At 31.5% G+C, this 144,179-nt stretch overlaps 1 protein-coding gene across 1 annotated transcript; it reads right to left on the bottom strand.

The window, feature by feature from the left end:
- Positions 1-6,436: 6,436 nt before the first annotated feature.
- On the bottom strand, positions 6,437-84,251 carry LOC127557058 (kelch-like protein 1). Its single transcript, XM_051990534.1, has 5 exons — positions 84,239-84,251; positions 67,014-67,176; positions 38,376-38,588; positions 14,998-15,169; positions 6,437-8,275 (listed from the first exon to the last, which is right to left on the bottom strand). Exons 1-5 carry the CDS (start codon positions 84,249-84,251, stop codon positions 8,216-8,218), a joined length of 621 nt encoding a protein of 206 aa, XP_051846494.1. The 3' UTR covers positions 6,437-8,215.
- Positions 84,252-144,179: the final 59,928 nt, after the last annotated feature.

The raw sequence follows: 144,179 nt of genomic DNA on the forward strand, positions 1-144,179 counted from the left end.
AATCTTTATAACAAATTATGGAAAATGGCAGTGACAAGCAGAGATATGATTCATTGTGGGATTTCCCCAAAATCTGATGGTACTGATATAGTTATATCTTTAATATCTTTAGAATAGTTTTCTGGAGTAAAAGAAGATAATATAAAATCCACAGAATTTTCAAACTATAGGTGTTCCCATTAACCCTTTTGCAAAAAACAAAAACAAAAACAAAAACAATCCACATCATGTCTTTCTTCTGATCTGGGTAACAGATGAGTACTGAAAAAATCCCTTTTTTTCCCTTTAGTTTCTGATATTTTTTTACTACACTTGATAAAAGTAGATACTTAGCTTTTTAATTCCTTAAAACTCCTTAGGCAAGTAGTAACTCTCCATAGAATTTCATGATAATCTTCTATTCTTATTGTGTCTTTCTTCCAGAGAGCTTGAAGTGTTTTATACATTTTCTCTCTTTGATCTCCCCATTATTCTTATGAGATAGATGGTGTTTTATTCACATTTAGAAATAGTTAAGCAACTAGCTTAATAGAAAGCAAATTCAAGATTGAATCCGAACAAGAATAAGAACACAAAGCTCCGTGTGGACTATGTTAGAAATTTTGAAAAGTAGTAAAATTAAAAAAAAATAGATCTTGAAGGCAAAAAACTATCATGGACTTTACTCCTGCTTTAGTAATAATAATAGCTAGCAATTATATAGTATCTTAGTATACTATATTATAGTATCTTGCAAATCACTTTAGATACATTTTCTCATTTCCTTACAATAACTCTTTCAGACAAGAACTATAGGTTTTACCCTCATCTTGCAGATTATGAAATCAAATTTCAGAGAAAATAAGAGACTTAGTCATTGCTGCCTAATCTACAAATGTCAGAGTAAATATTTGAAGCTAGGTTTTCCTAGTTCCAAATCTATCACACTTTTTATTACACAACAGAAAGGCTTTTAACCTCTGTATTGACCTCAACAACAGACTGATGACCCTTCTCCACAATCTCTTTCTCCAAATAATGTTTTTAAGTTCATAAAATATATGGTATTGGCAAGGAAATTAGAAATTAGAACAGAAACCAATAGAGGATAGTGAGATAGTACAATGGTTAGAGCATTAGAGTCAGGAAGACCTAAATTCAAATTTGACCTTAGACATTTAACACTTACTAGCTTGGTGATTCTATGAAAGTCAGTTAACCTTAATTGCTTTGCAAAAAAAAAAAAGAAAAGAAAAAAGAAAAGAAAAAAGAAAGAAAGAAAAGAAAAGAAACAACCAATCATGTAATACAATTATCAAAATTAAAAAAAAAAAGTTAAAAAATATGTTTTTCTGACCCTTGGTTAAGAACTCCTTGTACTATAGTATTAAAATCTACTTAGCTCCACTTGTAAGTATATAACACTTATTTCCTTTAATCCTTCCTCTTCTCAGCTATTAAGTATTCTTCTTTTCACTGAAGTTATAGGCTGTAGTATTTTGTAGCTTTTTAATGTATTAATCACAATCTATTGTGCTACAATTATCTGTATGCATGTACTGTATTATTCTTTCCTTAGTCTTTCCCTCTGACTCCCACTAGATTTCCTTGAAATGTCTTTGTAACTCCTGTATTTCCTAGCATCATGATTCAATAATTGTTAAGTGGATAAAAGCTCTAAGTGAGGTATCCTTTAGCTTTCTTTCTTTTCTTTCTTTCTTTTTCAATATCATTGTTTCTTTTGGTGATCTAGTTTTTCTCAGTTTTTAAATACCTAAAAGAAAACATATAGGATTACAAAGAAATGACATTGTAAGAAGTATGTATTTTTTCCATCTATTTTCACACGCCTATTAAAATCTTTCCATATACATCCTAATAACTCCAGTTCTAGAGAAATAACTGGAAGACAAAAATGTGAGCATGATATACCAAGGAAATCTAAAATTCTCTACATTATGTTATACTATGTAGATAAGACAAATTCATCAACGAAGGATATTGTTCAAACATTCAATGATTGAATCTTTCTTAGTTCAGTAGAGACCATTTTTTCAGCCAGAGCATATTAACATTTAATATTGGAGAGAAATTTGAGTTTTAATAATATTAATCCCTTTTTAGTTATAGATTTTCAACGATGGCTTCCAATGTGAGATGTTATATAATGTTACCAGAAAACTCTATTTTATGAATTCCTATTTTTTTTTTAAAATAGGTTTTAAATCAATGAGTTTGAAGGTAGTCTGCAAACATCTACCATTGTATAATTTTCAGTTTGTTGGTTACTGGAAACAGGTCAATAGAAATCAAACCTTTGGGCCTCAGCTTTGCTATTACATTGCTTTTCATTTTACTTCTTTGGGCCTTAATATTCTCATCTGTAAAATGAGGTTAGACTACATGATCTCAACATCCCCTTTCAATTCTAACATTCTATGCCCAGGTGACATGAGGGGCAGTATTTAACTTTCCTTAAATTCATCTTTAAAATGAAAAGTAGGATTTTTTCAGGTCTAGAGCTATGATCCTATTATTGATATCTCAGGTTAAATCATGCTTTAATGCTTTAAGGTTTATAAAGCAATTTTTTCAGAATAATCCCATGATAAAGGTAGTATAAATACAATGATTCATAATTAACAAATGAAGAAACAAAGGTTTAGAGAAATTAAGTGATTACCCCATATTAGGAAATTGTGACAAGAGGGATTGTAATCCTGTTTTCTTAATATCAAATTTACTGGTCTTTTCGATCTACTATGTTGCCTCATATAGAATGTTCTTCTTTATTTATAAATCATATATAGGGTATTTTAAAATTCCTTATTTCCATAGCCTGTTAGCTATTGTTGATGTATTTTGAACAAAAATCCATCTTGGATTTTAAATGAATAATCACCTTTGAAAATGTATATGTTTTGAATTCTAAACAGTCAAGAGAGTATCACCTTAACATTTTTTATTAAACTTTTTATGATCATTTTGCTGATGAATTATATTTTCACTGCCACATTATAGATAATATATTCATTTTAAACAGGGTTTAAAGAATTAATCTATGTTCAATAGTGATATAATATCTCAAGACTCTTACTAAATTATATATATGTAATATAAAATACATTTAGATAGATGACAGATGATAGACAAAATAGGCATTAAATATAGATACATAGATATATAGATACATAAATGGATAGATGGTTAGATAGATATAGCATTTTATAAGTGCTCACTATGTGCAAAGCACTATGCTGAGCAGAGTATACAAATACAAGGGAGCAAACTAGACCAGAACTTTGAGGATTTTACAGTGAAATGGTGAGAGACAACACAAAATAGAATTGAAAAGGTAAATTTGAAGAAGGAGTTGAGTACTAAGGAGACTTAAAGGAATATAGTAAAGAGATTTCCAGGAAATACAAGGTTAATTACTAACAAGATGAGGACCAAAGGATTCAGATGGCAGAATTCAAGGTTGCCTGAGAATCAGGATAGGAAGTAAAGATAATGGTCAGATTATAGGCAAGATGACTGAGGAGATGGAAAAGAAATGTTATGCATATTCTTATCACAAAGTTATAGAACCTTAGAACTGAAGACTAAAAGTTTTCTAGTCCTGTAGCTTGAATTTTCTAGTAAATGCATTACATACATATGTATTTATATGTATGTGCATATATCTCTTTTCTTCATAATCACAACAGTTCTGGGACTCATATAAGCAGAATTGCAACCCCTTACATACATACTCTAACTTTATAAGAAACAAATTAAAAATAAAGAAGGTGCTATCATAGATTTATTGAACTTAGGGCAAAGATAGGGAGACAACTTTTAAGGGAATGGTGTAGATTCTATTCATTCTCCTGAACTTTCTATAGCTATAGTGCTGTACAATTAGAAAAGATTTTCTAATTTTTTTTTTATAATCAAACATTTGAACATCTACTTTGTGCAAGGCATTATAAGGCACTAAAGTACCTTCTTGAGTCATTAAAGAAAGATTATATGCAGTTAATTTCAGGTTGGCAAGTGTAATTTACTATATTCTTTTCCTCCCATCACATTTGGAGAATATTGAATTAGCCAGGTCTAATAAACTCTTTGGAATAAATGGGAGTTTGGGGCATAAATGTGCATGCAAGAGAAAATTTGAGTGAGAAAAGGTGTCACAGCTGATTTGAATATAGCAGATTTTATTGAAATTAGTCAAAATTAAAAACTGGAAAAGGATCTCATTATAGTCCTGGAAGCTGTGAGTTTTATGAAAAATAGAATTTCTGTTCAGTAATGTTTCTGTTTTAAATTAAAAGTTTACTTTTGCCTTTCTTTTTATTTAAACAGAACAATAATCCTCTTTCAATTTTTGCTAAGCACCTCATGTAAATAAATAAATTCCATACCGAGCCCAACAACATCTATGAAAGTATATATTCTTTCTATTTTCAAGTGTTTTGGCAATGCATTGTAATTCTGATAGGATTTGTTTGAGAGTGAAAAGTGGTTTGTCCTATAGAAAGCATTTTGGTAAATTTTTGAACAAAGTAAACTTTTGAAGAAAGTAAAAAGTAAAAGCCATTGAAAAAGGAAGGGAGGAAAGAAAGATCCTAGTATGGTACACGATTAAGGATGGTTTAATTTACTTAATTTAATTTAATTAAGGATGAATTAATTAAGAATGAATTAATATTTCATTCTTTTGAAAATATCTAAAGCAAGATCACAGGTCTTTTTAAAAAATATTATCTTAGGCTTTTACTTTACATTCAATCATGGACTTGATAAATCATTTTACTTCTAGAGTCTGGTTTCTTATCTGCAACTAAATCCACAGGACTGGGAAAGAGATTAGGATGGATACTTTATAAATCTTTAAGAGTTATTTATAAAATGTGGGTTGGTCTCTTTCTTCAAAAATGGAAAACAATTATATCCAGCAGCCTACTGGAGTCATCTCTAACGAACTTGAAAAAGATAATTGCGAAAATTTCATTGTGAGTATTTATACTTCAAAAATGGAAAATAATTACAAATCAGTGATTGATTGATTATTCTGGTTGTCTAGATTTAAGACTACTAATAAAATATAAAAGTGAGTGTTTGTACATTTTTATTTTTCTCAAGAATCTGGTTTTAAAGCATTTATTTACTAACAAATCCCTGGTTATACCTTTTTAGGGCAATTAATTCTAGGAGAAAGGGAGAGAAGAGGGCAATGAAGAAAAGAAAGAAAAGGGAAGTGAGAGCAGTGGTTTAGAAATGAAACAAGAAGGGAGTAGGATTGTTAGTCTAGAGTCAATCAGAATGAAAAACCTTGACAATTTGAATTTGTATTTCATCTGGCAATTAGAACACCTTCATCCTAAATTGTTTCATGGAACACTCCATACCAAATATTTCCCAAACATGGTGGTCAATTTAACTATGATATGTTATTAAATAAAACTTGTTAGAAAAAACAAATAAGAATAGAAAAATATCAGTTTTCATAAAAATGAATTTAATTATCATAATGCTAGATTTGTTTTGAGTAAAACAAAATGCATTTCAGTAAAAAAAAATGAGGTGAATTTTAAATTATTTAAGATTGTTTGGTTTGGTTAAGAACAGATTTTAAACACATTTTTCATTTAAAAATAATCAAATAAAGCATTATGTGAATTTTAAAGCTTGAAGATATACCTTCATTTTTATTTCACTTAGTACAAGAAATCCAACATCTACTTTTCATTTTGTTTGATAGTATGCCTTGATTTTGTCCAATAAATGTGATAATTACCACATTAGATTTCCCTAAATTCTCAAAATAAATTTCCCTAAATTTTGATTCACCTTTGAGACTATAGATATAAAAGAATGTAAAAATTTTAAAAGCACATTAGGACAGTAATGGTCTGAAATGTGTCCTTTTATCTACATCTCACTAATGGAAGTTAGCTGTAGAAGTTGACCTTTCTTTCCAAAAGGAAAATGCATTAGACCATTCCATAAACTATAGCCAGTTTAAGGGTAAGGAGGGGAGAATAAATTCTTCTAAGGAAAGAACTAAAGCACCCCCATTCTCAGTGTTTACAGGAATACCTGTTATATATATAAACAGAACTTGGACCAATTTCCATTGATCCTTTTTAATGTTTTTTTAATTAGAAATTTTTCTGACATCATGCTGAATGCTTTATTAAATTGTAGGGAAAAAAATCCTGGTGGCAAAATTTTCAACCTAGAGGATTAAAAATAGAGAAGTTAAAAAATATAACACAACAAAACAAGGATGAAACAAGTAGACTCATTATTAATTCATTGAATATTTCCAGTTTAAGCCATTAAATAAAATGACAATTTGCTTAAACATCAAATCAGATCCAGGAAAAAAAAAATCACTAACCAATTTCTGTACAAAGAAAGAAAGCTTTCTTTACTCTATAATTACCTCTTGGGATTTTGGATCTGATTGTTACTGTTTTAGTATCTATATTCATGACTTTGGCATGTAGAAAATTCTCTACTGAACTTGGCTTTAAAACCATTACGAGCCTTCCATATAACCTAGTGCTATAAAGAGAACACAAAAGAAAAAAAAGCAATAAGGAATTCCCTTTGTTTTATTTTTCAAAATTCCAGATATTATCATTTTCCCTTTATTTGAATTTTATTTCAATTTATCTTAGCAGTAAGAAATACCTCTTAAGAATTCTCAATAACTGTAAGCACCCAATAAATATGAGGAATGATAACTAGTTAAGACAGATGTCCTTATGCTTCTGAATCTGAAATGTGACCTCATCCATTCTTACATAAGCTTTCATTAGTTCAGAAGAAAGCAATTCTGTCAGTTCCTGCCCACTTCAGCTTTACATGCCTCCTGAGTCTTATTGTATGCTTTTTCTATGGGACAAGATACTCCATTAAGTACTGATGATGTTAAGTGAGTGTTTTAATGAAGATTTACTCTTGTTGATGGCAGCTGGGTCTACTTATGAGGTATCTTTTGCTGATAGTTTAATGTAGATATAGGCTTTTCAAGGTCTGAGGAAGGCAGTGAAAATGTACTTTCCATTACATTCTATCTTACCACTGTTTCCCTCTCAATTTTATTTTTAAAAAATGAGATAAAACACTCATTAGCAAAAATAATCTTTATTTCAACCATTTGTTGGTTGAAATGTGAGTATACATGAGAAACTACCATGCTTCTTGAATGTTTATTCATTTTTGTTCATGGGCAAAGTATTCTTCACAAAGAACTTTTTGGAACAGATAAAATAATTCAGTGTTATTGGCTCCAAAAAGTCACTGGTGGAGTAAGAATTAGAGATCTGTTTTCACACTTGTGACTTTAAGACCTTGACATCACCATCCTGATAGGTCAGATAATTTAATTTTTCTAAGTAGTTTCTGGCCTTTAACATGCAAGACATGCAAAGAAGTACTCTAGGACTACATCTCACATGCATACATTGAACTCAACACAAGGCAAATGTCAATTGTAAAACCATAATTCTTTGGTTGATGTTCTTATCAAACAAAATAATGTGGACAATCTAGCTAAAATAGTATTTTTCTTCTTCTATGTCCAATTAGTTTAGGCATTCAGAATAAAATGTGATAACCATTGTGCATTTCTTGTAGAAGGGAGAGTTGTTTTGTTTTATTTTGTTTTCTAAGGTGAAGAGGCAATCATGAGTCTTTCTGCTTAATTTTTATTATGATTTAGGAAAATGATGAATAAAGGTCCTCTCAAATAATTTTATTTTAATAGAAATTATTCACCTTTCTTTCAAAAATCACATCAAGTTAAGAAAATAATAACTCATTCAAATGAATCCTGATTAATGAATGTTCACTGCTGCTGACTTCCTCTTAAAATATGTGACATTAAAAAAATGAATGCTGTAGTTTTTGAAAATAGCCATGCCACAAATAAATACCTGTTTCTCATCTTTTAGGTGATTTTTTTAAAAAAAAAGACACAACTTTTGTCATTTATGGTTTTTATATAGTCTACAAAACAAAGTACCAAAACCAGTTCCTCAGCTAACTACATGTCCAGACATTTGTCCCAAAACAGACTGATCAGTGTTCTCTTATTCCCTTTCTTTTTGATCTTCCACCTTCTTTGATAGCAGTAGCTCAATTTTCATAAAATCTTGTTCTTATAAAGTTACCATTCTGATCATCTGATAGAAAAATAATCACTCCAGTGAGTCAAATCCCAAGGAATTTAAGCAGGTCAAGGTTGCTTGATGACTACGACACAGGCACCTGCTCTTCCAATGTTTAAGGAAGCCATCTGTTGAGAGAAGATGAAAAATAACTTAATGCAAGATGCTAGAACTATTATAGAAAAATAAAATGGTGATATTTAAAAAGGCTCTGGATTGGTAAAACCTAATAAAGGCATTTAGTAGTCTTATATTTTCATAATTAAGCTAGGAACAACATGATACAAGTCAACATGCCATCCTGATTCAAATTGATACAAATAGAAATTATGGAATATATCAGAGAAGAATCATGAACAAAAAAGAAGGAAATAAAAAAAATTAAGTAAGATTGAATGAACTTTATTTAGTTATATATATATATATATATATATATATATATATATAAATTTACTAGTGATTTTCAGTTTTATTTGATATAGACAGCATAAAAATTCAGGAATGTATTTTTTTTAATATCACAATTGATTGAGTTAATTTATTAACAAATTATTAGTTTCATATCTACCTTAGTTAATTTATTTTTTCCACTTTAGTTTTGAAACAAACAATTTTTCCTCTTTTTTTTTCTATATTTTGTCTAAGATTAATCTACACATATATGGGATAATTTTTTTTGATTAGTTCACTCAACTTATCTACTAAATCTACTAAAATGAGTAGTCTTCATGTATTATCTTCATGAGTACAATCATGTTACTCAGGTAAAAGGGCCATAATTATGCTGCATCATTTGGACACATTTAGAAGTCTCTGAGTTCAAATTGGAAGTCTTCTTTAACTGTACACATTTTGAGATTATTTCTGGGGCCCTAATAACACAAAATTCCTCTAGATGGCCCTGACATTCATGTGACATTCATGGTGGAATAATTGTTATATGTGTAAATTTTCAGTCCACCTTTGCTTATTCCTAGGTCACTTAATATTTACTAGAATACACATCACAGTGCATAGCTCCTCATGATAAGAAAGTAATTACTATCTTACTTACATAAGCAAATATTCCTTTTATTCTTTTTTTGTGGATAAATAACATCTTGCTTAGTTCATATGGTGGCTCTAAGCTCCCAGTCTTTAAAAGGTATATTTGAACAAATACAACATAATGAGGATTTTAATAATTTCATAATTGTAATTAAGGGACAGTTTGATTAAAACTTACTTAAAGATATTTGAAAGTACTCCCCCCCTCAAATATGTCAGAGTTAAAAGTGAAAAAGATAGTGTGTAACTGATTATGACAAATTTCTTTTCTTTTTTCTTTTGACAATAAACACATTGTCCTGACATTTAATATATATATTTATATATAATACCTATATCTATATGCATATACACATATATTGTAATATTGGTTTTGTTTAAGTGACTAAGTTTTTTCATTCATTCTTTGTTTAACTTAACTACGTACAAATATGAACTCAATCTTTTTGCTCCATGTTAATCTCTAAGTAGATAATAAGTACCCCCACACATGCACACATCTATCTATCCACCTGTCCATCTATTATATATATATATATGTATGTATACATATATATATATGCATGTATGTATACGTATGCATTATGTTTGCAGTATGTATTATGTACTCATAAATACACATATTTATATATAAAATGTGTATATTTATATATAAAATGCACACATATTTATGTTTAAATGCAGACAAAGAAAGAACTTTTGTTCAAAGCTTCTGAAGAATAATTTTTGTAGGGATGGAGCCAAGTTGGCAGAGAAAAGGCAAGGACTCCCTAAGTTCTCCCAAATTACCCTTCAAACAACTTAAAATAATGCCTCAAAATGAATTCTGGAGTGGCAGAAGCCATAAAAGGGTGGGGTAAACAATTTTCTAGACCAAGAAGATTGCCAGGAAAGCACACACAATGAGGTGAGAATGAAATATGTCCTAAAGGCAGGCCCAACAAACCAGCAGCTGACCTTGCATGTGACTGAATAAGCTCCTGCCACAATGGATTCTTAGTTCTCAACCCATAAGTGGTGAGGAGGTTTGACAATTGATTAGGAGATTACAGGATCCTTTTGCTAGCATCAGGTCTGCTGCTTTTCCTATAAATGGATCTGGATTACAATCCGGTTTTGCAGTCCCAGTATGAAAAGAAATACTAGTATACTTAAGGTTGTGGATATAGGAAATTGGGCACCTTGTTCAGCTTCAGGGTAGAAAAGAATCCTTCTGGTTACTCACAGACCAGAGTGCAGGTCAAGAGAGCCATGACCACTGCTCTCAATACATCAAATCACCTCTGAAGAACTGAAAATGTATAGATTCTCCTAGTATTAGCTCTGAAAGGAATAGCAAGTAATAACTGAAACTTGAGAGATGATACCCCCATATCCAATGCTGGAGCTTTGGATATGCTTCACTTTTTTATAGATTCAAAAGCCAAGGAATAAAACCCAAAATTGAGTAAACAATAAGAAAAGAAACTGAGCATAGAAAATTACCATGGTTAAAACAAAGTTTAAAACACAAATTCAGAAGACAGCAAAGTCAAAACTGCTCCATTCAAAGACACAAAGAAAAATATAAATTGGTCTCAGGCCCAAAAAGCACTTAAGGAGGAGCTCATACATGGCTACTTTTGTGCTTGGAATTATCTGTCCACCACTTTATCACACTCCCTTTCCTCACCTGTGTCCACTGAAATCCTTGGTTTCTTTCAAGACTCAACTAAAGTGCCATTTTTGCAGGAGGACTTTTCTGATTTTGCTCAGCTGTTAGTGCCTTCCCTTTGAATAAACTATATAGTTTTTCCTTTGCATGTATCTTACTCATACCAATAAAAGAAACATTATCAACCATTTTTGTGTCATGGAGCCTATAGATTATTCAGAATCATGTATTTTTTAGTTTAGTTTATTGTCATTGAAAAAATTGAAAAATATTTGATAGAGCTTAGTAAAAGTGAAAAATTATCTTTTTCTTTTCAAGATCATGGAACCCTTGAAATCTATAGACCTGAAGTTAAGAATCTTTGCAATTTGTGTACATTTTGTATCCTCCATTAGAATATAAGCTCCTTTAGAAAAGGAGATGTTTTCCTTTTGTACATTTATCTTCCATACTAAATATGGCACCTGATAAATAGTAGGCATTTAATAACTGTTTAGTGTTGATTTTCATGCTATTGATCTAGCATGAAAAATACATGGGAATTTAATTTTTATTATTCCTTGTTGAAGCAAAAGTAACATACATGGAGTGATTATATATATACCTATAGAATATATTTTATATCTTTATGCAGAATACTTCTCCTATGATGCTGCCAATGTGGTGTAGAAAGTGATTGCTTTGGGATAACTAACCATAAATTTATTCATTTGGAGTATACTTCAGGTGAAATAACTGTTATGTTTATTGGGACAATTTTGAAGATATTTCCCCAGACTATTCTGCTGTATTCATTCACTCTAGTCAGAGACACACAATGGAATAACTTTAATATTTTGTCACAAATAGGCAATAGTTAAAATTGCTATTGACCTCATTAAAATTCAGAAATCATAGTACCTTATTAAAATCCATCTTATAACAATAACTGAGGAAAAAGCCCAGGGTTTTCTTAATAAGGAAATATATGAACATGGTTAGAAATATATTAAAAAGAAAAAGTTTTACTCAGGTTTTAATGAAACTTCATGCCTTGGATGCTAAATCAACATTTTATTAATGTGAGATTTTGGAATTCATAAACTCTTCATCATAGATCTTTGGGAATAATTAGTGGATTCAAGACAATGACAGAATAAAGTCCAAGGTTTCAAGTTATATTCTTTGTCAACCAAACACTGACATCAAAATAATAACCCAGAGTCACATAGTGATTATTTTTGTAACAAATAGTGAAAGGGATACATTTCTTTAACCATCATTAACCATCAAATGATTAGGAAAATAAATGTTTTTACCTCACCTCACTTTGCATTAAAAAAGTCCCAATTCCATTGTTTCCCTGGTTTACTTTTACTTCCTTTTTTGAGGTGCCCTTTTTGGTCCAAGATTATAAAATATCTGTCTACCTATCTCATTTATAAAGATCCCATGCAAATTGTTCTGTTTTGCACAATTTGTTCTATCATGAGGCAAATTTTGGAGATGATTGCCTTTCTCTCACTCCACATCATTTCCCTCCCTGAAAGTCTGGGTCAATCCACATTTCTTTCATTATTAGTTTTCTACCCAAAACACTGTGCATTATGAGTAAATGATAGATAGACTATAATCCATCTATCTATTCATTTATTGATTAGTTTTTAACATTCACTTCAAACAACTTTAAATTGCAAATTCTCTCCTTTCCTCATTTACCAATTAAGAAGGCAAAAAATATATCAATCATACATGTAAAGTCATGAAAACACATTTCCATATTAAAAGTGTTACAAAATTACTAAATAAAAGTAAAAAAAAAACATAAAAAGTGGGAAAAAAAGGATGCTTCCATATCCACTCAAGGGTTCACCAGTTTTCTCTTTGGAATTAGTATTTTTTCATGATACCTCAGGGTTTTTAAAGCCATGATTGGGAATAAATATGGACCATACTATACTTCTTAACATCTCAAACTATATAATATGTTTTCTACTCACTCCACACTTGATAATTGGACTTTGCCTCCGGAACCATCCTGGGCCTTGGCAATCTAGCTTTTGTTTTATCTTGCTCAGTTCCAAATTTTCACCCACGGTGCTTAGATATCTCCCACCGCATCACCATTTGTGTACAACCTCTCTCTGCCCTATTACTACCCCAATTTATATGTTGTCTTCTCCCTTTAGAATGCAAGTTTATGAAAGCAAGGACTTTCATTCTTCCTTTTCTTTGTATCTACAGATTTTGGCCTGAAAGTAAATGTTTCTCAATCACATATTCTCTAACAGTAACTAGGTGAAAGCCTGAGACAACACCAATCAGTTTTAATGAGGTATCAGAGAAGTGTTTTCTTTTATGCCTTAGAAGACATTCATCCTTAATACAAATAGAAGAGTCAAGGTCAGGCTAAATGTGAACATTTACGATATATCATCTCATTATGACAATCAAGCATTTGCTTGAAGACATAAAAGATAACCTGCATTTTTTTTTTTACTCTTATTATAGTCATAGAAGAGAGGTGATTGGTGGTACTATTAGTGGCCCAGTATCCTAGGAAAATCCCCATTTATTTTGTGAAGGTAGTCTTAAATCTGGAACCTTCAATGGGTAGCAATAATTGCAAAGAAAAGGAGCAAGACTTAAGAAATAAAACTTAATTAGTAAATAGAGAATTTTAAAAATAATTTTAATATACAAAAATAAAATTGTAAAAATATTCAAATGCTATTAGAATGCCCATACTATATGAGCTAAGAAGGAATAATAACTATAAGGGAGAGAAAAAGCACTTTTAAATTTCAGTATTAGAAGAATGTTATGTTTACTGACCAGTCATTATGAATAAGTAATGAAGGTTCAATATTATATTGCTTATATATCCATAGACTATACATTTATGTTCTTTCCTTCTTTCTGTTTAAAATTTTTTTTTAGTATTTTGTTTTCCCCAGTTATGTAAAAAAATAATTTTAACATTTGTTTTTAAAACTTTGAGTTTGAAATTATCCTCTTTTTTCCCCTCTCCATACATTGTTGTTGAGAGCATCTTGCTCATCATTTCTCATAACACAATAGTATTCCATCATAATCACATTTCTCAGTTCAAACATTCCCCAGTAGATGGGCACTTCCTCAGTTTCCAATTCTTTGCTATCATAAAAGAACTATAAATATTTTTGTTCATATGGGTTCTTTTCCTTTTTATGTTTTGTACTGAAGAGTGGGGTAAAAACGATTAGCATCACTTTTTTTGGCCTTATTTTAATGTGGGGGAAAGGTAATTACCTCAAAAATCATAATTAATCATAGAGTATCTTAAGGTTTGTCTCTTCCTTTCTTCCTATTGGGACACCAGTTTTTGGACCCTCTCCTGCTTAGCACAGAGGAAAGTTCTTATATAATCTCAAATAATTAGGTTTACACATTAGCGAAAAGAAAAAAATCTCTGCTGTTGGCAGCTTATCCCTGATAATAGAAGAGTTGTTTTGTTTTGTTTTTTTTTTTTTTGTTGTTGTTGTTGTTTGTTTGTTTGTTTTCCTGTTTGAAAGACAAGCTATTCTCATTCATGTAAGAGTATGGAACAGGTGCAAGTTCTGGGGCTACTGGCTGTTGGCCCCCCTTTTGCCCATTTTACATCCTTTTGGAATTAATCTTACACTATGCCCAAACTTCATGACTACACAGACAGATTTCTAATACACAGATCTAAACACACAGATCTAGGGATGTTTCTGTGAAGTAAGCATATGAAGAAATTTTTTTTAGTTACTACTTTGCTTTCTGCATTTGTAAAGTGATAGTATTCATATTTTTTAACCTGAGAAACTGAAAATGTTAGTGACTATGGAGAATTTATATTGAGAATAATTTTAAAGATCAAAATTACAGTACCTTCTTTAAGTTAATGCAAAGATTTAGAATTAGAGTGCTTCCAAGAAATAGAACCTTCTATTTAAAATTATGAATCAACACCTAGACAAATATTTAATCAGGAAAATAACTCAATTTTTATGAGAAAAAAAACAAATTACCATTATATTACACAGAAAAATATATTGCATTATGCAAGGCTTCCAGATTATCTTCCCTGGGAGAGTCATATACTTCTTTTAAGAACTTTTGAAGAAAAACTTCCAAGATATTATGATAACCAAAATGACTTACTTGTGTCCATTCATTTGTTTGTGGGTCATAGGATTCCATAGTGTTCAGGTAAGATTGTCCATCATATCCACCTACTGCATATAACCTATCACCCAGGAGACAAACCCCAACAGCATCTCGAGGCATACTCAAAGGAGCCACCATGGTCCATGTGTCTGTTTTAGGATCATATCTATAAAGCAAGGAAAATAAATTATTTGGTACATTTTAATTATGTCCCTATAAATAACTTCTCTTCAGAGGGTATTTTTATGAAGAAAAATGTTTTATTTCAAACCTTTAATAATAATCTAATGTTAATGGGAAAATGCATAACGATCTGATTATTTTGTTTGTTGAGAATTACATGATTTAGCTCTTAAAGGGACTTAGAAAAAACAAGTAGTTCAATCTCATTTTACAGATGAGTAATTTCTCTTAATTTTTTAAGCCTTTAGAAAATTATACTTGGAAAAGGGACATTATTTTTAGCATTGAACTACTACTAAAATTTATTTTGAAAAGTTAAAGTTCAAAATCATCCTAAACTCTTAAACACCTTAAACACCCTTAAAATATTTTATTTCCTTATGTTTTAAGATAGCTTTTTATTTTGAACTTGTATTTATAATTTTTGTTTTTATTTCAACATCATTACCAAATATATTCATTTCCCTTTCTGCTCTAGCCTTCCCTTGTGACAATTTTTTTTTAAAGTAAAAAGTGGGAAATTGGAATGTTCTCTGTTGAGGTTTTCTTGGGATCTCTGGAAGCAGCCTTAGTTTCAGTTCAGTAATCACCACAGGAGTAGTCATGGCTTAAAGTCCAAATCCTTTATTATCTCTTTCAAAGTTTTGTCTCCTTTCCTGGGGCCAGGTTAGCTTTCTTAGAGGCATATTTTTCTCCTTGATTCCAAGAGCTTAAGCTCCTGCCTCCTTCTCTGCCCTCTGAATCTTTCCAAATCCAAAGGTTTGTGCTTCAGCCTCTTGCCACAACAAAGGTGGATGATGGAATGAATCTGTCTCAGTCTCCAAGAGCTTCTAGTGCACTTGTCTTTTCTGGCCCTGAGAGCTTCAGCTTATATGTTCCACACTGAGTACAAACCAATCATTATATCACTAGGAAACCGTTATTTGTTGTAGGATTCAATCAATGCTAAACTAGATTTAACCATTGTCTCCTTGATTCCACTTAGTAATTCTAGTTTGTACCTTGTTTCAAGTTCTGGCCCATAACATTATTTATTGTGGGATTAAATCAATGCTAAACTAGATTTTACCATTGTCTCTTCAATTCCACTTAGTACCTTGTTTCAAGTTCTGGCCCATAACAGGAAATAATCAAGATATCAAACAAATCTGAAAATATATACAGAGGTACACAACCATAGTTTGTCATGGCTACATCAAAAGGAGGAAAGTGTATAATCTCATCTCTGGCCAAATTTGTTCATTGTAAATACACATCAAAAATTGGTCTTTTGTTTCTCTGTTTACATTGTTATAGTCACTGTGTATATTGTTTACTTGTTTCTGTTTATTTTATACATCTTCACATCTTCAATACAATTTTTAAAATTACAAAACCATCCTTTAGATTCAGCACATATTACTTCAATCTTGTTAAAAGTTAGGGCAATACTTATTAATGGATAAGAGGATTCCACAACCTGAGACTGATAAAATACCATCACATTTTTTGCCCTTTATAGGTTGCAAAACACTTTCTTCATAGTAATTCAGTGACATAGCAACAACACATATTATTATCTCCATTTTATAGATAAAGAAACTGAAGTTCATATATATATATATATATATATATATATATATATATATAGAGAGAGAGAGAGAGAGAGAGAGAGAGAGAGAGAGAGAGAGAGAGAGAGAGAGAGAGACTCCTTGCTCAATGTCAGCTAATAAGTATCAGAGCTAGGACGGAACTTAGAATGTTTATTGACTCTAAATCTTATACTCTTTCCCTTACACCATGTCTATAGAATGAACGTATCTTTTCCAAAATGGTAAACAGTACTTTGTATTCTTTGAATATAAGAAAACCTTAATAGTGCCTGATATAATGCAAATGTCTTAAAGCTTAGATATGAGATAATTTACTTTGAATGACTGTGAATAAATCTTGTAAAACACAATTGGCAAGTGTGAGACCTTCAAAAATAACCATCAAAGACTGCTTTTAATAACATTTAACTTTAACTTAAAAGTGATGCCTTAATGAATGTGGATATGGATCTCTGAATGATCAGTATAAAATGTGCTATAATTTCACTAAAAAATCTTTTCATGTTAATAGCAACGGATTCAGACTCTGGGAAGCAATTACAATGGTATTCATGGAACATCTTTTAAGGTGCTCAGGGCTATAAAAATATTGAAGATTTCTACAAGGTGAGGAGAGGGAGATCTTTGGTTAAAAGTTTCTTGGAAGAATGAAACCCAGGTTATCTAAGCTAGAATTAAGAGAGAAGTTGAGGGCATGAAATGTCATTCAGAACTGCCAGAAAACTTGAGCCACCAAGGGATAATGTAATCTACTAGCATTACAATTCTGCCTAAGAACACATCTAAGTAACGCAGTGTTTATATAACCAAGCTCATCTGAATCCACTTTAGCTTCTCATTCATTTCTAGCTTAATGGATGAATTGGAGAGGAAAACTGTTTAACAGGTTTCTTGGCCAAGGTCAAAACTGACAGGGTGAAAGGGGTATAGTGATGCCCAAATCCTTACTTGCCAGCCCTGTTTGCATGAAGTAGCAAAAGATTTGCTGAGCTATACTCTGAGGAACTGCTGTATCTACTATAGTCCCAATAATTGCAGTGTTGTAGTATATAAATTATAAAACATTACAGTCTGGGGATTTCTCCTTAAGTTGAATCCCCAAAGGAAAAAGGAGGAGGCCAGATAGTGTATTCTTTAGCACCTCTGCATGTCCTGTCATTTATTATCTGAGCTGTCAGCCAGCAGAGATTGTCCTTTAGAACATATAAAAACAAATTCCCGAAATCCATGGCTGGACTAATGTTGATAGACAGCTCATTTAGCCAGTAACATTAGAGGAAAGAGAATGAGTATATTTCTGTAGGTCTGATAACCATTCCTAGAACTTCCCTTAGTAAAAAACAAAACAAAACAAAATAAATTCCATCTGTAGCTGTTTTCTGTAAATATTACAGATATAGAGAAGTTTAACTCTATTCCAAAATTATGGGAACCATGGTTTTATTCACATTCAATTATTTATCCATTTGCTTGAGAGAAATTTTCAATTGTCAGACACAGAGTCATATTATCCCATATAGTATCTTAGAGCTGGATGTGTCCTTATGGAAAAACAAACAAATTAGTCCAGCTCCTTCACTTTAAAGGGAAGGAAACTGAGAAAATGACGAGGTGACTTCCCAAGGCAGAGTTCTTATCAACAAGGGTAAGAAAAGGCTGAACTATACATACATACACTTATGTTGATAAAGTTGTTAATATCTATACACACATGTAACATGTCTATAGACAAAAACACTGGTCTAAACATACATGATACATGCATGTGGTCACATGTGTATGACATACACCCATGCATGTGTGTATATATAGATTATTTGTTAGAGAAAGGATTTGAATTCTATTCTTCCTCACTCCAGAACTATTCTGTCTACTATTGTAGGATAAATATATAGTTTCTTACATTATTCAATTAGTTCAATTAGCTTTATGGAATGTAATCCTTATATTCAGTCAACAAATTATATACCAAAATTTGTTTTGTTTTGTGAGGAAATGAGGGGATGGTTTAAATAGTGAAATATTTCTTCAGTCTTTGGCTATCCATTAGATTTGCCCTTAAGAAAGTCTAACATTGACACATACCCACTCTGCATTCTCAATGGTAAATTAATAAAGAGATGTTTGTTTTAAAAGTCCTTGAATCATGAATAAATCTTATAGGTTTTTTCTATTGCAAAAACTTCCTGAGAATTTGTATTTTGTTGAATTCCCCCTTTTATTGCATCTACTTTATGTGCAAAGCATTAGAGAGCATCAGATTAAAGTTTTCTCAATCTATGGCAATTATTGAGGAAGCACTTTCCCCTTCCTAGCCTGTTACAGGTGCAATGGGGCCACAAAAGCCTGATCTCCTTGGCTGTAAATGACATCACTTCCATCTGTTAATGGCAATCATTAGAATGAGCTGGCTGTGAAGATTTTTGAAAGGCATGTTCCTTTTTTCCTCTTCATTGTTCCAGACTTTACACATCCCCAAAGGATTCCAAAAGATTTTTGTTCATTTCAGCTCTCCAAAAGAGTTGCTATGTGTTTTATTAACTGATTCACATTAAATGGAAAGGGATCAAAGCAGCTGCAAAGCTGCTTGTAAAATGTAAAAAAATTCTTTTTAAATCAGATTACTTAGAGGCTACATCTAAACTGGCAAGCATTGAAGGACTCTGGAAATGTTTCCAATAGAGAGGATTATAAGTACAAGCCAATGTGTGTAGAAGAAACATTTGCACATTAGCAATGTTCTTCTTAATGGTCTATTCATTTTCTCCAAATAGATTAAGTGGTCAACATTTTCATCTGGGAAACCGTGGGGCATCCTTATAATTAGAATGTGCCATAACAATTTGTTTCAGTGGCATTTTCTGAAACAATTGCTTCCAGTTTTTTGGTGAACATTTTCTGGCAAATAAAGTTTTTAAGTGGGAGAAAAAAGTGCCTTTTGGCTTAGTGATTTAGGAACAATATTTCTGCCTTCTTTATTGGCAGAAAGATGCAGAATGGTGAAGAATTGTTTAATAATACATTTTTTTTTTTCTGGAGCAGATTTAATTCTTCAGTCATTCTGATTCACTTAGGCCAGCAGCAACATAACTAGCATTTTCCATGCCTGTGGCAAATTTCACAAAACATGCCTAGGGCAAGCTTCAAAAAAAATTTCCCTGGGGCAAAAGCATGAAAATTACCCTCAAATTAACTTTTAAAGACAAATCTAGACATTGTCTGTATTGGTGGGTAATGAAGGAGAAACCTTAGCAGACAGAGAGGACACTCCAGGAGATATGGGGGGAAAGGATGAAGCTCACCTGAGATTTAAAAGATTGGGCCACCTGATAGTTTCAAATATTTTACCAATGGCTCTTTCACACTAGATGCAAACTTAGTTCTTCTATTCTGTCAAAAGGAATGTAAATTTTGTCAGCCCCTTCCACATTTTTGCATTCTGACACCAAAGCTCAGTAACTCCATCTCAGTGGATAACAATCTCAGTTATGAAATTGATAAAACAGTCTAAATGTGGATCTAAGAAGTAACAATTTTTATTTTAATTCCCACTTTTAGAACTTGAGAGAATAATTATAGAAATTATGGAAAATCAGACTCACCATTTTGTAGTGGCAGATTTGGTAATGATCATGTCATATTAAACTTGGCTTTACATGGAATTATTAGGATAACATATTCAAACTTAAGTGACAAGAAAAGATTCAAAATTAATTGGCAGATTCTTACTAAGCAGTTTTCATAAGCTCAATCTAGTAGAAGGTTTTTTTTTTTTTTAATTTTAAATTGCCTCATGAGAACTACAATAAATAAGAAAGTTAAAAAAAAGAAACAAAAATACCTAATTCTATTGATATTTAAATTATTATATTGAATAAAATCCACAAATTAAGCAAAAACAAATATCTCAAAAAGAAAAACTCATGGACTTTTTTTTTTTCCTTCCCTTTCATAGTGTTTATTCTCAGATGCTCTGTACTGATTAAATAAATAAATTAACCATCGCTCAGTGACATTTCTCCTTGCCTTCACCTTTAAATTCATTATTTTCTATATTTAGGAATTTTTTCCTTATTATATTCTCTCTAGCCTGAGGCATCTCAAATTATTACACAAAGATGAAATCAACAGCTTTTTCTAGCTGAGGAAAGAAAATAAGAAAGGAAAGGAAAGCATTTTCCAAGTTATTACAAATAGCAAACTCTTCTCCCACCCCAGTTCTGTTAATAGAATTTAGTTCTAAGGATTCTTTTGAGCCTCATTATCTGTTGTATAAGTCTATATTTATGCATCTATTTTGTAGATGGGCAGCTAAGAGGCATAGTAGATAGAGTGCTGGGCTTGGAGTCGGGAAAGCTCATGTCCTTGAGTTCAAATCTGATCTCAAACACTAGTTGTGTAACATTGGGTAAGTCACCTAATCCTTTTTGGCTTACTTTCCTCATCTGTAAAATGAGTTGGAGAAGGAAATGGCAAACCACTCTAGTATCTTTGCCAAGAAAGCCACAAATGAAGAAACAAAGAGCTGGTTATGACTGAAACAATTAAAATATGTAGAAATATAGATATGTAGAAGTATAAAAACATAGATAAATGTAGATATTTCTGTAAACCTGTATCTATATATGTAGATAGTTATATATATAGAGAAATATATATCTATGTCTATAGATATATAACTATCTACTGGCACATATATAAAAAATATATATATGTGTGTGTGTGTATACATCTATGCATAAATTATTTATATATGCACATATATGTATATATAAAAATACATATGATTCTTGTTTTATTTAGGTATTCTTCCTTTCCAACTATTCACTTTGGCCTTCATGGATTTAAAATGAAAGTATTCTATCAAAGACTCCATCATAGTTTATAGTCCTTGGGGAAGTGAAGACACTGTACAGTTGTTAAAAATAGTTGTAAAATGTAATGTCTAGAGGCAAAGGATCCTCTTAAAACTGAAGCTAGATTGTCTTTGAAGATAGATACTGGTTTGTGTGAGTAATTTTACTTTCAGGAGTTGTAAAATATTACTATTGTCCCTTCCTCTCCCAAATAGGATTTATTAAATAGAAGGCTAACCATTTCTATCAGACCGCAAGTAAATGATTTTACTTGTCACTAACTTAAGCAAAACTTTATGATATGAAATTAAGACACAAAGATGGCCCATCTACAAATTCAAGACAATTTCTACATCTATAGAATAGAGTTGTTCCTTATGCTGATTAAATCACAGGATTAATAATAAATCTTATAATAATGATAACTTCTTTCCATACTTTATTGACAAATATAAACAAATATTTTGTAAGAAAATAAATGTTTTGCCTTTGGATGACAAAATTAAACAACTAGGATTAATGTATTTTATTGGTGTGGGTATTTCTTCCAATTGAAGGCTTGAAATATAGTTATACCTTACCAATAAAATGTTTATCTTAGAAATAGAATCAATGGATTTATGAAATTTAGAGACCATTTAGAAACCATTTCAACTAACACTCATGAATGCTGAAACCTAGTTGCTGAATGATTTTCTCAGCATGACATGGGGAGTAAACAGAATGATAGGGTGAATAAAAAAACTGGCTTTGGAGTTTGGGGGGCCTGGGTTCAGATGTTGCCTCTAACACAAATGGGACATATAACTCCATTCAAATTTCTTAATCTCTTAATCTTCTACTCAATTTTCTAAGATTATAAAATGTAGAAATTATGTTGATTTTACATTGGTTGTGAGTTTTTCTTCAACTAGGAGTTCCCTTTCTTGGTAGAAACTTGTCTTGTTTTCATCCATATCTACCTGAGTAGTAAGTATAATTATAGAAATTCATTTTACTAAAATAGAGAACCAAATTTCAAATTTAGAGAATTTTATTCAAAATATAATCTATGAGTAGTTGTTCTTAAAAAAAAAAAAAACTACTTCTTTTCATTCTGAAATAACTCCTGAGTTGATGAATAGCTTTTAAATAATAGTTTGGGAATTTAAAAGTAAATGATTCATACATGCTATATTTTAATTGATTTTTAATAAATCATGTGTGACCAGCATTTAAGAAAGAAAAAAATGTCTATCAAAACTAAGTTATAATTTGATTTAACAATAGGAAGAAAACTAATGACTATCAGGTCAAATAGATAATCAAAAATATGATGTTCTGATTTTAGGAGGAAAGCCATAAAATAGGGAATTAAATTAAGACAAATTAATTGATTGTAATAAAAATTTATTTAAAATTGCAGAGTATAGAATTAATAGATTATGGATTTAGAATACAAAACATTACATATATACTCAAACTGGTTCAAAATGTGGGTTAGTTGTTTTTTTTTTTTTTTTTCCCCTTTTCCTTCCCCTCCTCACTCCTTTCACCCTTCCCCCTTCCCCATTGCCTTTATACTTTTGTTCTACCTTGAGATATAAGACAAATGAGGGATATATTTGTCAATGAAGGTGTTGTACATACAAAATACATAAAAATATTTTTAAATGAAGAAATGAATCAATTGGATAAAACAATCTGATCACTAACTATGGTTCTATACATACCAAATCATCTAGGAAAATAAGATTATTAATGCTTTTAAAAATTTTAGTTTATTATCAAACTTAAACCTCTTGGAATGAATGTCAATTTTTCCTTCTTGCAATGAGTAAAGACTACCACTTAAGGGTTAGATACCTAGTTTTTCATGCACGTTCTTTCATCACATAAAATACAGCATATTCTCTTATATTATCATCTACTTCAGTCTTCTACTAAGAAACAAACAAAAACACCAAAAGTATACAAATTGAAATAATTATTTAAAATGGAATCCTGAAAATTTATGGCTTTTATGAATATGTGAAGCTTGATTTGGTAGAAGGCTAAAAGATACATGACCAGAACATGGCAGTAAGGTAAAAATAAAAGTCAACTTTTAAAACTGATGCTGGGACAATTAGGTGGCACAGTGGATAAAGCACCAGCCCTAAAGTCAGGAGGACCTGAGTTCAAAAATAGTCTCAGACTTCCTCCTTATTACTTCATAATAAATTTGAATATACTAAAGTTAAAAATAAAGAAATAAATAAGAATAAAATGTAAGTTTTTGTATTTGTGTGTAAAATCATCATTAAGAAAACTTCATAGAAAATGAAAAAAAAACAATACCTTCAAAAGTAGAATTGATGAAATGGGGAAAAAAAAAAGAGATACAGAAACTAACTGAAGAAAATCACACATTAAAAATAGAATGGGGCAGATAGAATCTAATGACTATGAGACATCAAGAATCAATCAAACAAACTAAAAAGAATGAAAAAATGAAAGAAAATATAAAATACCTCATTGAAAAAATAGGCAACCTGAAAAAATAGATGGGCAGACAATTTAAAAATCAATAATCTATCTGAAGGCCATGCCCAACAACAACAACAACCAAAAAACCTGGATAGCATTCTTCAAGAAATGATGAAGGAAATTGTCCTAATATTCCAGAAACAGAATGGGAAATAGTCATTGAAAGAATTTACCCATCACTTTTGGAAAGAGATCCAACAAGGAAAACTCCAAGGAACATTGTTGCACATCTCCAAAACTACATTCTCAAGAAAAAAAAAAAAAAAAACTATTGCAAACTGACAGACAAAAGGAATTCAAGCATCAAGGAGAAACAGTCAGCATCTGACAACATTTACAGTAAAGGATCAGCAAAATTATATTAGTGGGGGATCCTCTTAGAATCCGAGAATTATAACCTCAAAATAAACAAGAAAGAAACTAGGGACCTTAGTAGAATCTGAGAAAATCTACATATGATAAACCTCTGGAGAAAACTGACTAGGGACAAAAAAGGAATATATTTTTTTCTTGATAGTACACGGCATCTTCACAAAAATTGGCCATATAGTAGGACATAAAAACCTCACAATCAAATGCAGAAAGCCAGAAATAATAAATGCTTCCTTCTCAGGCCACAATACAATAAAATTTACATTCAATAAAAGGTCAGAGAAAAACAGACTAAATTGGATATTAAATAATCTAATTCTAAAGAATTAATGGATCAACAAATCATAGAAACAACTAAAAAAAGCTAGAAAAAGAACAAAGTAAAAACTTCCAATTAAATACTGAATTAGAAATTCTGAAACTCAAAAGAGATTAATAAAACTGAAACTAAGAAAACTATTGAACTAAATAATAAAATCAAGAATTGATTTTATGAAAAAAATAACAAAATAGATAAACCTTTTGCTAATTTGATTAGAAAAAGCAAAGAACAAAACCAAATCACTAGCATAAAAAATAAAAGGGTGAATTTATCATCATTGACTAAGAAGTTAAATCAATAATTAGAAGCTATTTTGCCTAACTATATAGCAGCAAATCTGATAACCTAATGAAAATGGATGAATATTTACAAAAATATAAATTGTCCAGATTTATAGAAGGGGAAAAAATTACTGAAATACTCCCATTTTACAAAAAAAGAAAAAGAAAAAAAAAGAAATTGAATTAGCCATTAATGAATACCCTAAAAAAACATGTAGAGCCAGATGGATTGACAAGTGAACTCTTACCAAATTTACCAAAGACACAATCCAGTACTATAAAAACTATTTGGATTATGAGGTAAAAGAGTCCTGTCAAATTCCTTCTATGCCAAAAATGTGCTACTGATACCTATACTAGGAAGAAACAAAACAAAGAGAGAAAATTACACATCAATCTCCCTAATGAATATCAATGCAAAAATTTTAAAGTATTAGGAAAGAGATTACAGCAATTTATTAGCAGCGTAATACACTAGATTTAAGTGGGATTTAAATCAGGAATTCAGAGCTGGTTCAATATCAGGAAAACCACTGCCATAATCGACTATATCAATGACAAAACAAAAACAAAAACAAAAACAAAACATATGATAATCTCAATAGATTCAAAAAACTTTTGAAAAAATACAGCACACATTATTATTAAATACACTAGAGAGAAATAGGAATAAGGGAGTTTCCTTAGAATAATAAGCAGCATTTATCTAAAATCTACAACAAGCATCATTTGTAATGGAGAAAAGCTGCATTCATTTCCAGAAAAATAAGGGTAAAACAAGAATGCCCATTATCATCACTATTATTCAATACTGAACTTAATATATTGACTTTAGCAATAAGGAAACAAAAAAAAAAATAAAGTACAATAGCCAATGAGAAGGTAAAACTATTACTTTTTCCAGTTGATATGATGATAAAGAGAATCATAGAAAAGCATCCAAAAATGTACCAGAAACAACTAACAGCTTTAGCAAAGTTTCAGGATATTAAATAAAAGCACACAAATCATCAGCATTTCAAAATAATACTGATAAAAACCTAATAGCAAGGAATAAAAGGAAGGAATCCCATTTAAAATAGCTGTAGACAAAATAAAATATTTGGGTGTCTACCTGCCAACACAAACTTAAGCACCATATGAACACAGTTACAAATCCACAAATAAAGTTAGATATAAACAATGGAAAAATATCAATTGCTCATGGGTATGCCAAGCTAATATAATAAAAATAACAATTCTGCCTAAATTGGTCTACTTATTTAGTGCCATACTAATCAAGCTGCCAAAAATATTTTCATAGAGCTAGAAAAAAAATAATAAAATTCATCTGGAATAACAAAAAGTCAGGATTATCAAGGATATTAATGAAAAAAAAATACAAAGATTGTTGGTTTAGCAGTACCAGATTGAAAACTATATTACAAAGCACTAGTCATCAAAATCATTTGGTATTGGCTAAGCAATAGGGTGGTAGATCAGTGGAATGCATTGTTACATGACAAAATAATTAATGTCTAGAGTAATCTAGTATTTGATAAATCCCCAAATTGCTGAAAATAATGTCAAGAGCTCAACATAGATCTACATCTAACACACCATGAAAAAAAAAATAAGGTCCATATGAGTACATGAGTTGGGAAAAAAAGGGTGATACCATAAGCAAATAAGGAGAACAAGGAATAATTTACCTATCAGGTCTTTGGAGGAGGCAGAATTTTATGACCAAAGAGGAACTAGAGATTATGAAAGGCAAAAAGGAAAACTTTTATTACATTAAATTAAAAAGTTTTTGCACAAACAAAACCAACAGAAACAAGATCAAAAAGGAAGTACAAAACTGAGCCAAAAATTTACAATCAATGTTTATGATAAAGGTCTCATTTCTAAAATATATAAATAACTGTGTCATTATAAGAATACAAGTCAATCTCCAATTGATAAATGACTAAAGATATGAACACAAAATTTTCAGATGAAGAAATTCAAGGCATCTATAGTCACATAAAAAAAAAATGCTCTAAATCACTATTGATTAGAGAAATGCAAATTTAAACAATTCTGAGGAATCACCTCTCACCTTTCAAATTAGCTAAGATGACAGGAAAAGGTAATGATAAATGTTGGATGGCATGTGGGGAAACTGGGACACTAATGCATTGTTGGTGGAGTTGTGAAATAATCCAAAAGTTCTGGAGAGTAATTTGGAACTATGCTCAAAGGGTTATTGAATTGTGCATACCCTTCAACTCAGCAGTACCATTATTAGGTCTGTATTCCAAGGAAAACATAAAGGAGAGAAATGGATTTGATGAGGTTTGGGGTTGTGTTGTCTGCAAATGATGAGGTTCGGTGCAGGGCAGGGAGTTGTGGGAACCTCTTTGGTCATCAGAGAAGTCCTTTGTAAAGGGATTTATGAACCCAAAAAGCTAGACTGGCAAAAAGAAGTTTATTAATGGCATTCCAAAGTCAGCCGCTAGAAAGACTGAATTCCTTGGTGGCAAGGTCCCAACTGAGGGATATAAAGTTTTTAGCAGGAAAATCCTATCCTAGCACAGAAAGTGAATAAGATCTTGTTAGGGAAATATAGAGATAAAGAGAGAGTAATGTTGAAAAAGAATATCATTTTAGTGGGCAGAGAATTGCAGCTTGTGCCAAGGGGATAGAGAAGTTCCTTGGCATGGCATGTTAGGTTTTCTGCAAGAAGACGAGCTGAAGGAAACTTGTTTTATGAGCAGCTTTTGGTGGGGGCTGGAAGCAGTTTGAGCTGGAATCAGACTAGAAAATCTTGACATTGAAGGAGTATCTCTGAGCTAATTTCTAACTCAATAGGGTTGGAATCTCCAGCTCAGGCTAAGTAGTAGTGATCTTGGACTCAATCAGTCCCACCAGATAACAGAATGAAACCCCTTTTTTCCTGGGGTGGGTCTCTAAGGGGAGAGTTTAGCATTTTCCCCAAAGTCAGAGAGAGAGAAAGAGATACACATTTGCAAAAAATGTTTGTAGTATCAATTTTTGTATTAGCAAAGAATGAGAAAATGAGAAATGCTCATCAATTTGGAATGATTGAATAATCTGTATTATATGAAAGTGATGGAATATTATTGTTATAAAAAATGATGAACAAGCTGATTTTAGAAAGGTCTGGAAAGATTTGCACAAATTGATTTTGAGCAAAATAAGCAGAACCAGGAATACATTGTACATAGTAACAACAAGAATGTCCAATGATCTTCTCAGTGATTCAGTGATTCAAAGCAATCCCAATAGACTTTGGATAGAAAATGCCATCTGTCTTCAGAAAAAGAACTATGGATATTGAATGGAAATCAACATTTGCTATGTTTTTCTGTTTTTTTTTTTTTTTTATTCTTCCTTTATTTTTCCCTTGTGTTCTGATTTTTCTCTCCAAACATGATTCATAAAGTGATATGTATGAAAATAAATAATAAAATTAAAAAAAAGAAAACCCCATGGAGAAAAAAAAAGATGGAAGAAATTAACATGTAAAGATAAGTACTTCATGTTATGAATAGCTATGGTAAGACAAAATTATAGAAATAATTCTGGAATAAATAAAACTAGTCTATCTTCTATTTCCCTAATTGTAATGAATTAAGAAAGTACCAAAAAATGTATTTGTCTGGCCTTACAGTAATATGAACTGTTGGAAGAAAAGGAAAATAGAGCATGTCATGAAAAACTCAAAAGATTAATATTTAATTTTAAATAGAATTAATAAAATCTTAACACAACATAGGAAGTCTTGAAAGAAAGATTTCAAGTGACAAAAATGAATATATAATAGGAATATTGGTTTTTTTTTTTTATTATGTCCTATTTTTTATGAACTTTTTTTTTTTTCAAAGATACAGGAGTGATTTGTCATTTCCTTTCCAGTTCATTTTACAGATGAGGAAACTAAGTGTCTGAGGCCAGAGTCTTTCTGAGTCTGAGTTTAGTACTCTACCTACTATGCCACCTAAATAACCAATTATATTGTACCACAGCTACATAACAGAAAGATGGAAGGATATTTGAGGTATCCGAAATAAACTTAAAAAATAATTGCCAGGAAAACAGGATTTAAGGGGGGCAAAAATATAATAATTATCTTTAAAGATTCTCTATAAAACATAAAACCTAAACATCACTTTTTAAGAGATCATAGAAAAATATCCAGAAGTATAGACCAGGGGAACCCCAAAACTCTCTCTCTGTCTAACTTGGCGAGGGGGGGGGGCAAGATAGAAACTCCTTGAAGGAGAAAGACCTTCCCTTTGTAAAAGACCTGCCCCAAAGAATCAGGATAAGTAGTTTCATTCTGTTATCCTGGAGGAGACCAACACATCCCCATTGATAACGCTCACTACTGATTATGCTGTCTATTGAGTTGAAGATTAGTCTAGGATTTCTCATTCAATGAAAAAAATCTCTATTCAAATCGAAGATTCCAGTCTGATTTCAACTCAAAGTGTCCCTAGCCCCATGCCCAATGTCTGCCCATAAAACTAAGTACCATCAACAAACCTCTTTATAAAATCTTCTGATTGAATTAGGGGTTTTTGACCATGAAGAGAATTCTTTTCTTAGTGAAAAAAAAATGCACTTTCCTTTTTTTTTTTTTTGCCACACTCTGATTCCTGAATTCTTATCACAGACCTGCCTGCCTCTCTGTCTCTCTTTTCCTCTTCCTCAGAGCCAAGCCCAACCTCACACCTCATCAGTATTAGAATCAAATGACATAATAGGGATCAGTACAATCACTGAGATGCCACTAGAGAGGAATTCACCATGATTTTAAATTACCAAGAAATATAATTTTTAGGATGCATAGATTCTAAGTCAAAAACAAAATATTGCAAATATCTAAGAGACAAATCATATATTAAGGATTTTTGCCAAAAATTGTAGGATTATACCATAACAATGAAAAATGTTGGAGTTATGGAAATACAAATGGAAAAGTTGGAATACATAAGAAAAGACCTTTAGGTACCTACTATGTACCAAACATAATTGTAGATGCTGAGGATACAAAACAATTCAAAACTCTGAGCTTATATGCTAATAAGTGGATATGGAACATGGGGGAATAATTGTCCTGGAGGTAAGTTTTAATTTGAAAAGTTACAGGAGTGATAAGTAGACTCAAAGAGAAGTAGATTGATATCTTTTTCCAAAAAGTCAAAGAAAAATTGGATTATTGTTCAAGATTTGGTCATTAGTGGGCTTGGGAATTAAGAAAAAGATGACTGAGGAAAATAGCAATCATTATTTATTCTGACTTAGGGACTTTTCCTAATAGAAAAGTAGTCAAAATACATAAATACTTTTTAAAAGTCCTATAAATAATCACTGAAAAAATTTTCAAAATTGCTAATAATCAATGAAAAGAAAAATTAAGATTTTGTGAAATTTTAACTCACACATAAAGTAAATTTGAAAAAAAATTCCAAAGGATGGGGGATTTCATTTTATAAGAGACTGTGAGAAAAGAAGGGCACTAATTAATTGCTAGTGGACCCATGGATTGATTCAAGTGCCCTTGAAAACCATTTGGAATTAAGCCAGAAGAGTGAATAAATTCTCTAACCCTCTAACTTTATAAAGATTCCACTAATTGGATTACTTTTCAATAAGGTTATTGACACTATGAAAGGCTCTCTCCCATAGGTTTAAAAATGTTCATTGCATTATGTTATCTGCCATAAAAAAAGTCAGAAATAAATTATGTGCTCAATGATTGAATAAATTATGGAAAAAAATAATGGAATTTCATTGCATGTTAAGATGTGATAAATGTGAAGAATTCAACAGAAAGATTTGTAATAGAGGAAGAGTGAAGAAATAAGACTCAGAACAACACTATATACAAGGACTACAATAATGTAAATTAGTCAATAATGAAAAAAGCAATAAAATTCTTGTCAAAAACAAGACAAATACACTAACAATTGTTAATGCTTGAAATATACTGTTAAAATTAAAGCTACATTTCTCATTTCAGTTGATAACATATCTTTTTTTTTTTTTTTTTTTCCGGAGAGGGTTATTTACTTTTCAAGATTTATTTGGATATTTGTTGGAAAGTGTCTCATGTATTCAAATAAAATGCATTAATACATTTTAAAAAATCAGAACCAAAATTTTTAATAAAAAAAAAAATCAACAATTTATACTGTTTTTAGTTACACTTTGTTCTATTCTTGTATGACTATGATACTTGATACTTTCAGGTATTGCTCTGTACGGATTCTACTCTCTATCCAGTAGTTATGTTTTGCTTTTTTTTTTTTTTTGGTTTGTTTGTTTTTGTAGGTGGTGGGGTAGAGTTTCCATGTGAGGTTCCAGGGTCTTGTCCTTGGTCAACAACATTTTTATTTTTCAAAAAATCAATTTATAAACCTAGATGAAAGGTTTATCTATTAAATTTATAGATGATGTAAAGTTAGATAGTAATTAACAGATTGAACTAAATAATGGTAATTCTGAGAGATAGAAAATGGACCAAAACTAATAAAATGTAATTTTGGAAGAAAAAATGTAAAATCTTTTGCCTTGGGTCAAAAAATCAATTTTATAAATTAAAGATTGTTACAACATAAAATAATAACTTATATGAACAAAAAATTGAGGTTATCTGAGGGTATTTCTATGTGTCAATAATGCATGCAGAAAAATTTATATAATCTCCAGCTTCATTGAAAAGTATGAGGTTTTTATAGTAGTTCTCTTTGGGATGACAAAAAATGAAAATTGCAGGAGCTCCCATTTATTGAGGAATAACTGATCAAGATATGAAATATGGTTGTGATTGAATACTACTGTGTATAAGAAATGATGAGCTGAATGATGTTAGAAAAACATGGAAAGACTTGGAATGAAATGATGAACAGTAAAGTAAGCAGAACCAACAGAATATTGTATGTAATAACAACAACATTGTTTTAAGAATTATTTTGGGCAAATAAGTCATTTTAACTATTAATAATACATACATTTAAAAAATAACATATGGGGATGTGGGCTAGAAGCTGGAAAATGAATGGATGCCCATCAATTGGAGAATGGCTGGGTAAATTGTGGTATATGAATGTTATGGAATATTATTGTTCTGTAAGAAATGACCAGCAGGATGAATACAGAGAGACTTGGAGAGACTTACATGAACTGATACTAAGTGAAAGGAGCAGAACCAGGAAATCATTATATACTTCAACAACGACACTGTATGGGGATGTATTCTGATGGAAGTGGATTTCTTCGACAAAGAGAAGATCTAACTCAGTTTCAATTGATCAAGGATGGATAGAAGCAGCTACACCCAGAGAAAGAACACTGGGAAATGAATATAAACTGTTTGCATTTTTGTTTTTCTTCCCGGGTTATTTCTACCTTCTGAGTCCAATTCTTCCTGTGCAACAAGAAAACTGTTCGGTTCTGCACACATATATTGCATCTAGGATACATTGTGACATATTTAACTTGTATAGGACTGTTTTCCATCTAGGGGAGGGGATAAAGGGAGGGAGGGGAAAAGTCGAAACAGAAGTGAGTGCAAGGGATAATGTTGTAAAAAAAATTACCCAGGCATGTATTCTGTCAATAAAAAATTATATATATATAAAAAAAAAAGAACACATGGGGGCAGCTAAGTAGTGTAGTGGGTAGAACACAGGCCCTAAAATCAGGAGGACCTGAGTTCAAATCTGATCTCAGACACTTAACACTTCCTATCTGTTGGACCTTGGGCAAGTCACTTAATTCCAATTGCCTCAGCAAAAAAAAAAAAAAAAAAAAAAAAAGAAGAAGAAGAAGAAAAATGCTATCTACATCCAGAGGAAAAATTAAAAAATGGATGTATATGAGAATAATTTTATTTATAATTATACTTATTTATGTCTAATGGTAGCTGTTTCTAGAGTGAGGGGGTAAGGAAGGAAAAAAAAAGGAAAAAACTTTGTGTGTGAAAACTTTGTTGTATATTTGAAGGGAATAACAAGTTACATATGGCAGGTTTGCAGTTTCATATGCTATCCTCTTTTATATTATAGTGTTTTGTTCCATGAATTGAAATTTTTTTTTTAAAGAAGGAATGTTTTATTGTCTAAAAAAAAATAAAAACAGAAGATGTAACTTACATTTATTCAAAAGCCTATTCAGGCTAAATCTAAATAATTGTTTTCATTTCTGGAAAGAAATTCTGCAATTGTATACAATGGATGGACACAGAGAAGAGAAAAACACTTAATATTTTGATGAACATTGTGACTATGATATAAGACAAACTGAAGAAATTTAGTCTAGTGAAAAGATGAAAGAAATTTCTTATGATCTACAAGTATTTAAAGGCCTATTTTAGGAAAGATATATTACATTTGTTTTGCTTGACTGTAACAGGAAGAATTAGGAGTTATATGTGGAAATTTTTGAGACATTCAATTTTGGTGTAAGGAAAATCTTTTTACACACCAGAACCATGAGAAAAATAAAGTAGGTCATCTAAGCAGGTAGTGAGTTGCTCTACAATAGAGGCCTTAAAGGAAAAGCTGAATGATTGCCTGGTCAGGATGACAACTGATGGATTTGTATACAGGCACAAATACTGGTTGAACTAACAACCTGTGAGGTCCTTACCATTTCTGAGATTTTAGGATTTTGTGAAACATTTATAGACACATCAAGCATTTGGTGTAATGGTTATTGACCTGGATTTGAGCTACAGTGCTAGGATGCTTCGTAAACTATATGACATTTGGCAAGTTCTTTAACTTTTGTGAACCTCTACTTTCTAATCTGTTAGGGATAGTATTATTTGCATAAACAGAATCATAGAGCTGTCAGAAAGAAAAGGCTTTGAACATCCTAAGTAGCTATAGAAAAGTAACTTATGATTATTATGATGGATTACATTAATTTATTATCCTTTGGATAAATTTTAAAACACTTCATGTTTCCTTCAAAATGTATCACAATGAAGAAAATTTGTATATCTGAACTATGTTCTTCTTGTGAACTATTTAATCTTTCCCTATTTCAATATTATAGAATATTTTTTAAAACTCTGTAAGACCCTCACTGAACTATATGAGATTATTTTATAAACTATAAATCACTTTAATGATATAGTATAATGGCTTTTATTCTATCCTATCATCCATTAGGCATCTTGATTTACTGACTATTTTCATGCTAAATGAATAATATAGGAAAAATCCTGTAAATATAGCAGAAAACATTCCATTTATATGACATGCACTAACAGCTTTGATAAGAATCATGATGCTGCAGTATGCATCTGCAGTTACTTAAATAGCTTTTTCTTCCACCTGAGTTGCTGTGACTTAAAAATAGGCAAACTTTTAAGGCAAATTTTAAGGACCAAATTCTTTATGCTTCTGCACACAGGCCACATTTATTTACTTATTTATTTAATATGAAAAACTCAGGGTGAAATTGAGTGAGTTGTCATTTCATTAGCAGCATTTACATAAACTACTCATATGTTCATGCTTCTGACAGGAAATGTAAAAGCTGTACTCTTTCTCTTTCTGCCATATCTTTTCACATTGCACTATATAAGAAAGGGAAGTTTAGGCTGGAAATATGTCTTCGACGTGTCATTTCATTAGCTTCATTTTCACCAACTATTCAAGTAGGTGGTGTGACAGAATATGAGAATTTCATTCTTTCTTTCTTTCTTTTTGCATATATTTGCATCTCTAGCTCTTACTATGGTACTATTTCAAATAGAAATTCCCTCAATAACATACAAGATATGGTTCTCTAGCCCAAGATTTCTTGAACTTTTTCTGCTTGTCAAAGAAGTGGGAATTCCAGGGATACCCATCAGTCAAAGAATAACTGAATAAATTATGGTATATGAAGGTAATAGAATATTATTTTTATATAAAAAATGATGAGCAGGCTGATTTCAGAAAAGCCTGGAAAGACTTACATAGACTGATATTGAGTGAAGTGAGCAAAACTAAGAAAACATTGTACTCAGAAATAAGATTATATGATGATCAAATGTGATAGACTTGCCTTTTTTCAACAATATACTGAGACTTGTGAGGGAATAGACAATAGACTTGTGAGGGAAAATGCCATCTGCATCCAGAGAGAGAGAAAACTATGCAGCCTGAATAGGGATGCAACAGTAGTATTTTCACCTTTTATTGTTTATTTGTTTTCCTTCTTTTGTTTTTCCCCTCTTTTGATCTGATTTTTCTTGCACAATAGGACAAATGTGGAAATATGTTCAAAAGGATTGCACATAATTAACCTACATCTGATTGCTTGCTGTCTTGGGAAGGGGAGAGGTAAGATGGGGGAAAAAATTTAAAACACAAAGTCTTAAAAAAATGAATGTTGAAAACTATTATTACATGTATTTGAAAAAATGAAATACTAATGAAAAAAACAAAACTTTTTCTACTCATGGCCTCTTTTCACCCAAGGAATTTTTATACATGGTTCATAAGTATATAAATATAAATAGATCTAAAAAGAAAAAATACTGGAAATAAACGATAATTTCATGCCCCTCCCCCCCACATTCAATTATACTATAGTTTAAGAAGTTTTGATTGTAGCACATAGTTAGAGACATCTAATCAGGGAGAATTTTCTAATTTAACTTTTGAAAAGTTCTCATTACTTAGAAAGATTTTTTTTCTTAACATCAACTTTAGATTTACCTTATTTCAACTTCAATTTCCTTGTTGCTAGATCTCCCCTCGAGGACCAAAAAGAACAAAACCTATTCTCTACTTTCCTTTGAGGAAGACCTTTAAATTCTTGAGATAGCTGTCATATAATTCTCCTTTCATTCTTCTCCAAGTATCCTTTTCTGGCTATGCATTTCTTATAAGAGATGAACTAGGTTGTTCATTAACCTCATTTCTGTTCTCTGGAATTCATTTTACTCTAAATCCACAAATCTTTCTACTATATTACACTCTGTTATTGCTGAATAATTTCAGTTGCATTTAATTTTTGTATTTCATTCTTGGTGACCCGCCTTGGGGTTTTCTTGGCTTCTTTTAGGTTTTCTTGGCAAAGGGACTGGAGTGGTTTGCCATTTCCTTCCCCAGCTCCTTTTTTCTGATGTGGAACTGAGTTAGGAAGTTAATTGACTTGCCTAGGATCATATGGCTAATAAGTATATGAGTACATATTTGAATTCAAGAAGATATCTTCCTGACTCCAGACCTGGTGCTCTATCCCTTGTGCCATCTAGCTTCCCAGATGGGTGAAGATGTAATTCATGCCCCAGGATGAATTGGTATGTGGGTATATATGAGATACCTTACTCCATTGCATAAGAGCCCAACTTGGGCATTTTTATTTATGTCCCAGATGTAACCTTGTAGAAAACTAGCTATCTGGTCATGAAATGCAAGCCTGACATCGCAGTAAACTTTATTTTCAAACCCAAGAATACTGATACAATGGTAATATATCTAAATTCTCTATAGTCAACTGTGCTGCTTTCCATGGTTTTAGCTTTATGACTATCAAATGAAAAGATAGAAACAGAGCTGAGGAAAAGGAGATATCTGGGGAAGAGATATCAAATTCATGAAGATAAAAATATACACAAATATGTATTTTGCATTTAGATTATAGACTTTATTAATTAAATTCCTTTGTTAATTGATTTTTCAGGCTGGTAAAATTCTCTACCCAACTAATGCCTATCCACACACCTTGGTCAGAAAGCATAAAATTGGGTTACTCTTTTAACGAAGCTGGTTATCCTCTTTATGAAATGAGAAATCAATACTACTTTTCTTTTAAATATTGGATCAACCAGGAAAAAATGGTGTAAGAGTAGATGGAAAATAATTTTCCCAAAAATATTTCTAGGAAAGGTAGACACCTAGAATCACTAGATATGATTTCATGGGTCCAAAAAGAAAAATCAGCTTCCATGAACACTAATAATTTTATTTTCTGAGTAACAAAAGTCACAACTAGAAATTCAATCAAGGAGCAAACAGTTTAAAGAGGCATGGAAAGTACAAAGAAAGAAAGCTTGAGCTGATAAAATGTTCATATAAATGGCCCATGGGAGCAAAAATCTCAAGACACTATTCTCGTCAGAACTTTTAATATTTGCTATTGAAAACGTCATTGCTGGGCAAGAAACTAGAACTTGGCTGAACCTAAATAGAAGGTCACTAAGGGTATATTCACAGCATTAGTAGGCAGCTTTCCCCGGTTACAAATAAGTACACTTGCTAACTAGATGCTAAATGAATTTCTTTCTACTTGCCAAAGGAATACATCTTTACATTTTGATGCCTCAGGACAAGGCCCAAGTAGCCTCACCCTATTTATAATTCTGATAGAAATATTCTTATGTCAGGGAGATAATTTTAGTAATTCTTTAATCTTGCCATATTCACCCTTACTTACCTGTCTGCAACCTAAGATTTTCATGTGACATTCATGTCTCAGTCATAAAATTGTGTGACACACAGGCGATACCAATTCAAGAGGTTTCTGAGAAGCATGGATAAACCTGCAGCTAGAGTAATTATTTTACCACTTTCCTAAGCAACTATTCATCCAGCAAAAAAAGGATGAAAAAATACTCTAGAAGGGCATCCTGTCACTCAGGCATAAAATGCTCTCACCCAACAAAAATAACTCTGTACTGTTATGAAAATAGTCCTGGAAGGACATAAGATTTTAGAAGTCTAGATCAAACAAGCACACAAGGAAAAACCAACAACTACTATTTTGATACCACTTTAGGTTTTCATAGCATTTTTAAACACACAGCTCCCCAAAACAAAGAAAAAGAGAGAGACAGAGAGAGAACAAAATTAAAACAATAAATCAACATGCATTTAACTAGTTCAACAATTGTTTTTAAAATATCTAGCTTTAATAATTTAAAATTAATTTAGCTAAGGAAAACCTACATCCTATATTTTAGATTAATTTTCCATTATTATATGATATGATTTTGGGTCAAAATATTTATACCATAGAGATTTCAAGTCCTACTAAATAATAAAGCTTTGTGTGATTATAATAATATGAATAATTTCTTTTACATATTAAATACTTCATCTGATTAAACTAATTGAAGGGGGGACTTAAGTGAAGTATTTATATTTGGTCACATTAGAAATAATAATGCATTGGAATTTTACTGTTTTCCAGATCTAAAGTGGCACTAATTAATTTTCCACTTTTCTTTATATATGTCACATATAACAACATTTTAAAATCATACCTTTCTACATAGTCTAAAAGACGAGAACAGTGATTTGAAGCAGGAGCATCATGGCCTCCTACAGCATAAAGAAAACCATCACAGGTAGCCACTCCTACTCCCCCTCTTCTTTTACACATTGGTGCACACATGTTCCATTTGTTGGTATGAGGGTCATAGTATTCCATTGAACTCAAACAAGAACTTCCATCACGGCCTCCAACTGAATATAACCTAAAATACAAAAAAAGAAAAAAACCTGTAGATGTGTAAAGATTTAATATAGACGGGGGTGGGGGAAGTAAAATAAAGTAAAAGTTTCTTTCAATTTGTTAAAAACTGCTCTTTAATAGCATATTAATTCATTTATACAACAAGCATATATTTTAAAGAAATTCTACTAAAATTCAAGGTGATGTGGTAAGTATGTGAAAAAGATAATGAAAACATTCAAAGGTGAAGAAAAAAATTATAAATTCTTCTTTCAATGAGAATAAGATTTCCAAGCTCAGTGAAAGTTTTTAAACAATGCTCATTTATATGGAGGAAATGTTTTGCAGATTGATAAAAATGCCCATCTCTTACATGCTTACTTGAACTTTGAATAATAGTTTGAGGATACAATTGAATGAAATATTGCATTTTATCAGGAAAAAAATAGTTTTCCTACTCTTCACTATTCAATCTTTGTATTTTCTTGTAAATTTTAAGCTTTTATTGTAGTAATGCAAAACAACTATATTTAGATTGGTTTTCTCTGTTATTTCAACTTTAAGAAATCCATGCTTCATTATGGAAAATGAATAACATGTGTGACTCTAGGCAACTCACTTAATTCCAATTACCTTAGCAAAAAAAAAAAAAAAAAAGAAAAAAGAAAAGAAAAGAAAAGAAAAGAAAAAGAAAAAAAAAGAAAATGAATAACATTCACTTAATTTACAATGCCCTTTTAAAGATCTTTTTTATTCCTCCTAAAAATTAATTAAGCTATATTGTTAATTCTTTTTTTTTTTTTTTTGGGGGGGGTGTTTGTTGAGGCAATTGGAGTTAAGGGAATTGCCCAGAATCACACAATTAGGAAGTGTTAAGTGTCTGAGGTCAGATTTGAACTCAGGTCCTCCTGACTTCAGGGCTAGTGCTCTATTTACTGTGCCACCTACCCGCTCCTCCCCTTTTTCAATTACTCAGAACATCTTAATGGATTTAATGCATGCTACTGTAAAGATTTTAAGATAGTACAATTGGATTGACCAGTTCTACTACAGTGAAAATTATGGTATTTTTTTTAACAGTAGTGATTTCAATTTATTATTTTTTCTCACTACCCCAATATATACCCTAAAAAGATAAGTAGAGACATAAAACTAAATACAAATAGAAATAAGGATTATGGATAACAGGGAAAAATGATTTTTGCTCCAAGAAATGTTTATATACATAGATATGCATATATATGTGTTTTGTGTGAATACACACACACACACACACACACTCTCACACACTTATGTATATGTTATATATTTACATAATTAAGACATATTTCAAAATAGAAAATGGTTAAGAAAAACATATAATTGTTCAGTAATCAATGGCATATTTATCAAAAGTAGAATCAGGGCTCTACTACTTTTCTCTACAAAAGTAAAATATTTTGATATGAGGACAAAGGATTACAAAAAAAGCTCAGTTTAGTTAAAGTTTACATTTTTGAAGACATCAAGAAGTCATGCTATTGCATGCAAATATTTTTCTCCTTAAGATTTTCCAAGCCTGACTTCCAGGGATGGAGCCAAGATGGCCGAGACAATACACATTTCTTTCTGACCTTCTCCTACAACCCTCAGGCTAATTAGCAAAACCAGCCTCTGAATTACCTTTGGAGCAGCAGAACACACAAATATTGGAAGTGCAGAAGTATCAGAATTATCAAAAATTATCAGAAAAAAGATAATCTTGAAGATTGCCAGAAAAAGGTCTGTTTCAATTGGAAATGGGAGGGAGGCAGCTAGAGCAAACAGCTTAGTACAAACACCTAGTACAGAAAGCACAGAGTCTCCAGGCAGTGCAGACTTCACATGGAAAAGAATCTGCGGGGAGGAAACAGACCAGAAAAGGTCTGTTTCAATTGGAAATGGAAGGGAGACAGCAAAACACAAGCAGCTGAGCACAAATGACAATGCAGACAGAGGAAAATCTACAGGGAGGAATCTACAGGAATCTACAGCAGTGTTGGTGACTCTGCCTTGGCTGGAAGCAGTAGAATAGCAGAGAAGTTATAAAACTTCCAACACAAACACAAAAGATGAAGAGTGAACCTCTAAAGGCCAGAGTCTCATGGGACCTGGCCATGCCCACCCAGCATAGGGAATGAGTCAGCACTGATCCAGCTCAGAAGCTGCCCCATTCATAGAGGAAGGTGCTGCTTGTTGAGGAAGCTTGAAAAACTTCTCCTGCCCTAACAGCAGACCTTAACTTTGTTTAAAAAATGAGTAAAAAAGGAAAGAGAACTCTGATAATAGACAGCTTTTATGGTGAAAGAGAAGAACAGAAATCAAACCCTGAGTACATTAAAGACAGACTGTCTCCAGATGAAGTCCCAAAAGGTGAAATAATCTGGTCCCCATTACACAAGGCTCTCCTAGAAGAAATTAAAAAGGATCTTAAAAGAGAGCTAGAATAAAAATTGGGAAAGGAAATGAGAACTTTGCAAGAGGGTTTGGAAAAGGCATATAACTCATTAAAACATAGAGTTGATAAAATGGAAAAAGAAAACAACTTCCAGAAAAATAGAATGTGTGAAATACAAAAAGGAAATAACTCCTTAAAAACAGAATGTGTGAAATGAAAAAGAAAATAATTCCTTACAAAACAGAATGTGTGAAATGGAAAAAAAAATCCATAGAAAAAAACAACTCACTTAAAAATCCAAATGGAGAAATAAAAAATGAAGTTAAAAAATAAATGAAAAAAAAAACAAACTAAAATTCAGAACTAAACAAATGGAAATGAATAATTCAATGAAACAACAAGAATCAGTCAAACAAAACCAAAAAAAAAAAAAAATGAAAAAATAGAAAAAATGTAAAATAGCTAATTGGGAAAACTGACCTGGAAAATAGAACTAGGAGAAACAATCTAATGATTATTGGATTCCTTGAAATACATGATGAAAAAAAGAGCCTACATGCTATTTTTTTTTCAGGAAATCATCAAAGAGAAGTGCCCCAAAGACATAGAATCGGGAGGTAAAATGACCGTTGAAAGAATTCACCAAACATGACCTGAAAGAGACCCCAAAATTAAAATCCCAAGCAATATCGTTGCTAAATTTCAGAACTATCAGACCAAGGGAAAAATATTATGATCAACTAGAAAGAAACAATTCAAATACTGAGGAGCCACAATAAGGATTACTCAGGACCTAGCAGCTTCTACTTTAAAGAATAGAAGGGCCTGGAATCTGATATTCTGAAAGGTGAAGGACTTTGGAATGTAGCCAAGAATAAATTACCTGCTAAAATAGATAAACCTTTAGTTAATTTGATTAGAAAACTGAAAGAGAAAAATCAAATTGTTAGTCTCAAAAATGAAAAGTGAGAACTATCCACCAATGAAAAGGGAATTAGAGCAATTATTAGGAGTTACTTTGCCCAACTTTATTCCAATAAATTTGATAACCTAAGGGAAATGGAGGAATATCTGCAAAAATATAGATTGCCCAGATTAAAAGAAGAGGAAATAAATTACTTAAATAGTCCCCTTTTAGAAAAAGAAATAGAACAAGCTATTTATCAGCTCCCTAAGAAAAAATCCTCAGGACTACATGGATTTACATGTGAATCGTACCAAAAATTTAAAGAACAATTAATTCCAATACCATCTAAATTATTGGGAATGAAGGATTCCTGCCAAATTCCTTTGAAGATACAGACTGGAACTCATGCCTAAACCAGATAGGATGAAAACAGAGAGAGAAAATTATAGACCAATCTCCCTAATGAATATTGATACAAAATCTTAAATAAAATGTTAGCAAAAGAGATTATAGGATTATATACCACAACCTTATAGGATTATATACCACAACCAAGTAGGATTTATACTAGGAATTCAGGGCTGGTTCAATATTAGAAAAACTATTAGCATAATTGACTATATCAATAACCAAATTAACAAAAAACATGTTATTATCTCAATAGATGCAGAAAAAGTATTTTATAAAATCCAAAACCCATTCTTAATAAAAACACTAGAGAGTATAGGAATAAATGGATTTTTCCTAAAAAACAGTCCTAAAACCATGAGCAAGCACCATATATAATCGGGATAAACTGGAACCATTTCCAGTAAGATCAGGGGTGAAAAAAGGTTGCCCACTATTACCATTACTATTTAATATTGTATTAGAAATGCTAGCTTTGGCAATAAAATAAGAAAAAGAGCTTAAAGGAATTAGAGTAGGTAATGAAGAAATCAAATTATCACTCTTTGTAGATGATAGGATGTTACACTTAGAGAACCCTAGAGAATCAACTAAAAACCTATTAGAAGCAATCCACAATTTCAAAGGAATTAATGAAGAGAAAAACAAATGAAGGTGGCCTACTGTACCAGATCTAAAAGTATATTATAAAACAGTGGTCATTAAAACCATTTGGTACTGATTAAGCAATAGAGCAGTTGATCAATGGAATACATTAGGTTCATAGAACAAAATAGTCAATGACTATAGCAATCTAGTGTTTTACAAACCCAGTGACCCCAGCTTTTGGGATAAGAATTCACTATTTGATAAAAATTGCTGGGAAAAATGGAAACTAGTATGGCAGAAAGTAGGCATAGACTCACACCTAACACCATATACAACGATAAGGCTGAAATGGGTCCATGATCTAAACATAAAGAATGATATTATAAACAAATTAAAAGAACATAGGATAGTTTACTTCTTAGTTTTGTAGAGGAAGGAATGAATTTGTGACCAAAGAATAACCAGAGATCATTACTGATCACAAAATAGATAAATTTGGTTATAGTAAGTTAAAAAAAAATTTATAAACAAAATTAATACAGATGATATTAAAAGGGAAGCAATAAACTGAGAAAACATTTTTATTTCCAAATGATCTGACAAATGCCTCATTTCTAAAATATATTGAGAATTAAGTCAAATTTATAATAGTTTAAATCATGCTCCAATTGATAAATGATCAAAGGGTATAAACAGACAATTTTTAGATGATTAAATTGAAACAATTTGTAACCACATGAAAAGGTGCTTCAAATCACTATTGAACAGAGAAATACAAATTAAAATAACTCTGAAATACCATTATATATCTATCAGATTGGCTAATATGGCAGGAAAAGATAATGATGAATATTGGAGGAGATGTAGGAAAACTGGGACACTGATACATTGTTAGTGGAACTGTGAACGGATTCTAGTGAGCAGTTTGGAAATTTGCACAAAAAGTTATCAAACTGCGCATACCCTTTGATCCAGCAGCGTTTCTACTGGGATTATATCCCAAAGAGATCTTAAAAGAGGGAAAGGGACCCATATGTGCAAAAATGTTTGTGTCATTTCTCTTTGTAGTGGCAAGAAACTGGAAATTGAGTATATGCCCATCAATTACAGAATGGCTGAATATGTTATGGTATATGAATGTTATGGAATATTATTGTTCTATAAGAAATGATCAGTATTCTCACTCTGTTGTTATTTGCTGGAATTTTGTTTTCTTAGTTTTTCTTTTTCTTTGTTCTTGGTCTGATTTTTCTTGTACAATAAGATAATTGTAAAAATATGTATATATGTATATATATATGTATGTGTATATATATATATATATATATATATATATATATATTGGATTTACCATGTATTTGAACATATTTAAGATGTATTAGATCATCTACCAGGTAGGGGAAGTGTTGGGGGAAGGAGAAGAAAAATTGGAACAAAAGAATTTGCAAGGGTCAGTGTTGGAAAAATCACCCTTGTCTATGCTTTGTAAATAAAAAAGCCTTAATTAAAAAAAAAAAATGATCTTCCAAGCCATGTGTCAGCTCTTATAAAAAGTTCATTAAAGTATGATGTGGTCTTCTTCAAAATTTTTATTACTTTTTCAGGTGAAAGAAGTATTTCTTTCTAACTAACTAACTAACAGTATCATTAAGCTCCTCTTTTCATCTCTACATAAGGTTTTTTGATTAAGTGGATTTTATTAAATTCCTCATTATTTTCTAAAATGGAGAATCACTTGTAAGCTCTTTGTTCCTCTTTCCTACCCAGTATCTATCATTTCCAGAAAGTTATTATATTTTAAAAATTGTTGCTGAAACTATTAAACTTTTGCTAATGTTTTCATATATAAAATATAAGGAAACATTGATTATTCTGTCTAGTGAACTTCAATCAGTTCATTAATGTTGACCCCATACATACTTTGTCATTATTTTATAATGTACACTAAAGCCAGGCCTGTTTAATAGACAATATTAGTCTATCTTAGCTAGTGCTACCTAAAGCATTTCAAAATATCAAGCATTCTGGATAAGAATCTTCAAATTAAAGGGGCTAAAATATTATATCCATGATATTCACTATGGGTCATTGATGATTGAGATACAGATCAGGAAATCAGGAGCAGAAGTACCACAGATCTTGCAATTCAGATCATTAAAATGACTGTGAATAAATTAGAACAAGTGAATATAATGTGCCATATTCATTTTAGCCAACTATCGTGTCAGTTGTGTACAGTCCAAGTCTTATTCCTCCCACTATGCTCTAGTAGTAGAATGTTTTTCTTAATTTGATTGGATGACAATTTTATGTCAGTATTCTCCCTAAATAGTCAAATACATAACCATTTTCCCAAAGAAAATTAAATCACTGGTCTGCCTTGAATCTATTCTGTGAGAGACTTAAAAAAGTCTTGATCAACTACAGTTCAATTCCTATAGACATATAACAAGTATTATTCCAGTTCTTTAGTATTTCCCAAGATAAAAATATTTCCATCACCCTTAGTATTAACTTTCCACATATATTGCTCATTATGTTGGCTCTTAACTACTTGTCTTCCTTTGAACACAGTGAAGTTAACCAATAGGAACATTATAAAGTCCAAGAATTTGGCAATTTAGGTTACAAAAGCTCCCAGCAGTGAAACAATTATTCACATGGAAGCTTTTATCATCTTAAACACTCCATGAATTCCGACCTGAAATTATTTCCATGTTTCATTAAAATTGAAGATGTGTTGAATATCAGCATCAAGGAAGTACATTATAATCTTTAAATCTTCAGTAAATCCATAAGTTTTGACAAATCTAATGTAATTAAAGTTCCCCATGTCACATTAAGTTTCTTTTCTGTTTACTAAAGGGAATAGAGATGCCCAAGCATTTTGCAATGGTTATTCATAAATATGTTATAATGATCTATTAAGGAGGTTTATCAGCAGGTTGGTTCTGAAGGGATGATTTGATCACAAAATCTCAAATACCACTTATCAAGCCATAAAGGAGCTTTTGTATAACACAAGCCAATATTTAACAATGGATCCTTGAAGAACTGAATTCAGCAATAATAATAACCTATGTTAATGCTTTAACAGAAGACCAACAATTCAAGAGCAATTTTCTTTGATATTCTAGGACCTACGGTTTTATTGGGGTAGAAATTCTCTTTAATAATACAGAAAGTAATTACCATATAATTTAGTTTATGATCTTCAGTTTGCTCTAGCAAGGCTTTTGTTAACTAGGTCTATGATTTTTACTGACAAAGGGAACTTCTAAGTTAAGAAACTCCTTTTATCAATAAAGGTTTACATTTACTAGGCAATTCTGAGTTCTTAAAAGTAGCCTAAGGCAACATGGATCTTTGTTTAATCCAGAGTTGAAATAGTAAACTTGAATCCAAGCCTTTCTGACTTCAAGGGTATTTCTCTATTAACCAACTATATCATGTTTCCTTTTTTAAGGCAAAATACTTCTGCAAATCTAGTTAATTAGATTCTTAAATTATGGACACATAATCCATGTATTTCCATTTTAAAGGAAACTTCAAGAATTCTAGTACCACAGTCTTCAATAACTCAAGGTCACCTCCACAACAGGATAAAATAACTGAGCATGACTTTCAGTAAAGGACCACCAAATTATCTGATCTAAATTAATACTGAGAACACTATCCTAATACTGTTTTTGTTTGTTTTTATTATTCTTTTTATGTTGGCAAAAGCAATATGCTAATGCATATGTGCTTATTCATGCAAAATAATTACTAGCAATCTGTTGAAGGTGATGAGTATTAGTCAACAAACATGCATTTATTGAGTACCCACTATGTCTTTGATCTATGATTAGATATCAAAGATAAAAAGAAAAACAATCTCAACACAAAAAGGATTTTTCATTTTGTGATGGTGATGGTAAAGGATACTATCAAAAGACATATTATATAAAATGCAAAGTTTTATAAAATAAATATAATGCAAATGAAGGGAATACTAGTAATTGAGAAATCAGGAAAAGAAGAATTTAGTAATTGGAAGGTTAAATATTTCAAAATATAAGGCCACAGGGACCTCTTTGTAGTGGCCAGAAACTGGAAACTGAGTGGATGAATCAAGTGGAGAATGGCCCATCAAGTGGAGAATGGCCGAATAAATTGTGACATATGAATATTATAGAATATTATTGTTCGGTAAGAAATGGCCAGCAGGATGATTTCAGAAAAGCCTAGGGAGACTTACATGAACTGATGCTAAGTGAAATGAGCAGGACCAGGAGATCATTACATACTTCAACAACAATACTATATGAATGATAAATTCTGAAGCACGTGGCTCTCTTCAACAATGGAATTGAACAAATTTCTAGCCAAAGACAACTTAGGAAGTCAACAGAAAAGGTCTGTTGGACTTGAATGGGACTGGTACACAGTCCTGGTGCAGGTTACAAAAGATAGGATGCTCTAGGGTATGAGAGAAGTATGACAAGGATTTAGGGTACAGAAAAGAAAATCATAAGGCACTTAATATAAATTAATCTATTTACATTCGTACATGGGAGGATGACACATGTAACTCATAAGAGCTTTCTCATTTTAATGGCACTTAGAAGGAGTAAATATAAACAGAGGGCATAATCGTGAATTACATATGAAAGAATAATATATAAAAAATAAAATTAATAGGTAAGAGAGGAATATACTTTTTTGTATTCTTAAATTTTATTCTATTAAATATTTCTGAATTATATTTTAATATAGTTCCCATGCTTGGGATTTTTAGGCTTTGAGTTTGACACCTAAAACGATGCAAGTAGCAGAGCCAGTATTAGGTGAGAGGGGAATATACTGAGTAAAATGAAGAGGAGAAGGGGAATGGTATAAATTATCTGCTCTAAAAAGGGCAATAAAAAAAAAAAACTTTTTCAGTGGAAGGAAAGAGGGAGAAGGAAGGGGGAATGAGAGAACGATATTCTCGTCAGAACTGGCTGTACACACTTAAGTGGACATAGAATCTATCTTATAGAAAATTAGGAGGGAAAGGGGATACAGAAGGGAGGAGGGTGATTGAAGAGAAGGCATATTGGAGGAGGAGGTGTTCAAAAGCAAAACACTTTTGAAAAGGGATAGAGTGAAAAGAGAGAATAGAATAAACAGTAATAATAATTATGAAAAGAATTTTAAGCACATTTCTCTGTTGAAGACTTTATTTCTCAAATGTATAGATAAATGAGTCAAATTTATTTTTTAAAAAGATCAATTCCTCAATTGGTAAAAGACCAAAATATATGATTGATTCCCAAAAGGCCATAAAAATAATGCATATTTTTGACCTAACAATATTCCTAGGCATGTATTTCAAAAGAAATTTTAAAAAAGGAAAAAAAAAGAAAAATACCTATATGTACAAAAATATTTATAGCAGTTCTTTTCTCAAGGCAAAGAATTGGAAAATGAAGAGATGTTTATCAATAGGGGAATGGCTGAATAAATTGTGGTATGTTACTATGATGGAATACTATTGTTCTATAAGAAATGATGAGCAGGATGTCCTCCATGAGCTGAACAAAGTGAAATGTACGGTGTACAAAATAATAGCAATGTTGTGGGATGATCAGCTGTGAATGACTTTGCTTTTCTCAGCAAAACAATGATCCAAGGCTATTCTGAAGGACTTAGGATGAAAAATGCTATCTATATCCAAAGAAAGAACTTATTGTGTCTGAATATAGGTCAAAGCTTTTGCATCTGAATACACAATGGAGATTTTTTTTTTGAGGGGGGGAAATCTATGTTTTCTTTTACAACAGGACTTTTATAGAAATGTTTTGCATAACTTTATATATGCCTTGTAATGCAGGGTGGGGCGGATGGGGAGTGAGGAAGGGAGAGTATATGGAACTCAAAGTTTTAAAAACAAATGTAAAAAAATTTATATGTAACTGGGAAAAATAAAATTAAAAAAAATACAATTTTATTAATTATCTTGTTGCCTATACTATCTAAATGTAGTTACTGTGAAACTGTGATTTTTAATCAATAAAGGTAAAGACTTTTCTAATGAGCTCTCCAAAACTACCATTACATCAGTAGAGAATTTTGACAATTATCCATGTTTGGTCAAACAGTTTTTCCACTTTGGCAGAAAAAGCATCTCAGCATGATGGTGAATATACTTTTTGCTCCTTACATGAAACCATGGAAAGCATTAATGAATTGTTTAGAACAGCCTGTTCTTGCATCCTTAGAGATGGTAGTGTGATAATCAAATTATTAATATAAAAACAGTGTGTCTGGTGAATATACTGTTTTTATATTACATATTATATATATATATATATGTGTGTGTGTGTGTGTGTGTGTGTGTGTGTGTGTGTGTTTGTATGTGTGTATACATATACATATGTGTAGTGTTACTAAATAGAGTAAAACCTTGCTGATGTGATCTAATTGAGTGAAAGGCAATTTCAGTTAACATCTCACTGAATTGGAAACTAGAAAGGACCTTATTAAGGTAGATCCCATTTATAGATGATGATGCCAAGAGAGTCCACAAATGCCATTACTGACATGGTGAAATTATAGATTATTTGGGGGAGAAAAAAGAAATTTTCTTACTCTCAGGTTACATACAACAGTATTGAGTATTAAGAAATCACAGAGATTAGTGCTTCTAATGTGCCAAATAGCAATCCAAACAATTTCCTTTGAGTAATATTCCCTTTGGATTATATTGCAACATAGTTACTATAGGTTTTTTTAGATAAAATGAGAAGTTCTTTGAATTATATAATAGTATTAACTATTTTCATCTTTTCATTTATTTAGTACTTTTCCCATTATACTCAAAACATTTTTTTACACTTGTTTTTAAAATTTTTGAGTTCTAGTTTCTCTCCCTTATTCCCACCCACAATTAAGAAACCACTTGTGAAATTATGCAAAACATTTCCATAAAAGTCAAGTTGTAGAAAAAAACAGGTCTCTCATCCTAATGAAAATAAAAACCCTCAAGAAAAATTAAGTTAAAAAGAGAGAGGGAGAAGGAGAGAGTAGTACCTGTTTTTAATGATCAAAATCAATTATTAGTAATTATTATTTTCTCACTTAAAAGAATGCAAGTGGTTTAGAAACAAGAAAAGAGAAGGGAATAAATATTTAACTATGTCTAAGGTTATGTGTCAGGTACTTTGCTAAGTGTTTTATAAATACTGATCCTAACAATTACTTGGGGTAAATAATGTTATTATCTCCAATTTACAAATGGAAAAACTATGTCAGAGGGGGGAGAGTTGTTCAAGTTTCTATAACTACTAAGCAAATGAGGCTGAATTGATATTTTTCTGACTCCAGCCCCAGTTTTCTATGCATTGTACCATCATTAAATTTAACTTTATATGTAAAGAAAAATTTGGATGCTTGGGGAAAGTGTACAATAATTATTAACCATTCACAAATGCTTTAAGTTTATAAAAATGTATCTCATTTACATATTTAAGTCAATTAATCAAATAAGAACAGTTTATTTTAAGTACCAACTATATCCTGACTATTGAGATTAGGTATTGAGCATAAAAAGTGAAAACTGAAAGTCTTTGCCAAAAAAACTTCATAATTGTATCTAGAAAAAGAACATATATACATATAAATATATTTAAAATATCTACAAGGTAAATGCATGATGTCCCAATAGCCTTAGTGCAGTTTTAAACTATTTAGAAAACACCGTGTATATGTGTGTGTGTGTATGTTTGTGTCATAACATATGATATATAAATATATGTGTGTATATATATATGTGTGTGTGTGTGTGTATTAATAAATAAATTTAAAATATCTATAAAATAAATGCAGGATGTCTCAAAAGCCTTAGTGCAGTTTTCAGCTATTTCAAATTAAAAGTTTTTTGGATATTTATGGTAAAAGGGAGTGAGATAATTTCAGAGAAGGAGATCCAGAAAGAACTCATATAGAAAGTGGGACTTGAGCTAAGTAAGGGAGAAAGCTGAAGCTTCAGATGTTATATAAAAATTGAAGTTTCAAAGCTTTATGTTTCTGGGGAGAAAATAGGGGAGGAAAGGAGAAAAAAATCTGTTATTGTTCAAATACTTAGTAATTTTTGTTGTAAAAATCAAACCTACAAATATCAAATATTTAAGAAAATGGAGTAATTGCAATATATTAACACATCAATTTATCTCAGTAGCCTATTATATATAAACTGTGGTTTCAATTCAACTACAAGATTTCTGGGGCAGTTCGTTATCACAGTGATAGAATGCTCAACCTGGAATCAGAAAAACAAGATCAACTCTAACCTTTGACACTTATTAACTATGATCCTGGATAAATCATTTAACACTCTTTGTCTCAATTTCCTCATCTGTAAAATGAACTAGTGAAGGAAATGACAAATCATTCCATTATTTTTGTCAAAAAAAACCCTAAATGGGTTCACAAAGAATTGGGCACCACTGAAACGATTGATACCAAATCACTGACTTAAAAATTTGTTAGAAATAATTAGAGTACAATGGTTAATACTTAAATCCCATGCTCAAACCATTCATTAGTTTCCAAAGGCCCTTAATGTAAAATATGTCATTCTTACCTTGACTTTTATACTGTGGCTCTAACTAATCTTTGCAGACTTGTTTTACATTATTCTGTTTTACATACTTTATGTCTGGCCAAATGGGCATATTTGCTCTTCCTTAAACTTAGTGTTGCATTTTTTCAACTGTGCCTTTGCATAAGCTGTTTTTCACATTTGAAGTGATCTTTCTTGTCATCTCAATACTTAAAAATTCCTATTTTCCTTCAAGACTTAGTTCAGGTACTACTTCCTAGAGAAGTCTTACTGGAATTTCTTAGCTGTTATGGCTCCCTCCTTCTCCTGAATTTTAGCATGTCCACATATATCTGTTTCGGGGTTGAATTCTACCACCATAATATATTACTAGGATAAACTTTTTTTTTTTAATTTTATATTTATGTACTTCGCACACAATAAGGTGCCTTACACACAGTAATCACTGAATACATTTTTGTCAAATGGAATAGACTATATCTTTGAAGAATCAGGTGATCCACAGAAGTAAATTTCCTAGAAAAGAGAGGCTTTATTTTTGGTTTCAAAAAAACTTTAGCAAATATAGTCTTCTTATAATTTTCGATAGTGTCTTTCTGAAATGCATTAAATATTTTGCCTTTCCTATTTAAATAACATTTGAAACTCCTTTTACTGTGTCATTGTATGATCTCATAACTGAGAGGGCTAGGGTTGTGTTTTACAAAATTTGACTCCAAATTTCTATGTTTTTTGAAATCTTGATTTTGCTTTAAACGATCTCTAATGGTACATTTTCTCTGTCCAACTGCCAGCAACTGCTTTTTGATGCTCCTTGTATTGTTAGCAGAGAATTTGGCCATGTTATTTATTAACCTCTGTTCCTTTGTGAGCTAGAAAACTTAGATAACACTTGTTAGAATTGATTCTACAATACAAGTAGATATATTCTATTGAAGCATTGAGGTGCTGTGATGAATAAGATGCAAGGATATTAGTGAATTACCTTTTGGCTATTGTGAGACTTTTTCTCCTTATTTCTTGGCTGCATTCCATTTGGTTTAGGTTGCCAGATAAGTAAATGGCCTCCAGATACTTGATTTTGTCTGGCACTTTACAGTTTTCAAAGTACTTTAATATCCATTATCTCATTGGAGTCTTACAAGAATCTCATGAGGTAGACAGAGCTATTATACCAATTTACAAATGGGTAATATGAAATTTAAAGAAGTTAAGTGATTTTTCCCAAGGTCACATGGAGAGTAAATGATAAAGCTGAAACTAGAATCAATGTCTTAGTCATGTAGTTCAGAGACATTTTTTCTCTATCTTATGCTGCTATAAGCATTATGCTTTCCAAATATTTCTGAAATGGTCTTTTTCAAATCAGTTTAATAAACAAAAAATTTTGCTCCTCAAAGAAACACAAACATGACAAAGTATTCTCAGAAATATTTAAATTTAAGTTTAAAATAGCTATATAAACAGAATTAAATAAATACATATAAATTTTTTATACTTTATCTTTAACCTTCATTAAAATTTTGCATCTGTGTTTTACAACCTACTCTGAAAGGTCACTAGAATATTTAGGATGCTAACAGAAAATTTAGGGGAAAAAGCAATAGCTAGAATAATTATCTTTATTTCAAAGGTCCAAAGACTTCCAGGTAATAGTTAATGTTATTTTAAATTCAAATTATTATTCAATCTTTTACTGAAATGAATATTATAGAAAAGAAATACATTGGTGTAGAATAGTAATAACTTTTGAATGGAAGACATCAAGCATGGCTAAGTGCATTTTCTCTTTTTGATGCATGAGGATTGCCTACATTAAGTGCCTATTCAATGAAATGAAAATATGACTTTAATTTTCAGTTCTCTGAAAAGAACGTACATTGCATTTGTAATCACGTTTTACATTATCAAAAAAGCATTTAATATAAGAATAAAAGAACATTTTTATTTGTTTTGAGATTTATTCAAATAAAGCAAAGGAATTTTCATCAATGGAACTAAAAAGATACATACTGTTATCTATCCAGATTTATGTATATTTGAATGCTTCAAATAATTTTTAAAGTGAAAATTTACCCTAAAAATATTATGCCAATATTTCTTGATAGGGCTGCTTTTGAGCACATAATTATATAGAGAGGACTAATTGAAGTTGATCAATTGTTTCATAAACTGTATTTTTAAAGTGTTATTATGATATTGATTATTATTATTAAGCGATACACAATTATCATTCTAGTTCTCTGTGTCTTGAAAATGTCTTCTTTTGTTATCTAAATACTTATTTGAAACATATAACCTTTGCTATAAATTTTCTTTAGTGAAAAGTTGACTTTAAAAAAAATGGCAATATGGCTTTTGTGTGAAAAAAAATACAATAATCATGGCATAATAAAAAGAGTAGTGAACTTAAAGACAACAGAGCTGAGTTATAGATCACAGTTTTAGAAAGGACTTCATAAGCCACTTTCTTCAACTTTGTTGCTTTAGAATTGAGAAATTTGAGGGCCCGTAATATCAAGTGATTTGTCCAATGTAGCATAAGAGATGAAATTTGAACCTAGGTCCTCTGATTTCAGTTCAATTGAATGGTAGCTTTAGCACTTGATAGCTGCTTGATTTGGGGGAAAATCATTTAAACTCTGCCTCTCTACTTATTCATTAATTGGAATATATTTAAATGATTTGTAATGGAAATTCTAGTTGTATAACTTCCTCTACCATGTCAAATAACAACCTGTAGATTATATCCTAGGGAGGGGCCTGAATGTTTGCAAATTGTTCATGGAACCTTCATTTATGGTAATCATTTCTGTGTGGCTCATGTTGATTATATTGCTTTTTCCATTCAATATACTCACTAAAATCCATCTGTGGGTAAGGTATATCCAAGACAGTGAAGAAGAACAATAATATATCTACATTACCTGGGAAGGGGCTAGTTTTCCTTTTACGTAGTCTTACAAAGCCATTTTCACACAGATTACATAAGAAATAATTATAAGGAGTAAACTTGGGGAAAATGATGATGATATTTTTTATTGATCCTTTGGTTGTCTCTATTTTCCATGAATCATTATAAATAAGAAAAATTAATGGTTAGCCACTTTGGGAAGAAGTTAGTTCACTGGAATCTTAATGGGACTTTTTCTCATCAGAACAAATAAATTTATTATGATTTTTCTGTCAGTCAACCTGGTATACAGTAACATTTTGTAAAAAAGACAACCTGATGTATTGTAGAAAGAGTTTTGCATTTGGAGTTGACAGACATAGATTCAAATGTTCTTCTATTTATTGGTTCTAGGTTCTATAAAATGAGAGAGAGGTTGTATTTGGTGATCTCCAAGAAGCTTTCATTTCTAAATCTAGTATCTTAAATTCATTTGGAAGAAATAAAAGCTCAAGATTATCAAAGGAATTAATGGGGAAAAGTGCAAAGAACAATTTCCTCTAAATCTAAAACTATGTTATAAAATGTAAGTCATCGAAACGATTTGAAAGTAGCTAAGAAATAGGGTAGTATAGAAATTAGGTACACAAGACACAATAGTCAATGACTAGAGTAATATACTTTTGATAAACCAAAATACTCCAGCATATGAGATAAGAACTCAAAAAATGGCACACATTGGTGGGAAAATTGAAAAATATTATGGCAGAAACTAGGTATTGACTAATATCTAATACCCTATATCCAAGATAAGATCTAAATGCGTTCATGATTTAAATTATAAAGTGTGACAGTATAAGCAAATTAGTCTACTTGTCAGATTGTGGAGAAGGGAGGAATTTATGGCCAAAGAAGAACTAGAGAACATTGTGAAATGCAAAATTGATCATTTTGATTACATTGAACCAGAAAGATTTTGCACAAACAAAACTAATAAAATCAAGATTAGAAGGGCAGCAAAAAAATGTGAAATAATGCTTATAGCCAATGTTTCTGCAAAAGATCTCATTTCTAAAATATATAGAGAACCGAACAGAAATTATAAATAAGTTATTCCCCAATTGATAAATGGTTAAAGGTTATGAATAGACAATTTCAGGTGAAGAAATTAAAACCATTTCTAGTCATATGAAATGAAAGTTAAAAAATTCTGAGATATTACTTCACACCTCTCAGATTAGTTAAAATGATAGGAAAAGATAATGATAAATGTTGGAGGGGAGAAGGGAAAACTAGATCACTATAGTATTATTGGTGAAGTTGTGAAATTTCTGGCAAGCAATTTGGAATTGTACCTAAATGGCTATAAAATTATGTATACTCCTTAATCCAGCAGCATCTCTACTTAAGCTATATCCCCAAAATAATCATAAAAGAGAGGAAAAGACCCACATGTTCAAGTCCTTTATGCAATAACAAGAAAGTGAAAACTGAGTTTATGCTCATCAGTTACAGAATGACTGAATAAAGTATAGCATATAAATGTAATGGAATATTATTATTTTATAAGAAATGTTAAGCAGGCTGATTTCAGAAAAGCTGGAAAAGATTTACATGAACTGATATTAGTTGAATTGAGCAGAACCAAAAGAACATTGTACAGAGTAACAAGAAGATTATGTGATGATGAACTGTGATGGACTTGGTTCTTTTCAACAATGAGATGATTCAAGGAAATTCCAATATACTTGGGCTATGCCATTCCACATCCAAAAAGAGACTATGGAGACTGAATATAGATCAAATCATACTATTTTCATCATTTTTGTTTGCTTGGTTTTTTTTTCTGATTTTTTTTCACTTTTTGCTCTGATTTTTCTTGTACAAAATAACAAATATGGAAATATATTTTAAAAGAATTGCACATGTTTAATCTATAGCATATTGCTTGCTGTCTTAGAGAGAGGGGAGGTAAGGGAAGGAGGGAGAAAAAATTGGAACTCAATGTCTTAAAAATGGATGTTGAAAATTATCTTTACATATATTTGGAAAAATAAAATACTATTGAGAAAAAATAAAGCTAGCATCTTTTGACCGAGTTTAATATCTGTGAATACTCAGTAACTGAAATAATCAGGACTAAATAATTAGAATCAATTATAAAATTACCCATTGACAAACCACAGAAAAGGCTATGATCTATTACCTATTATCTGGAGCTTGAAGAAGATGCCAATAATTTATAATCTGAACTCTGAAAGAAAAAATTAAAAAGCAGGGTCTTTTGACCCACAAACTCAGAAATGTCCTTTTCCTCTATATTCTTAAGTTTTTTTTTTTTTTGTTGTTTGTTTGTTTTTTTTCCCCTTTCTTTAGCCTCTAAAAGATGCTTTCTTGTCCAGGTAATAGATACAAGAAAGACTAAACTAGTAACTTCTCAAATGCTAGTTTGGTAGCAAAACAGAGTGAAGCATTCATGCACAGGCATTTGTTTGATATGATTAGCAAAGTTTGTTAATCATTGTAACTTATGTGACTTATTGCAAATAAAACTTCCCATGCCTATTGTACATATCCAGTTATATCACTTATAGCATCATGTTTTCTTTAGCAGCTAACAAAGGAATAAATGAAAAAAGTAGACAGACCTTCCTAAATAGACTGTTCATGAAGTGAACAGTGAGAGAAATAGGACAGTGGGAGGAATGCTGAAATTAAGTGTCACTACAGGCAGTCATATTTTTATTGTATTACAACTCTTCAAAAATCTTAAATGAGATGCTAAGGTTTTCATATTATTTTTCTATTCATTTTCATAAGAATTTATGCCAACATAGACATCTGTCTATATGAGACAAGCTCTCTATCTCTCTCTTTGTCTCTCTCTATATACATATACATATACATATATACATATATATATATATATAATTTTTTTAGTATTATGCATAGTTTCAAAATTAAAGGGCTGACCTCAAAATCAGAAAGACCCAAGTTCAAATCTCACCTCTGACATATACTGATATGTATTCCTCTTCAAGTAACTTAATCTATCAGTGCCCCGGGTGAATATAAGAACTGAGATGCAGAACAATTGTAGATCCACCAAGGTGAGAGTGTGTTCCCTCAATATCAGTTTTCTACATTGATAAATTCAAAGGTCTAAATAAAAGCATTTTTTTTGGTTATGTCTTTATGGAACTTGGAAGTATGTCAAAATTGAAGAAAAATATTTTCAGAAATTGATTTACTTTTTTTTTTCAGTAGATACCATCAAAAATTCAACTCACTGCTTTCAATTATGAATCAGAGAATAGTTAATAAGAGTTCCCTCATAATTAATTCAGATTTTAAAGCAGCATTTTCCAATTTCACTAGTTTTAACTAAAAAAAAAAAAAGGCTTTCCCAGGATTAAAAAAAAAATGATAGAAAGTTCCAGGAAGAAGATAACATACACAGGGGTTATGAAAAATAATTCAGAAAACATCACATCTGCAGAGGTGGAAATAAAAACCCAACGGATGCTACAAGGTGATATTAAGACAATTTTCTGCTCTGTAGCTGCAGTAAAAGGTTACTTAGTATTGACAATATTTCTTAGGATCCACAGAGTAAAAGCAGTTAGAACTTAACATAAAGAATGATATAACTATACTATTGTTGAGATAATCTTATCTTACTAAAAATTGTGAAATAAAACTGAAATAAATATTATGACTGAAAATACAAAAAAAAATGTGATCTAAGAGAGAAAAAAAATAAATACTTTCCAATACTTCCTATTACTATTCCCTCTTTAATATTATAATTAATGGATTGTAACATTTATTATATGCAATAGTAGTGGATGATATTGTTGTCTAACAAATTAATGACTAAGTAATCAATAAGAAGAATAGACTTGTCATCTTGTATTTTTATCAATTTTTGAGTTTACAATTTCTTGTTAATAATCTATATAGTAAAATGCTATTTTACATATTAAACTTTTCAATTATTTCTGAGAAAGAATTCAGGAAAAATGTCAATGGTATGTTTAAGTATTTACTAGAAGAAATGTGAATATATTTTCTTTTGCAGCTGTTAAGTATTTTCATATAAACAATTAAATAGTATGTAAGTTCAAGATAATACAACAAATAAGTCCACTGTTAATGTTATTTAAATAATCAATATACAGCACATATATTTAGAATAACAATTAATGTTTGAAATTTAATGTACTTTGTAATTCCACTATCTATTTAGTAAGTCATTAAAATCTCTTTTATATTTATATATTTACCTTAAAATATTATATGCAAATTGACCTTTTACAACATTTCTTTTCTAAAAAGCCTCATGATTCCTATACTGATTAACTCTAACTCTGACAGAATATTTAAATTCAGTTCACACATCCTAGAGCAAACCATTCTGATCTCTGATATCATCCTACTTTAGTCCCTTCCTTAAGTTCTCCATATACTTCTTTTATTATAAGATGTAATTGAACTTAACTGATATTCTTTCATGTTCTATCTTTAATAGCTAACCATTAAGATCTACCACTTGAATATTTTAAAAGTTGCTCCTTTAGAGTGGGGTAAAACCCTACTGACTTGCCATTCATGACCTACTAAATGTCACCCTTTGGTAATAACCAGCACTGAATTCTTCTGTTCTTGCTACAAGGATGCTAACCTTCCCTGGAGATTGTCACAAAATTAAGTTGACTTCACCTTATTTAAATTCTTGACACAAAATCTTAGCTGAGCTATTGCTGATGCATGATAATCTTTCCACTTTGCCCTGTTGACTCACATCTCTTTTCCCAAATTGACTATTTAAATGACTTCTTTTACTTCTTTTTTTTTTTTCTTCTGTGACTAGAATCAAGAGAAAAGGTGAAAATGCTGAGAACTCATGGGGAACAAACGAGATAACCAACATAGAATGGTTTTAATCTTTTCTGTGGAATACATGAGTAGATCTCAGGTCATCTTTTTTTTTTTTTTTTTTTCTGAGTAAGGGCAGTCCTTGATGCCTTTGATCTCACTTGAAATCTGACATGTCTTCTGATAAATTATTATACTAGTCTTTATAAAATGAGCATTAATTATTATTTTTTTCAATCAGCAATATTCTGTCTTCTGTCCCTTTTCTTAAAAAAAGGAAATGAAATCACTATTCAACACAGGGGTAGTCATACCATATTGACTATGTCTAAAAGGACCTTTAAATGTGAACATAATGTAAATATGCACACAAATTTACATACATACTTATTACATAATATTGCATATTTTTAAAATCATTTCTTCTTCTTCTTTTTTTTTTGGCCTGGCTTTACTATAAAACATTTTTATATTCTCCATTTTAATATCCTTATTAGAGAATTCCACACATCTATTTGCATTATATTTCATATCATATATATATATGTATATATAATGTATATAAATCTATGCCTTATTCTTCACTCTGATTCTGTATTATGAAGTGTATATAGCATGTGTTATCATTAATACTCTGTAACTGTGATTAGTTCTTAATGCTCAGCAGAATTTGTAGGCTGTCTTTCCTTCCCTTTTCATTCTTCTTTTAAGATAATTACAATATAATAGAACCACTCCCAAGCTAATTGTTGCTCAATCTTTCAGTCTTATTTAGTCTAGTCTAACACCTGATGGACCAAAATCAATCAATACAGTCCATGGGTGGGGTTTTTGTTGTTGTTGTTGTTGTTGCTGTTGTTGTTGTTTTGTATTAAAGCTTTTTATTTTCAAAACATATGCATAGGTAGTTTTCAACATTCACCCTTCCAAAACCTAGTGTTCTAAAAATTTTCCCTCCCTTACCCCCACCTCCTCCCCTAGACAGCAAGTAATGCAATATATGTTAAACAGGTGCAATTCTTCTATACACATTTCCACAATTATCGTGCTGCACAAGAAAAATCAGATAAAAAAGGAAAAAAATGAGAAAGAAAACAAAATGCAAGCAAACAACATCAAAAAAAGTGAAAATACTAGGTTGTGATTCACACTCAATCTCCATAGTCCTTTCTTGGGATGCAGATGGCTCTCTCCCTCACAAGAGCATTGGGACTGACTAGAATCAAGACATTGTTGAAAAGAGCCATGTCCATCAAAATTGATTGTTCTATATTATTGATGTTGCTGTGTACAATGATCTCCTAGTTCTGTTCACTTCACTTAGCCCCAGCTCATATAAGTCTCTCCAGGTTTCTTTGAAGTCATCCTGCTGATCGGTTCTTATAGAACCATACTCAATGGAGAATATTCAAACATGGGGGAAGCCAAAAAAAATTCCGGTAGGCAAGGGTTTGGGATATTTTGTTCAAGCAACAGCAAGGAGTAATCACTGGATTACAGGATATGTAGGGATTGGGGTGAAGGTGTAAGAAGACTGTAAAAGTGGAGAAGGTTAAGTAATGTGAGGCTTGAATGTCAAACAGAAGGTTTTATATTTATTCCTGGGAGTGATGGGGAGTCACTGGACTTCATGGGTGTGTGTCTGTGAGTGTGTGTGTGTATGTGTGTTAGAAAGGTGGGATAGTAGATATGAGATGACATAGTAATACTTGCATTTTAGAAAGATCATTTTGTGAACTGAGGGGAAGTCATTCCATGGGTATTTTTCTTTAGGCTACAATTTGGTCTAAAAAGGTGGAACTGACACCCCATTCCATTCTTGGGGATCTATGCCAAACAGATGATGTATGTTTCTAAACTTGCTCATTGCTTGGTACACACTTTTCCTCCTGGAATGCCACTTCCTTCTGCAAATTCTTCCTTCTGTACTCATATCTGTGACATCAAAATAGGTAGAAAGCAACAATTCTGCAGAATTTGCACAGATTTCTATACCCTGAATATGATCTCTCTTTGCAGAGTTTAGAACTTCATCTTGCACCTGGTGCATAGAATCTTCCACTAAGTATTGGGAACAAGAGATTTTAATTTAAATTTAATTAAATTTAAATTTTAAAAGTGTGCTAGTTCCTGCCCTCAGGGACTTTACATTTTGAAGAGGAGAGATAAAACATTGAGGGAATGAGTTTGGAGAAGGGAGCTCCCCTTTGTCGGGGGAGTTGTTTGTTATTGTTGTTTGTCCCTGACCATGACTGCAGGAAGGTGAAGTCATTGCAAACAAGTTAATTGGATTTAAGTGATGGAGTTCGGTACAAAGGCACCAGCCTCACTTTTTCTCTGAAGCTATTTGGATCCAGTGACTGGAGATGACTCTGGATCCAGTCAGTGGGAGAATTTAGCCTTTTTAAATTAGGATCTTTAAGAGGTTTCAGTTTGTCTAAGGCAACCAGTCATTCAGTGATTAGAGATAGGAATGGCCTTTTTTTACATAGTTAAAAAATCTGTTTGGGAGCAGGAGATAATCAGGATTTCTGGCTAAAATAGAAACAATTGCTCTTTATAAGAAAGGAAGGAAGAAAGGGGGAGAGGGAGGGAGGGAGGAAGGAGAAAGAGATACAGAGATGGAGAGAGAGAGAGAGGTATGGAGAGAGAGAGAAAAAGAAAGATAGAGACAGATACAGAGAGAGAGAAAGAGAAACAGAGCAGAGAAAGACAATGACAGAGACAGAGACAGACAGGCAGAAACACAGAGAAAGGGACAGAAACAAAAAGAGACAGAGACAGACAGAGAGCCAGCAGTGTTGCTTGGTCTTCAGTGGGATAGCTCTTACTCACACAGGCTAATGTTTGTTCTTCATTCTCAAGCACAACCATGACATCAGGAGGTGATGCTAGGACATGCAAATGATTTCAGTTTAAGAGAGGGAGCTGTCCAAAGTCCCTGACCTCACTCCTTCATCTGGGAAATCACAGCGATTGGGAACAATGATATTAAATAAGAAACTGTCATTCTCCTTCCAGTAACAATGATAGTATTAATTGGATTACTCTTGCCAGAAAGAAAGAAGTTAAAAATTGCAGGTCCGAAAATGGAAGGACAGATGACCAAATGCCCAGGCTGTACCCCAGTTATTTCCTCTTAAACGTTCAGCTGGAATATGAAGAATGGATCAAAGCTAGCATTGGCAAACTAAGGCCTGAGGGCCAATCCTGTTTGTGTGTAGCCCACAAGCTAAGAATCGATGATTTCATTGGTATAGGAATTCAGCAGAAGGAAGAACATTTTGCCAATTCAGTTCTATAAATGCTCTGAATTTCATTATCATAGAGCTGAATAAGTAAATTAAAAGGGTCATGAAAGGTCACATAATCAGCCAGGCAGTGCTTGTCTCTAGGTCTTACAGACTCTGAATGCAATTCTCTGTGCAATAAACTACCATCAAGAAACTAATGGGAAAAGTCCCTTTGATATTATACAATTATTTCCTTGTAGAAATTGTATATGATGTTCACCAATAGCTTTTTTTAAAGTTCCATCATGGAAATATGACCAAATGTCCTTTGCCTATTTGATAATAAATTTTCAGCTATGCATAGCTCTTAAATTTATACCATTGTGCTTCCTTATGCATTAAAACATGAGAATGAATTGATTATTTAATATTTATTTTTCTATGACAAAAAGAAAATATCTTGATATGATTCAAAAGGAAATGGAATTATTTTACATTGGAGTTTCTCCTGAACTCTCAAATGAATGTAGATAATTTTGCCTAGAATGTGGGAAATGAATCCTGATTTGTTGGTATAAGTGGATTCTTGCTCACATTAAAGCAAATGCCCCAGACCAATATTCCTCCATTGCAAAATAGCAAGGTGACACTGGAGACATTATTACATTTCACATTTATATAGAGAGGTGCCCACTCATGTTGAATCTTGCTGCTGCCTGAAAATAAAATCTTTTTCTTTAACCCTCAAGCTATCTATATTCAAAAGGCAGTTTTGTAATACTAAAATACTTGCAATTTTTCATTAAATAACTAGTATGCTGTAGTGGAAAAATACTGGATGTGAAGTCAGAAGACCTGGTTTCAAATCTTCTCATTTACTACATCTTTGACTCTGGAAAAACTATATGTAATTTTTTTAAAATTTTCATATCTGTAATAATTGGAAAGGAAAGGATTAGAATAAATGTGCTGTATGTTTTCTTTTCCCTCCTAGCCCTAAAAATGTAGTTTTATAATTCTGCATACATTTGCTACTAAAGAAATCCTTATTCATGCAAAGATTAGGTAGAGGACAAGATAGCTATTTTTTCTTAGAAAGAAAATTATTTTTCACTTTAGCATTAGATATATATGTATGTATATATATATATATATATATATATATATATATATATATATATATATATATTTGCTTTATCTCTAGTTAATTCTGTCAAGGAGTGGGCATAGTACTATCTAATTCTAAGTTTGCAGATGAAGAAATAAGCTATATGCTTGGTTTTTGATACTTTCTAAACTGTCACAAATGTAAAGAAAGAAAGAAAGTAAAGGAATAGAAAAAAAACCATTTTTAAATCACATAAATATGTTGACAGTAAAACAATGGCCAGGATATTTCTCAAGTAGCCTAATTTTATATATATATATATATATATATATATATATATACATATATATATATATATATATATATATGAGTTAGAAACCTGTTTCTATCATTAAGGAATAATAAACACATGCCTATAATTATGTAAGAATTTGAAGTGATATAATAAAGGCAGCTAGATAGAGTCAAGAAAACTTGATCAGATATTTAGCTTTATGATCATGAAAAAGTCACTTAATTTGTTAGCACTCATCTATTGGAGAAAGAAATGTAAGCTCCTTGAGTTCAGGAATTGTTTTCCTCCCTCCCTCCCTCCCTCTCTTCCTTCCTTCCTTCTTCCCTCCCTCCCTTTCTTCCTTCCTTCTTTCCTCCCTTCCTCCTTTTCTCCCTCCCTCCTTCCTTCCTCCTCCCTTCCTTCCTTCCTCCCTTCTTTCCTTCCTTCCTCCCTTCCTTCCTTCCTCCCTCCCTTCCTCCCTTCCTTCCTTCCTCCCTCCCTTCCTCCTTCTCTTCTTCTTCTTTTTAAAATTTGTATTACCAGCATTACCAGCATAGAGTCTAGCAGATAGCATGCTCCTACTCAATGTTTATTGACCATTATAAAGTTCCCTGAGGCACTAATGGAACAAACATCTTGCTCCAAGTCATACAGTCATTATGCTTTAGAGAAAGGAGAACTCAAGTCTTCCTGCCTAACACCAGCTTCTTCCCTACTCAGTGATACCTCTACAATTCAGAAACTGATTATTTCAGAAAAATACTGAAAATATTTATTTCAGACTTATGAACTGATGCAAAATGAAGCAAGTGGAAGCAAGAGAACATTGTATACAGAAATAGCAATATTATATGATGATCAACTGTGAATAACCTAGCTATTCTCAGCAATAAAATGATCCAAAAGAATTTCAAAAAATTCATGCTGAAAAGTGCTATCCACATTCAGAGAGAAAACTATGGAATATGACAGCAGATCAAAATATACAGATGCAATATGGCTTCTGGGGGAGACAAAAAAGATTTTGTGGGCCCCTGATTTTGGGGGAGGTCTTCTGCTCTAACAATAAGTCTGTAATCCTAAATCTTTAGCTTTGGAGTGTGCCTCAGGAACTTTTCCACACTCTCATTTTAAGAGCAACAATCTGTCTGATTCTGAATAGACCACTCCTCAATTCATTGCTCACTGATAATCTGGTCAGTGAGAACCAAATTCCAGAGACCACTACTCTGGGCCAAACAATTAGCATATCAATGATAGAAAGTTGGATAAATGTATTTCTTTGCTTCTGTTTCCTTACTAATTTCTTCTGGAACTTAATCACTTGTAATGGCATTACAGTTACAATAAAACTTTACCCCTTGACTAGGAAATGGATTCAAGAATGCATATTCCTTTGAGACACCTTATGACACTGGTCTGTGATCCCACACTTTTGGGGTCCCCTTCCCAATTTCAATAATACTATTTTCACTTTTTCATGGTTTTTGTTAAGTTCTGTTTTATCTTTCCAATGTGACTCATATGGAAATATGTTTAACATAATTGCACATGTATGATCTATATCAGATTGTTTCCTATCTTGGAGAGGAGAAGGGAAAGTGAGGGATAGAGAAAAATTTGGAACTCAAAAATGTTAATAAAAATGAATGTTTAAAACTATCTTTATATGTAACTGGAAAAAAATAAAATATTTATTCCAGCATATTTTATTCATATCAAATATGATTCTTTTAAAATTGTATTGCAAAAGCACTATCTACTTCTGTCATAATTTTGAAACTAAAAACAGTTTTTCATTTTTTTAAGGTAACTTGATGAAGTGTTTACTTGAGAGATACAAAGCAGTTATTTCCTGGAGATAGAATTACAATTTTTGATGGCTTCACTGGAAAGAGATTCCTTTTTTAGGATTAACCAGTAATGATGCAAGCAGTAAGATTACAGTGAAATTTAAGATTCATCTGCACACATCTAGAGCTAATGTGTACTAAATCAATTAATATTGATGTTATGTTTTCAGGTGTATGCACATTTACTTAAGGAGCATCCAAAGATCCTATAATGGTGACCCCTTAAATCTGTGCCAACAGAACTCAACTTCTGGAAGGTCCTACCACAGAATTATGAATTTCATAGTTAGGATTGGCATAAGTAGCCAGGTAGATTGTCCAATCCATATCTGAAAAATATCTGCCACAACACATCCAAGAAGTGAACATCCATCCTCTGTTTGAAAATCTCTAGCAAAGTACACTCACCAACTAAGGAGGAAAGCCATTACACTTGTGAATGACTCTAATTTGTATAAAGTTCTGTAGGTTTTTTTTCTATTTTTTTCATACCAAGGTCAAATTTGCATTTCTACCACTCCCAACCATTGATATTACTTCTGATAACTGAAATTATAAGTCTTCAAATATTTATGGAGAGTAATTATCTATTTTTTGAATCATCTCTTCTTCAGGCTAAACATTCCTAGTTCCTTTAGCTGATCTTCCTATTCTGGTTGCTCTCTCTCTATATCTAGCTTTTATAAATATCCTTCTTAAAATGCAGTACACAGATCTCAACTCTCTACTCTAGATCTTGTTTGACCAGTATAGGATATAAGCAGATAATCACTCTCTTATTCCTGAAGGAAATACCTTTCAATAATGTAGAGCACTGAATAAGCTTTTTTGATCGACATAAACACTGTAAAAAAAATGTAAAAAACATATGCACGTAAATGCATATGGAGCTTTCAAGGATTCAGATATAGATGCAAAATAAAAACAAGTCTGATGTTTGGGGATAAACTAAACTGAGTATAGGAAAACTTATCCCTAGTTGATTAGTCACTGAGTAGTAAACTCTTTGGCCACCATAACTCCTCAAAAAAATAAAGCTTTTTGTAACTGCCAGTGTACAGAACTGGATTTCAATTCAAGGTATTTCAATGCAGAGATGTTAGTGAAATTCTAAGTAATAAAATATAAATAAATATTCCTTAATCTGTCACCTATTCATGATAACTAAAGCAAAAATGATAAAAAACCCAAAAAATTTACATTAGCATCATTTATCTCATTTACACACTGCCAAAAAGTAAATGAGAACCATGATACTATATTCAACAATATTCAAGTAAGAGAACAAGGTAACCTACTCACTTGCCATTCAGTGCAGCCACACCAACTGTACTTCGAGCAATTGACATACTAGCTACAAATGTCCACTGCTGACTTTGTGGATCCCACCTTTCCACTGTGTTCAGGTAGCTCCAGCCATCATGGCCTCCAACAGCATAAATTGGACCTTCAAGTACTGTCACACCTAACAAAGAAAAAAAAAAAGGAATAAATTTGCTTAGTTATTTATCAGCATAGATAATTCCTACAAAATAGAAATTGTTTTAATGTATATATATATCTATATATATATTTGTATGTGTATAAATAAACATACATATGTATGTATACATCTAGTTGTATGTATACATAAAGTATATTCATATGTATATAACATGCATAAATATATCCATATAGTACTCTGATATTAAGTATGGAGAAATAATTACAATGAAATACTAAAGAACATACAATAGCATAAATGGAACAGTCTCATTGAAATGAATTTTAACTATGCTAACAGAAAATAAATATGGCATTAGAGATGTTTTAGAATAAGATCCTCAATTTTCATTTTGGTTATAATAGAGTTATTTGTTAAAGCTAATAACATTGTGGTTCCCTGATCTCACAAACAGAAGTGTATGACCTGCCATATAGATTATCAGTTCATGGAAATAGATGCAAAGAATAGCATTACGTGTTGGAGCCTGAGAGATATCATAAATAAGTTATATTTAGATGTAATCATATTAGAAACAATAAAAAAGAAATATTGTGTGTCTATCTTAAGGACTTAAATAAACTAACACTTAGAATATTTTAGTAACATTTCAGATGAATTCAAATAAAGCCACAAATGAAATCCTACTGTTTTGTTTCTAAATACACACAAGTAAGTACAATCAAACTGTTAGGTTTGTTGTTCTTAGGAAACAACTATTTTCAAAATTTTAGCTACATACTTCTTGGCATATAGACATACTGTTTTCAGGTTATATTGTGGTAATTGCTTCAAGATATAGAAAAATTGGAACTTCATAAATACAATCCATAATAACTTTTAAAAAAAAGTGAAAATAATCATTCACAGAAAAAAAAAATGAATAAAGAATGTCTTCTGTTCAAACCATGACATACATATAGATAAGCCATCTCTTAAATTTTTTTGTAAGTATATTTATCTTGGATAGCACTGCAAAATGATAATGAGGCTAGCTTAGAAATGATCAGTAAAATGATAGACTTCTTTGAGAAATTATGCATTGTTTTCAATATAATCTGTTATCCAGAAACCCTAACACTATATATAAGTTAAAACCCAGTAAATTCAATAGGGAAGACTGAGCACCCCTCTCAGGTCATTATCTCTCTTTGGCTTATTTACCTTCTGAACTTTATGCCTAAATTTCCCTAACTGTTGGTTGAAATAAACAAACAAACAAAAAAAAACAAACCCCAAAACCTTTAGGTGTTGAGTGAACATTCAAAGAAACACATGCAAATTAGATTCCAAGACAGATTTTATTTCCTTCCCATAGAAAAGACACATAACAAAAAGATACACAAGAACTCTTTAAAAGATAGATATATAAAACAAACAAACAAACAAAAACCCCTCAGATTCTGATGGAAAGGAAATGAACAAGGAATTATAATTAGGACAATCAGTCTTTTTTTTTTTTTTTTTTTTTTTTTTTGTGAATACTTTCGCAATACTAAGTCTCAGGAATAGTCTACTCTAGAAAGTGAACCTATTTTGGGTAAATAGAGGAAGAGGATCAGGTATATTTTCTTTTTTTTTTCTTTTTTTAGCTATATAGTTTCTATTTTCACATACAAAACATAAGCTTTTGGTCTTTATTGCATCTCTTATAATTATTCTTCGATGTGCATATTTTTCTCTCTCTTTTTTTAAAATAACTTTTTATTGACAGAATCCATGCCAGGGTAATTTTTTACATTATCCCTTGCACTCACTTCTGTTCCAATTTTTCCCCTCCCTCCCTCAACCCCCTCCCCCAGATGGCAAACAGTCCTTTACACGTTAAATAGGTTACAATATATCCTAAATACAATATATGTGTGCAGAACCGAACAGTTCTCTTGTTGCACAGGGAGAATTGGATTCAGAAGGTAAAAATAACCTGGGAAGAAAACCAAAAATGTAAATAGTTCACATTCGTTTCCCAGTGTTCTTTCTTTGGGTGTAGCTGCTTCTGTCGATCATTGATCAATTGGAACTGAATTAGCTCTTTTTATCGAAGAGATCCACTTCCATCAGAACACATCCTCAAACAGTATCGTTGTTGAGATATATAATGATGATCTGATTCTGCTCATTTCACTTAGCATCAGTTCATGTAAATCTCGCCAGTCCTCTCTGTATTCATCCTGCTGGTCATTCCTTACAGAACAATAATATTCCATAACGTTCATATACCACAATTTACCCAGCCATTCTCCAATTGATGGGCATCCATTCATTTTCCAGTTTCTAGCCACTACAAACAGGGCTGCCACAAATATTTTGGCACATACAGGTCCCTTTCTCTTCTTTAGTATCTCTTTGGGGTATAAGCCCAGTAGAAACACTGCTGGATCAAAGGGTAAGCACAGTTTGGTAACTTTTTGAGCATAATTCCAAATTACTCTCCAGAATGGCTGGATGTATTCACAATTCCACCAACAATGTATTAGTGCCCCTGTTTTCCCACATCCCCTCCAACATTCCACATTATCTTTCCCTGTCACTCTAGCCAATCTGACAGGTGTGTAGTGGTATCTCAGCATTGTCTTAATATGCATTTCTCTGATTAATAATGATTTGGAGCATATTTTCATATGGCTAGAAATAGTTTTAATTTCTTTGTCTGAGAATTGTCTGTTCATATCCTTTGACCATTTATCAATTGGAGAATGGTTTGATTTCTTATAAATTAGAGTCAATTCTCTATTTTGGAAATGAGGCCTTTATCAGAACATTTGATTGTAAAAATGTTTTCCCAGTTTATTGTTTCCTTTCTCATCCTGTCTGCATTAGTTTTGTTTGTACAAAAACTTTTCAATTTGATATAATCAACATTTTCTATTTTGTGGTCAATAGTGATCTCTAGTTCTTCTTTGGTCATAAATTCCTTCCTGTTCCACAGGTCTGAGTGGTAAACTATCCTATGCTCTTCAAATTTATTTATAATCTCATCCTTTATGCCTAGGTCATGAACCCATTTTGACCTTATCTTGGTGTATGGTGTTACATCTGAGTCAATGCCTAGTTTCTGCCATACTAATTTCCAATTTTCCCAGCAATTTTTGTCAAATAATGCATTCTTATCCCCAAAACTAGGGTCTTTGGGTTTGTCACACACTATATTATTAAAGTTATTGGCTGTTTTGTCCTTTGAACCTAACCTATTCCATTGATCAACTAGTCTATTTCTTAGCCAATACCAGATGGTTTTAGTAACCGCTGATTTATAATATAATTTTAGATCTGATACACCTAGGCCACCTTCACTTGATTTTTTTTTTTCATTAATTCCCTTGAAATTCTTGATCTTTTGTTTTTCCATATGAACTTTGTTGTTATTTTTTCTGGGTCATCAAAATAGTTTTTGGGGAGTCTGATTGGTATAGCGCTAAATAAATAGATTAGTTTAGGTAGTATTGTCATTTTTATTATATTTGCTCTCCCAATCCAAGAGCATTTAATATTTTTCCAGTTGGTTAGAACAGAATTTGTGGAGAAAGTGTTTTGTAGTTTTGCTCATAAAGTTAGTGATTTTCCCTTGGCAGATAGATTCCTAAATATTTTATACAATCAGTAGTTACTTTCTCTTTGTAACTCTAACTTTGTTTTGTTAGTGATAATAAAAATGCTGATGACTTATGTGGGTTTATTTTGTATCCTGTGGTATATTTTCTAAAGCTTAAAAATGAAACCAATCATGAAGGTTGACTTGTCAATAGAAATCATTGGATTCAGATGGATGGAATCAGAATTATAGATTAAAACTGAAATGTACATTGAAGATCAATATGCTTATTTTACAAATGAGAAAGCTGAAGTTCAGAGAGATTAAATTAGGTGACTGTTGTTATATAGGTATCGGTGCCAAAGGCAGTATTCAATCCCAGATTCTCTAACTACAAATTGTCTTCTTTCTTTTATGTCAAGCTGTCTCTCATTTTTCCAGTTCATGTAGTGATCACATTTATATAGTGTTTTCGTGTCTGCAAAATATTTTATTGACCTCTCATCTTTTTCTTATGATAAAGTTATCAAGTATGTATTATATACACACAGGTATTTTAATTCCTATTTTTGAGATAAAGAAACTGAAGTTTGCTAATTTTGCACTGATCATATAGTAAGTAAATATCAGAAGTGGTATTCAAATTTCTCTTAAATTTCAGATCTGTACTAATTTGTAGAGTATCATATTGCCGTGTTTAATGTACAGATAACATGACACAAACACTTTTGTTTCTGATAGAATATTAATGGATTATTTGAACATTTTTTTAACTAAGAAAAACAAAGTGTACTAATGATATCTTGCTATTTGAAATAGATAATATATATATTTTTTTGGGCTGGCAATTGGAGTTAAGTGACTTGCTCAAGGTCACACAACTAGGGAGTGTTAAATATCTAAGTTTGGATTTGAACTCAAGTCCTCCTGACTTCAGGGCTGGTGCTCTATCCACTGCCCCAATGATATCTATATATGTACTTCTCAGTGTGTTTAGTAAGATTATGCTGGTAATTGAATGTATTTTTTTTCAAGATCTTACAAGGCTATGTATGAATGAAGTTAGATATAATTTTCAATTTACTCCTAATACAGACAAAATTTGTATTATAAGGATAATGATCAACAGAAAGTTGAGATACTTATCGATTACACTTCTTCATCCACATTTTTTCAAAAGTTAGTCTGCTAATGGTTAGCAGACCATGCAAGTAGTGTCAATAACACATGGGATATTTTTCATTATTGGAATATGGAAAAATTGTTTCTCTACATTGTAATAGCTCACTTGGGCTGTATTTGGAAAAAAAACTTTTTTTTTTTTTACAATTCATGAAGAAACAAGCAAGGAAACATGACTAACTACAGAAATCTTAGATTTAGAGTCACTAAAACCTGAGTTCAAATATAACTCCAGAGACCAACATTGTGTCCCTTGCAATTCAAACAAAATTTGTCTGTTTCACTTTCCTTTTCTGTGAAATAGGAATAATTTTATCTCATAAGGTTACTGTGAAGGTCAAATGCCATATTTGTAAAGTGCCTGGCACATAAGTGCTATATAAATGCTTATTTTCTCCCCTTTCCTCCCACATATACTTTACTCCCATAGCCACAAATATGAATTACAATAAATAATATTAACATTTTCTGATTTGTAATATTAAAAAAAAATCATGATGAGTTGTAATGGGCTGAGGCTTGAGTTGATGCACTGAGGTCCCAAGCACATGAGGCTAAATAGTAATTGGACCATACTCTATTAATATATAAGCTTGGAGAAAGAATGGCCCTCACCCACTCTTTGTGCAAGCCCTGCTGTGTTGTATAGGAAATGACGATTTTGGTGGGTAGAGGCAGGGGAGTGGAAAAGGAAGGGGAAGGAGAGACTGCGAGCATTTTTGCAATTGCAATTGCCACGACCTTTCAGCTCAGATTCCCCCTCTGTTAGCTGGCTTCCTGTTGCAGCTGCCCATATTGCTATCGCAATCTTTCTTGCCCATATTGCTATCGCAATCCTTATTCACTTTTTCACTTCAATAAAGATTGAAGCTTTTTCCCTTAACCTGAATTCCTGACTCCGACTGATTTTAAATACGCGGTCATTACAATGAGTATATTGGTTTTCAGTTGTGTCAGATTCTTCACGCTTCTATTTGTAGTTTTTGTGGCAAAGATTCTGGAGTACTTTACCGTTTCCTTCTCCAGCTTATTTTACAAATGTTACAAATTATTCCTTTTATTATCTGGGGCAGAATCTTACATTGGTTAAAGTTGTTTTCATATTTTTCTTCTGTACTTTGGAAGATTGCAACATACTTTTTTGCCCCAAAGGAGCTATCTTTATTTATTTTTTTCCTTTTGGTTAAAAAGTAATTTACTAATCTAGAAATAAATTAAGCTTCTGTCTTTTTTGTCCATTTTTTTCTTTTTTCTTTTCTTTTTTTCTGCTGTTTTCCTTCTTTTTTTCTTTTCTGGTTATACATGCTCATTATCTTTTTTTGACAATACATAATTATTTTTGAATCAAGTCAAATCAATGTTGAGAGAAAAATCAGTACTAAAGGGAAAAAACATGAGAGGAAAAAAAAAACAGGAAAAAAAAAGTGAACATAGTATGTGTTGATTTTTATTCAGTCTCCATAGTTCTCTTTCTGGATGCAGATGGAGTTTTTTATCCCAAGTTTATTGGGATTGCCTTGGATCACTGAACCACTGAGAAAATAACAAGTCTTTCATAGTTGGTCATCACACAATCTTGCTGTTACTGTGTACAAAGTATTCCTGGTTCTGCTTAGTTCACTCAGTATCAGTTCATGTAAATTTTTCCAGGCCTTTCTAAAGTTAGTTTGTTCATAAAGAACAATAATATTTCATTACTTTGATATAGCATAACTTATTTAGCCATTCCTCAATTGATGGGCATCCTATCATTTTCCAATTCTTTACTACTACAAAAAGACCTGCTACAAACATTTTTGCACATGTGGGTCCTTTTCCCTCCTTTATGATATCCTAGGGTTATAGATCCAGTAGTAGCACTGCTCCATCAAAGAGTATGAACAATTTTATAGCCTTTTGGCCAAAGTTCCAAATTGCTTTCCAGAATGGTTGGGTCATTTCACAACTCTACCAACAATGCATTAGTGTCCCAGTTTTCCCACATCCCCTCCAACATTTATCATTATCTTTTCATGTCATCTTAGCCAATCTGAGAGGTGTGAGGTGGTACTTCAGAATTGTTTTAATTTACATTTCTTTAATCAACAGTGATTTAGAGAATTTTTCATATGATTATAGATGGCTTTAATTTCATAATCTGAAAAATATTTCTTCATATCCTTAGACCATTTATCAATTGGGAAATTATTTGTATTTTTATAAATTTGACAAGTCATAATATTCTTAATGCTATAGATCAGATCATATTCATATTTATGTTTATCATAGTAAAGAACACAGTGCCTTTCATAAATTATCAATATATGTTTACATAGTAAAAAAATTAATGAATGTGCAAATGCATATCCTCAAGAGGTTACTGTATGCCAAGAACTAAACCAAAGGTTTCTGATACTAAATATGCAAAAGCAAATATAGTCCCTAACTTTAAGAATCTTATATTCTTTTTTTTTTCTTTTAAGGCAATCATGGTTATGTGACTTAAGGTCACACAGCTAAGAAGTATTTGAGTCAAGCTTTGAACTCAAGTCCTCACTGTAGGTATTCTTCCAATAAAGAAAGATATCATATACAGGGAATTGAAGGCCTAAGAGGGAGATATTTTAGTTTGGAGAGTTAAAAGGAATAAAGTCACAGGGTTAGAGTAATAAAACTCTTTCCAGCACCAGTAGTGACACTGTTTAATTATGATTTCATAAGTAGCAGGAAGATTGTTATAAGGTGGCCAGTCTGAAATTGTCCCACATATTATCAGCTATTCATGAGTTACTCATTTATTTTATTTATTTTTTATTACTCTAAACTTTTCATGGGCTTGAACAAACCATTTTCTACTAACCAATTATCAAAGAAGTTGGGAACTATGGTACCATAGTGATTATCTATTCCACTACTATTTTACAATAAATGAACTGAGACTTTCAAAGAGAAAATGATTTATCTAATGTTAAATAGCTAGTTTGTGACAGGGTAGATCCACAAATCTTATCTCTAGTTTATACTACATATCTTTTTGTACATAATTATCTACTTCTTCTCTCTCCAATTCTATTGTGAGTTTCTTAAGACATTTTTTTTCACCTTTCTTTGTTTATTCAATGCATCGCAGAATACCTAACATATAGCAGGTTCTTAAATGCTTGTCAACAACTTCTATTTTAATGGCAATCTTTTCCCCTTGAGCATATCTCTTTGTTTCAAGATCACATTAAATTTAATACCAATTTTCTAATTATATGTATTCCAAATGCACAATAATGGAAAAATGAAAGTAATTTCCTGTACTGGGTACTGTATTATTGGTATCTGAAAATTGAAATTCATGAAATCAGAAGAAAAAATAGATTTTCTTTTACCTATTAAATTATATTGTTTTAGTTGCTTTTAGAAGAAAAAAATGGGTAAAAGTAGAGAATGATAAATTATAGTTAATTTGATTTATTTACTATAGTAAACAAACCACTATCATATTAATAAGTTTTTACTCCATGAAAGTCACAAAGAGACACTCCATATCATTTATGTTCTCATAATATATATATGGCCTTTTATATCCTTAATTGATATATTTCTGTATTTGTCTTTCCTGAACTGCATTGTAAACATCTCAAGGGCATGGTGGCCCTTAATAAATATTCATTGTTAATGATGGTAGTGATTTATTTAATGGCTATGGTAGCTAATATTTGCTACCACAGAAACAGTGACTCAGTGAATAATCAGCAGTAAAGAGATAACTCAATGCTATTCAAGGCATAGGACTAACAATAAATAAAACACCAGAAACATTCTCAATGACTTCTGAGTGTGGGGAGAAATAAATAAGATAAAGTAATTAAAGATCCCTAATTGTAATACCTTTAATACTTGCAATGTATAATAATTCATATTTATATAGTGCTTTATAGTTGCTTAATCCTTTTTTCAAAAGAAATTCATGAGTTATGGGGGAGGTACTGAGTTTAGTAATAAATGCTCTGACTTAAAATTCTGATTTTGCCACATGCCACTTATAAGACCTGCAGCTAATCAATTCTGGTCCTCAGTGTTTTTTTTTTTTTTTTTTTACATTAGTCTTCTATTACATGAGATTTGGACTATATAACAGAGAAAGTCCCTTCCAGTTCTGACTCTATGATCTCCAAGTATAAATATAATTTATTCTTTTCTACAGGTAAGTAAATTGAGTTATTAGAAGTTAATTAATATAGCCAATAAAATAAATCTGAGATGGAAATCAAACTTGGGTCCCCTGATTTCAAGCCTAGCACTATAACTATTGTGCCATGTTTATTTTTCTACATAAAACTACTGTTGTTTTATGCCAATCACAATCTATTTTCTAGATAGTATAATAGGTGCTATAGATAAAATTTCAAAGAATTAAATAATTCTTATCTTAATAAAACTTATATTCTAATGGGGGTTACAAGTAGATGTATTCGTGTGTATACAAACATGCATATACATAAGCTTAAATATGAAATGAATAAAAACAATTATATACAGAGTAGTTAAATACAAGGGAGCTTGGGAGGGAGGGTGCCAATAAATGGAACAATCAAGAAAGACTTCATAAGGTGTAGGGGCTGCATCTTAAATGAACAAAACAAATTATTAAAATGAGGTTATGAATTCTAGGCATGGAAGAGACAAGAGTATAAAAGAATGGACACAGAAAATTAAAGAACCAAGAGAAGTACAATTTGTCTCAATCACAGAATATAAAAGGGAGAGTAATGAGCCCAGAAAAAATAGAGAACCAGTTGCTAAGAACTTGAAACACGAGAGAGAGAGAGAGAAAGAGAGAGAGAGAGAAAGACACACAAACAGAGAGAAAGAGAGACAGACAGAGACACAGACAGAGACACAGACAGACAGCAGAAGAGAGACAGGAAGAGAGAGATGGAGAGAGAGAGAAAGACAGGCAGAGAGAGGACTGCTATATCCTAGACTCAGTAGGAAGGTACTGAGGTTGGTTGACCAGGGGAATCACATGGTCAGATAAGGCAGGGAAATCATTTTTGAAGCAGAATAAATGGAAAGATTTGTCGTCATATTTGATATGTGAAATAAGGGAGAGAGCAAGCAAGGCTAACGGTGAGATGATAAAGGTGAAAGATAGAAAGATGATCGCACCTTCAAAAGAAATAAGGACATCTAGAAGAGGCAAGAATTTAAGAGGAAATCAGTGAGTTCATTTTGGACATGCTGAGTGTGAAATGTGTCTCAGCATCCATATTTAAATGTCAAAATCTATAATTAGCGTTTGGTGATTCTGGATAGAAGTATGGGGCAAATACTGCAGCTGAATATCTAATCAAGTGTACCCTTTTGTCTATGTGGATGTGAATCTCTTCTATAGGAGATAAGAAGAGTGAGAATATGTGGAATGAGGTAGGGACAGGATCTAGGACAGAACTTAACATGAAATCCCACAGAGACATAAAAGGCTCAGAAGAGACTAGTGTTACAAAATCTCAGAGAGGAGAGTGTCCAGGAGGAGAGCATGGTCAACAGTGTCAAATAGAAAAGTCTCTGGCAAAATAATGACTGAGAAAAGATCATAGTGTTTCTTGTTATAGATTTGTTTTTCTTATTTTGGAAAAAAGTAATTGCAATTGAGTAAAGAGGTGAGAAACCAAATGGCAAAGAGCTGAAGAGTAACTAAGAGGAAAAGTGGAGACAGCAAGCATAGACTAAGTTTGTTTTAGGGAAGACAACATATGATGACAATTTGAGGACACAATGGAGTCTAGTAAACTTTCTTATTGTTTGTTTGTTTTAAGGAAAGGGAGAAACTTGAGCATATTTAAAAACAGTAATGAAGTAAAATAGAGAGGAAGAGTTAAAGGTTTTTGAAACAAGGAATAATTGAGGTTGCAATCTGCTAGAGAAACTGGGAAGAGGTCAATCACACATATACACTGACTGGTCTTGGCAAAATAAAGCAACAATTCTTAGGAATTGGAAGAAGAAAAGAGTGGAATATGTCAAAAATTTTGATGTAAAAAGAAGAGGAAAGCAGAACTCAAGTCAAATAACTTCCTTTTCTCAGTAAAATAATAGTCAAGATATTTTCTCCTCAAGCCTCTCAGAGATGCCTCTTTCAGCTGAAAAGAAGAAATCTGGAACAGTGTCTGTGGAAAGTAAGATGGGAAACAATTAGAGAGGAATCTTCATCTGAGAATTGTCTATTCATATCCTTTGACCATTTATCAATTGGAGAATGGCTTGATTTCTTATAAATTAGAGTGAATTCTCTATATATTTTGGAAATGAGGCCTTTATCAGAACCTTTGACTGTAAAAATGTTTTCCCAGTTTATTGATTCCCTTCTAATCTTGTCTGCATTAGTTTTGTTTGTATAAAAACTTTTCAATTTGATGTAATCAGAATTTTCTATTTTGTGATCAATAATGATCTCTTATTCTTCTTTGGTCATAAATTCCCCCCTCTTCCACAGGTCTGAGAGGTAAACTATCCTATGTTCTTCTAATTTATTTATAATTTCATTCTTTATGCTTAGGTCATGAACCCATTTTGACCTTATCTTAGTGTATGGTGTTAAGTGTAGGTCAATGCCTAGTTTCTGCCATACTGATTTCCAGTTTTCTCAGCACTTTTTGCCAAACAGTGAGTTCTTATCCCAAAAGCTGGGATCTCTGGGTTTGTCAAACACTAGATTATTAAAGTTATTGACTATTTTTTCCTTTGAACCTAACCTATTCCACTGATCAACTAGTCTATTTCTTAGCCAATACCAAATGGTTTTGGTAACCACTGCTTTATAATATAATTTTAGTTCTAGTACAGTTAGGCCACATTCATTTGATTTTTTTTTTTTCATTAGTTCCCTTGAAATTCTTGACCTTTTGTTCTTCCATATGAACTTTGTTGTTATTTTTTTTTCTAGGTCATTAACATCTGCAGATATTCCACAGTTTGTCAATGTTATTTCTAAAATAGTACACTGACATTTGAACATATTACTTCAGAGATGATCTTCACTTTAAGGATTTCAGTGAAACTCTCACCAACCCTTGTTCTAGATACTCTATTTCTATTAATATGTAGTTTGTAGTAATAAAGTCAAATTCAAAGATAGATGGTGTCACTAATGCCTATATAAGCATCCGTGAAACTGTATAGTAACTTAGTTTTTAAGATATGTTATTTATGTTTTATTTCAGTTTTATTTATTATATTAATTACCTCCCAAATACATTTTAATCTGACTCTAACCACACTCAAGAAGTGTGTACTCTGGGCTGCATGTTTAACACCTTTGGTCTAAAATATTTTAAGTGCTATGAAGGATTCATGGTCTCATCCATGTGTATACTCCTTCCAGTTATACAAATTGCAGTTCTTCTTGGGGGCAATTGTTGTATATTTATAATAGCCATGTTTTAACTGTAGCGGGTCCACCCCAAATCTTGAGGGATGGATGGGTGGGTGGCAACCTTGCTTTGTCTTGATATTAGGAGTATATTATAATGCACCTGAACTGTTATCCTTAAATCATGTCATGTGGACACCAGCTTGTCTTAATTTTCTGTCACATATTTATTTGACTACATCCTTAGCTCTGGTTCAATATTCTTTATTATTTTTATTTGTGGCATCATGTTAACATCTATCATAACACTTTCCATAGCTTATGAATGATACTCATTTTAATTATTTAGAGACTGTAGCACCTTGTGATTCATAATTGGATAATAGTATTCTTTCACAGAATTTATTACTATTTTAACACATTAGTCTTATGAAGGTGAATTGTGTTTCATGGAATAAGTTTGGTTTCTTTAAAAAAGTTTAAAATTTTTTTCAAAACAACCCAGTCAAGCCTTCTCCTTTTGTGCTTAACTCTGGGCTAAAATCACTATCTATTATCCAATATAAGGATGTATGTGTGTGTGAGTGTATGTGTGTGACTAAACAGAAGGAGTAGTAATTATTTATGTAACAGCTTATCACAATCTGGATGATATACAGTAAGTATTTTGGTGTGAATGGCTTAGTTGAGGTTATTTGAATGGTGTTAACTCTCATGTGAGGGGCTCTATAATGTCCTAGAGCTTGATATAAATACTCTAATTTCATATGCAATAAGAACATCTGGAGGGTCTCACTTTCTATAATGAATCCTTCTTCAACTATGATTCTTTGCCAATAGTGAATAACTTAGGAAAACATACATATACCTGCCTTATTTCTCACTTATAATTAATAACCAGGAGCTATTAAATAAACTTATTTCTATTTATATCTTTCGAAGAGTTGTAAACGTACTTTTTAGGAAAATTTTGGTCTTAGATCATAGATACATATTTATATATAGACACATGCATAGAAAAACATAAATACATATACATATAAAAATAGATACTCAGACACAAATATGTATATATATAGATTATAAATATGCATCTATATATCTATAACTATATATATACAGAGAATTTTAAATTGAAAATTCTAAATTAAAAAAATAGCCAACAAATATTGATTAAGCACAAATAGGATCTTTTACTATCACTCTTTCAATAATTTATGTAAAAAAAAAAACATGTGGTCTATTATAGAATATCGTTTGAAAAAGACTATTCATTTCATATTGGTAGCTCATCAAGGAAGCTCTCAATGTGCATGTATATTATTTTAATTAAAGTTATATATTGATATTTGCTTATTATTATTTGATAATTTTTAGCAAGTGATGATGGAGTAATTATAAGGATTGATATTTTTCTTACACATCTGATATTTTCTTCCCCTTCAGAGCCTTCAAAGCCCTCAAGATTAGGTAGAATAAGAATCTTTCCTAAGATTATTTCATCTAACAAAAAGGATGTTTTGATCTTGGTTCTCTCAAATGTCATTTCTTCTTCAGCAAAGAGTTCAAGTATAGTGGTTTTGCTATTCTTGACCTGAAAAGGATCTGTTATTAAATGAATAATAATCTTTTTCATCTGTTTTTTCTTATTATCATATTCTTTCTAATGTGTTCCTTAAGGGACCTCTGAAGGATAATCTGCCACTTTCACTCTCTGTAAGACTGTTCTAAACTATTGCCCTTACCTATTTCTCTGCTTAGCCGTTATGAAAGTATATTATTTAGCATATCATAAGCTCTTATTAAATGAATGTTGTTTGATTAATTGCCAAATAAGATTGTTTTCTGACAATGTGGTTGTCTTCATTGAAGCAAGTGACACACATCAGTAAATGGTTGAATGAAATCATTACAATTGGTATCTATATATCTTTTTCTTTCTATATGCTACTTATTAAATACTTATTCAAATAAGTCATATTTGTTTTTATTACATGCCATATCTTTTTTTCATTCTTTTTAATTCTTTCCTATAGGTTTATATCAGTTTTAATTTTTGTGCTAACAAGTCAATGGTCTGAATGAACAGAAACAACTTATTTAGTCAGGGCTCCTAAATGAATAACTAGTTCATTTCAATCCATGGACATAAAATCTTCTTCTTCCTCTCTCCTACCCTCTCTCCTTTCCTTCTTCCTCACTCTCTTTTTTCTTTCCTTCCTTCCTTAGTTCCTTCCTTCATTGCTTCCTTTATTCCTTCCTTCCCTCTTCTTTTTCCCTTCTCTCTTTGTTCCTTCCCTTCCTGCCTCTTTTCCTTGAATTAATTTATGGACTCTTATTCAGCTCCTACACAATTTCTCTCCTTGATCATTCTCTTCAACTACAAATATTATCATGATTGCTTTTTGTATAAATATTTTTCATAAGAACTGAAATAAAAAGATGTCAAGTTTCCATCCCTCTGGACTCAGAAACTGAACCAATTCCATCAAGTCCTTTATTTGTCATTTCCAATAGAATATATGAACCATTGTTTGATTTAGCTCAATTTGATTTGTTTTCAGTGAAAATGTCAATATGGTTATGATTCACTTCCTCCAGAAGTAAGTCCACTTGCTGGATACCAGTCATAGCTCAGTCAATTAGTCAACAAGCATTTATCAATTATTTACAATTTGCCAGGTACAATGTTAATTTGATACAAAGAGGAGGAAAAAATTTCCCATTTACAATGCTAACAGCTAAATTAAAATTTTAAAGAATCTAAAAATATGTGATTCTTAACATAACTTGGACCCTTTCTACCACTCTGTCACCATCTTTGCATAAGCAGAACCACACTTTGTAATACTGAGTGCTGGGTTTTTTTTTTTTTTTTAATTTTTCTTCATTTTAGGGGCTGGCAAAGATTCAGCCTACTGGGCATTTAGGTGGCCCAGTGGATGAAGTACTGTGCTGAAAAGTTCAAGTGTTGGACACATATTATTGGTATAATCTTGGGTAAGTCACCTCTCCCTTGCCTCAGTTTCCTCCTCTGTAAAATGGAGATAACAGCATGTACCTCCCAAGGTTGTCAGGAAGATCACACTAGACAGTAGTTATAAAATGCTTACCATACAGTGTGCACGTTGTTTGATTTTCAATTGTACAGTCACGTCCCACTCTCAACTGTCCATGGGGTTTTCTCAGCAAAAATACTGAAGTGATTTACCATTTACTTTCCCGTTGGATTAAGGCTTAGGGTCACATAGTGTTAAGGATCATATAGTTAGCAAGTATCTAAGGCCAGATTTAGTCTCAGGAAGCTAAATCTTCCTGACTTCAGGATTGGTACTTTATTTAGTGTACCACCTGGAATTAAAAGGTTCCAAGTATTGGTAGAGCATGGATTCCATTATTCCAAACTATCTTGCTTAAGAAAAGAGAGCTTCAATTTTTATATTTCTTACACAAAAATCTCCCAAAATCTGGAATAAGAATTTGAGAAACCATTTTCTCTGAACACTTTTCTTGCCTGATTTATGATCTCATTCCTTTAAATAACCAAGAGTTTACTTAATGATCCTTGCATAAAAAGTACACCCTAAATCTCAAGTAAATAGTTTCAGAAAGTAATGTAATGGTATTTGGGCTGGTAACATCTAATCAATGAACTTGGTAAACTGTTGTTTCTTCAAGCAATTGACTTTCATTCTTTTTTTGGTGTGTTATAGTCTATTCAACAAGCATTCCAAACACTAAAAATGTTAATGAATGATTGAATGGTATGGCATAATGTAATTTTTATGAAGTTATTTCATTCTCCATTTAGAGAATTTTTAAAAGGAATAGAAATGTTGAAATATTCAGTGTTAAAGATATTTAACAGTAGCTGTTAAAGAAGAATTATCCTGCCACACCATGCATCACCTGTTTTTTGGTTTTGTTTTTTTTAATAAACAGATTAGAGAAGCTATTAAACTGTTAACATGTTAACATTTTGGGGCTTAGTGATTTCATTAATGTGGGGGCACTCACAACCTTTAAAATTATAACTTTCTCCATTAGTCAATCACACATACACATACACATGCACACACAGCCCTTAATTGATATTTTTATAAATTGATTTGGCCATAAAATTTTAAGATCATACAAAAATTTAAGATTAAAAAATAAGATTTTGTTGATTTTATTTTTTAACCTATGATTTTATTGGTGTTAAGGGATCCCAGAGAAGAACCTTTCCATCAGGTATGAAATTTATAGTCTTTGAGATTTTTCTAGGATACTGAAAGATTAAAGATTTTTTTTTCAGAATCATACATGTGGTATGTGATACAAAGATAATTTGAATTCAGGTTTTCCTGACTCAGTTCTTTATCTAATACATAGTGTGATTGCTCCGTTTGCAACCATGTATATGCGTATGTACATACTTTGTTTAGTCATGTCTATTTGGGACCCCATTTGGAGTTTTCTTGCCAATTTTACGGTGAAGAGCCTCTAAATTTTGCTGGTGTCTAGTCCTCATATAAGAGATACAGATTCTCTCATCAGGCACATAGAGTGTACCTTTCTAGCTTAGCAGACCTCTGCCAAACTCTATCTCTGTTGACAATGTGTTTGAAAACCCTGAGTAATCTCCATGACAAAATAAACCATCAAGATAGAACTTTAGTTGACTATAAATTACATTTATACTAGGGGAAAATGGTAGATATTTCATCCTTTTTTTTTAAAATAAGATTTTATTGATTTTATTTATTAATCTATGATTTTATTGGTGTTAAGGGAATCCAGAGAAGAACCTTCTCCTTCAGATATGAAATTTATTGTCTTTGAGATTTTTCTAGGATATTGAAAGATTAAATGATTTTTTTTTCAGAATCATACATATGGTATGTGATACAAGGATAATTTGAATTCAGGTTTTCCTAACTCAGTTCTTTATCTAATACATAGTGTGATTGTTCTGTTTGCAACCATGTATATGTGTCCGTACATACCTTGTTCAGTCATGTCTATTTGGGACCCCATTTGGAGTTTTCTTGGCAAAGATACTAGAGTGGTTTGCCTTTTCCTTCTCCAGCACATTTTACAGATGAAGAAACTAAGGTAAACAGGGTTAAGTGACTTGCCCAGAATCATCTAGTAGGGATTTGAGGACAAATTTGAAATCAGATTTCCTGATATCAAGCCTATGGATCTATGCACTGTGGCTAACTAACTGACTTTGTACAAAAGTAAATCTAGAAACTGTTGGAGGCAAAGTGACTTAGAAGCCATTGGTAGTCAGCAGGAAGATTTCAGAAAGGCCTGGAGAGACTTACACAAACTGATGCTGAGTGAAATGAGTAGGGCCAGGAGATCATTATATATTTCAACAACGATACTATATGATGATCAATTCTGATGGACGTGGCCGTCTTCAACAATGAGATGAACCAAATCAGTTCCATTTGTTCAATAATGAATAGATCCAGCTACACCCAGTGAAAGAACTCTGGGAAATGAGTGTGAAGCACTACATAGCATTTTCAATCCCTCTATTTTTGTCTGCCTGCATTTTTGATTTCCTTCACAGGTTAATTGTACATTATTTCAAAGTCTGATTCTTCTTGTGCAGCAAGATAAGTATATAAATATGTATACATATATTGTATTTAACATATACTTTAACATATTTAACATGTATTGGTCTACCTGCCATCTGGGGAAGGGGCTAGGGGGGAAGGAGGGGGAAAATTGGAACAAAAGGTTTTATAATTGTCAATGCTGAAAAATTACCCTTGCATATATCTTGTAAATAAAAAGCTATAATGAAAAATGGGGGGGGGGGGGAGAAGCCATTGGTATTAATGAAAACTTGATATGAGAAAATTAAAATAAAGATTGTAATAAGCTAGAAAAAATGTAAAGAATATTGAAAGGGAGATTTGTTAAGCTTATAGATAGTATCTTATCTCAGTAAAATAAACTTTCTCTTCACTTCCAACTCAGAATCTTTGTTTTTCTGAGTACAGTTCAAGTATCCTATTCCGATACATCAGTTATCAGCATTCTCTCCCTCCTAAAATGGTTTTATTGAATATCACACAAGCATATATACTTGTGTGTATATATATATATACATATATATATATATATATTTATATGCATGCATGCAAATATGTTCACAAAATATCTCCTCAGCAACATATAGCATATAAATTCTTCATTATCAAGGAATATTTTTGTCTCAGTGCCCAGAACATTTCCTGGAACATAGCAAGTAAAAGTACACAATGTGTGTTTGTATGTGTGCAACTGAATTTAATTTTGTTTAATTTGTAAGAAATGAAGTCTTTTTGAAAGGCATCTTAATAGTAGGGAGTACTACATAATTGGAATTCAGAGACGATCATCAAGGAAGTTAAAGAAGCAATCTTGAAATGTATTTTCATGATAGTCATAAAATTATTCTTTATCAACTATTTTAGGTTTTCTTAATCTTGGGTCCATGGACATTGTGGGGGCATGGATAGATTCCATGCATTCAATAAACTTGAATGTTCAAAAATTCATCTTTATGTACATTCATTTTTAAATATATTTAATTTTTCTTTCAATTATTTTAAAAATATTACTCCAAGAACTGGTTCATAGGTTTCACTAACCTGCCTAAGGAGTCCAAGATGTTGAGAAGCTATAGTATATTATATGCATAACTTTCAAGCAAACTCTCTGTCTTTATGTGGGCATCTGTCTCTTGCCTCTTTCTGTGTGTCTCTGTTTTTGTCTCTGGCTCTCTATCTCTGTCTCTATTTCTCTCTCTCTCTCTCTCTCTCTCTCTGTCCCTTTCTCTGTTTCTGTCTCTGTCTCTGTTTCTCTATGTCTGTGTATCTCTTTGTTTCTCTTTCTCTCTCCCTTTCCCTTTCTCTTTCTTTTCCTCCATTTTTATCTCTTTCCCTTTCTTCCTTTTTCTCTCTATCTCTGACTGTCTTTCCTGTCACTGATCTGTTCCCTGCTCCAAAGAACCTAAGATACTTATACAATATTTCTTCTATTTCACTTTAAAATCATATCATTTTGTGATTCTATTCATTTGGGAAATAAGGGCAATTTTCTTGAAACATATAGCTTGACAAAGATTAATATAGAAGAACTAGGATATAACATAGTAAGTAGTATAGTACTTTGCAACTTATAGGTACTCTAAAGTATTTTTTAAATGAATGAATGTGCATTTATATTTAATTTTAGCTTTAAAATCCTCCCAAATTGCTTTCAGAAAATATCAATTTAAAGCAAGAAAGGTTGACTCCTCAGAAAAAGTTGAAATAAATTGAAGGAAAACAAAGTTTTGAAGTTATAAATCCTCAATTACCTAAGGAATAGGACCCAAAGGACAAGCATATCTACAGCTTTATGGTTATGAGATCATAAAAGACCATAGCATGAAAGATTTTAAAATCTCTTCTATCCTTTATTTTGGAGTATGGTGAACCTAAGCTAAACTACTATTTGTCACACACCAGTTTTCTCAGTCACACCAGCAGGAGATAATTTTTTAATGCTATGGATAATCTTCACATCCACAACAATCAAATCTTGCTTTTTCTTCATTTTTTTTGCCAGCACTCATTCTTATTAAACCATATAAATCATTCAAGCCTGAACCAAACAAATATTTCATGAATAGCAACAATGTCTTCACTCTTAAATGAATTAATTGGAAGAACATTTATTTGTTAGAAAAATAAAAGATAATTGCATCATTGGTAGTATTTTGTAAAGACCAGAATTATGATTTCATTGATAAAGTTAACTTCCCTTAGAGGAAGCATCTTTTACAGGACAAATGGGCACATACCTTGAAAATTAAATTCTAAAGAATATCCTGAAGTTCTGAAGGGTCGAACAATTTGCCCAGAGCTCCCCAGCCAATATGTTTCAGAGGCTCAAATTAAAATCAGGACTCTCTGACTTCAAACAGTCTCTATAATTGCTATCCCATCATGACTCTGATCTGTTGTACAATTACTGCATCAAAATAAAAGCTGCTGTTATCTTTGAGTTTTTCTGAGTGAAAGGTCAGGAGGATTAAAGGGAAATGAGTATACATATGACTTATTAAATTATTCTCAAAGATAATAGGTCCTATAATTAGCAAAAATTTATCTTTCAGGGATAGCTAGTTGGTGCAGTGGATAGAGCAACAGCCCAGAGTCAAGGGGATATGAATTCAAATGTAGCCTCAGACATCTAATACTACTTCTTAGCTCTTTAACTCTGAGCAAATCACTTAACCCCAATTGCCTAACCAAAAACAAACAAAAATTGTTATTTCAGAATTGGAAAAAGAGTTGGATACTCAATTAACTGGAGAATGGCTAAATAACAGGGTATATGAAAGTAATGGTATATTACTTTTCAGTAAGAAATGATGAGCAGACTGATTTCAGAAAAGCTTTACATGACATGAATTGATGCTGAGTGAAGTAAGCAGAACCAGAATAGTAACAGCAAGATTGTGTAATGATCAATTATGATAAACTTAGCTCTTCTCAGAAATTCAGTGATCCAAGACAATTCCAATAAACTTTGGGTAGAAAATGTCAGCTGCTTCAGAGAGAGAACTATAGAGACTGAGTGCAAATTGTAGCATGCCATTTTCACCTTTTGTTTAATTCTGTTTTTTTTTTCTTTTTCATGTTTTTTTATTCTTATTTTTCTCTCCAAAAATTACTTATATTAAAATGTGTTAAAATGAATTTACATATGTAATCTAAAAATAAAATTTATAAAAAATATTTGATTTTTCATACATCTTGCTTAGATGAGGCTGAGAATAAGCAAGTTTGTTTTATACTTAATTAGGTTAATATAATGAAATCAAATGAAGTCTTATTCAACATAAGCAGTGATTTGGTCAATATATAAGCCATCCAAATGCATCATATATGAGGATATATGTTTTCATAAAGGAAATTCTCTAAATAAGAGGTGGGTAGATATGTGTACAAAATATATTGATTTCTTAATATATAGAAATATACTAATTATACCATTAACAATTCATATATTAACATTTACTACTCAGTGGATGACTCAGGGGTTTGTACACATGCCAAGACAATAAACATTAATTACAAAAACTCCTAAAGATCCTGTAGTACAATAAGGCATCATAGACTAACAGATTAAATGCTAATTATTTAACAGTGAATCTGTATAAGGGGCAGATATGTCCAGCAGCATACATTAGTGGATTGGATTTTAATATTGCCAGGTCTTAACCATCTGTGCAAAATGGTACATCATTATAAATGAAAAAATGGTTGCTTTATAATGAAGAATAAATTGAGAACTTGAACACATTAGAAAATTATTCTAAAGGAGAATTTTAAGATTCTCTGAGTAAATAGTCAAATTTTATTTAAATCAATGCATTATACAGATTTTAAAAAATTCTCTTATAAAAGATTTGATTTAAGAAGTAGTCATTTTCCTTAAATGATCCCTAATTAATTAATTACTTTTATCAAAAAAGGAAAACCAAATTTTTTTTTCTGGATTCAGAAAAATTTTCATGTTAAAGTTTATGTTTTTATATATTTTCTCTCTTTAGCTTTCAAATTATTCAAAACTAATGCAATGGTTACAAGGCCACTTTCATACTGAAATAAGGTAATATAACAATACATATAAATATGGACACATATGCACATGCATATATATATATATATTATATATATATAGTAATAGATATATAGGTATATAGGTATGTATGTAATTAGATTGCTTCCTACATTTGGAAATCATAGATTCCAACTATAGAAAAATTCATTGACGGAAAAAAATTAATACCCAATGGTTTGAGGATCAATATTCTACCTTTTCTTTCTACTTCATTATGATTTATATCAAAACTTTTAAAAATTCTCTTATGAGAGAATTAATTTAATTTAAGAAATAGTCATTTTACTGAAATATTTCCTTAATTATTTTTAGCATAAAGGGAAAATCAGAATTTTTTTTTCTGTGTTCAGATAAAAACTCATGTAAAGGTTTACGTTTTTATATATTCTCTCTTTTTAACTTTCAAATTAAGAAAAAAATAGTATTATGGTTACAAGGCTACTTTAATACTGAGATTAAGATAATATAATAACATTTGTAAATACACATACAATATATGTATTTTGAGTACTTTAAACATTTGGAAATCATGGATATTCCAATTATAGAAATAATTTGCTGATAGAATAATTTTAATAATCAATGGCTTGAAGATCATTCATTATTCTACTTTTTGCTTCTGCTTGGTTATGATGCTTGTAAAAACTTAAATTGAGTGATGACATCAAACATTAGTATTATATTCTTATTCTGGATCCTTTGCTCTATGACTTTCCCATAAAATCAGTCTGAGGTTTATCTGAAAGCTGTGTCTTTACTTTCATAACATTGTTACTCTCCATAAGTAAGAGATAGTATGTTTGAATTTTATAAAGATATTTATATTGACAAGATTCTCTCTCACTTTAGATGAAGTTCACTCTGCATTTTTACATAATTATGTTTTGTTTTAAAGGCACAATATCACACGAAAATTAAAATATGATCTTGATTAATGAAATTGTCTGTAATAAATTGGCATTTGACTATTTTAAAGCTAAAACAACTATAGATAATACTTACAAAAAGAACAAAGTAAGAGAACTGAACTTTTTTGTGATTTTTATCTTTTCTTGTCTTGAAGAAAATATAGTTCACACAACCAGCACCTAAATCAACCTTCCAGAGCATTCAATTCTGACTTCCAACCTTAATCTCTCTAGACTGCTCCATCCTCTACAAACTACTTTAGAAAATTCATTCTAGAAATAACAGACCCAGTAATACCCTTCGTATTACATACCAAGATGTCCATTTTGTAATCCTGGTTCCCCACTGAATGTCCTATTCTGTGAAGTTTACCTAACCTCCAAACTTTTACTTTCTGTTATCTGCTGATAATTTTAACCATAATTTAACTGCTTGACTTTTTATTTATCATTATGGCTTTAAAATGACTCTGAAAGAAAAACCTTAGGAGATTAATAATATTCTGACATACTTTTGGCAATCTGACTTCATAAAGATTAGGAGAGGTAGGAAATGGTCTCTTATCTTCAATATCTTGTAACACCATTTATTATTTTTTTTGTTCTGTTTTAAGCAGTGAGGATTAACTATCTCAATTTGCTTTTAATGAGCTAACTTTACATTCTGTCTTAAATCCTTAAGGCCAAGTTGGCAGGCTAGCTGTCACAATAAAATCAAGACTTAAATGGCAAGGTCAGGGACCTAATTTATAACCTTTCAGTTCAAGAGACTCTGTGTCTTTGCCCTTGTCTTTCATTTCTTCTGTTTCTTCTATACTAGTGAGAATTTACAGCTAATGGTAAAGCATATCCTAATTGTTTGTCAATCATGAAGTTCTTAGGAAGCTTAGAGGCAGAATTTCAAATTCCTTTAGCTATCCAAATAGACTAGCTTTGTGACCTGGGGCACATCAGTTAACTTCTATTTACCTTAATATATTAATCTAAAAAATAAAAGATCATACTATTTTCACATACTTGCTTATTCTTTCAAAATTACCTACAATAAGGCAATCTATTGAGTTCTGTAATACAGAGAGTCAGGAGGTTATACTATGGAAAACAATCTCTCAAATCCTTTCCAGTTTTGTAGGTTTCTTATTCCATAATTTATTCTATAAGTTATTCAATCAATAAGGCAATGGCATGGCTCTGGGAATACTTCTTTGAATATCTACACTTAGACCATTTAATCCATTGTACCATATGCAGCACTTACTCCTTGACAAAGCAATTTCTCAAAATTTAATAGGCCCAATATGATCCTTTTTTTTCCATTTTAAATGTAAGTTTGCATTAATATGATTTCATCCCTTTTCAAGATTTATTTCTTTTTTTCTTCAGTATTGTCTAATTAGGAAAAAAAAACAAAATTGTAATTTGCATTTTTATTCAGGAATGCTATTGTTTTATAATCATGAATTTAATTGACTTTGTGACACCAGAAAATGATATTTAAAGAGACATCAAAGGAAAATACTTTTAAAAAATTAATTGCATTTCTTATAATATTATTATGCAAATCATTTGATTTAACCATTCTGGAAAATCAAAGAAATTAAAAAGTAGGAAAAGAGTATTTACATTTGCTAGAATTCATTTTTGCTGGCTGTTTTTTGTTCATTTTGGGATTACATATGATACTACTAGAAGACCTTGGAGATTGGGAGGAGTAAAGTAAGGAATAAATGCAGGAATTTACCCAAGTTCTCCCTCAAACATCTCCAAGAAAATTTTAAATAATGACTATAAACAAATTCTAGAGTGCCAGAACCCACAAAAAGATAGAGCAGAACAACTTTGTAGCTCAGGACACCTGCAGTAGTTCTCAAACTTTTGTTTTCAGTATCTTTTAATATTGAGGATGTCTCCAAAGCGTTTTTGTTTATCTGGGTTATATTTATAGACATTTACCATATTGGAAATAAAAACTAGTTTTGAATTTGTAGACCCTCTAAAAGGGTTTCTGGGATCCCCAGGATTCTAGACCATACTCTAGGTCTCTAGACCATACTTTGAGAACCACTGCTTAGAGAGTTGGCAGGAAGGTCTATTATATTAAGGTACAGTCCAGAAGCAAGTCAGGTCAGCAAAGACCCAACCCCAGAAAACCAGTAACCGCTCTCAAAGCAATTGAATCAGCAACATCAACGGTGATTTCCAGACTTCCCAACCCACAGACCAAGGACAATTTAGAAGATCATCAGATACCCAGTACCTGGGGAAGAAAGGAACACAATCCATCTCAGGCTGCACCAGCATAGCCATGAACTTAAGCAAATCGGGGCAAACCTTGAGAGCCACTGAATCAGCAAAAGCAGCAAGTGTGGCTTCTGGAGCTTTCAACTCTCAGATGTAAGGGGCTGAATAATTAAGTTAGAAGGAGATTACACGGGTCTCTGCTGGCACTGAGTAGAACTTCCTTGCTTTTCCTATTCTCAGATTCAGATCACAGTTCTAACTGGCAGGGACAGGGCAAGGAGGAATACTACAGAGCTTATCGCCACAGTGAAGCAGGGATTACTTTGACATTTTCAAGGCAAAAAAAGAATTTTGATGGCTCACAAACCAGAACACAGGCCATGAGAGGAGTAAATATGTCTCTGCTTATATCTTAGCACCTTGGAAGAACTGATTATTTACAGTTCCCTAGAAGTTTCTCTGAAAACATCTACAGGAAAAACCCTAAAGTTCAGGACAGTGCATCCTCTGCACTAGAAACAAAGCCCGCTTTTTTAAAATTAAAGTTCTTTTTTAAAAAAAAATTTCAAAACATATTCATGGATAATTTTTCAATACTGACCCTAGCAAAACCTTGTGTTCCAAAATTTCCCCTCCTTCCCCCTACCCTCTGCCCTAGATGGCAAGTTATCCAATATATGTTAAACATGTTAAAGTATTTGTTAAATTCAATATACATATATGTGTGTATACACACACACACACACATATATACACACACACACACACACACATATATACATATACACACACACACATATTTATGCAATTATCATGCTGCACAAGAGAAATCAGATCAAAAAGGAAAAAAATGAGAAAGAAATCAAAACGCAAACAGCAACAAAAAGAATAAGAATGTTATGTGGTGATCCACACTCAGTTCCCATAGTCCTCTCTCTAGGTGTAGATCGCTCTTTCATCACAAGACCATTGGAAATGGCCTCAGTCATCTCATTGTTGGAAAGAGTCATGTCCATCAGAATTGATTATTATACAATGTCGTTGTTGCTGTGTACAATGATCTCCTGGTTCTGCTCAACTTATCTATATCCAGATAAAGAACTGATGGACACTGAATGCAGATCAAAACATATTTTCCCTATTTTATTCCTCCTTGTGCTTTTTTACTTTTGATCTGTTTCTTCTTTGATAGCTATAAATAATAACTATAAATAAATAATATATATAAATAATAAATTATTAAAATAATTTAATAGCTATAAATAATTTATAATAAATAATATAAATAAAATAAAACATGTTTTGCATGATGACACAAATATGAACTAGATCAATTTGCTTGCCTTTTTGGAAGAGGATAGGGGAGAAAAGAAGGGAGGGAGAAAAATTTGGAGCTCAAAATATTGAAAAAATGAGTGCCAAGAATTTTCTTGTAATATATCTGGAAGATAATTTAATGAACTGTAAAATCCTATAATAAAAATAAATTATGATCAGGCTATCTTTTTGATTCAAAAGATATTTTTTAAGCCTATTGATAGTTGACAAAGGAAACAAAAAAACACAAACCAAAAACCTTAAGTAAGAACTAAAAAGAATGGCCAGGCAATCATTGTTCAGAAAATTACTTTCCATGCACAAACACTGAAGGTCAGATTGTTTTATTTTCCCTGAGATATTAAAACAAAACAATTTAACTTTTATCATTTAAAAGGAAAAACCTACTTTACCAATCATTCAAATTCACTATAAATAGCTCTACTCTCTTCTCTGCTCAGAGACGACATCCATTATGCCATAATCTAGCAAATTCTATTTTACTTTGTTTATACTACCAAAAATAAAGCACTATTTCCTTTTAAAATGTTGGTTTATTGAACAAAACAACATCTAAAGTACATGTTTTCATTCTTTCTAAAATGAACTTCAAATGCTTTCACATTTGCTTCCTTCTTTAGATTATTCCCAAAGTCAAAGTTCATTGGATTGCTTTATAAAGAATAAATTTTTTTCTTAATTATGAAACAAGAATAATCTCAATATAACATTTGATTACAGAATCTGAATCATAAAATAACATTGATTGTCACACCTGGATCATGATAGAAAAGAAAATAGATTTCTTTTATTTAAATATTTATATTCATTGTTAATACATAATGAAGTACAATTATTTAAGATTATTATTGTTCAAACAAATTGGAAGGTAAATTATCTAGAAGCAAAATATGAGTATAAACATATGTACCTATGTGTGTGAATATATATACACAAACATATATATATTTATATAGATAAATATATATATATATATACACATTCATTAGAAATAATGTTTTCCCCTCATGATTTCACTTAATCAACATATTAATTAACCATATTCCATTGTGGCCTATGTGATTCTTAATTGTTCTATTCTTTTGGCGTCTGTTTCAGTGGTTATCGCCCCATATGTTATTCATTATTTTTATGAAGAGAAAGTAGTATAAAATTGTAAACCTAGCAAGATGTATCAGGAATTACGGCATCTAAGTTCAAATTCTACAGTTGATACCAATGTGACATTGATTTACTTTAAATCCATTTTAATTTCTTTAAAGTATTTGATGATGGTGATAATAATATTTATATAGTGATTACTTTGTGCAGGCATTCTACTAAGTACATTATAGAAGCAGAGAACTGAACGAATCCAGCCATTCTGGAGAGCAATTTGGAACTACGCTCAAAAAGTTATCAAACTGTGCGTACCCTTTGACCCAGTAGTGTTTCTACTATCCCAAGAGGTCTTAAAGGATGGAAGGGACCCATTTGTACAAATGGCAGCCCTCTTTGTAGTGTCAAGAAACTGGAAACTAAGTGGATGTCCATCAATTGGAAAATGGCTGAATAAATTATGGTATATGAATATTATGGAATATTATTGTTGTATAAGAAATGACCAGCAGGATGATTTCAGAAAGGCCTGAAGAAACTTGCATGAAGCGATGCTAAATGAAATGAGCAGAACCAGGAGATCATTATACACGGCCAAAAACATGACTATATGATGATCAATTCTGATGGATGTGGCTCTTTTCAACAATAAGATGATTCAAACCAGTTCCAATTGTTCAATGATGCCGAGAATAAGCTATACCCAGAGAGAGAGGACTGTGGGAGCTGAGTGTGGAACACAACATAGCATCCTCACTCTTTCTGTTGTTATTTGCTTGCATTTTGTTTTCTTTTTCAGTTTTTTTCCCCTCCTTGATCCAATTTTTCTTTTGCACCAAGATAACTGTATAAATATGTATACATATATTGGATTTAACATCTATTGTAACATTTAAAATTTATTGGATTACCTGCCATCCTAGGGGAAGGAGTGGAGGAAAAGAAGGTAAAATTTGGAATAGGAGGTTTTGCAAAAGTCAGTGTTGAAAAGTTACCCATGCATTTTTTGTTTTTCTTCCCGGGTCATTTATACTTTCTGAATCCAATTCTCCCTATGCAACAAGAGAACTGTTCGGTTCTGCAAACATATATTGTATCTAGGATATACTGCAACATATCCAACATATAAAGGACTGCTTGCCATCTAGGGGAGGGGGTGGAGGAAGGGAGGGGAAAAAAATCGGAACAGAAACGAGTGCAAGGGATAATGTTGTAAAAAAAATTACCCTGGCATGGATTCTGTCAATATAAAGTAATTATTAAATAAAAATTAAAAAAAAGTTACCCATGCATATGTTTCACAAATAAAAATCTTTAATAAAAACGAATATATGTAGAATTCCAGAACTGAAAGGTCAAAAGGACCTCAATAATGATCTCATCCAATCCATATACCCAAGCCCAAGTATAAGACATTAAACAAATGGTCACTAGGGAAGCTCCAGATGACATAGTGGAAAGAGTATTAGGCCTGAAGTTAGAAAGAGCTGAGTTAAAACCCTCAGACATTTGATAACTGTGTGTCCTAGGATAAGTAATTGCCTTAATTCCTTCTTACCTTGCAGAATTGTTGTGGGGATCAAATAAATTAATATTTTTAAAGAGCATACTCATAGTAGTGCCATGTAAATGCTGATTCTCTCACTTACTTTCATCTAGCTTCTAATTGAAAATCTCTAAGAAAGGGAAACTGTCATTTCTCAAGGGCAAATAATTCTAGTTTTATATATCTCTAATTGTTAGAAGTGTATGTATATGTGTGAGAGGTATTAATTTGTTTCATCAAGCCAAAATTTCTCTGCCCCCCATCTTGCCTTTTGGAGCTAAACAAACCAAAAGTAGGAAGACCTACCATTCCAAAAGGAATCATTTCTCTAGGCTTCAACAAACTGATCCTTATATCAGGGACTCAAGACCCATTATCATCTTGATTATTCTCCTGATATTTTCCAGCTTATGAATGTCCTGAATAAACTGTAGCTCGTAGGATTTAACACAGTAGTCAAAATGAGTTATGATAAAGGCAGAATACAATGGATTAATCACCACACTCCTTTCCTTTCTACTTGTAAACTAAAATCTTGACAGTGTTTTTGTTTGTCTGTATTATTTCATTTTATTGTATAATCTTATACCTTGAAACACTTGTCTGTAGTCGCCCATAAATCTACCAAGAATTCACTCAAAATGCAATTTGCTATCATTACCTTCTTTTGATATGGCAGAGATACCAACAAAGTGTTCATCAGGTAACAGTTATATTATTAATTTTAGTAAAGCAGTAGGATATAAAGTAAATTCACATAAATCAGCACCATACCCATATGTTGTAAATAAAACATTGCAAGAAAAACCCATTTAAAATAATTAAAGTCACATAAAATACGTAGGAGTGAACTTGCCAAAACAAATCCAGGAAGTATATGAACAAAATTATAAAAAATATTTTTCAAATAAAATCTGATTTAAATAACTGTAAAACATTATATGGCCAAGCAAGGTCAATATAATAAAAAATGGCAATTTTACCTAAACTAATTTATATATTCAGTGACATCCCAATTAAATTACCAAAAGTTATTTTACTGCATTAGGAAAAAAAATAACAACATTCATTTGAAAGAAAAAAAATTTCAAGAAGAGCAAATGAACTAATGAAAAAAAATTAAAGGAAAGAGATTTAATAGTATCAGATCTTAAACTAAATTATATAGTCATAATTATCAAAGCAATTTGATGGCTAAGAAATAGAAAGATCAGTGAAACAAAGTAGACACACTACTTATAACAGCAAATAAATATAGTGACCTCATATTTGACATGTGTAATGACAAGTTTTGGGGATAAGAATTCATCATTGGTAAAAATTGTTGGGGAAGCTGAAAAGTGGTCTGGCAGAAACTGAGCATGGAACAATATCTTATACTATTTACTAAGATAAGTGTCAAAATCGATACATGCTTGAAATATAAAGAGCTATATTTCAAGAAAATTAGAAGAATGCAGACCATCTTTGTCCTACTTACTTTTCTATGATAATTACCTTTATTCCACCTCAGTGTAATCATTCCTCCTTTAATATATTGTTGCAATCTATTTTCATCTACCCTGAACCTCTCCCTTGCCCCTTATAGTAATATCCAAGTTTAGTTTTATAGAAAGATCACTACCTGAAGGCTGATCATTTGGTGATGAGATCAATGATTATGACAAATAAGTTATATATGTTTATCATATATTGAAATGTTTATTAATGCAAAGTGTTCAGGAATATGATCTAGAGAGCCAGAACTCTTGGAGAAGATTACTTGAAACAAGGTGTTAACTAAGAGGAATTGATGAAACAATGGTTATCTAGTTTGCATATATGCTTAGTACTTAGCATGGTGATGTAATGGTTCTCTAAGTTCGCACATAATCAGTAAGCTGTAATGATGTAATTACAATAAGGTATATAGGAGCCAACAAGCACTGGAAGAGAGGCATTCCATCTCCCACTAGCCTGGTGGCTCTCTTTCCTTCTGCATTGCTCCACTAAGATCAAGGCCCATCTGAAGGTCTCCCAGAAAGCTAGCCTGGCCCCAGATGAAGGAGACAGATTGTGAAGGAAAGTTGCAGAGAAAGTATTGGGATCCATAGGAAAGTAGGAACAATTCCATCTGGGAGAAGGAGCTGGAGAGGCTCACCTTTATACCTTTTTCAATTTGGAAATCCCCTTTCATCTTGTGAGTGACAACGGTAAAGTGACAAAAAAATCAGCAAGAAGGTGCTAAGAGTCTCACTGTTTTAGTGAGTTTTTAAGTACAAACATCATAATGATGATTATGGAAATATCTTGAGAGGTCAGAAGTATAGGTAATATAGCTGTAGATTCTGGAATAGCTCGATAAAAAGCCACTTTTGAAGAGATATCTTTAAACATTACTATATGCAGTATCTTTTGACTCTGAAGGACTAACCAGAAGGGGTAAACATGGCTAAAAATATACATTAAGTATACTTAAGTGTATTTATCTAAAATTATCTCCATCTGCTGTATTTTTTAGGGAAAAAAACTAATTTTAATTTATATATTCAAGTGTTAACTAATGCTCTAGATTTGAGATTCTTTTCCAATGGCTAAACATGTATAAAATCAAAATTGACACATAGATCAGTGTGGTCTCCTTTTTCATTCTTGTGAATCATTCATTTTTATTTTTTAATGGCATTATTTTATTCTCTCAGAATATCATTATCATCCTAAAATATCAGAAAAAGCAAAACAATCAACTTTTTATGTAATATTCTTCCAGGATTACATAATTTAGCCTGAAAAGACCCAGCTAAAAATACAACTTGTCTTAACCTCCCTTTTCATATGTTTCCTAAAGGAAATTCTTTAAATCCATGATAAATCATTAATTTATTTTAAAAATCCTAATATCTATAACTCAAAATGTTTCAATTAGTTTTAAAAATTAAAGTCTAATAAAGTTTTACTTTTCTTAAAGACAACTTATCAGTCTCTTCTAAACCTCAGGAATTCTTTTTACCAATTACTTGTAAGTTGTCTTTCATTGAACAAGTCTTGCTTATCCATCAAAGCTGTTTCCAAAATCCATTTGAGCCTTCTACATTTAAAACTATTTTTAACCAAAATGATCAGCAAAAGATAAAGTTGCTATGACACCATTTTCCAACTACCGTACCTTGAACAGAGGCTTCATGTACTGAGGTATTTTATCTCTCACTTTAAAGTAAAACCTAGAACGGAAGGTTGTAAAAAGGTGACACATTTTCAGTAACCAACTTTTATCCTTATTAAATCTGACAACTCTGTCAATCCATTTTTCTTCAAAGATGCAAAAGGGGCCTTTCTATTCAAATCTTAATCTGTGACTGATAAACTAATAAAATATGGAATATAACTGTCTATCCCATGGATGTCATGAAAAGATATGATTTATGACTATGGATAAGGTTGGCTCCCCACACTCCCCACCCCTAATTGCTTCATGTCCAAATAGCACCTTATCACAGATATGATTCAAAGTAGGACGACATTCATTCATTTTATCTTTTCATCTGGGCGCATAGGCTGAAAAGATTTATCTTGCCAGCTATAGACATTATACTTCCTTCAAAGCAATCTTGGAGACTACAGTTGTGGTGAGGACAGTGATGATCTGGAAGAACCATGAAAGAACAGAAGAATGGATAATAGAGTTTCAGGTTCTGAATGAATAATTCAATGAACACCCACTTTTGTTGAAGGGATACCTTTAAAAATGAGTACTTTTACATTATCTAATACAGTATCTTCAACTCTGAAAAACTACTTATAATGAAATGTGACTGGAAATCTAAATAAATTATATCTAATTGTATTCATTTAAAATTGTGTTTATTGCATTGTATTCTAAAAAGGAAATTATTTTTAACTTGTGAGTTCAAATGTAAGTAATTTTATTAGAAAGATATTTTATAAAATGTTTCCAGAATTAGAGAAATATTATCTTTGGGGAAGAAAATTGTAATAATGAGGATTTCTAAGAGTAATAAAAATAATTAAAGGGAAGTTTGTGTTTGCTCTCTTTGTTTCTTTTCAAGGTTGAAAACTATCCACTCCACAATATCCACTATACTTAAAGGTTCATAAATAATAATGATCAATACCTTAGATTGGGCTAAAGAAGAAATTATAAAATGAAGACAGAATATTTATAGGACAATACCAAAAATAGTATATATCAAATATATAGGATGCAATTTAATTTGTTCTTAATTTATGTCACTTAGAGTTTACAGTGGTAAGAATGAAAAAAAATAAGCAAATATCTAAATCTATTGGAAAAGGAAAAATGAACTAGTAAAAAGGAAAAATAAATAAGAGAAAAAAGAAATAAATAATAATTGAATTGATCAATAAAATTAAGAGCTCTGAAAATAACAATAATAATGATAAACCATTATCAAATTTGTGAACATACAAATGATTAAGTATAGACTACAGCAAAATATATTAATGATATTAGAAAATATTATTCATAACCATATGCTAAAAAGGAAATCAAATGAAATAATGGAATTCCTAGCAAAATATGCTTTCTAAATCTAATACAACAGTTAATGGACAATTTAATAGCTAGCATTTATATAGCATCTACTATGTCATAGGCAGGGTAGCTAGGTGGTATACAGGATAGAGTACCAGGCCTGAACTCAGGAGCACTCATCTTTCTGAATTTACATCTGGCTTCAGATACTTAGTAACTATGTAAATCTGGGAAAGTTTTACAAATATTATCTCACAAGGACCTCACAAAGACTCTGATTGTTGTTGTTGTTGTTGTTTTAATAACTTTTTATTGACAAACCCATGCCAGAATAATTTTTTACAACATTATCCCTTGCATTCACTTCTGTTCTGATTTTTCCCCTCCCTCCCTCCACCCCCTCCCCCAGATGGCAAGCAGTCCTATACATGTTAAATATGTCACAGTATATTTTAGATACAGAAGGTAGAAATAACCCGGGAAGAAAAACAAAAATGCAAACAATTTACATTCATTTCCCAGTGTTCTTTCTTTGGATGTAGCTGCTTCTGTCCATCATTAATCAATTGAAACTGAGTTAGATCTCTTTGTCGAAAAAATTCACTTCCATGAGAATACATCTTCAAACAATATCGTTGTTGAGGTATATAATGATCTCCTGGTTCTGCTCATTTCACTTAGCATCAGTTCATGTAAGTCTCTCCAGTCCTCTCTGTATTCATCCTGCTAGTCATTTCTTACAGAACAATAATATTCCATAACATTCATATATCACAGTTTACCCAACCATTCTCCAATTGATGGGCATCCATTCATTTTCCAGTTTCTAGCCACTACAAACAGAGGTACCACAAACATTTTGGCACATACAGGTCCCTTTCCCTTCTGTAGTATCTCTTTGGGGTATAAGCCCAATAATAGCACTGCTGGATCAAAGGGTATGCACAGTTTGATAACTTTGGGGGCATAATTCCAGATTGCTCTCCAGAATGGAACTCCACCAACAATGTATCAGTGAAAGACCCTGATTGTTAGACACTATCATCATTTAAGAAAAATGAAGCAAATAGATGTTAAGTGCCTCAAATCATACAACTATGTCAGTTTCTGAAAGTGACTTAAATTTGGATCTTTTAGACTCAAGGTGAGAGAGAGAGAGAGAGAGAGAGAGAGAGAGAGACAGAGAGAGAGAGAGAGAAGAGGGAGAGAAGGAGAGAGGGAGAGAAGGAGAGAGAAAGAGGTGAAAGCAGGGGAGGAAAGGAGAGAGGGAAAAAGGGAGGGAAGGAAGGAGGAAGGGAAAGAGAGAGAGAGAGAGAGAGAGGGAGAAGGAGGAAAAGAAGGAGAGGGGAGGGATGGAGGGAGAGAGAAATTTAATAAAATTATAATATAACACAATTCATTAATAATATATCACTTAATATTATAACTATAAGGCTTACTCAATAAGTAAGAAACATTAACATAAAATTATATTAAAATGTTCAAAAGAACAAATTATTTTATCAATAGAATGATAATTTTTGCATAATCTAAGATAAAAATAATAAAAACTATAAAGGGATTTTCTTGAGGAAAACAAAAAGAATATGCCTAAAATCAAGGAGGTGACAACAGAAAGACATTGAATGCATTACTACTAAATATACAAAACAAGGAGTTATACATTCATCTTTATATGAGTTAGCTTTGAAAACATGCAGTCCTGCTAATGTTAGTGCCTTTACCCTCAGATTATCTTCAGTTTATGCTGTTTATATATTATTTTTATACAATTATTTATATGTTATTTCCCTCATTACATTGTGAACTTCTTAATGGCAGGGATCCCCCCATCCTTTCTTTGTATCTTCAGCATTTGAAAACTGCATGGAACATATAGTAGATAATAAATGCTTGTTAACTTAATGCATTATAAAAGACAGAGAATATGAGAATGTGTGAAAATCAGGGAAACATAAAAAAGGCATATCTGAACGATGCAAAATAAAGTACAACCAGGAGAATAATATTCATCACTACAATAATGAAAATGAAAACTTAGATCAAACGCAATGATCATTCTTAGTTAGTCAGGCAATCAGTCAAAAGGAACTTATTAAGTGTTTATCAGAAATCAAATACTATGATGAATACAGGAGAAATAAAGGAAAAAAACTGTCCTAACTTTAAAGTAATTCACATTGTAATGATCTTAGAGAACAAATAATGCAATACTTCTTTCTTCTCAGCAAAGATGACATAACACTACATATACACTGTTATATCCTGTTTCATTGGTCTCTTTATTTATCCTTCTATGAAATTAAAGTGTATGTGCATATCAAGAAATAAGCATGCTATTAAAAAAGGGCCTAAAATTTTCTGTGAAAAAACCATGAAAATTAAAGAACTATTATTTCAATAATTTCATATCAGTATTGTGCTTAATTACAGAAAACTGGAAGCAATCTAAGTGTTAAATAATTGGAGGATAGTTGAATAAATTGAGGTACATTAAATTTAAGAGAACACTATATAGAAATGCCTTTAACACTAATAAATATGAATAACATAAAGCAAAAAAAATTTTAGAAACATTTTTATTTAAAGTTTTTACTTTCTAATTCTATCCCTCTTTCCTGCCTTTTCCTGCTCTCTCCCTGAGAGAGTAAGTAATCAGATATATGTAAAACATTTCCCTATTAATCATTTTGTATAAGAAGATTTGAATAAAAGGAAAAAATGAAAAGAAGAAAGTGAGAAAGAGCTTGCTTCTGTCTGTATTCAATTGATATTAGTTCTTTTTCTGGAGATGGATATTAGGGATTGCAGAAAGACTTTTATTAAATAATTATAAATTAAAGAACACAAAGCAGAAGAATTAAATTTATATGAACTAAGAAGAAAAATAATTGAGAATAAATACATACTATATCTCTTGGCTTTCAGAATTTTTAATGTTATGTCTCCCCTCCCTGGAATGCTTATCCTTCTCAATCTCAATTTCTGGTTTCTCAGGCTTCCTTCAATTCTCAGAGTTTCAGCTTTTACAAGAAGCTTTTTAAAGTCTTCCTTAGTGCTGTTCCTCTGAGACTAACTCCAAGTTATCCTGCTTATATCTTATAGGTGTTGTGTTTTCTTCCCCATTAGATTTAGTTTGTTGGGAAAAAGGACAGTTTTTTTGTTTTGTTTTGTTTTTATTTTTATTTGTTTCCCCACATTTAAGTGCTGGTTGACTGACAAATGAAGACTTCTGTTCTATGTTTACAGAGTAATTTATCAAATCAAAACAACCTTTGTTTTGTTTTTTTAGGAGAGAAACTGAGGCTCAGTTTAATTGACTTACTCCATCAGTGCAAAGGTATAAAAACAGGAGACAGATCTGTGTGTGAAGAACAAAGAGTACTGTTTTTCTTCACAACAGAATGTATTAGAAGGAGAAATGATGGAAATATAGGTAAGAACAAGGCATTTTAGGCTTCTAAAAACCAAACAAATGAGTTTATGTCTCATTTAAAATGAAATTTAAAATTATATCTCATTTTTAAGGCAAATCACTCAATTTTATTGAGTAGGGGAGTAATATAGTCAGAGTTGCACTTAAAGAAAATGACTTTGATATATTGTAGGGGATAGATTATAGTTGGGAGAGACAAAAGAGTTGGAGATGTTTGTCATAATAATATGGTAGAGAAGTAATAAGAGTTTGTGACAAGGGGCTGAAGAGTTAAATAGAGTAAAGAAGTAAGAACTGGGTTTGGCTTGAAGAGATATTATAGACATAGCAAAAATGGCAATTGGTGATTGATTGGATATGGGGAGAAAAGGAGAGTAAAAAATCCAGGATAATAGCAAGGTTGCAACATAAGAGGCTGGAAGAATGAAATATGAAAGAAAATGCATAGATTTCAATTCTATTTCCTTCATAGCTCTTTTCAATACTCATAAAAAGGAACGTGGTCTTAAGGAAAGTTTATACTAATCTTTTGAAAAATGTTATTTTAATTTTATTTTTTTAGTAAAAGAGACATGAAAGAAAAATAACTATGCAAGTAAGCAGAAATAGAGTTCCTTTTGGAGCAATACCAAATGTCAACCAAAAATGTGATTTTCCATTCTAATGAGCTTCATAATTAAAATACATATATATATATATAAATCACTTTTGATGATGAGAAAAATCCCATAATTCTCTTACCTTCTGTTATCATGATTTCTGCTAGGTTTTTTTTAATGTGGAAAAAAAGATATTTACAATAAATTTTCATTTCTGACTCTTCCTAGAAAAATATATTAATTTAATAAAATATATAAATTTACAAAAGGATAGATCTGAAACTATCTTGAATTTTCTAAAATGCTTCAGTTTCCATTAGTATTCCAGTAATAATTAGAGAGCAGGAAAATACAATTTTATATATTATAAGAAGAATTCTTTGAAATACAACATATAAGATGAATCTTATGGGGGAAATTAGTGGTTTCACAGTTGCACTAATTTAAAAAATATTGCACAAAATAATATCATATGGCATATCTTTCAACACTACTTCATTGTTTGATTCTCTCTTGTCTGGTTGACTTTGCATATATACTACAATTATGTTGGTAAACTATCCTAGTAAAGATCTTCATGCTATTGATGATAAAGGAATACAAAATAATTATATTAAGTCTTAACATTCAGAAAATTTGAACCTATAAATACTGACTGCCTTGTTGCTCTGGACTGCAAAGCAAAAATATCCAATTCTATCACTGACAGTCATTAATGAGCATATGCAATATTTAAATATGATAATTATTTTCATATACAAAAGAAAGAATCATTAAAATACTATATCAATTAGTTCATGTAATATAAGTAGACAACTATGAGGAAAGAATGTACATTTTATTGTTATAACAATCTAAGATGGATAGGATCTAATTATTTACAGAAAAGGGAAAAAGAAAGGTTGAATTTCTCTTCGAAAAACAATTTAACTTTCACTAAATATAATTTGCTACTATATTGGAATCAATGGAAATTGTCCATATAATAATCTAACATGCAGGGTTGGGAAATTTCAAATCTACACAATTGTTAAAGCTTCCTCTTACCCCTCCTCCCATTCCTATTAGAGAAACTCAGATCTTATCATAGTTTGAATTACATCAAAATGTGAAAAAGGAAATAATATGTTTCACCTCTCCTAACTGTCAAAAGCATTCTACAGTCAAACAATGGTCATGATAATGTCTCAGAACAAAGACAGGTCCTTAATGAGACTGAGAACAAGCCCTAAAATACCAATTACATTGATTAAAGCTTTCCTAAGCATATATGTCTCCATTTCTTCTCTGGACATCCTCATTACCTTACTTAACATATTTCAAAAATTTTTCACCTGAAGATATATGCAGCTTAGACAGTCACCTTGAAAGGAAAATAAAAGACACAATCTGTTGGAAGAACAAGGAAAATATACATTCACTGATAACTATTTTAAAAATTGCTAGATCTAAAAGGGGAACTATGGTTGATATGTTTGCTAGTATTTCTTTTTATAGCATTAAACTTTTACTTTTCATTTAAAAATAAAGCAGTTAAATTGCAAGGTGCATTTTTTAAAGTTTCCCCAAACAAGTAAAGAAATAGTTTCTGCAGATAAGGTGCTGCTGAATTCTGAAACTAATAGGATGCTGATGGAGCCAGATAACAAAGAACCATAGTAACCTTGGGGCTTGGGGTTGGGAAAGGGCACAGATACAATAGCTTACCAGCTTAGAATTGATTTAGCCTAATGGTATGATAGTAATATAAAACAGACTATACATTTTATTGATTTTTCTTTGCTTATAAAAATTATATTAAAATAGTTCTAATGGGCAAAGTCTTGATAATTCATAATTTAATAATGTAAGCTTCCTGAAGACAGGGACTCTTCCATTTTTGTAGATGTATAACATAATACATAACAAAGTACATTAATAAAAGCTTCTTGGTTAAGAATGATCTTAATTATGAATATGCAAAATAGATATTTGCAAGGAAGCATATTTTCTCTAAAATATACTAAATTAAAGCACACACATATGAAAGAATCTTAATAATAAAATTAGTGGATTGAAAGAGAATCCCTTTTTAAAATCATTAATCTTCTCTAGATTATCATTTTATATAATTTGCACAGTAATCTAATTTGTTCCTCTATAAAACAAGAAAATAACAAAATATCCATATCACTGTATTCAAAATTAATTATATATCCACATTGGGAATACTATGGTAGTTCTGGTCACTGAACCTCAAAACAGAGTTAGTAAAGATTTGCAGTTATAGAAAAGAACTACTAAATTGAAAAAAAGGAAGAATACCAGCACCTCTCATATAAAAAAGTTCTTTTGCTTCTCATTAAAAGATATCTCATACTTGGAAATGTTAAAGAATGAAATGATCCAAGAAGAATATAATAGATGTGGACTTTTCATCAAATTCTGACTGACTATCCACAATAACTGCTATTTGAATTAAGAACATGGGTGTGTACTGACTTATAGAACTCCATTTACTTCTTAAATTTCTTAAGCAGAGATTATAGGGAATATAAAAGGAAATATTTTAAATACATTTTAGAGAAATCTCAAATGGCATAGTTAAAATATAGTTAAAAGTAGCTTCAGGAATTTTGTTGGTGGTGGATTGTGAATTAAATAGCAACAGTCTTAAATTTGTTTTATAAAGGAAATTTTAGATTGTTTGAGACATATCTCTAAAGATATAGGCTGAAAGTAATGAAATACAACTGTAGCTATCTCACAGTACCATCATGACTTAGTAACATTGGACAGAATATTGGGTTAGATGCATTATTGATCTGACGCAACGTGATATTTCTTATTTTCACTACTGAAAACATTTTATTTAGTGCATCAGGCATGTGTATGGATGTCTCAATTTAAATGAGCATTCAACAAAATGTGAACATCCATAGAAGCTCAGTGGGAAACTCTGCAATGTGATATTCAGTTCTTCAGTGGGGGCCTACATTTGGAAGTTAGCCATCTCCTAAGCCTTTTTCACACCTTGTTGACTATACAAAGGAAAAGAAAAAACAATAACAACACCTGATGAATTGTTTTAGAGTACATTTCAGCATAGAAGTAGACAAAAACTATTATTAAATTCAAAACCAGATTTTGTTCTAGTTAAATGCTTTATAACTTTAAACAGATCAACTGAGAATTAAATCATTGATTTTAATCAGAAAAACATTATCTTATTAACTCCTCCAAAAGAGAAAAAACTTGAGAAATAAATGCCATATAATATCACATGAAATTATTATGGAATATTGGATGAAATTGAAGATCTGGAATTTGTTTTCTTTCTTTAAACATGGTTGAAGTCATCTGATGACTTTTCATTATTTCAAATGACAATATTCTCATATTGGTATAACAAAATGTGGAGGGGGGATATTGTATTTCATTCATATATTTATATACACATAGTAGTTTAAAACTGTACTAGGACTTTATAGATAATGCATATATATGTATGTTTTTACATTGATCAGTGAAATAGAAAAAAAAAAAGGTTAAAGATGAGAACTTTGCTTCCTATTATAAGCAATTTGTTTTTGGTGAAATATATCTTATTTTTGAAAATGACAACAAATATTATTTTCATCATGTTATTATTCAGGGATATTGATTAGATTTCATGAGGTATATAAAATTTCCACAACCTTTTTCTTCAAATTTCTTACAACACAGTTACCTATCATGATGGTAAAATTATAAATATATAGAGGCACTATAGTGTTGTGGCTAGAGAGCCAGTCTGAAAGCCAGGAAGATCTGAGTTTGATATATAAGCCCAAGCAGATCTGAGAGAGAAGATGGACAATAGCACAAGTTACTAAAGGACAAATAAGATAGAAGAATCTAACCAGAGAAGAGTTAATAATCTCTAGAATGACCCTATCTCTTATTTGTTACATTTTAGATTTAAGAGTATTCCCCTTTGCGTGAGATCTAGGATTCTCTCTTCAGTGAGATGAAATACTTTGCTCCCAAATTCGAAAATAAATTAAAAATAAGGCAGTCAAATAGCTATTTGCTTTATATATAAAAGAAATCTGTTTACACATTGGTGGAATTGAAATTTTAATTAATTTTATTCTCAAAACCAAATAAAAGAATATTTTTGTGTTGATTTCTCAAGTTTTTATTGACGTGTTTTTTAGAGACTTTTTTTTTTTAATGTGGAGAGAATGTTTTAGAAACATTTTTTAGAGACATTCATCCACCAGAGGGACCCCCTGTTGTTTAATTATAAAAAATGAAAGCATTTTCAACCAGATAATCATCCTTAAAATCTTCATATATATGTATACACGTTATTTTTCTCATGAAATCATCCATTTTTTCACATTATAAGCAATTTGTATTTAAAAAATCCTATTTAGAAAATGTGTCAAAAGTACAGATTTCAGTTTTCAAACAAAATTGCTATTAATGGATTAATTTTCTCTAAAATATTATCAGAATTTGGACATGAAACTAAGATGTTGATCTTTTTTTCTGGATATATTATCTAATCAACATGAACAGTCCTTCTAGTAGTGAAGACTGTAACATTTATTAACACACTATGATTTTTATATTTTCCTATATCCTCCAAAGAAGATCCATAAAAAACACACAAGACCATTCTCTTATTGTATTTTAGGAATACTAGTATAGTACAAATTCTATAGGTATCTCTATCTCAATTTACCCAAATTGAGTACTCCCTAAAAGTCTGTGAAACATTCTCTCACAAGTATATGCAAAATCTAGGGAAAACTGGGATCAGTCTTGGAACTCATATGACAAAGAATGATTTCTAGATTTTAAATGTTTTAAATTAATTAATTAATTGCTTGTTTGTTTGTTTGTTTGCTTATTTACTTATTTATTTAGCTGAGGCAATTGGGGTTAAGTGACTTGCCAGGATCACACAGGTAGGAAGTGTTAAGTTTTCCCCTTCTTGTGTCCCTCATGAAGTTCCCTCAGATCTTGTACAATTTTTTGCTGGGCTCTGTAGAATCTGTAGCTATCTTTCTTAAGTATGTCTACTTTGTTCTTTGCTCCTGGCCACAGATTGTTAAAGATATTTATCACTTCAAAAGAACTCCAAATCCTCTTAAATCCAAAAGTTCTTAAAAGTCTTCCTTTAATCAAGAAGGGTGGAATAGACAGAGTCTCTTTCCCTCCCATTTCCAATCCAAATGATTCATTCTTAAGACATCACTCTTTCTTCTGGCAATCAGTCAAATTAGCCATTGTTCAAAATAATTTGTTCTATACAAGCCTCAAAGGATATATCAGTTCTTTTATTTAATTTTAATATACTTCTTTTGTACAATCAATAAACATATATTAAGGAAGAAAAAAGGAAGAAATAAAAAGAAAGGAAAAAAAGAAAGGAAGGAAGAAAGAAAGGTAGATAGAGAGACAATGATAGATGAAAAGAAAGAAGTATGGAGAGAGCAAAAGAAGGGAGACTGAGGCGAAGAGACAGGTGCAAAGCATTTATTTGATGATAACTGTGTGTCAGTTACTGCTGAGGTGTTAGGGATATAAGCAAGAAGACACACTTATGTATAAGCAGATTGCATTTAATGGAAGTAGACAACACATAAAGGGGAGCTGCAAAGTGGGGGAATATCCACTTGGGAGCGAGGCTTTTGGCATGGAGGGATAGAAAGAAGGAAGATTCTTTACAAATATTTCATTTCATCCTCACATCAACCCTGGAAGGTATAAGCTGTCCTTACAGCTGAGGAAATGGAGTTTAAGTGATAAGCTCAGGATCATACAGATTAGAAAATGTTGAGACCTGATTTGAACTCTTCAGCCTGACTCTAGGGCAGTAGTGTAGCCACTGTGGCAACTACCTGCCTCTGGAAAGGGTGTTTAACTTAGGAGAGTGAGAATTGGACAAAGAGTAAAGTGAGCATGGTCTGAGTACCTCATGAAATAATGGTCCATGTAGCCATTGACTCCTCAATAATAAGATTAGGTTTCAGGGTGCGAACACTTTCTGAGTAAAAAGGTTATTAGTGGGGAGAAAAAAAAGCCTCCAGAGCATGAAGAAACATATAGTTTTTCATTTCTTTTAAAACTTGCATTTTTTTTCCCCATTTAGTGTAATACCTTTGATAGATAGACTAATTGATTAATTGTTCAATGGGGTTCCTAGTTTTTTTTCACACCCTTTTCATTCTTCCCTGACTGATTTAGTCAAAACTTAATCTCTCTGTAATATATCTCCCATATATAGTGTGGTGTCCTATTATTCAGAAAACTTTGTTTGTAGTTGTCAAGGAGACCTAGACTCCCACAAAATTGCAGTCTAAAATTCTTACCAACTCCACAATTCTGAGAAAGTTACTTAGCTTCTGTGGGCCTTCTTTCCTTCATCTATAACATGAGGATGTTATTTCACCACTATTTCATAGAGTCATTGTGAAGATGAAATGAGGTAACATTTGTAAAGGACTTGGCTCAGTGACTGGCATTTAGTAAGCACTTAATAAATGTTTGTTCTCTTTCTCTTCCCCATCCCATTCCTTTATGCTGATGTAGAATTATGGTCACCTAGTCAGCCAATTAATGAACAAGCATTTATGAAGTACATACTATATCAAGCACTATTCAGATGTCAGTGGAAAACTATCTTCTCTATACCTTTCTGGAGGCAATATAGATAGATAGATAGACAGACAGACAGACAGTAATATAATTGATGAAAAGCCTGGGAAAGTAAGAAAAGACTTTTGCAAATGGTGGCATTTGAATTGATTCTTGAAGACAGGGATTTTAAGAGATACTGATAAGGAGGGAGTGCATTCCATGCATGATGGAATGCTAAATCACATGTGTGGAAGTAAGCGATTGAGTTCATGTGCAATTAACTACTAATAGGGCAATATAGATGATCCAATGTGTGGACAAGAGTTCTATAAATTATAAGAAGGTAGAAAGGAGAAGGCAAGGTGATGAAGAGAATTAAATGTCTAAATAGAAAGACCTAATTTGAATTTGATGGTTATAGGGATTTGGAATTTACCAATGAAAATTACTGAGCAAGAAGGTGATGTGAACAGATTTAGCTACATTTCAGGAAATTTCTTTAGCAGCAACATAGAGAAAGCTTTGATCTGAAGAGATTCTGCACCAGGGAGAACAATTAAAGGATAATGTGAAGAGGTCTGAGCTAGATTAGTGTCTAAAAGAGTGAGTAGAGGGGTTTGTATGTGAAAGAGATTATAAAGTTAAAAATGATAAGATTTGGCAACTGAATTAAAGCAAGTGAAAAACGAGGAATCACTAATCACACTTAAGTTGACTACCTCAATATTTGGGAGGATGGTAGTGCCCTCAATAGTAACAGGAAAATGTGGAGTAGGAGCAGAGAGTGAGAGAGGTAAGTAAATAAGTTTTGTTTTGGATATGCTGAATTTAAGATGTGTATTGAAAATTCAGTTAAAAAACAAATAAGCAGCTAGTTATGCAAGATTGAATCTCCTAACAGAAACTGGGACTAAATACATAGAATGGTAAATCATCTGGGTAATTTTCATCCATAGGAACTGATGAGATCATCAGTTGAGATAGAATAGTCATTATACAACTAGTCAATGTTTTCAGTTCAGTTACACTTGCCTTAAAGCTTAATAAATCAAGTAAACAACAATTTATTTAGGATTTACTACATTCCAGGATCTAAGTTTAGTATTACGATTGCAAAGGCAGTACTGAAGGAAACAACACAGATATCCATCTATCTATCTGGCTATCTATTACCTATCTAATAAATACAACATTCAAAGAAAGCAGCTATCGGTGGGAGGGCTCTAATAACTGGGAGGATAAAAAAATGCTTGAGTGCATTTTTGCATGAAGTAAGGAATCCTACAAGGCAGAGGTAAGGAAAAAGAGAACTTCAGATATGATCTGCAAGATAGTAGAGTGAATAGAGCACTGAGCCTAGAGTCAGGAAGACCTGAGTTCAAATTTCAGATAATTACTACCTGTGTGAGCCTAAGTAAATCACTTAACCCTGAATTTCCTCATCTCTAAAATGCTTTGGAGAAGGAGAAATCTCTCTAGTATCTTTGCCAAGAAAATCCTTCCAAAAGGTGTCATGAAGAGTCAGATATAAATGAAATAGTTAACAAAATGAGAGTGCAGTGAGGGAAGAGAGTAATGCTAAGTTGCTGTTAATATAACAGTTTTTCTGTTCAAAAAAAAAAAAGGAAAAAAAAAAGGAATTATTTTTTTCACAATTAGTCCCAGAAAATAATGTATCATTACCGAACATGATGGAGAAACTAATACTTCTAGGATCTTCGGGGTGAACTAAAAATATTTTAAAAGTTGCTACATATAAGTCTTATTTTCTTGTTTGTGTGTTCCTTTGTTATTATTGTTGTTAAATATAGTGAATTCATGTGTATGAGGGCAAGGACAGTGTTTATTTTTATTTTTTTTTAACAACCTACCACAATAGTTTGCAAATAGTAGGTAATTAAATAAAATTTGATTAAATGAATAAAATATCATGTTTTAAGCTCTTCATATTATTATCACGTTACTGTATTTTGTCTATGGATTTATAGAACTTGTGTGAATAGGTTGTAACTATCATCCCATAACTCATATATTTAACAGTCAGAGAATCTTAAAGGCCCTAGGAAAGTCATTAACTTACCAGAAGTTATTCAGATGCTTGAAACAGACCCAGGACTAAAAATATTCTTATTCTGATTTAAAAACAAACAAAATAAAACTTTTTTTTTGTTTCCGTTAGAATGTTTTTGATATAATAATATGAGTGGATTATTATTCTATAATATATTAAAGGATTTTAAAATGAAGTTATACTAGCAATCATAAAGATAGAAACATTCTCTTGTTTGTGTTAAAATATTCAAATGATAGATATTTACTACTAATAATAATAATTTACTAATAAAAGCAATATTTTATACTGATATTTAATATAAAATTTATTGCTAATTGTAGTAATTTTGCATATCATATGCATTTAAATGGCATAGACAGAAATTAATAAGATTAGAAATAGGTCTTTTTTCCAACAGTTAAATAGTTCACCAACTATGGGTTATAAACTCCATGAGAATTGCAGGAAGGGACGAGGGACATAAATTTATCACAAAGGATCTACAATCTAAAAGTAAATATTAATTGAATAAATAGCATAGCTTATATTATTGTTTATATAATTATGTGATAGTTATTTATTACATATATGTAAATAGCATGACAATTATAATTTTAAAAAAATATATAAATTGTGTCATCATTAGTAAAGTGAAAATCCATGTAAAAGGTTAACATACCTAGAGTAGTCTTTGTATAGTCTTTGTAGTATTATATAGAAGTAGTATTATCACATGGGAATCTCTCACATCTCTTCCCCCAAAATAAAAATACATGCTGATACTCAAAAAGATTGGGAATCAGTGCCCTTGCATTTTATAATAGGACTTAGAGATAGAGGAAAAGCTTTTCTAACAAGAGAAAATAATTTGATCTATGTTATATTTGAATTCATGTTGCAACAAGATAGATAACAAACAACTCTCTCCATTACCTTCCTCTCCCAATTCTTTTTATAGAGAATAGTGTGCTTCCATTGATTTAGTTTATAAACAAACATAAAAATAAACAAGCAAAAACAAACCCTCTTTTCAGCTTTCTCTATCCCATTTCACTCAATTTTCTCTGCTTCATGGCCAGTTAAAAACATTTAACATTTCTAATATGTGATTTTCTGGCAGGGGAGAAGAGTACACTGTACTGACAAGAAAGATAAAAGAAGCTTCTCAGCCTTGTTTTTGTTTTAGTATTAAGAATTTGGAAACTTGAGATTTATCATCAAGTTCTATACAGGGCACATAAGCTAAACACTTAAAATGTTTGATTTGCCTCCCTTTTCCTTCCATAAAATAGGTTAGTCATTCTTGTTTCCCCAAGGTTTAAACACTACATTTCATTTGTCTATAGATACTGGGTGAATGTGTTTTGTATCACTGAAACTCATATTCCAATGAGAGTATTGCAATGTCTATAAAAATCTTGTTTATAACAATGTAAATTCATAGGCCAATTAGTTACAACCAAAACCATACTATTGGTCATTAATATGTTCTAAATGTTTTTCTTATCAGACATATATTGAATGTGTTGAACAGATTCTAGTTTATCATGTCTTTTATAGACATGTTATAGACTGTTAATTTTTTTTTTCCCCTTGCTTCTTTAAAGTTACTTTTCTGGAGCAAAAAGACAAAAAGAAGAATCAGAAATACACGTAAATATGGTAATTTTTTTCATAGTCTAAGTGCAAATGATTGAATAGGTTGACTTGATCAAAAGTTTGACATAAAATATTAGATTGGTTTCTTTACAAATCTATGCTTTCTTTTAAGATTAATTAAATTGAACAGAGGTAATATGAGGTATATGAATATAGAGACTGAATTTGAAAATAATAAGGGTATTATTCCCTATTGATGTTCTCTGGTTTTATTATTCCTTTTTCAGTATACTACTTTTCTTCATTTCAGTACCATAAAATTAGGAGTATAATAGCTAAGGAAGTGAATGAACATTTTAGTTTTACCTACCACACATAACCAGTCACAATAGCAATAGGGTGCAAGTAAATATGTGAACTCATTTGAAAATGTATGAGCATCTTCTAGAACAAAACTAAGTTACTGATAAAAATACCTAAGAAAAACAAAAAATAAATAGGAATGAAAAAAGAAAAGTAATTTATAACTGTAAATTTTTATTAATTGACAGGATTCAGTAATTGATAACATATAACTATAGCTGTTTTTTAGCTGCATCTTCTATTCAAACATCTTAATCCCCAAATAAATAAAAATAATTCCTATTGATTGAATAGATAGTACTCCTTAAACATATACATGTATTAATATTTATCAAGTATATATAAATTGTCATGATTCATGTTTCTGTCTTGTCACTATTTAAATCATCATTTCCAGTTAGAGGCTGAATGCTCACCACTACGAGAACTGTGGTAACACAATTGGCCTGTGGTTTGATCTTTAAAAGATATGTCATCAACCAATTTAAAAAAAAATTAAATGGGTTGCATAACTCTGTATGACCCAAAACCATACCTGGGTTTATTGTTAAAAAAAAAAAAAGCCATCAGCTTAAACACTTTTCAGCGTGGCCTCCTCCTAGGAACCAACCATGACTGCTTCATAAGGATGTTATTACCTAACCTGACCTAGCTCCCTCTAGAAGCTGTACAGGAAAAATTCCTTTCCTCCCAATAATCATCTCCACATTTTGTACCCCACCATCTCTCATTAACTCAAGGCTGCTGAATTTGTTCCTTAGCTGCCACTGCATTCAGGGACAAGAGCCATTAAATAAATGTCCTTCACACTTTTAGTTTTTAAAAGGGAAAAAGTGAATAATATAATGAATAAGCATGGACAAGTTCAGATAACGTTATCTTTTTTTTTCCATTTCCCCCTAACTTTCCTATTATGTTGAAGGCATAACCATCTCAGCTCAGAGTTAGGGATAAAAAAAGGCAAAAAACATTGAGGAACTCATATGAGTTATTGAGGAACTCACAATATCAAGGAGAGATCACAAACAAACAACTGTGTACAAAAAAGATAAAAGATAAGTTTGGGCTAGTTTCAGGGAGAAGAAAAAGACTAAATTGAAGAGGGCCTAGAGTTTGGGGAAATGGATGAACAAACTGGTATGAAAACATAAATAAATATTAGTGTATATAAAGGAATAATAAATCTGAGGAATTAAAAAAAAACAGGGAAGCTTTGTGGAAAGTGATATGTAGTAAAGTAAGCTAAGCTGGAAAAAGCACATGTTCAATTATCATAATTATGCAAATAAAAAGATAACTGAAGGAAAGCTAATTTTGTAGTATTTTTAAAATAAATAAATAATGTTCTTAGAAATAGAATAATGAAATGTGACTACTCGTTTCACTAGAAAAGTGATAAGTTATGGGAAGAAAATTATAATTACATTCTAAAACAAGAACAATATGTTGGATATTTTTGTTTTTCTTTATTAAAGACAGAGTATAATTCTGTGAGATGGGTGTTACATACAGAAAGAAACATCAGTGAAACAAAAAAAGGATACCTAAAACATACTTTTAAAAAAATCAATAGAAGATGAAGTGATACATTTTTGCTAAGGGCCATTTAAAACATGTTATACCAGTTATACCATGTTTACCAATTTTTTTTTCATTCCTAGAAACTAGGTATGGAGACAGACAGCTAATGAGATTACATAGTAAATTAAGTCATTTTCTACCACAAAATCTTCTCTTTGGGATTTTATGTATTAAATAAATCACTGATTGATTAGATTTTTTACTTTTCAGGTCTAAGTAGCTATTATGTATGGAACCATAATGCATGCTGCATCAAGATCTAAATTAGGAATTGTGGAAAATGGAATCTAATATTCCTATAGTCTGCAATAAATTTGCTAATAATTCTATTTTAGTAGAGAAAATCATATGGATCATGTTCCCATTTCACAGACATAGATTTGTGTAAAGGACTGCAATTTCAGAGTAAATGTCTATTGCTGAATTTCTCATCATTCCATCTTGCATGATTTGTGAAATGTACTTTCAGTTCAATTTAATTCATTGACTCCATAATCATTCCTTATCCTTGACACAGTACTTTTTATCGGAAATCTAAGGGAACTTATATGGTCATGATTCTGACATAATTAGTCCTCATAATATTAATGTGAGTAGTGATGGGAAAGACAATATTACTTCCATCCTTAGACGGAAAAAAAATGAGACAGGCTAAGAAATTCTTGTAAATCAGCAACAGAACTTAAATTAAGAGACTATGCAAAATCTACTGGATTAAAAGACTTTAGCTTACTAATGAAACCCAAGCCAAATATCCTATTTCTCCTTTTATATCATAATACAAATATATTTTAAAAAATCTTACTCATGTCACTGGACAGAGAATCAAATTCCATTGGCCAAAATATATAAATTAGAATGTGGAGACTATCAGTAACATGATTTTTTTTAAATTTTAGGCAATGATAGCATTTTATTCACAAAATTACTCACTAGGATGAGATATGTTTTCTTCTTTCCTTTTAGAATACATTTCCCTATTATTTATAATTGTAATCAGAAAAGTCAACCATTTTAAGTGTTGTTTTTAAAATAATGAATATTAAATAAAGCCCTACTTGATTTTCAAACATGAAAGTTTCTTTATCTGTTAAATAATGGGGAATAAAATTAGACTTTATAAATAACTGTAAGGTCCTATCTCTTGAAAAGACTATAATTATACTCCTTTTAAATTATAATCTAATTTATATTAAAATAACACTAACCCAATCATGGCAATTGCATAAAAATTATAATCAGAATATTTTTGCAACACACCAAATGTGACACATTTTTACACTGAATTTAATCCAACAAATAATTATTAAGCACCTACTATATATTATAAGGTCTCAGGTAAGTCACTGTTGATATCATGTCATCCTAGATCTCAGATCTCTTTTTTTCTGACATTCATTAGAAGAATAATATATAAACTTTCATTATCAAAATAATTCAAAATAAAAATATTAATTTATGTAATTGTCAGATTAAGAATGTGTGGCATTTAAGTGTGATAGAGCCTAATTCAATCCTAAAATCTAGAAGTGATGCAAGAAATCTGGATGATCTCATGATGGCCTGGAAAATGACCACAAAATTTCAGAAGGACATTTTGTTTACTTGTATGTCAAAGATCTCTGATGACTAGTGAAGGATTAAAAAATATAATGACAAAATGCACCAAGTTGATATTAGTCATGCACCGAGGTAACATAGAAGTAGTTAATGTTAACTACCTTTAAATAAAATAATAAATTGAACAGAATGACCTGGGGAAAATATCCATTATAAGAAATTCTAATAACAAGTCTCACTTGCCCTGCCTTAAATTTTCTTCTGTTTGATTTAAAAAAAAAAAAAAAAAAGAAACAGAGGAAAACTATGAAAGCATTCTCACTTATCTGGCAATTACAAAATTGTACAGCCAGAGACAGATATGTATAGACAGAAGAACTTCAAAAGGATTACAGGTATCTCAATAACTAATTTTCATATCTGCATCTAGGTTATGTAGTGAATAGAGGACTGGGAATCAAGAAGATCTGAATTCAACATTAGACACTTCCTAGCTGTGTGGTCCTGGGCAATTCCTCAATTCTTTCTACCTCAGTTTTCTTAATTTAAAATGGGAATCATCCAATAGGAGAGCAATTTGGAACTATGCTCAAAAAAGTTATCAAACTGTGCATATCCTTTGACCCAGCAATGTTACTACTGGGCTTATACCCCCAAAAAAATACTAAAGAAAGGAAAGGGACCTGTATGTGCCAAAATGTTTGTGAATGACCTCTTTGTAGTGGCAAGAAACTGTAAACTAAATGGATGCCCATCAAATGGAGGATGGCTGAATAAATTGTGGTATATGAATATTATGGAATATTATTGTTCTGTAAGAAAAGACCAACAGGATGATTTCAGAAAGGCCTGGAGTGACTGATTTTAAGTGAAATGAGCAGAACCAGGAGATCATTATACACGGCAATAAGAAGACTATATGATGATCAATTCTGACAGAATTGACAGTGACTCTCTTCAACAATGAGATGATTCAAACCAGCGTGACTTGTTCAATAATGAAGAGAGTCATCTACACCCAGAGAGAGAACTGAGGAAACAGAGTGTGGAACACAACAACTCATTCTGTTGTTATTTGCTTGCATTTTGTTTTCTTTCTCAGTTTTTCTTTTTCTTCTTTCTTCGTCTGATTTTTCTTTTGTAGCAAGATAACTGCATATACATGTATACATATATTGCATTTAATATGTATTTTAACATATTTAACAGGTCTTAGACTATATGCCAGCTAGGGAAGGTAGTAGGGGGAAGGAGGAGAAAATTTAGAACAAAAGGTTTTGCAAGGGTTAATGTTGGAAAAATTACCCATGCATATATTTTGTAAATAAAAAGCTCTAATAAAAAATAAAAATAAAAAGAATATGATAGGCATAGTGATGGAGAAAAATGATTAATGAAAAGTAAGAATTCTTTAATAGGGAAGTGATATCCTTATGAATGATATCAGGCTCAAGACCATCCTTTCTGCATGTCAAATTGCAGTGAAAGAATAGCTAATGTGAGTTAAATAGATTGAAGAATAATGAGAGAGGCTATCAAGATATATACTGAAGTTCCCTACAGTAATTCAAGCATTATATTGTGAGTCAGGTATTATACTCACTGAAAAAGAAGGCAGGATGTCCTGGGAGTCAGCATATGATGCTTAGAATTTTAATCAGGTGAGGAATTTGGATAGAACCTCAAAAAAAGAAAAGATTCTAAGTGATGGGGGTAAAGAAGGAGTCTGGAAGTAGAAATTAGGGCAGAGAAATTTTTAAATTTGCCCCTATATAATTAATGAAATGAGGAACAAAAGTGAAAGTACAACTAGCTTTAGAAGGAATGTGATTAAGAGAGAGACAGTTCTCAATGAGTGTCAAGTAGAAGGAGTGAGAAAAAAAAGGGCTTTAAGATGAAAGGAATTTTGTTAATTTTGGATCAGATATTACAGAGAAAGGGAAGTTGAAAAGGAAGACACATCTGGAATGGGGCCTTGAGGAGATAAGGTTAAGGGGAATAAGAATGAGAGAGGTGGTTGAGTTTTTTGGCAGGCTAGAGAATTCAGTAGGGATAAGCAGTCAGGATAGTAATGTTAAATTTTGGGGCTGACTAATAAAAAGACCTTCAGATGAAGGCATCTGATAAAAAAGTTGAAGATCCATTCATTGTGTGTATGTGTATATGTGTGTGTGTGTGTGTATGTGTAGTATGTGAATAAACACTGCCCTCAATTACCCCCAAAAATAATTATAATAAAATGGGGCTCATACTCCTACTTCATATGTTGCTATAAGGATCAACTGAGATAATACCTATTTAATGCTTAGCACAGTTCCTGGAAACAGTAGATATTAAATTAAGCTTATTCCCTTCCTTTTTTTTTCCTATGTACATACATGTAAGACTTTTAAATAAAAACAATCAGAATGTAATTAATATTAAGTGATCATGACAATTGATAAACATTCTGCATCTTTAAAAGACATGCTATTAAAGTGTAAACCAATGGAAAATCTACATGTCATTTTTTAAACCTTACTAGAAATGAAAAGGTATAAATGGTACCAATCTCAACTTACTGATTTAAACTATTCCATATGTGTGAAATTATGTTTGATGCATGTGTGAATGTACATTTGTAACTTTGTAATCTCCCATACTTGTGAACTCCAATGAGTACTTAAATACTTCTTGCTTATATGAGCTCTCTAAAGGTGTGAATACAAGCATTGGATCAATTAGTTCTACTTAGTACCTTGTTTCAGGTTCTGGCCTAAAACATCTCCTTGTAAGATCAGATCAATGATACTGAACCATGCTAAATTAGATAATTATTGTCTCTATCAACTCTAATGACTTAATAGTTTGTAAAGATTCCAACAATATTCATATCTATTTTTCTATATATTTGTATGTATATATGAATATGCATATATATCTATATATAACTATTTCTATCTATATCTATATCTATATTTATATATTACAAGTCTGCTTCAAGAAACTGGAAGAATTATTACTAATATCATGGTAAGGCAAATCATGATAATTTCTACTAAAATAAATCTGTTAAATTAGATATTTTAGGGTACAACAGTTAGTACATTCTAAGGTAATCAGAAGCTTATGTCTTAGAATGTATTTTAAAGCTTACCACCTTGGAAATTATTATCAGTACATCAATATTCTTCAAAAAAATCAGAGGATAAAGATTTAGAGTTGAAAGATATATCAAGGTGTTACCTTGTCCAAAGCATTTATTTTAAAGATGAAGAAATGGAGCCCTGAAGAATTTGTTACTTGCTCAACCATATAGTTGATAATAAATGAGAGAATCAGATTTCATCATGGCCTCTGATTCCAAATCAAACATGTTTCTACTTTATTCTACTACTTCTTCTATATCAAAGGGCAGAAAAAATATATACACAATCTCATTTTTGAAGTTGTCCTTATTGTTTTACACATTTTTCATTCCTTCAATGAACGGAAAGCATAATTAGAAAGTATTTTCTTATTGTAGTTAGAATAATTATTTTCTTCCTCTTTTTCATTGTCATCACCACTAACATTTTAGTGAGTATCTCCCCATGTGTTGTGATTTAAGGGATATAAGGAAGGACTTCCTTTATCCCAAAACATCTTATTCATTGGTCTGATAAGATTCAAAATTCCACTAGAGAAATAATCCTAATATGTAAGTACTCCTAGAAGTAATTCCTCAAATCATTACTAGCTAATATTATAGATGGAAAAAAGAATAAAAAGAGAAGAAGAGGCTTCCTAGATCTAGAACATGAAATAAATACTAAGGAAAACTAAAGAAAACATCTATTTTATGACTTTATGATTTATTGATATCTTAATCATTTTCATCACTTACTAAATGATTACTATTTTACTAAGTTCAATGTATGATTAAATGTCATCTAAAGTTTCCCTTTGATTAGAAAGTAAAAAAAAAATATGCATAAGACATGAGAAAAGTTTATGGAACTCTAAAGGCTAAAGACTCTAATATGTTTTAAGAAAAGTTTTGAAACAAATCAAGGTGGTCAAGTAAGTGGAAGCAATATAGCCTCATTTACCTCTATAAATACTATCCAAGATCCAAGATCCAGAAAACACTTTAAACTCAATTAGGAAATTCAAGGAAAAACCAAAGTGATCCATTTGTTTTTCTAGTCATACTTTATACAAGGAAATAGACAATTTTTCAGGCAATGCAAAGTGGAGTCAGGTTGGAAAAATCTAAATGAAAATTATGGAAAGATTGGAAATTAAATTGAATATAACAATTTAATACTAGGGCAAAAAGAGGTCCTAGTAGTAGAAACAAGGGCTTTTAATACCTTGTATGAAACAGAAATATATAAAAGGGAAGCTGTGTTTCTAATACCCCAGAACTGGTTCACAGATCCAGTGACAGAAGGGTTTTGTACAAAGGGAATGGAGTAGCAGGGCACAGAGCCGTCAAGGGATGGAAGTTGTGATTTGGGAAAGAACCAGTATCAAAAAAGAAATAATTGTGTGGCTTTGATTATGGAAGCACAGCAGGATCTTAGATCCAACATCTAATCTGGTTTGTAGCCTGAAGCATAATAACTATGGCAAGGAGCTCAGTCCAAGATTGATCATGAGATTCTATCACTAAGTATTTAGAGCCTTCCAGCTTAATAGTGTTTTGGTGTGGCAATAATCTATTGGAGCTACAAACAGGGGTAAACTATTGCTGTGTTGCTCAGAACCAAAGAGATGTCAAGATCTGGCTAAGTTCAAATCAGGAAGGCAGAAATCAAACTATGCCCTCCATCAGGCTGTTTTGAATTTAGTGAAAGCATGCTGGTCCCTGATTAAACTGAACCTGAAATCCCTGAAGAACATATCACTTAGTTTCTACAATAGTAAAAATGAAGAACACAAAATAGCACAGATCAAGACCCCAATGTTTTTTCCAGAAGTGTGCAGATATGGCCTTAATATATAATACAAATTAAGGATGTAAATCTGGAAGAAAGGGTAAGAAAAAAAATTTTCTTCATAAATTATGGTGAAAGGATATCCAAGACAATGTTTCACGAGAATGACTTCTAAATATCTTCAAAGACATTTTCAAATAAAAAAAGAGAGTTTGGCATCAAGTTCCCCTAGATTTCCTGGGACATATGGGGTGGATAAGTGGGAATTGAGTGACAGGAAGACAGACAAAAATGCAAAAAAAGAAAAAAATATATATATAGTATAGAAAAGTATAGAAAAGAAACAGAAGACTTATGAGAAGTATGTTGGATAAACTTGGAAAGAGAATTAAAAGCTTAACACAAATCGTATAAAATGTTGCCCTTAAAATCTACTGAAGCAGTAGAAGCTAATGGCTCCATGAGATTGCAAGGAATAGAAAACAAAGACAAAAAATTGAAGAAATAGAACAAAATGTGAAATATGTCTTAAAAAGAAGATCTAGAAAATCAATTGAAAAGAGATAATTTAAGAGTCATGGGACTCTCAGAAAACTATTATCTCATTCCTCCCCCCACCAAAAAAAAAAAAAAAAGAGCCTTGACATATTTCAAGAAATTCACAACTGTCCATATCTCTCAAAACAGAATAACAAAGTGAAAATAGAATTTACCAGTTACTACTTTAAATAAATTCCAAATGAAAACCTTCAGGATCATCATAGTAAAAATGCAAACCTTTCAGATCAAATATTAAAAGACATATTACTTATGGAAAGTATTCAATAATACTTTCTTGTATTTAAGTATTAAAAAATTAGTATCAAAAAAGGTTTAAGAGAGATATCAAATTTTAAAAAAATCTATGGTGGAATATACATGTATATAGTTATATATATAAATATATGTATGCCATGCTTGTATATATGCTTGTATATATGTATAGCATCATATATGTATGTGTGTATGGCTAGATAGCAGGTGACTGGAGGATTCATCATTAGTAAAATTTAACAGTACACATTTGACCACTAACATCTCAATATCTGTAGAATATAAGAAAAAAAAAAGACTCTAAAGAATACAAAGATGAGATGAATAAATGAACAAAATATAGTAATAAAATTTTGATAAATAGTATCTATACAGTAACAAAGTTCTATAAATCTGAATGTCTTTGGATTTTTTGTGCCCTAATTCTAAAATCTATTTTTTAATATATATTAGTACTATTGCTTTGAGATCACCGACTATCAATGTTATTATACACATTGATTTAATTGGAAGATTTTGCCTACTTTTTCATTCATTTCATAAGAGATAAGGGAGTAAAATTTGGAACACAAGGTTTTGCAAGGGCTAATTTTGAAGAATTGTCCATGCTTATGTGTTGAAAAATAAAAAGCTTAAAAAAAAAAATCACACAGCTAGGAAGTGTTAAGTGCCTGAGGCCAGGTGATGGAATATTATTGTTCCATAAAAAATGATGAACAAGCTGATTATAGAAATGCCTAGAAAGATTTAAATGAACTGATGCTGAGAGAAACAAGCAGAAGCAGGGATATACTGTGCAGAATAATAGCAAAAATGTGCAATGATCAACTATGAAAGACTTGGTTCTATCTCACTGGTTCAAGTGATCCAAAGCAATGCCAGTAGACTTTGGACAGAAAATGCCGTTTGTCTCCAGAAAAAGATCTAAGGAGACTGAATGTAAATCAACACATGCTATGTTCACTTCTTTTTTCTGTTTTTTAATCTCTCCCATGGTTTTTCCCTTTTGCTCTGATTTTTCTCTCCCAACATGATTCATAAAGCAATGTATTTTGTTTAGCTTAAAACAGAAATTCTTTCAAAGTAATTCAATAAAAATTTGCAATAAAGTCTGACTTATAAAGGATTAAAATGTCACACCTTTACTCAATTCCTTTTAAATTTCCATCAGCAATGTACAACATCGTATCTCGGACAAATTTATACTGCTCGTCTTAAAACTGCTCTTTTTCTGTAGTTTAATATCACTTTTATTGTGATAGAAAGAAAACAAATATAATTTGGCCTTAAAAGAAATGCAGGATTATTAAAAAGATCTTAAATTCAAACTTCTATTATCTTACATTTTATTTGTAAAAGTTTATTTGTAAAACATCAGTTTTAGCTATGATATGATATGCTTCAGATAAAACCAAAGTTCAAATTCTTAAGCTCCAAATAATTGACAAGTTATGGTAATTGAACATTTCAACATCCATTTTATATTACAACCCAAAGCAAATGCCACATAAAACATCTTTAAAGTTTGATATCCTTACCTAAACCATGTCTGTGTGTTGACATAGGAGGTAACACAGTCCAAGTCTTGGTTTTGGGGTTGTAACATTCAACTGTATTCAAGGTCTTTAAGCCATCCCGACCACCGATAACAAACAGTTTTTCATCAATGACAGCCACACCAAACTGTAACCTTCTGCCATTCATCACTCCTGCCTGGATCCATAAATTTGTTCTGAGATCATACTTCTCAATAGTTGTAGCACCTGATAAAGCATACAATAAGATCATAACCAATTACCATTATTATTATACAAATTGGAATAAGAATTATATCTACTACATCAGTCTTTCTTTAAACCAAAATAAAAGAAATAACAAAGTTACTAAAATATTTATTTTCCCCTGTTGGATAATTGTATATCTTTAACTGTCAAAATGACATGAGTTGGTAAGTATGTTTGGCGGTCTTAATAGCTAAGGTTCCGGGATGTTGATTTGATTGACAAACTGGAATTCATGGTCCAGTTATTTTTGGCTGGTTTCACATCCTAACTAGATCCACAACTTGCCAATCAATTTAGAATAGTGATATATTTGAGTTAGGGAACACTTTCTAAATCAACAATTTAGAATTAAATTTTATTAAATTATATATTATGCTTCAAGGGTTGCTAATGAAAGTTATTAATGACAAAATACATTTCAGAAAATTTGACTTTAATCAAAATAAAATTAATTAGATGTTGAATTTTAATTGATTTGCTAAACTTAATTCTTCCTGTTCAGTTGAAAGATACTTTAACATTTATTTATTTCATTTTAGAGCTGAAAATTTTATTTTAATTGTATAACACATAGCATAAAACAGAGATGGAAATTGGTATCTTCTTCTGGTGACATTTGCTAACAAGTGACTTATTTGGTATCAGTAATAAATACAGAATATGATCATCTCAAAGAAAGAAAATAGTAAAAAAATAAGTTAATGCAGTGCTTAAGTTGTTTTTTTTTTAAATAGATCAGATTAATCATCTTGTATAGATATATGTTTTAAGTAAACATTTGGCAAATATCTATATGACTGACTTTAAGTTAACTCAGCACTGATAAATAGTGATTAATTAGAATTAAGCAATTTCAGTATTATACTTTAATGTTTGAATTTATATCTGGCAATATTTCATCCCAATTAATTAAATATGCCCCTTGAAAGAATCAACACCCTTAAATTTCTTTGACTACTTTAACTATTAAAAGAGTTTACAATTTTATAGGAAACAATAATTTCTGTATTCATTTATTTCTCAAATTGAGATAATAGATAAACACAAACATGCAGACACATATAATAAACTGACATATCATGGTGTCAGTTTTAGTTTGATTGAACTAAAAGTATAAATAAATGATATTCAATTCTATTTAAGTGTATCTGAGCTATAATAACATATAAACCCAACTGGGTATATTAAATCCCTTGCTAGTTTTCAGTACTATACAAAGTATGAACTAATTTCCACATTCAATTAACTGAAGTGATTTTTTTCTTTGCAAATCTGAATTTAAAATTGAAAGTTGCAGAAATGAATTAATTTCCTGATTATACATAACAATAAGGAAAGAAAATGTACTTTATATATAATTATCCAAGAGTACATATTAGTATGACATAGCACAAAGATAATTATTTTCAGTAAAAGTTTTCTTATTATGCAGTATTCTATAAAACTAAAGTCCTCATATATACAAGTAGAATATTTTCCATATTGAATCTTTTCTAAGCTAAACTAGTTTGTTGAACAGAAAAATCTGAGTATTCATTTAGACTTTGCCTAACTTTTTATTCAAAGGTTAATAGCATTCAGGAGCAATTTGAAATCATACTTGAAATTTTCATTTCTGATTATATGTAATATCCTTCCTTATCCCTTTAATTTAGTACATTCCTATTTTCCTGAGGTACTGAGGATATATTTCTCTTCCTGAATATAATGAAAAGATAACACCCTTGATGATTTTCCTCTCAAAGGAAAGATGAATAGATCCTAAAATCGAATGAAGCTGTGTTAGTCCCTAAAGCTTTGGTCCTTGCAATTCACAGAAAGAGTTTGGATTACTTTTTAAGGGTATTGTGCAACATCCTTTTAAAATGTAACCTATTCAATAATGCTTTTTATCAGTGGTAATTTACATTTTGTTCCTAAAATTCCTCCAGTGATGAGGAATGAAAATTTTGCTGTTGAAAATTAGCATTCTGGTTGTTTAAAACTTGTTAAGTTATAGATATATCTAAAGTATTGACTAGACCTAACATTTCACTGGTATGAGACAGGTTAATTGCCCTACCAATGCAGGTCATCACATAATAATAAAAGCACTGACAAATACATTAGTTCCTCAAATAAGATGCTTACTACTATTTAGCATGCACTATATGAATCAACACAGATAATTATTTATTATACATTTATGGTTCTGTTCCCATGCTCCTCTGCCTCCATAACTATTTAAATATAAAATAACACATACATCTACCTGTATTGTAAATTCTATTGGCCACTCAACTAAATCATACTCAGCATGTCAAAGTTAGAAGGAACTTAGATATATATATATATAACCCAGCATCCTTTCCATCATACCAAGATTTATTCCCAAGAGTAATATGCGTGAGTGCTTGAAGGTTAAGTTCTACTTTACAAGAAAACGGTTCCCTATTCATGAAAATAGGATAAAGCACTGAAATGCCTTTTGATCCTTGCAATAATCTTATGAGGTAGGTGCGATTATTATCCACATTTCACAGATGAGGTCAGGATGAAAACAAAGTCAACTTCCTAGTCCAGAATTGCAGAATTAGTAGAGGTATGAGCATCCTGGTTTCATAGTTGTTGCTTCTCTCTACTATGAATTTTTAGACTTTATCTCTTTAAGTCCCTGCTGGATATCTCAGTTTCCATTAGCTGAGATACAGTAATGAGAAAGCTAATTCCTGGACACAGGTAGGTTGATAGATCATTATCCAAAACTGAAACCCATAACTACATATCATACAACCATATGAGATTAGTCATTCATAGTTTTTATGTACCATCATAATTTCTAATGTTCTGTCTCAGGTATTCATTGATGTATATCAGATCACCTCTGTTTCAAACTTCAAAGCTCTACACTATTCTTCCTTGCCAATTTTTTTTTTTTACTAAATTTATGGCATGCTATTTGCTCAAATTTCTAGTTTAAAACTCATTTGGAATGCATATACCATGTTTTGGACCTTATTTACTTATCAATTTCATGATTTCTACTCTTGTTATTTTAAAGTGTTCTTTAATTCCTTTTTACCACAAAATCTGCTTAGGATAAATCAAAAGAAGGCAATGTTTTCCACTAATGTAATGTGTGTCTCATTTTTATCATTTCCTTTTTTACTCATTATTTGTTACTACTTTTCACTTTATTTGCAGATATCATAATCTTCTTTACTTTAGTGAATTTTCTTCATGCCATCATTATCCTCTACTAGTGCATATTGTGACCCTTCCAGGCCTCTTTGTCCACTATAATTTCTGTTCACTTTCTCTTCTAATCCTCTGAACATTCATTTATAGAATCCACACACAGATTTATCAAGTACCTACTAGATTTTCAGGCATATAGAAACTGGGGATACATATATAAATTAGGGGGGAAAGTCTCTATTTTTACAGAGCATACATATACAACATATATGAAAATACTGTTAATTATCTATTCTTCTATTGTATATACTCTTCCAAATAGAATTCTCAACTTGAGTATAAATCTTTAAATGACAGAAAAATTACTTTAATGACAATTATCCAAGAGCTTGATACAAAATCTTGATACAAAACTAGAGAAAGACATGTGTTAAATGTATTTAGATCATGATAATGATGGTAATGGTGATCAGCAACAACTTTGAGCTGAGAAATTCTCAAGCATCACAGATGATGAGTCTACAAATATATAGTAAGCTAAAGTCTGAAGTTATTTCTTCTGCTATTGAAGCTTAACTACCCTTTTGTAGGAAATTAAATGGCAATGAGAAAAAAAAGATTGCTGACAGGGAATTTTATTTTCCACGTTTTTAATGTGGATGTTTTTAATGAATGTTCCTTGAAAATAAATTCTAATTTAATGATGATTTTCTAAATAAATATCATAGCTCCATAATGAATAACAGTTGCAAAGAAATAAATGAACATTTCCTGATTTGATTTTTACTAAAACAAAATATATCAGGATCGGATATACTTTCTCTGTTCAGTATTTATTTGTGCTTTTCTAGCCTTTATTTGAAGACTGCAGACACTTTAAAGAATGAGTGGAAATTACTGCCTAATTTGACAGTAGATTTCGATGCGTTATTGAATGCTTGCCAGAAATCCCAGTCAGTAATGCCTTACCATAATTGCAGTGACTTGTAAGAGTTTCCTAATGTTCTCATCTAGATTATGTGTGCTAGGAAGTCTTTGTGCCTTTGGCAGAGACAGCTTCTGCCACAAAGCAATATTAACAGAAGGTCCTAGGTGATTCTTATATTCATGTTGACTCATTTCAAAAGGATATTTGAAATTAGTCTCACTTCAGGCACAGGATATATAGTTTTTTAACCTACTTCTAAGTCTTTTGCTTTCTACTCTCTCTGCAAACCTTTATTGAGCTGGCAATTTAAATCAGCTCTAGGAAGTTTTTCTTTCCTTGATAGTCTCCTGACTCATACACAGTGTGAGCACAATCAAGCCTGGGTACATATACCACCCCCTTCCTCATGCCTCTTCACACAGTCTCCAGGTCCCTTGTGGGACTATATATGAGAGTTTTATTGTGGAAGAGAACTGCATTTATTAACATTTTCTGCACATTCATAGCCAACAAGATCAAATAGAATTTATTAAGTACCCATCAGCATATGATACTGTGCTGGGCACTTTACCAAAATATATTTATTTAATATTCATGGTGCATTCATATTGTGCTAGGTTCTATACAGAAAGTATCCATATACTCTGGCTGCTCAAGGCCAAAATTCAGTTATTGGTTTTTCAGTTGAAAGTGGAAAGAATTTGATTTCTTTTCCCTCATTTTTTGGGATTTTTTTCTTCTTACCATTATAATGAGTGATCTTGCTTGGTGATTCTCTAGGGACTCTGCCTATTTCTAATGAACACGAAGTTCATGCTAAGTAGATAAAGGGGAGGAGGTGGGGAGTCTTAATTCTCCTGAAGTTTAAGTTCTGTCTTTTCTATTTCACAAGAATAATAGCATTTTTGTGTCAAAGGAAATTTACACAGGTCATCATGTATTTCAAAAAACAGGTAGACATCAATCCAATTTTAAAATACTTTTAACAAAGGAGGTACAATAATGTTCCTCTGATCCACCTTGCAAAATATTTTTTCTTCCACTATCTTATTATCTTTAAAGCAAAATAAGTAGCATAGGTTATTTTTTTTGTCTCCCCAATTCCACAAACATAGATTTCTGAGGTTTAGTCCAAGATTTATGGGTTTTAAACTAAAAAAATTGGTAGATGAAAAAGTACCTATATATAAATATACACAGCACTTATCTATGTTTGGGTACTTTTGTCCACTAATCTAGATATCATAGAAAGTAATTATAAAGTAGAAAGACTAGCTGATGAGATAACCCAAAATTCATGGCAGGCAAAAATCCAAGAAAAGAAGCAACAGGAATTGGGAAGAAGTGTGGTCTTCCTGGGACAATCAGAGAGGATACAAAAGAAGATATCAGGATCAAGCTTTGACCTCCAGGTAATGTTAAACCTTGAGGGCTAGTTTTACTGAAATAATAAGCAGTGAATTTTGGGGTTAGCAACAGTGGGAGGAGAGACATGGCCCTAGGCTAAAAGGAACAAGAACTCACTGAGTGTGCAAAAGCAATAAGGTAGAAATGCTTGCAGCTGTGGGCAACTATAGGTAGGTAGAATTCATAGTTTCAGGTTCCAGGCCAGAGAGAAGTAAAGAAGGACCTGAGGCCAGATGCACCAACACAGGATGAAAGATGATTAGATTAATAAGCTCTTATTTTAAAAAAAAATGATCAGATGAAGAAAAAAGAACAAAACCAAGTTACTTGAGAAGACCGGGCTTGATCTTCAAAGAAGGATACTAAAATAAAATAAAAAGCACCTTATACCCCAAAGAGTAACATTAAATATTTACCTGACCAGAAAAAATTCCCAGAAGAACTTTGAAAATACTTTAGCGAGATTGAGGATAAACTTTAAAAAAAAAAAAAAAAAAAAGAAAAAAAAAAAAAAGAAAGAAAAGAAAAAAAAAAAAAAACCTACATCAATAAATAACCCAAGAAAAGTTATGAAAAAAAAAAGTCAAATAGAAAAGGAGATTGAGTCTTAGGGGATTAAATGACTCTCTAAAAAATAGAATTGGGAAAGGGGAAATCAGTGAACCTAAAGAATGGGATAGCTCCCTGGAGGGCCTCAGGGTCAGACAGAGTAAGGATAAATTAAAGCCCTTGATCTTTAGAAGGAGAAGTGAAGGAAGCAGGAAAACTGCCACATGACTTGCCAAAGATGTATCCTGGATTCTGGAGTTTGGAGTATGTAGCCTTTCTCCTCCTCATCCTACCTCCAAGTGACTCTGACTTCTCTCCCTCCACCCACCAATCCTTGCCTATAATTATCTCACCAACAAACATTCAGCAAGCACCAATGGTGAGGAAGGCCATCATCTAAATATATGCTAATAGAATATTATCTCACATTTAAGAGTAGCCTTAAGTGTTCTCTTGTCTCATTCAGAGTTTCAGCCCTCTAAGTTATTAGAGACAAAGTAATAATGAAACAAAATATAGAGAATGAAAAAAAATAGAAGAGAATGTAAGATATCTCACAAGAAAAACAACAAATCTGGAGAATAAAGAAGAGAAAACATAAAAATAATTGGACTACCTAATAGCTATGGCCAAAAAAGAACCTTGATATAATAATATAAGAGATAAGTAAGAAAATGTTCCTGAAGTGTTAGACTTGGAAAGGAAAGTAAAAATAGGAAAAAAAAATTGAATGGTTACCACCTAAGAGATTCTAAAAGAAAAACCTACATGAACCTCATTGCTAAATTTTTAAACTCCCAGTTTAAAGTCAAAATTTGCAAGCAACAATGGTAACAGCAAATAATAAACAATTTAAATTTTGGGAGGCACAATCAGAATCACAAAAAACCCATCAGGAGCTACAATAAAAAAGACTAAAGATCTTAGAATATTATATTTCAACAATCAAAAGAGCAAAAATTGTGGTCAAAACTAGTATATCCAGCAAAATTAAGTATAATACTGAACAAAAAAAAAGAAAAAGAAAAAAGGGAGATGCAATAAATTCCCACATTTTCAGGATTTTATTGCAAATAAATCTGAATGTAATAGAAAATTTGATACATAAGAGTCAACATCAAAGACCAATTTCATGGGACTTAATGAAGACCAACTGTTTGTGATTTAAATGTGGAAATGTAAACTATATATCTAAGATTTTCACTAGTCACTGGGCAGTTCAAAAGTCTTTCTTTCTGGGTTAGTCCTGAGTATGATATGATTCTAAAAAGCAAAGCTGTGTAAGAAAAGACAAAAAAGTAAGTATATTATATGAATGAAGTACAAGAGCAAAAACATTGGTACAGAGAAATTAAATGGGGGAAGAGAGTTGGTAGTTTTCATATCAAGAATGGGAAAAAGAGAGAACTATACATATATATATATATATATATATATATATATATATATATATCTAAAAGGGCATAAAACTCCAAATTTTATAAAAAAAAAAAGGAGAAAGGATAGGATAAGGTGGGATATTTGTAGATTAATGGGAGTATAATAAGGTATGTGGATTTGTGGGAATAGGATAGAGAGGGAATGGGTGAAGGGAGAAGATAAGGGAGGTTCTTATAGCACAGAGTGGTTAAGTAATAGCAAGGCAAGCTTCTGGGTATAAATAAATTAGAGTTAGCAGGGATAAGAAAGAAGAGATATATATAAACATAAAAACAATGATTAGGAGTAAAATTTATTAAAAAGAAAAATGGGTAAGGATACTAATCATTGATCTCAGAAAAAGTTAATGATTCAATCAAAACAGAGAAATCTATATTATGTCATCCATATTAATATTATTTTGGATGCACGTGTATGTATTGATATGTAAACTCATATATCTATGTGTGTCTATATATTTATGTGAATGTATATTTATATATATGTAGATGTTCATGGGAAAACATACAAAGAAAAGTGGCCTAGCAATACCAAAACTCAAACTATATTTCAAATCAGTAACCATCAAAACTATCTGGTACAGGCAAAGAAATAAAGTGATAGATTAGTGCAATAGATCTGTTACATAAGACACTTAAGGCAATGACCAAGACCCAGATTTTGGTGGGGAAAGAAAACAAACCTACAATTTGACAAGAACTGCTGAGAAATTGGGGACATAGACCAACGTCTCATACCATGTACTAAGATAAGGTCAAAGTGGGTGCATGATTTAGACATAATCCAAAACCAAATTAGAAAAGTAAGATTTAGTACCTTTCAGATCCATGGGAAAATGAAGACTTCATGACTAAGCAAAATATAGAGAGCATTACAAAATGCAAAATAGATAATTTTGATTACATTAAATTATAAAGCTTTTTACAAACAAAATCAATGTAAACAAGATAAGGAGATCAGAAAAATGAAAAAAAAATCATAGCAAATGTCTGACAAAGGCCTCATTTTTCAAATATCTAAAGAACTGAGTCAAATTTGTAAGAATGCAAGTCCTTTCCCAATTGATAAATGGTCAAAGGATATGAATTGGTTATTTTCAGATGAAGAAATCAAAGCTAACCATAAGCAAATGAAGAAATGTTCCATATAACTTTTGCTTAGAGAAAGCTAATTACAACAGTTCTAAGATTCTACCTCACATTCAGATTTGTTAATATTACCAAAAAAAGAAAATGAAAAATGTTGGAGAAGACATAGGGGAATTGGGACTTGAAATCACTGTTGGTGAAGTTGTGAACTGATCCAACCATTTTGGAGAACAATTTGAAAAGATGCCCAATGGGCCACCAAATGGTACATATGTTTAAACCAGCAATACCACTAGGTCTGCATCCCAAAGACTTCCCAAAAAAGGGAATTTAACCTATATGTGCAAAAATATTTAAGCAGTTCTTTTTATGATAGAGAAATATTGTAAATTAAGGGGATGCCCAACATATAGGGAATGGCTAAACAAGCTACTGTATATGAATGTAATGGAATACTATTGTACAATAAGAAAAAAATATGCCTGATAAACAGGAAGATTTCAGAAAAAGTCAGAAAGATTTGTATGTAATGATACAAAGTGAGAAGAGCAGAACCAGGAAAATATTATATACACTAGCAACAACATTGTATGATTGTATCAAAGAGATTAGCTCCTCAGTATCACAATGATCCAAAACAAGTACAAAGGATTCAGGAAGGATAATGATATCTATAGCCAAAGAACTGATGAACTTTGAGGGTAAGTTGAAATTTTTAACTTTATTTTTCTTTTTTTATCTGTTCCTTATTTCACAACTGTAACTAATATGAAACTGTTTTACATAATAGCACATATATAAACTATATCAAATTATTTACCATCTTCAGAAAGAGGAGGAAGAAAGGGAGGCAGAAAAAATTGGAACTCAAAATCTTGCAAAATTTTTCTTGGCATGTAACTGTAGAAAAAAATTAAATTGTAAAAAAACTATTGGTCCTCTCTGTCTATCTCTGTCCCTGTCTGTCTCTCTGTGTCTCTGTGTCTCTGCTTCCCTCTTTTCCCTGACCCCCCTCTCTCTTTCTGGCTTTCTCTATCTGGTCCTCTGTTTCTCTCTCTCCAAAAATTACTAGATACTGATTTTTAAATGTCTTAACAAGATTTCAGTTTTCAAAAATTACAGAAATAAAATTTCTTTTGTGAATTTAATTCTCCTTAACAATGAAAAAATGCAGAGATAGTAATTTGGGGTGAAATCACTACTAGGATTTCTGATATATATAAAATAGTACCAAACATAGTTTGATATATATCCCCAATTCTGAGAGAACATATTTTAAGTTACTTAGAACAAGGATAAGTTGGATATCAAGTCTTATCTATAAAAGTAGAGCAAGTAAGGTTGTGAAATTCTTAAGAATGAAAATTTAAAGATACAATGATTTAAAATTCCAAAGAGCAAGAAAAAAGAGAGGTTTTCTAAAATGTGTGTGTATGTGTATTTGTGTGTGTGTGTGTGTGTGTGTGTGTGTGTGTGAGTGTGTGTGAAAAGAGGGACAGAGACAGAAAGACAGACACAGGCAATGAATATAAAAGTGAGACTTATTGCTGCAAGAATAGTTTTAAGAATATTAGAGGTCACAAAAGCTGAAACAAGTGAAAAGGGCTAAGCATAACATAAGAAATATTTTGCTTGCTTATGTTTTATTTTTTAATTACATCAAGGAAGAAAGAACAATAAATTAAATATAGAAAAATGATAATTGTCAGTGAAGAAAAAGGACATTGTTCTTCTGTTTGCTTCTGTTTTCTTTTAAAAGAAAAATGACCTTTGGAATGGGGAAAGGACACATCAAAAACTGCTATCAGGGAGCTGATCTTAAAATAACTGAGGAGATAATAAGATGATAATACTTAACCGTTTTTAGTAAATTCAAATGATTTAGTTGTGATAAATTATATTTTAAAGTATTAAAAATAAATGTAAATATTATATCTATATATTGCTAAAATATTACAGAGAATAAAAGAAGACCACAGAAATGGAAAAGGACAAACATTTTTCTGATTTCCAAGAAAGGGAAAAGAATATAATTTTAAACCCTAGACTTGTGAGCTTCATCACTATTTCCAGAAACTCATTTTTCTGAAACATCACATCAGCTAGGTACTCTTAGTACCTCTTAACTGTAGGGCCCTTTCTTTTGTTTGATTATAGAGAATGGGAGATGGACAGTAGTGAGTTCCTCCCTAATCTTCCACTTAAAGAAAGTGCCCAAGTGCCTATCTCACTCCTGGAGTAATACCCTTCCTTCATCATACCCTTCTTTCATCATGCCCTTTCTTTCTTATTTTAGCTTCTTTTTATATGTTATTTCCTTCATTAGACTGAACTCCTTGAGGTCAGAGATTATTTGTCTTCATCTTTCTTTGTATTCTGAAGACTTAGCATGTGCCTAATACTTAATAAATCCTTCCTGAATGACTAATTTAGCTGGACTTCAAATCCTAGAATTCTAGAATGCATTATTAAAGAGTAAGTTAGTGATAATTTAGAAAAAGAAGGGGTTATCACAAAGATCTAGCATGTCTTCTTCATAAAGAAACTATGGAAGTCTAACTTTATTTCCCTTTCACTATGGTTTCTTGGAAATTTTATAGATAGATTTTGTTGGAATATTTGTTCATCTTTTATGCTAATATTTTGGAAAAAAATAAATTGATGTGTGCTACGTTAGAACAATTACATTAAATTTATAAATGGTCAGAAGACTATCCCCTAAAACTAGCTATTAATAAGTTAATATCAACTTGGGAAAAATGTCTTTAGTGGCATTTTGTGTGCCTACAACTTTTTGTTATTTTTTGCTGTTGTTTTCTTTGTTGTTGTTTTTGTTTGTTTCATTTTGTTCATGTTTGTTAAGTGACTTGCCTGGGTCACACAGCTAGGAAGCATTAAGTGTCTGAATCCAGATTTGAACTCAGTTCCTCCTGAATTCAGGATTAGTGCATTATGGCATCTAGCTGCCCTTGCAAAAAAAAAAAAAAATTTTAACCTACTATGTATATGAAGTGTGAAGTGTTTCAAATTTGCAAATGACACAAAGAGTGAAGAGATAATACCCTGGAGGGCAAAGTTAAAACTCAAAAAATTCTTGATAGGTTAAAAATTGGGCTAAATTAAATAAGAAATTTAAAAGAGGCAAACATAAAGTCTTATACTTGCATTCATATAATCACCTCCAGGACCATAAGATACAAAGAAGTATAGTTAGAAAGAAGTATGTTTGAAAAAAATTAATGGATTCTAGAAATAATTGGAACAACATTGGCGTTTATTGAGTACAGGATAGGTAGCATGTTTAGATCTGCACTTTAGTAAGATAACTTTGGCAGTTGACTAGAACTATATTGGAAAGAGGGAAAATGGGGCATGGAAAGAAACAAGAAAAAAATGTAAATACATGTGCAAGGTGAAGAGTACCTGCTCTAGGGGCAAACTGTAAAAGGAGAGGAAGAAACATATATGAGAAATATTGTGATAGTAGAAATAAGAAAATGGCAATGGAGGACATATATGGCCAACCTAATGATGAGGAATTGAAGATAGCCTCAAGATTGTGAACCTGGAAAGATGATGGTGTTCTCAACAATAACAAGGAATTTCACTTTAGGACAGAGTTTTGGAGAAAGATAATGAGCTCTATTTCAGAAATTGTTGAATTTGAGTTGTCTGTAAGGCATCCATTTAGAAATGTCCAAATATCAATGGATGATAAAAGAATAACATTCAGGATAAAGGCTAGATAAATAAGTCTTGGAATCATCTGTGTAGATATAACTATTGAACCCATAGGCGTTGATGAGATCATCAATTAAATAGCAAAAAGGTAAAAGAGTTGAGGGTCTGGGACATAATGATCATTGGTGACTGTGCTTTGGTTAAAGATCCAGGAAAACAGACTATCAGACAGGTAGGAGAACCAGGGGATAATGGTATCACAAAACCTTGAAAGTGAGGAGAATGTAAAAGATGATCCACAGTGTCAAAAAACAATAGCAGCAGCAGCAACAACAAACAACCAAAAACTATAGAGAAGTTAAGGGCCATAAGGACTGAGAAGGAAAAAACACACTTTAGATGTGGTCATCAAGTAATCATTGATAATTTTGGAAGTATCAGTTTCAGTTTAATGATAATATCAAATGCCATCTCAGAGGACTCAGAATCAAGTGAGAGAAGAGGAATTTCAGCCATCTGGTTAAGATGGTTTTCTCAAGGATTATAATTAGGGTAATGTGAAGACTGAGTTAACATCCTGGATACCTAAGAATCAGCCAGAGTCAGGATAAGCAAAAGTCCTTGGTCTTTATTCTTGGTGTTTAGGGGTAGAAGTGAAGGGAATGAACACCAGATCTTCACGACCTTTCTTCTCCTCATCTACCACCAAAGTGATTCTGGCTTGTCTTACTCTACCCCCTAATCGCTCCTACAATTCTCTGTATACAACAAATGATCGAGCCAGCACAGGATAGTGGGAAGAGCCATTTTCCAACCATATGTTAATAGAATATTGTCCAATCAATAATTAGCCTTACATGCTCAGTTGTCTGATTCCAGTGCACCAACTCAGAGTTTAAGCCCTTTACAGAGTAAGAGAAATATAGGAAGATATTTGGGGAACATTACCCAATCAAGTGAACTGGCTACTTTACAGGTGGGGACAGGATGATATGGAACCTAGGATGCACATTGAGATCTTTGTCTTGACAAAGAGAGAGATCACCTTTTCATGTGAGACTGTGGTAAAAGGGATATTGTAGAGGAAAATAAATCTGAGCGGTATAATATGGGGACAGGGAAGAGGAACCTCTCAGTTAATGACTTCTTTTTCTTTTCCAATGAAGCATGAGTCAAAAAATCTACATTTGAGAGTATTGAATGGAGAGTGTCTCAGAAAGCCTGAAATGTGATGAGCATGTTTGGAATATCTGTTATGGTAATAGGGAGCTAATTGATAGGAAAAGTATAAAAGATTTGAGCTACCTTTAACAGGTTGGAAGAGAAAACTGGCTTTTCCCACTCTGTAGGTTTTCAAAACTTCATAGTAATTTGTCAGTCATATTGTAACAGGAATCATTTTTGAGATGTGGGTTGGAGCAAATAATTGTTGAGACCTCCTCCAATTCTTAAATTCTGTGACATCCAATAAATGCCTGGAGTATTTTAGAAATGGCAACAAGAGAAAATCTGTTATGTCCAAGTGAGGTAGCTCAAAAGGGACATACAGTTTGAGTGGGAAAAGTACCATGCTGAAGCCTAAGTCATCTTTTGGAGTTATATTTGAAGGGAAGGAGGGGCTAAATGAAGGGTTTTCAAAGAGAGAATTCAAAGAACCAATATTAGGGAATTAGAATCATGGAGTCAGACATGGGGAAATGAACAGCAAAGAAAATACTGAAACTATTATAGTTGATAAAATAAATATATTTCTAGTTTTTCATGGCTTTAAGGATGTTCTTATGTGCAAATATTGCCCCTACCTGTCTTTATGCTAATGTTCTATGCCTGTGTTGGTTGATAGTGCTCTGAAAAAAATCAATCAATAAATATTTACTGATCACCTACTATGTGCCAAGTACTGTACTAAATGTTAGGGATACCAAAAGAGACAAAATCACTTAGTTTCTACCATATGAATCTGCTCTGAAATTCCAGGAAAGTGTAAAGATTTTCTTTCCCTCCAAATTTGAAAATGAGGGTTACAGCTGGCACAATTTTATTTAAGTTTTTAAAATATATTTCTGTGACTTGGTGCAAACTGACGACCTTGATCTTACATTCTTCAAAGTCACACATCAGGCACAAAGAAAATGTGCTGAAGTGGAACCAAATAAAGCAAAGTAGGTTACTGAGGCAGATATTAAGTAGGCCAATCCTATAAAAGGCAGAGATAATGGATCAGCTTTTTGTTATGATATGGCTTTTTTTCCTCAGAGAAAGACCTAAAGCTTAAATAACACATCTCCTTTTTATTCATCTAATTGTAATACATCCAGACTTCTCTGATATGAAAATGCACATTAGTCATTCTCTCCTGTATCTTACAGCTCTGTGGGTCTCTATATTTTGTGGTTTGTACTGAGTAACTCCAACAATAACCTTTTTTCAATTTTGCTTTTCACTTTAAATTCCAAAGACTGTGCCTAACCAATTTATCTTCAAGGTGCCTCTTCACTGATTCTATCATCATGGGCCTTATTGAAAGGTAAGAGCTGAAACTGAAATAAAGGAGTAAGAATAGCCATCTTGACCTGATTTTTACCTGCTTGACTTAGAGGTGACAAACTGTGCTAATTAGAACTATTTCACACTAAGCTCTTGTTGCTCCAGGTCCATGGCTAGGCGAATTTGTTTTTTTCTCTCCTTTCTTCCTTTGGTAGTATGTGGATACTTCAGTCAAATAGCATAAATTACAAAATCTTTTAAAAGTATGGGAAAAGTAATGTCTGTGGAAAAAAATGAGCAGAAATTTTAGTTAAGAATAAGACTTTCATTTTTCTTTTTCACCATTCCCTTTTTCTGCAATTAGATCTAGCTAATTATACCTAGGATTTATATAGCTCTTTGTGTTTTGTAAAGCTCTTTCAATAGATTATCATTTGACTTTAATCAATCAGCCAGTAATCATTTTTTAGATTCCTACTATGTATCAGGCACTGGGCTAAGTCTGAAAATACAAAAAAAGGTAAAAAAAAATTAACTTTCAACCATCAAAAAGAATATCATCATACTTAATACTAACAACATCCTGGTGACATAAATGCAATTATTTTCATTTTACAGATGTAGAAATAAAAATCTAAGAGATAAAGTACTTATCTAGGGTCACACATCTGGCTAAATGAAAGTGGCTAAAGAAAGATTTTAACTCAGGGACTCAACTACCAACACAGAATTTTAAAGATCTCCCAAGCACTTGTCTATATATGAAGTAGTGAGACAAGTCCTTTATCTAGAATGACAGGATCTGATTTCAGCCTAGTTTGTGATTTAGGAATATTATTTAAACTTTTCAGTAGTTAGTTTCCTCATCTGTAAAATGAAGAGTTTAGCACAGGTGATCTAAAAGATCCGTAGTCAAACTGATACCTATTGAAGACCTTAGTTTAAACAATCTCCCATTGTATCCAGGACCATCTCCAGGTGTCTTAATCTATATCTTGCCATTGGACCTGGATGGCTCTGGAGGGGAAAGTGAGACAGGTGACCTTGCCCAACTCTTTCTCACCTAAATTTAATTCATGGCATCTCCTGGCAATTCATGACACTCATGGCAAATTCAATGTCATGACATCTACTCCCTGATGTCATGGTCCTTGTTGAGAATGAAGGACAAACAACAATAACAGCAAATTTAATTCATTAGGTGCCAATTATGAAGTGAATATTGAACCCCGTTTGGAAGTGATCACAGTTTATTAAACTGTCTTTGTTCTACTCTGCATGTAGTAATGAATCTTCAGTTTAGTTTCCTGAACACATCTAACAATAACAGACTTTTATGACTTTTAAATCAATAAACATTTGTTAAACCTTTGCTATTTGCCAGACCCTGCATTAAAAATGGAGAATAGAAAGTCAAATAGAAAAACAGTACTTGACTTCATAGAGTTTATATTCTAATGGTTCTTCATTCTATTTCAAAATATATTATTAATAGGTACTTGGGTTTAATTATATTTAAAAATATTTGAACTGGAAGATGTTTTAGAGATTATATGGCCCAATCTTTTTATTTTATGGATGAGGAAACTAAAATTTAGGGTGGTAACAATCATCAAATCATCACATAGGTCATCAATACACAAGTTTGAAGTAAAATCTAGTAGTCATTCCATTACACCATTTTGTTTCCTTCTCTTTTCCTTTTTTCTATAATCTTTTAATAATCTAACTATTAAATATGATTAATAATTTATTTGCCTAGATTTATACTTTCTTTTCATGTACACAATTAAACTGTGTAGAATCTGTAAATATTAAGTATGTATATATGTATATATATATATATATATATATATGAATGATATCTCTTTGATGGTCTCTATTTTCCCAACTTTATATTAAATATATCTTAAAATGTTCCTTCTTTTATATTCTTTCTTTACCAGTAAGAAGCATGATGAAAACACTTTTCCGCAATAAAAATGCCCAGGATAATATTGGAGAAAAACTGTTAAGAAGATGATGCAATATGTGTCTATGTGTTGCACAAGAGAAGCATCTGAAGAGGTCTCTATCACTGAAAAATGCATACAATAATCTGTGTGAGCACTCTGGAAAAGGAAAAATTAAGCATTTTTTCATATTATACTGCAAGCTGAGCATTCTTAAAACAGGTCTTGTCCAAAGCAGAGAGTCAAGGAACTCACTAAAAGAATAAAATGATGCTCCTTTTCTTCCAAATTATTCTTTTGTTTTCAGGCAGAAATGGGATAAAGGGGTAATAATAGCAGTTTTATGCTTATTTGTAAAAGAACAAGGTAAGATAGCCCCAAAGCTAAGCTCAGGATATTTTTTCTCTCAAAATATCTGAATGTAGCATTATGGAAATAACTAAGAATATAAGTATAACATTATTCCTTTTGTTCTTTTCAAAGAGATTTTTAAGAAAAATTGATGTTATGCAAGAATATGCTTTTTAATGAAGATTTATTTTATACAAGTAATTAGAAGTTTATCAGTGAGTTTATATCAGTGAATTCTCAAAATAATTCCCTTTCACATTCTGTGTGATTTCTTGTTCACATTACTCTATAAATTGGTCACAGTAGACATGTCCAAATTGTCAAATATCTTCAAAAATTCCTTTTGACTATCTACCTGCTGTCTTAATTTGTTCTATTTTAGGTATTTCCACCCTTTTTTCTGTTTGTAGCAAGATAGTGCAATGAACAGGGATGTTCAAATATTTCTATTTTTCTTTCTCCCCTACTGAATCATTGTTTTAGATTAAATATTTTTATTTTATATTCATGAAGTTTGATGAGAAATCTATGTCTGTATCTATACCCATCTCTTTTTTCTTCTCTCCTAACCCCTAACAAAAATATATTATATTCTACAAATGTGAATATGTACAACAGATCATGGTAGTATTTCAGTTTTACCAAATTTCCAAAGATTTTTTATCAAAACACACAGAGAGAGAAGGGGGGGGGGAGAGAGAGAGAGAGAGAGAGAGAGAGAGAGAGAGAGAGAGAGAGAGAGAGAGAGAGATTGGGGAAGACAGACAGAGATACAGAGAGAGAGGAGAGAGGCAGAGAGAAAGGAGAGAGACAGAGATACAGATGGGGGGAGACAGAGACAAAGACAGATACAGAGAGAGAGAGAGAGAGAGAAGAGAGAGAGAGAGAGAGAGAGAGAGAGAGAGAGAGAGAGAGAGAGAGAGAGAGAACACTCTTGATTTCGATGGATTTCCCATTATAATTTTTTGTTCCCTCTACTCTGGGAAGCTAAACCAAAGGGTTTGTAATTCTCTTTATTACTTTCAGTTCCAAGCCCTCAAGCAGAGAATAAAGCAGCTGGCAAAACTTCTCAACGTGAGATCTTTCATTTTTCTCAGCTCTCAATAGCTTTCACCCAAATTCAATATGAAATAGTACATAGAGATTAGCAAATGAAAAGGAGGAAGATTACCACAGTTTCTTAAGACAAAATTTAAATACAAATTTAAAACAAATTTTTGTTTTATTTAAAACAAATATAAGTAAATGCTTTCCTTGTGTTCAAAGAAAAAGACTCCCAAAA

This window comes from Antechinus flavipes, chromosome 3, assembly GCF_016432865.1.
Source record: "Antechinus flavipes isolate AdamAnt ecotype Samford, QLD, Australia chromosome 3, AdamAnt_v2, whole genome shotgun sequence".
Classification (NCBI taxonomy): domain Eukaryota; kingdom Metazoa; phylum Chordata; class Mammalia; order Dasyuromorphia; family Dasyuridae; genus Antechinus; species Antechinus flavipes.

Excerpts from the sequence above, each read along its gene's own strand:
- LOC127557058 (XM_051990534.1), bottom strand. Across the intron at positions 38,589-67,013 it reads GTGGCTGCACTGAATGGCAA|GTTATATTCAGTTGGAGGCC; the intron begins GTGAGTAGGTTA and ends TTTGTATTTTAG. Across the intron at positions 15,170-38,375 it reads CTTTTAGACTATGTAGAAAG|ATATGATCCTAAAACAGACA; the intron begins GTATGATTTTAA and ends CTTGCTTTATAG.